Source organism: Macaca nemestrina, chromosome 12, assembly GCF_043159975.1.
Source record: "Macaca nemestrina isolate mMacNem1 chromosome 12, mMacNem.hap1, whole genome shotgun sequence".
Classification (NCBI taxonomy): Eukaryota; Metazoa; Chordata; class Mammalia; order Primates; family Cercopithecidae; genus Macaca; species Macaca nemestrina.
Window position 1 is genome coordinate 14,618,547 of NC_092136.1, and position 115,833 is coordinate 14,734,379.

General features: G+C 42.3%; 3 protein-coding genes and 1 long non-coding RNA gene across 20 annotated transcripts; 1 reads left to right on the plus strand and 3 right to left on the minus strand.

Moving 5' to 3' along the window:
• Positions 1-28,465: 28,465 nt before the first annotated feature.
• Positions 28,466-64,020, minus strand: LOC105496100 (FAM111 trypsin like peptidase A). 7 transcript variants are annotated; one of them, XM_011766188.3, is made up of 5 exons: positions 39,551-39,698; positions 39,329-39,436; positions 38,819-38,969; positions 34,585-34,702; positions 28,466-31,793 (listed from the first exon to the last, which is right to left on the minus strand). In XM_011766188.3, the coding sequence occupies exons 4-5, from the start codon at positions 34,663-34,665 to the stop codon at positions 30,039-30,041; spliced, it is 1,836 nt and encodes a 611-aa protein (XP_011764490.2). In that variant the 5' UTR covers positions 34,666-34,702; positions 38,819-38,969; positions 39,329-39,436; positions 39,551-39,698; the 3' UTR covers positions 28,466-30,038. The 7 variants fall into 7 exon arrangements, with proteins under 7 accessions (XP_011764490.2, XP_011764487.2, XP_011764488.2 ...); XM_011766185.3 differs by having other exon boundaries at positions 38,819-39,003; XM_011766186.3 differs by having other exon boundaries at positions 34,585-34,741; positions 38,819-39,003.
• On the minus strand, positions 46,894-66,446 carry LOC105496099 (FAM111 trypsin like peptidase B). Of its 2 annotated transcripts, XM_024797393.2 has the most exons (4): positions 66,347-66,446; positions 65,107-65,237; positions 64,937-64,986; positions 46,894-49,433 (listed from the first exon to the last, which is right to left on the minus strand). In XM_024797393.2, the coding sequence occupies exon 4, from the start codon at positions 49,422-49,424 to the stop codon at positions 47,316-47,318; it is 2,109 nt and encodes a 702-aa protein (XP_024653161.1). In that variant the 5' UTR covers positions 49,425-49,433; positions 64,937-64,986; positions 65,107-65,237; positions 66,347-66,446; the 3' UTR covers positions 46,894-47,315. The 2 variants fall into 2 exon arrangements, with proteins under 2 accessions (XP_024653161.1, XP_011764482.1); XM_011766180.3 differs by lacking the exons at positions 64,937-64,986; positions 65,107-65,237; positions 66,347-66,446 and adding an exon at positions 63,942-64,055.
• A 2,218-nt stretch (positions 66,447-68,664) lies between these two features.
• On the plus strand, positions 68,665-103,534 carry LOC105496097 (uncharacterized). 7 transcript variants are annotated; one of them, XR_003021410.2, is made up of 5 exons: positions 68,665-69,906; positions 71,062-71,164; positions 72,079-72,184; positions 78,439-78,487; positions 87,672-88,030. It is a non-coding gene; the product is annotated as an uncharacterized lncRNA (long non-coding RNA). The 7 variants fall into 7 exon arrangements; XR_003021412.2 differs by lacking the exons at positions 78,439-78,487; positions 87,672-88,030 and adding an exon at positions 102,309-103,534; XR_011610547.1 differs by lacking the exon at positions 78,439-78,487.
• LOC105496098 (glycine N-acyltransferase-like protein 1) lies at positions 78,395-107,396 on the minus strand. Of its 4 annotated transcripts, XM_024797390.2 has the most exons (11): positions 107,250-107,396; positions 105,846-105,895; positions 104,853-104,965; positions 104,213-104,413; positions 91,298-91,374; positions 88,024-88,091; positions 87,230-87,349; positions 86,713-86,820; positions 79,899-80,025; positions 79,446-79,623; positions 78,395-79,188 (listed from the first exon to the last, which is right to left on the minus strand). In XM_024797390.2, the coding sequence occupies exons 7-11, from the start codon at positions 87,305-87,307 to the stop codon at positions 78,771-78,773; spliced, it is 909 nt and encodes a 302-aa protein (XP_024653158.2). In that variant the 5' UTR covers positions 87,308-87,349; positions 88,024-88,091; positions 91,298-91,374; positions 104,213-104,413; positions 104,853-104,965; positions 105,846-105,895; positions 107,250-107,396; the 3' UTR covers positions 78,395-78,770. The 4 variants fall into 4 exon arrangements, with proteins under 4 accessions (XP_024653158.2, XP_070930662.1, XP_070930661.1 ...); XM_071074561.1 differs by lacking the exon at positions 91,298-91,374; XM_071074560.1 differs by lacking the exons at positions 91,298-91,374; positions 104,213-104,413; positions 104,853-104,965; positions 105,846-105,895; positions 107,250-107,396 and having other exon boundaries at positions 88,024-88,108.
• Positions 107,397-115,833: the final 8,437 nt, after the last annotated feature.

The window sequence follows — 115,833 nt, forward strand, 5'->3', positions numbered from 1 at the left end:
CCGGTTTGATCCGGTCTGAACCGGTTTCATCCGTTCTGAACCAGGTTGAGACGGTTTGAACCGGTTTGAACCGGTTTGATCCGGTTCCATCCGGTTTGATCCAGTCTGAACCGGTTTCATCCGGTCTGAACCGGTTTGAACCAGTTTGAGCCGGTTTGATCCGGTTTGATCCGGTTCCATCCGGTTTGGTCCGGTTCCATCCGGTTTGATCCGGTATGGATCGGTTTCATCCGGTCTGATCCGGTTCTATCCGGTCTGATCCGGTTTTAACCGGTTTGTGCCGGATTGATGCGGTTTGAACCAGTTCCATCCGGTTCGATCCGGTATGAACCGGTTTCATACGGTCTGAACCGGTTTGATCCGGTTTGAACCAGTTTGATCCTGTCTGAACGGGTTCCATCCGGTTTGATCCGGTCTGAACCGGTTTCAACCGCTCTGAACCGGTTTGAACCTGTTTGAGCCGGTATGAATCGGTTGGAACCGGTTTGAGCCGGTTTGAACCGGTTTCAGCTGGTTTTACACGGTTCCATCCGGTTTGATCCGGTCTGAATCGGTTTCATCCGGTCTGATCCGGTTTGAAGCAGTTTGAACCGGTTTGATCCGGTTGGATCCGGCTCCATCCGGTTTGATCCGGCCTGAACCGGTTTCATCCGGTCTGAACCGGTTTGAGACGGTTTGAACCGGTTTCAGCTGGTTTGATCCGGTTCCATCCGGTTTGATCTAGTCTGAACCGGTTTCATCCGGTTTGAACCGGTTTGAGCCGGTTCGATCCGGTTGGAACCACTTTGAACAGGTTTCAGCTGGTTTGATCCGGTTCCATCCGGTTTGATCCGGTCTGAACCGGTTTCATCCGGTCTGATCCGGTTTGAACCGGTTTGTACCGGATTGATGCGGTTTGAACCAGTTCCATCCGGTTTGATCCGGTATGAACCAGTTTCATCCGGTCTGAACCGGTTTGATCCGGTTTGAACCAGGTTGATCCGGTCTGAACCGGTTTCAACCGCTCTGATCCGGTTTGAACCGGTTTGAGCCGGTATGATCCGGTTGGAACCGGTTTGAGCCGGTTTGAACCGGTTTCAGGTGGTTTTACACGGTTCCATCCGGTTTGATCCGGTCTGAACCGGTTTCATCCGGTCTGAACCGGTTTGAGACGGTTTGAACCGGTTTCAGCTGGTTTGATCCGGTTCCATACGGTTTGATCCGGTCTGAACCGGTTTCATCCGGCGTGATCCGGTTTAAACCGGTTTGAGCCGGTTCGATGCGGTTGAAACCTGTTTGAACCAGTTTCAGCTTGTTTGATGCGGTTCCATCCGGTTTGATCCGGTCTGAACCGGTTTCATCCGGTCTGATCCGGTTTGAACCTGTTTGAACCGGTTTGATCCGGTTTGATCCGGCTCCATCCGGTCTGATCCGGTCTGAACCTGTTTCATCAGGTCTGAACCGGTTTAGGTCGGTTTGAACCGGTTTCAGCTGGTTTGATGCGGTTCCAACCGGTTTGATCTGGTCTGAACCGGTTCCATCCGGTTTGATCCGGTTTCAATCGCTCTGATCAGGTTTGAACGGGTTTGAGCCGATTTGATCCGGTTGGAACCGGTTTGAGCCGGTTTAAACCGGTTTCAGCTGGTTTTACACGGTTCCATCCGGTTTGATCCGGTCTGAACCGGTTTCATCCGGTCTGAAAAGTTTTGAGACGCTTTGAACCGGTTTCAGCTGGTTTGATCCGGTTCCATCCGGTTTGATCCGGTCTGAACCGGTTTCATCCGTTCTGATCCGGTATTAATCATTTTGAGCCGGTTTGATCCGGTTTGATCCGGTTCCATCCGGTCTGATCCGGTCTGAACCGGTTTCATCCGGTCTGAACCAGTATGAGACCGTTTGAACCGGTTTCAGCTGGTTTGATCCGGTTCCATGCGGTTTGATCCAGTCTGAACCGGTTTCATCCGGGGTGATCCGGTTTGAACCGGTTTGAGCCGTTTCGATCCGGTTGAAACCGGTTTGAACCAGTTTCAGCTTGTTTGATCCGGTTCCACCCGGTTTGATCCGGTCTGAACCGGTTTCATCCGGTCTGATCCGGTTTGAATCAGTTTGAACCGGTTTCATCCCGTTTGATCCGGCTCCATCCGGTCTGATCCGGTCTGAACCTGTTTCATCAGGTCTGAACCGGTTTAGGTCGGTTTAAACCGGTTTCAGGTGCTTTGATCCGGTTCCATCCAGTTTGATCTGGTCTGAACCGGTTCCATCCGGTTTGATCCGGTTTCAACCGCTCTGATCAGGTTTGAACCGGTTTGAGCCGGTTTGATCCGGCTGGAACCGGTTTGAGCCGGTTTAAACCGGTTTCAGCTGGTTTTACACGGTTCCATCCGGTTTGATCCGGTCTGAACCGGTTTCATCCGGTCTGAAAAGGTTTGAGACGCTTTGAACCGGTTTCAGCTGGTTTGATCCGGTTCCATCCGGTTTGATCCGTTCTGAACCGGTTTCATCCGGGGTGATCCGGTATGAATCAGTTTGAGCCAGTTTGATCCGGTTTGATCCGGTTCCATCCGGTCTGATCCGGTCTGAACCGGTTTCATCCGGTCTGAACCGGTTTGAGACGGTTTGAACCGGTTTCAGCTGGTTTGATCCGGTTCCATGCGGTTTGATCCGGTCTGAACCGGTTTCATCCGGGGTGATCCGGTTTGAACCGGTTTGAGCCGGTTCGATCCGGTTGGAACCGGTTTGAACCAGTTTCAGCTGGTTTGATCCGGTTCCATTCCGATTTGATCCGGTCTGAACCGGTTTCATCCGGTCTGATCCGGTTAGAACCAGTTTGAGCCGGTTGGAACCGGTTTGAACTAGTTTCAGCTGGTTTGATCCGGTTCCATCCGGTTTGATCCGGTCTGAACCGGTTTCATCCGGTCTGAAACGGTTTGAGACGGTTTGAACCGGTTTCAGCTGGTTTGATCCGGTTCCATCCGGTTTGATCCGGTCTGAACCGGTTTCATCCGGCGTGATCCGGTTTGAACCGGTTTGAGCCGGTTCGATCCGGTTGAAACCGGTTTGAACCAGTTTCAGCTTGTTTGATCCGGTTCCATCCAGTTTGATCCGGTCTGAACCGGTTTCATCCGGTCTGATCCGGTCTGAACCTGTTTGATCCGGTTTGAACCAGTTTGATCCTGTCTGAACCGGTTCCATCCGGTTTGATCCGGTCTGAACCGGTTTCAACCGCTCTGAACCGGTTTGAACCTGTTTGAGCCGGTATGAATCGGTTGGAACCGGTTTGAGCCGGTTTGAACCGGTTTCAGCTGGTTTTACACGGTTCCATCCGGTTTGATCCGGTCTGAACCGGTTTGAGCCGGTTCGATCCGGTTTGAAACGGTTGGAACCGGTTTCAGCTGGTTTGATCTGGTTCCATCCGGTTTGATCCGGTCTGAACCGGTTTCATCCGGTATGATCCGGTGTGAACCATTTTGGGCCGGTTTGATCTGGTTCCATCCGGTTTGATCCGGTTCCATCCGCTTTGATCCGGTATGAACCGGTTTCATCCGGTCTGATCCGGTTCTATCCGGTCTGATCCGGTTTCAACCGGTTTGTGCCGGATTGATGCGGTTTGAACCAGTTCCATCCGGTTTGATCCGGTATGAACCGGTTGCATCCGGTCTGAACCGGTTTGATCCGGTTTGAACCAGTTTGATCCGGTCTGAACCGGTTCCATCCGGTTTGATCCGGTCTGAACCGGTTTCGACCGCTCTGATCCGGTTCGAACCGGTTTGAGCCGGTATGATCCGGTTGGAACCGGTTTGAGCCGGTTTGAACCGGTTTCAGCTGGTTTTACACGGTTCCATCCGGTTTGATCCGGTCTGAACCGGTTTGAGCCGGTTCGATACGGTTTGAACCGGTTGGAACCGGTTTCAGCTGGTTTGATCCGGTTCCATCCGGTCTGATCCGGTCTGAACCTGTTTCATCAGGTCTGAACCGGTTTAGGTCGGTTTGAACCGGTTTCAGCTGGTTTGATCCGGTTCCATCCGGTTTGATCTGGTCTGAACCGGTTCCATCCGGTTTGATCCGGTTTCAACCGCTCTGATCAGGTATGAACCGGTTTGAGCCCGTTTGATCCGGTTGGAACCGGTTTGAGCCGGTTTAAACCGGTTTCAGATGTTTTAACACGGTTCCATCCGGTTTGATCCGGTCTGAACCGGTTTCATCCGGTCTGAAAAGGTTTGAGACGCTTTGAACCGGTTTCAGCTGGTTTGATCCGGTTCCATCCGGTTTGATCCGGTCTGAACCGGTTTCATCCGGTCAGATACGGTATGAATCAGTTTGAGCCGGTTTGATCCGGTTTGATCCGGTTCCATGCGGTTTGATCCGGTCTGAACCGGTTTCATCCGGTCTGAACCGGTTTGAGACGGTTTGAACCGGTTTCAGCTGGTTTGATCCGGTTCCATGCGGTTTGATCCGGTCTGAACCGGTTTCATCCGGGGTGATCCGGTTTGAACCGGTTTGAGCCCGTGCGATCCGGTTGGAACCGGTTTGATCCGGTTTGAACCGGTTTCAGCTGGTTTTACACGGTTCCATCCGGTTTGATCCGGTCTGAACCGGTTTGAGCCGGTTCGATCCGGTTTGAAACGGTTGGAACCGGTTTCAGCTGGTTTGATCCGGTTCCACCCGGTTTGATCTGGTCTGAACCTGTTTCATCCGGTCTGATCCGGTTCTATCCGGTCTGATCCGGTTTCAACCGGTTTGTGCCGGATTGATGCGGTTTGAACCAGTTCCATCCGTTTTGATCCGGTATGAACCGGTTTCATCCGGTCTGAACCGGTTTGATCCGGTTTGAACTAGTTTGATCCGGTCTGAACCGGTTCCATCCGGTTTTATCCGGTCAGAACCGGTTTCAACCGCTCTGATCCGGTTTGAACCGGTTTGAGCCGGTATGATCCGGTTGGAACCGGTTTGAGCCGGTTTGAACCGGTTTCAGCTGGTTTTACACGGTTCCATCCGGTTTGATCCGGTCTGAACCGGTTTCATCCGGTCTGAACCGGTTTGATACGGTTTGAACCGGTTTCAGCTGGTTTGATCCGGTTCCATGCGGTTTGATCCGGTCTGAACCGGTTTGATCCGGTGTGAACCAGGTTGACCGGTTTGATCCGGTTGGAACCGGTTTGAACCGGTTTGAACCGGTTTCAGCTGGTTTGATCCGGTTCCATCCGGTTTGACCCGGTTTGAACCAGGTTGAGCCGGTTTGATCTGGTTCCATCCGGTATGAACCGGTTTGAACCAGGTTGATCCGGTCTGAACCGGTTTCATCCGGTCTGAACCGGTTTGATCCGGTTTGAACCAGTTTGATCCGGTCTGAACCGGTTCCATCCGGTTTGATCCGGTCTGAACCGGTTTCAACCGCTCTGATCCGGTTTGAACCCGTATGAGCCGGTTTTATCCGGTTGGAACCGGTTTAAGCCGGTTAGAACTGGTTTCAGCTGGTTTTACACGGTTCCATCCGGTTTGATCCGGTCTGAATCGGTTTCATCCGGTCTGAACCGGTTTGAGACGGTTTGAACCGGTTTCAGCTGGTTTGATCCGGTTCCATCCGGTTTGACCCGGTCTGAACCGGTTTCATCCGGTCTGAACCAGGTTGAGCCGGTTTGAACCGGTTTGAACCGGTTTGATCCGGTTCCATCCGGTTTGATCCGGTCTGAACCGGTTTCAACGGCTCTGATCCGGTTTGAACCGGTTTGAGCCGGTATGATCCGGTTGGAACCGGTTTGAGCCGGTTTGAACCGGTTTCAGCTGGTTTTACACGGTTCCAACCGGTTTGATCCGGTCTGAACCGGTTTGAGCCGGTTCGATCCGGTTTGAACCGGTTTGAACCGGTTTCAGCTGGTTTGATCCGGTTCCATCCGGTTTGATCCGGTCTGAACCGGTTTCATCCGGTCGGAACCGGTTTGAGACGGTTTGAACCGGTTTGATCCGGTTTGATCCGGTTCCATCCGCTCTGATCCGGTCTGAACCGGTTACATCCGGTCTGAACCGGTTTTAGACGGTTTGAACCGGTTTCAGCTGGTTTGATCCGGTTCCATCCGGTTTGATCCGGTCTGAACCGGTTTCATCCGGTCTGATTCTGTTTGAACCAGTTTGAACCGGTTTGATCCGGTTTGATACGGCTCCATCCGGTTTGATCCGGCCTGAACCGGTTTCATCCGGTCTGAACCGGTTTGAGACGGTTTGAACCGGTTTCAGCTCGTTTGATCCGGTTCCATCCGGTTTGATCCGGTCTGAACCTGTTTCATCCGGTCTGATCCGGTTCTATCCGGTCTGATCCGGTTTCAACCGGTTTGTGCCGGATTGATGCGGTTTGAATCAGTTCCATCCGGTTTGATCCGGTATGAACCGGTTTCATCCGGTCTGAACCGGTTTGATCCGGTTTGAACCAGTTTGATCCGGTCTGAACCGGTTCCATCCGGTTTTATCCGGTCAGAACCGGTTTCAACCGCTCTGATCCGGTTTGAACCGGTTTGAGCTGGTATGATCCAGTTGGAATCGGTTTGAGCCGGTTTGAACCGGTTTCAGCTGGTTTTACACGGTTCCATCCGGTTTGATCCGGTCTGAGCCGGTTTCATCCGGTCTGAAACGGTTTGAGACGGTTTGAACCGGTTTCAGCTGGATTGATCCGGTTCCATCCGGTTTGATCCGGGCTGAACCGTTTTCATCCGGGGTGATCCGGTTTGAACCGGTTTGAGCCGGTTCGATCCGGTTGGAACCTGTTTGAACCGGTTTCAGCTGGATTGATCCGGTTCCATCCGGTTTGATCCGGGCTGAACCTGTTTCATCCGGTCTGATCCGGGTTGAACCAGTTTGAACCGGTTTGATCCGGTGTGATCCAGCTCCATCCAGTCTGATCCGGTCTGAACCGGTTTCATCCGGTCTGAATCGGTTTGAGATGGTTTGAACCGGTTTCAGCTGGTTTGATCCGGTTCCATCCGGTTTGATCTGGTCTGAACCAGTTTCATCCGTGGTGATCTGGTTTGAACCGGTTTGAGTCGGTTCGATCCGGTTGGAACCGGTTTGATCCGGTTTCAGCTGGTTTGATCCGGTTCCATCCGGTTTGATCCGGTCTGAACCGGTTTCATCCGGTCCGATCGGGTTTGAACCGGTTTGAACCGGTTTTATACGGTTTGATCCGGTTCCATCCGGTTTGATCCGGTCTGAACCGGTTTCATCCGGTCTGAACCGGTTTGAGACGGTTTGAACCGGTTTCAGCTGGTTTGATCTGGTTGCATCCGGTTTGATCTGGTCTGAACCGGTTTCATCCGGTCGGATCCGGTTCTAACCAGTCTGATCCGGTTTCAACCGGTTTGTGCCGGATTGATGCGGTTTGAACCAGTTCCATCTGGTTTGATCCGGTATGAACCGGTTTCATCCGGTCTGAACCGGTTTGATCCGGTTTGAACCAGTTTGATCCGGTTTGAACCGGTTCCATCCGGTTTTATCCGGTCAGAACCGGTTTCAACCGCTCTGATCCGGTTTTAACCGGTTTCAGCTGGTATGATCCGGTTGGAATCGGTTTGAGCCGGTTTGAACCGGTTTCAGCTGGTTTTACACGGTTCCATCCTGTTTGATCCGGTCTGAACCGGTTTGAGCCGGTTCGATCGGGTTTGAACCGGTTTGAAACGGTTTCAGCTGGTTTGATCCGGTTCCATCCGGTCTGATCCGGTCTGAACCTGTTTCATCCGGTCTGAACCGGTTTAGGTCGGTTTGAACCGGTTTCAGCTGGTTTGATCCGGTTCCATCCGGTTTGATCTGGTCTGAACCTGTTTCATCCGGTCTGATCCGGTTCTATGCGGTCTGATCCGGTTTCAACCGGTTTGTGCCGGATTGATGCGGTTTGAACCCGTTCCATTCGGTTTGATCCGGTATGAACCGGTTTCATCCGGTCTGAACCGGTTTGACCCGGTTTGAACCAGTTTGATCCGGTCTGAACCGGTTCCATCCGGTTTGATCCGGTCTGAACCGGTTTCATCCGGTCTGAACCGGTTTGAGACGTTTTGAACCGGTTTCAGCTGGTTTGATCCGGTTCCATCCGGTTTGATCTGGTCTGAACCTGTTTCATCCGGTCTGATCCGGTTCTATGCGGTCTGATCCGGTTTCAACCGGTTTGTGCCGGATTGATGCGGTTTGAACCAGTTCCATCCGGTTTGATCCGGTCTGAACCGGTTTCATCCGGTCTGAACCGGTTTGATCCGGTTTGAACCAGTGTGATCCGGTCTGAACCGGTTCCATCCGGTTTGATCCGGTCTGAACCGGTTTCAACCGCTCTGATCCGGTTTGAACCGGTTTGAGCCGGTATGATTCGGTTGGAACCGGTTTGAGCCGGTTTGAACCGGTTTCAGCTGGTTTTACACGGTTCCATCCGGTTTGATCCGGTCTGAGCCGGTTTCATCCGGTCTGAAACGGTTTGAGACGGTTTGAACCGGTTTCAGCTGGTTTGATCCGGTTCCATCCGGTTTGATCCGGTCTGAACCGGTTTCATCCGGGGTGATCCGGTTTGAACCGGTTTGAGCCGGTTCGATCCGGTTGGAACCGGTTTGAACCGGTTTCAGCTGGTTTGATCCGGTTCCATCCGGTTTGATCCGGTCTGAACCGGTTTCATCCGGTCTGATCCGGTTTGAACCAGTTTGAACCGGTTTGATCCGGTTGGATACGGCTCCATCCGGTTTGATCTGGCCTGAACCGGTTTCATCCGGTCTGAACCGGTTTGAGACGGTTTGAACCGGTTTCAGCTGGTTTGATCCGGTTCCATCCGGTTTGATCCGCTCTGAACCTGTTTCATCCGGTCTGATCTGGTTCTTTCCGGTCTGATCCGGTTTCAACCGGTTTGTGCCGGATTGATGCGGTTTGAACCAGTTCCATCAGTTTTGATCCGGTATGAACCGGTTTCATCCGGTCTGAACCGGTTTGATCCGGTTTGAACCGGTTTCAGCTGGTTTGATCCGGTTCCATGCGGTTTGATCTGGTCTGAACCGGTTTCATCCGGGGTGATCCGGTTTGAACCGTGTTGAGCCGGTGTGATCTGGTTGGAACCGGTTTGAACCAGTTTCAGCTGGTTTGATCCGGTTCCATCCGGTTTGATCCAGTCTGAACCGGTTTCATCCGGTCTGATCTGGTTTGAACCATTTTGGGCCCGTTTGATCCGGTTCCATCCGGTTTGATCCGGTTCCATCCGCTTTGATCCGGTATGAACCGGTTTCATCCGGTCTGATCCGGTTCTATCCGGTCTGATCCGGTTTCAACCGGTTTGTGCCGGATTGATGCGGTTTGAACCAGTTCCATCCGGTTCGATCCGGTATGAACCGGTTTCATCCGGTCTGAACCGGTTTGATCCGGATTGAACCAGTTTGATCCGGTCTGAACCGGTTCCATCCGGTTTGATCCGGTCTGAACCGGTTTCGACCGCTCTGATCCGGTTTGAACCGGTTTGAGCCGGTATGATCCGGTTGGAACCGGTTTGAGCCGGTTTGAACCGGTTTCAGCTGGTTTTACACGGTTCCATCCGGTTTGATCCGGTCTGAACCGGTTTGAGCCGGTTCGATACCGTTTGAACCGGTTGGAACCGGTTTCAGCTGTTTTGATCCGGTTCCATCCGGTCTGATCCGGTCTGAACCTGTTTCATCAGGTCTGAACCGGTTTAGGTCGGTTTGAACCGGTTTCAGCTGGTTTGATCCGGTTCCATCCGGTTTGATCTGGTCTGAACCGGTTCCATCCGGTTTGATCCGGTTTCAACCGCTCTGATCAGGTTTGAACCGGTTTGAGCCGGTTTGATCCGGTTGGAACCGGTTTGAGCCGGTTTAAACCGGTTTCAGATGTTTTAACACGGTTCCATCCGGTTTGATCCGGTCTGAACCGGTTTCATCCGGTCTGAAAAGGTTTGAGACGCTTTGAACCGGTTTCAGCTGGTTTGATCCGGTTCCATCCGGTTTGATCCGGTCTGAACCGGTTTCATCCGGTCTGATACGGTATGAATCAGTTTGAGCCGGTTTGATCCGGTTTGATCCGGTTTCATCCGGTCTGATCCGGTCTGAACCGGTTTCATCCGGTCTGAACCGGTTTGAGACGGTTTGAACCGGTTTCAGCTGGTTTGATCCGGTTCCATGCGGTTTGATCCGGTCTGAACCGGTTTCATCCGGGGTGATCCGGTTTGAACCGGTTTGAGCCCGTGCGATCCGGTTGGAACCGGTTTGATCCGGTTTGATCCGGTTTCAGCTGGTTTTACACGGTTCCATCCGGTTTGATCCGGTCTGAACCGGTTTGAGCCGGTTCGATCCGGTTTGAAACGGTTGGAACCGGTTTCAGCTGGTTTGATCCGGTTCCATCCGGTTTGATCCGGTCTGAACCGGTTTCATCCTTTCTGATCCGGTTTGAACCGGTTTGAACCTGTTTGATCCGGTTTGATCCGGTTCCATCCGCTCTGATCCGGTCTGAACCGGTTTGATCCGGCCTGAACCGGTTTGAGATGGTTTGAACCGGTTTCAGCTGGTTTGATCCGGTTCCATCCGGTTTGATCTGGTCTGAACCTGTTTCATCCGGTCTGATCCGGTTCTATGCGGTCTGATCCGGTTTCAACCGGTTTGTGCCGGATTGATGCGGTTTGAACCAGTTCCATCCGGTTTGATCCGGTCTGAACCGGTTTCATCCGGTCTGAACCGGTTTGATCCGGTTTGAACCAGTTTGATCCGGTCTGAACCGGTTCCATCCGGTTTGATCCGGTCTGAACCGGTTTCATCCGGTCTGAACCGGTTTGAGACGGTTTGAACCGGTTTCAGCTGGTTTGATCCGGTTCCATCCGGTTTGATCTGGTCTGAACCTGTTTCATCCGGTCTGATCCGGTTCTATGCGGTCTGATCCGGTTTCAACCGGTTTGTGCCGGATTGATGCGGTTTGAACCAGTTCCATCCAGTTTGATCCGGTATGAACCGGTTTCATCCGGTCTGAACCGGTTTGATCCGGTTTGAACCAGTGTGATCCGGTCTGAACCGGTTCCATCCGGTTTGATCCGGTCTGAACCGGTTTCAACCGCTCTGATCCGGTTTGAACCGGTTTGAGCCGGTATGATCCGGTTGGAACCGGTTTGAGCCGGTTTGAACCGGTTTCAGCTGGTTTTACACGGTTCCATCCGGTTTGATCCGGTCTGAGCCGGTTTCATCCGGTCTGAAACGGTTTGAGACGGTTTGAACCGGTTTCAGCTGGTTTGATCCGGTTCCATCCGGTTTGATCCGGTCTGAACCGGTTTCATCCGGGGTGATCCGGTCTGAACCGGTTTGAGCCGGTTCGATCCGGTTGGAACCGGTTTGAACCGGTTTCAGCTGGTTTGATCCGGTTCCATCCGGTTTGATCCGGTCTGAACCGGTTTCATCCGGGGTGATCCGTTTTGAACCGGTTTGAGCCGGTTCGATCCGGTTTGAACCGGTTTGAACCGGTTTCAGCTGGTTTGATCCGGTTCCATCCGGTTTGATCCGGTCTGAACCGGTTTCATCCGGTCTGATCCGGTTCCATCCGGTTTGATCCGGTCTGAACCGGTTTCAACCGCTCTGATCCGGTTTGAACCGGTTTGAGCCGGTATGATCCGGTTGGAACCGGTTTGAGCCGGTTTGAACCGGTTTCAGCTGGTTTTACACGGTTCCATCCGGTTTGATCCGGTCTGAGCCGGTTTCATCCGGTCTGAACCGGTTTGAGACGGTTTGAACCGGTTTCAGCTAGTTTGATCCGGTTCCATCCTGTTTGATCCGGTATGAACGGGTTTCATCCGTTCTGATCCGTTTCCATCCAGTTTGAGCCGGTCTCATCCGTTTTGAACCGGTTTGAGCCTGTGTGATCCGGTTTGATCCGGTCTGAACCTGTGTGAGCCGTTCTCATCCGGTTTGATCCAGTCTGATCTGGTTAGAACCGGTTTGAGCCGGTTTCATTCGGTTCCATCCTGTTTGTTCCGGTTTGAACCGGTTTGAGCCGGTCTGATCCTGTTTGATGCAGTTCCATCCGATTTGAGCCGGTCTGATCCCGTTTGATCCTGTCTAATCCGGTCTAATCCTGTTCCATGCGGTCTGAGACGGTGTGAGCTTGATCTGGTCTGATCCGGTTTGATCCGTTTCCATCCGGTTTGATCCGGTTTGAACCGGTTTTAGCCGGTCTGATCCGGTTTGATCCGGTTGCATCCGGTTTGAGCCAGTCTGAGCCGGTCTGATCCGGTTTCATCCGGTTCCATCCTGTTTGATCCGGTTTGAACCAGTTTCAGTCGGTCTACCGATCCGGTTTGATCCAGTTTCATCCAGTTTAATCCGGTCTGATCCGGTTTGAGCCGGTTTGATCCGGTTTGATCCAGTTTGAGCCGGTCTGATCCTGTTTGATCCGGTTGCATCCGGTCTGATCCAGTTTGAGCCGGTTTCATCCGGTTTGATCCGGTTTGATACGGTTTAAACCGGTTTGTGCCGGTCTGATCCTGTTTGATCCTGTTCCATCTGGTTTGATCCGGTTTGAACCGGTTTGAGCCGGTCTGATCCGGTTTGATGCGTTTCCATCCAATTTGAGCCGGTCTGATCCAGTTTGATCCGGTCTGATCTGGTCTGATACGGTTCCATCCGGTCTGAACCGGTGTGAGCCGGTCTAATCCGGTATGATCCGGTTCCATCCAGTTTGAGCCGGTCTGATCCGGTTTGAACCGGTTTGAGCCCGTCTGATCCGGTTTGAACCGGTTCCATCCGGTTTGATCCGGTTTGAACCGGTTTTAGCCGGTCTGATCCGGTTTGATCCGGTTGCATCCGGTTTGAGCCAGTCTGAGCCGGTCTGATCCGGTTTCATCCGGTTCCATGCGGTTTCAACCGGTTTGAGCCGGTCTGATCCGATCCGGTCTGATCCGGTTCGCACCGGTTTGAGCCGGTTTCATCTGGTTTGATCCGGTTTAAACCGGTTTGAGCCTGTCTCATCCTGTTTGATCCGGTTCCATCCTGTTTGATCCGGTTTGAACCGGTTTGAGCCGGTTTACCGATCCGGTTTGATCTGGTCTGATCCGGTCTAATCCGGTTCCATGCGGTCTGAAACGGTGTGAGCTGGTCTCATCTGGTTTTATCCGGTTTCATCCGGTTTGATCCGGTTTGAGCCGGTCTGATCCTGTTTGATCCGGTTCCATCCGGTTTGAGCCGGTTTCATCCGGTTTGATCCGGTTTTATCCGGTTTAAACCGGTTTGTGCCGGTCTGATCCTGTTTGATCCGGTTCCATCTGGTTTGATCCGGTTTGAACCGGTTTGAGCCGGTCTGATCCGGTTTGATCCGGTCTGATCCGGTCTGATACTGTTCCATCCGGTCTGAACCGGTGTGAGCCGGTCTAATCCGGTATGATCCGGTTCCATCTAGTTTGAGCCGGTCTGATCCGGTTTGAACCGGTTTGAGCTGGTCTGATCCAGTTTGAACCGGTTCCATCCGGTTTGAACCGGTTTTAGCCGGTCTGATCCGGTTTGATCCGGCTGCATCCGGTTTGAGCCAGTCTGAGCCGGTCTGATCCGGTTTCATCTGGTTCCATCCGGTTTGAACCAGTTTGAGCCGGTCTGATCCGGTTTGATCCGTTTCCATCCAGTTTGAGCCGGTCTGACCGGTTTGATTCCGTCTGATCCGGTCTCATCCGGTTCCATCCGGTGTGAACCGGTGTCAGCCGGTCTCATCTGGTTTGATCCTGTCTGATCCGGTTAGAACCGGTTTGATCCGGTTTAATCCCGTTCCATCCGGTTTGATCCGGTTTTAGCCAGTCTGATCCGGTTTGATCCAGTTCCATCCGGTTGGAGCCAGTCTGGTCCGGTTTGATCCGGTCTGATCCGGTCTAATCCAGTTCCATCCGGTCTGAAACGGTGTGAGCTGGTCTCATCCGGTTTGATTCGGTCTGATCCGGTTCGAACCGGTTTGAGCCGGTTTGATCCAGTCTGATCTGGTGTGATCCGGTTTGAACCGGTTTGAGCCGGTCTGATCTGGTGTGATCCGGTTTGATCCGATCCCATCCGGTTTGAGCCAGTCTGATCCGTTTCCATCCGGTTTGAACCAATCTGATCCGGTTTGAACCGGTTTGAGCCGGTCTGATCCGGTTTGATCTGATTCCATCCAGTTTGAGCCGGTCTGATCCGTTTCCATCCTATTTGAACCGGTCTGATCAGGTTCGAACCGGTTTGAGCCAGTTTGATCCGGTTTGATCCGGTTCCATCCGTTTTGAGCCGGTTCCATCCGGTTTGAGCAGAGGAGAAACCACCTTCGAAAGTATGAGCCCTGCTTCGGGCTGAGCAGCTACAGGGAGCCCCCTTTCTGATGACGAAACTAATGCTTGAGCCCCGTCCGTATAACCCATGTGCCTGAGACATCTGCTGCTTGGCTCAAACTGTAGTCTTTCCGGGCACAAGAAACCGGAGTCCTGCCCAGCCTGCCCATCCCCTTCCCAGTCAGGGCTCCCCAGGGACAAGGGATGGCCAGGGGAGGGGGTCTGCAGAAGATTCAGGAGAAAGAAACGAGAGGCTAGGGTGGTGTTGAGGGGCTGGTCCCCTGACACCTGGGCAGATGGGGTCTCCTTCGGTCTCCCCACCCTGCACAAACAGGGCGTTGGTTTTCCTCCAGGCTTCTCTTCACAGGGGACTGGGAGGATCCGTGAGGGCTGTCCTAAGAGCTGGGCCTTGGAGATGGGGTGTAGGAAGAGGTGGCTTCTTTTGGAGGTGGGAGTGAGCTGGAGGACTCTGGAAAAGACCTGGGGTAGGAGTTGATGGGGGCAGGCCCACAGTGAGAAGCTGCCTTGGCTTCATAGGATGCCAGATCCCCTACAGTCCCCCAAGTAGGGAACTTCTTTCCTCTGCCCCGGGACCCTGTCTGCCTATTCCCTCCCCTGCTTAAGCCCTCCCAATCAGGGCTGGCCACCTTGTCTTGAGGGGTTCTGGACACCTAGCCTGTTCCTCTGCTCTCTGGGCTACTGAGGGGCTCAGGAAGGGGCCCCTCGAGCCTTCCTGGAGCACCGGAGTGCTCCCTATGCCTTTCCTAGCATTTTTACTTGGGGAATTGGGCCGCAGAGGTAGCGAACCAGTGTCCTGGGCCTCTAGGATGCCCGCCCCATCCCTGCCAATGCTGGCAATCCCTCCCCTGGCATGGCAGGACCATCACCACTCTGGGCACTCCCGAGTTCAGCTCTCCCCTGTTGCTCCTCCTCCTACTTGAGAGGCTGCACCCTCCAACCTCCCACTGGCTTGCTCCTCTCTTGCTGTCCATCACGCCCTGCCCCCAGGGTTGTTCATTTCCCAGCCCTGGGTCAAGGGCCTGCCTTCACCTCAGGGACTCTCTTCCTTTGGGTGAGGGGGTCCTTGGGTTTCCCAGATGCTTCCTACTCAGCTGGGCCACCCCCTCCCACCTTGGGGTTGGGGAGGAGCAGGGAGTGGATGCCTGTAGTTTTCCTTTGTTTCTCCCAGAGCTGGTTTGCACACCCCTTGTGTGTGGGGCTAGACTGTGCCTTAGTCCTGAGTCCTAGCCCTTACCCCCGTCCTCTCCAGCTGGTACGTCCTGACATAACAGCAGAGTCTGGTGTGGTGCTGGTGAGGGTTCGCCAGCCCTCCACTCCCCAAGGTCATAGAGGGGGCCATGAGGCTGGAATTGGCCAGTGACTGAATCTTGGAGACACCGGCCATTTCTAGCCTGCCCTAGCGGGAGGCGGTGATGTTGGGAGTGGGATCTCCTGATGGAGCCCAGTGTGTGAGTCCCTGTGGGGCAGAACTGGTGAGGCCAGGGATGGTAGGGAAAAGTGATAACAGGCCTCTCTGCCCAACTGCTTCCAGTCCCTCTCTCCCTTACTGATTTTTTGATGCCCTGTCTTCTGGGCCCCTAGGAGGGATGAGAGAGTAGTAGCCCTCTTTTTCAGAGAGTTTGGGATCTGCCTCAGAGCTCTCCCTGTCAAAAAGTAGCTGCAAACCTTGAGAGGGTGGAGGAGGGGGAGACTGAGGACCAGTAGCACCTTCAGGGTACCCGTGGCTGTGGCCAGTGTCCCTTAGCCAACCTGCTGGGCTCATCAGTTCCCTGTCTGATCTGCCTGTGCGCCTCCCATTCTTCTCTACCCAGAACCTGTCACGGGCTGGGGTTCAGATTTTCCTGGCTTTGGGAGCAGACAGACCAGAGCCACCAGCCATTCAGAGAACTTCTTATAGCTGCCTTCATGCAAAACTGCTTTCTTCTTCCTTCTCACAATTCTGTTACAATTCTGCTCCTTTATTGATACAATACCATTGTGTCACACATTATACAATATACATTTTGTATACAATATACATTTTCTGCACCACAAGGATTTCTCATGTTGCCCTAAAAGGTCACACCCACTAATTCCTCCCCACTACCATCCTGTCCATAACTCCTGGCAATAACTAATATGTTCTCCATGTTTATGATTTTGTCATTTCAAGAATATTATGTAAATGGATCATAGAGCATTTAATCTTTTAAGATTGGCTTTTTCCACTCAGCATAATTATTGAAAGATTCATCCAAATTGTGTGTATCAAGAGAAGTTTGTTTCTTGTTATTGCTAAGTAGTGTTCCCTACTATCCATGGACCATCTTACTGTTCATCCGTGGAAGTTCATGTAAGTTGTTTCTAGTTTGAGCTATTATGAATAAAGCTGCTATGGACACTCTCATCCAGGTTTTTGTGTGAACATAAAGTATCCATTTCTCTGTGATAAGTGCCTAGGAGTACAATGGCAAGGTCATAGGGTAGTTGCATGTTTAGCTTTTTAACAAACTGCCAGTTTTCTAAAGTGGCTGCACCATTTTACATTTTCTCCAGCAATATAGCCATGATCTGGTCACTATATCTTCACCATCATTTTTTGGTCAGTATATTTTATTTTAGCCATTTTTGTAGGTGTGTAGTGTTATTTCATTGTGCTTTTAATTTGTTTCCTTGTTGACTAATAATGTTGAACATCTTTCCCTGTGTTTATTTGCCATATATGCTCTTTGATATCTGTTCAGGTCTTTTGCTGGTTTTTGTTTTTCATTGTTGAAATTAGAGAGTTCCTTTTATATTCTAAATATTGGGCTGGGCACAGTGGCTCAAGCTAGTCATCCTTGCACTTTGGGAAGCTCAGTCAGGAGTTCGATTGCCTGAGCTCAGGAGTTGGAGGTCAGCATGGGCAGCATGGGGAAACCCTGTCTGTACAAAAAATACAAAAATTAGCTGGCCGTGGTGGTGCAGGCTTGTAGTCCCACCTACTCGTGAGGCTGAGGCTTGAGTCTGGAAGGCTGAGGCTGCAGTGAGCTGTGATGGTGACATACTCCAGCCTGGGCAACAGAGTGAATGAATCCTAGTCTTAAATAAATAAATAAGTAAATAAATACTCTTAGTGGATATATAGTTTGAAAATATTTTTTCTCAATCTGTAGCTTACGTTTTCCATGCTCTTCATAGTGTCTTTCACAAAACAAAAGTTTTTTAATTTGATAAAATACAACTTATCTTTTTTTTTTCTAAATGGCTTCTGCTTCCTGTGTTAATTTTAATAACTCTTTGGCTAGTCCTAAGATTTGAGTATTTTTTTCCTCTGTTTTGTTCTAAAAGTTTCATTCTATTACAACTTACATTTAAATCTATGATCCATTTTGAGTTAAATTTTTGTGTATGGAGTGAGGTTTAAGTTGAGTGTCTTTTTATTTGTTTGTTTGCCTATAGATGTATTGTCCTTGCACCATGTGTTGAAAAGGCTTTTCTTCCTCCTTTGAATTGCTTTTGAGTCTTTGTAAAACAATCATTCTGGCATATTTGTGTAGATCTATTTCTGGTTTCTCTAGTCTGTTCCATTGACCTGTATGTTTATCCCTTCATCAGTACTGCACAGTGTTAATTAGTAAGCTGTATTAATAAGCTATGTAATGTCTTATATTGTAAATTGGGTAGATTGATTCATCTCACTTTATTCTTCTTCAAAATTGTTTTAGCTATTCTGGATCCTTTGATTTCCACATAAATACTAGAATAATCTTGTCTATATGTGCAAAAATTCTCGCTGGGATTTTGACAGGAATTGCATTGAAGCTGTATATCAATTTGAGGAGAACTGACATATTTTTACTGTGTGAAGTCTTCCAATCCATAAACACGATATGGATATGCTTCTCTATTTATTTAGATATTCTTTGTTTTATGTGTTTTCTACTTTTAAGCATACCTGTCCAGTTCATTTTTTGCTCAATGTACACTTAAGTAGTTCATTTTTTCAGAGTGATTATATTAATAAACGGCATTCTATTTTTAATATTGGTTTCCACATACTTATTGCTGGCACATATAAATACAATGGATGTTTGTATGTTTATTTAGTATTTTGTAAACTTGCTAGGGAGTCCAAATCTGGGTCTAAGAGTTTTTTTATAGATTCCTTCGGATTTTACTTGTCATCTCCAGATAGGGACAATTTTGTTTCTTCATTTCTGATCTTTACGCTTTTCATTTCCTTTCTTGCCTTACTTAGAATTGTATTACCTGTAATTTCCAGTACTATGTTTAATACAGTCATGAGACTAGACATTCTTGCCTTGTTTCTAATTTTAGATAACATCTGGTTTTTCACTATTAACTATGATATTAACTGTAGGTGTTTATTTTAGATGTTCTTCATCAAGTTGAGGAAGTTTCCCTCTATTCTTATTTTCCTGAGAGGTTTTTTTTTTTTGTCATGAATAGATATTGAGTTTTATTAAATGCTTTTTTGGTATCAATTGATATGATCATAAATTTTTTTTCTTTAGACTGCTAATATGGTAGATTGCATTGATTGATTTTTAAATATTTAATGAGATTTGCATCCTGGAATAAACCCCACCTAGTCATAGTCATAGTGTATAATTCTTTTAAAATATTGCTGTATTTTATTTGTTAAAGGTTTCAGGGGGCTGGGCATGGTGGTGCATACCTGTAGTTCTACTTAATTGAGAGGCTAAATCACAAGGGTAACTTGAGTCCAGGATTTCAAAGTTACAGTGAGCTATCATGAGCCACTGCACTCCAGCCTGGGTGACAGAGGAAGAGCCTGTCTCAAAAAAAAAAAAAAAAAATTGGGGGTGGTCTATATTTATAAAGATTTTTGGTGTATAGTTTTCTTTTCTCTTTCTTTTGTTAAATTAAGCTTAGCCTAAAGCTACCTCCTTACGTACTTTAAGTTTGACCTAAACGTTTCTCAATACATAGTGAACTATAACCTAACTGAACGTGGAAACAGACCAGCCTACTTTTGTAGCAAGTACCTGAGTCTCAGGCAATCACAGTAGCAATACCTCAGCCACTCACAGGCGGCCAGCTGTTCCAATAGTGTTCAAACAAGGTAAATGCTGAGCTGTAGCCAAGGCAATGGTTACTTTTCTTTTTTTTCTTCTTCTTTTTCAAACTTTTTATTGCAAAATACTTTTAAAAATTGTATTTTTAAATTGACACATAATTGTACATATCTATGGGGTACATAGTGATGTTTTGATACACATAACATATAGTGATCAGATCAAGGTAACTAGCATATCTGTCCACCTCAAACATTTATCATTTCCTTTTTTGGGAACATTTAACATCATCCTAGATATGTGAGTTGCTCTCTCATTGTGAACTACAGCCAAGGCTACTGTTTCTGTACCTCACTTTCATTTTCTCTAAGCTGCTTTCCTTTCTCTGTCCATAAATTATCTTCAACTAAATGGCAGCGTTGGAGTGTCTCCAAATCTATTCTAGTTCTGGGGAGCTGACTGATTCTAGAATTGTTCTTTGCTCTGTAAAATTCTGTTAAATTAAATTTGTCTAAAGTTTGTCTTTCAATACTTTCTTTCATTTTGGGAGGGGTGGCATCAGAATAATACTAGCTTCATAAAAATGAATTGGGAAGTTTTCTACCCTCTTCTATTTTCTGAAACAGACTGTATAGAATTGGTGTTAATTTTTCTTTAAGAGTTTGATAGAATTGTCCAGTAAAAGCATCTGGCCCTGGAGATTTATTTTTCAGAAGATTTTAAATTACAAATTCAATTTCCTTAATAGAGCGCTATTCAAATTATCTATTTCATATCAGATGAATTGTGGTCATTTGTATTTTTTAAGGAATTGGTCCATTTTATACAAGTTGTCAAATTTATGTGTGGAGTTGTTCATAATGTGTGCTTATTATACTTCTGATATCTTCAAGGGCTGTTGTGATAACACGGCTTCATTCTTGATGTTATTGTCAAGTTGGTTTTCTCCCCGCACCTCTCCCTTTCTCCTTCCCTCCTTCTCTGCCAGTCTTGCTAAGCACTATGTCAATTTTATATATATATATATATATTTTTTTTTTTCAAAAGAACCAACTCAGTGTTTATTTTGGCTCTTATCTTTATTATTGTCTTCATTTGGCTACCTATTTTGCTCTTTTTTTAGATTATTATAGTAAAAGCTGATATTATTGGTTTGAGACTTTTCCTCTTTCCTAACGTAAGCATTTAGTGCTATTGATTTTCCTCTCAGCATGGCTTTGGCTGTGTTCTACAAATTTTGAAATGCTTTATTTTCACCTTTATTCGGTTCAATGTCTTTTAAAATTTCCATTGAGACTTCTTCTTTAACCTGTGCGTTATCCGAGGCGGGCGGATCACGAGGTCAGGAGATCGAGACCATCCCGGCTAACAAGGTGAAATCCCGTCTCTACTAAAAATACAAAAAAAAAAAAAAAAAAAAGCCGGGTGTGGTGGCGGGAGCCTGTAGTCCCAGCTACTTGGGAGGCTGAGGCAGGAGAATGGCGTGAACCTGGGAGGCAGAGCTTGCAGTGAGCTGATATTGCGCCACTGCACTCCAGCCTGGGCAACACAGTGAGACTCCATTTCAAAAAAAAAAAAAGAAGAAGAAGTGAGAAGTGTGCTGTTTGGCTTCCAAATGTTTGGAGGTTTTTCTGTTATTGTTAGGTTATTGATTTCTAGTTTTGATTCCATTGTAGCCCAGAGGACACATTCAATATGATTTCAGCTCTTTCAACTTTGTTGAGGTTTGTGTCATGGCCTAGGATATGATCTATCTTTGTATTCATTCTGTGGGTGCTTGAAAAGAATGTGTACTCTACTGTTGGATGGAGTGTTCTATAAATGACCAGTAGACGCTGTTGATTTATCATGTTGTTCAGTTCTTCCATATCCAGGCTGTTTTTCTGTATAGTTATTCCATAAGTTGTTGAGAGAGAAGGGTGTTGAGTTCTCCAACTATAATTGTGGATTTGCCTATTTCTCCTTTTAATTATATCAGGATTTGCTTCACATATTGTGTCACTTCGTTGTTTTGTGCTTGCATATCTGTAATTACTATGTCTTTTTGGTGATCGATCCTTTTGTTATTATATAATAGCACTCTCTGTCTCTGGTAATTTTCTCTGATCTGAAGTCTATTTTATTTAATATTGATAGTGGTGGCCTTGGGCCACACATTATCAGCACCACTTCTGGAGGATCTGGAGACTAAGTTCAGCCATATCTACATCACTAGCCCCCAGTAAAAACCCTGACACTGAAGCTCAGATGAGCTTCCCTGGTTGACGATACTTCATGTGTATTGTCACACATTGTGGTTGGGAGAAATAGCACTATCTATACAACTCCACTGGGAAGGGACACCTGGGGGCATAAATCTAAAAAGGCTAAACAAGCTCTTTATGAAGAAAACTACAAAATTCTGATGAATGAAATCAAAGAATGACTAAATAAATGGAGAGATATTCAATGTACCTTTATAGAAAGACTCAATATTGTCACATTTTCAGTTCTTCCCAACTTGTTCTATAGATTCATTGCAACTGCAATCAAAATCTCAGCAAGTTAGTTTGGATGGGAAGGAGGGGAATTGCTCAAACAAATGGTATTGTTTTTGGTTTCAAATTCTAGTTGGTACAATGTACAGCTGGAATTTGAGAGAGAATTCTCTCAAATAAAATAATAAATAAAAGGGAGAATTTATTTTATTTGGAATTTCAGAGAGAATTCTCCTTTTTCTCAGAGAAATTGATTTAGGGGATGTGACTGATTTTTACTGTCTCCCTTTTCTGGTGTCCATTCTAAATTACCCTCAGTCTCCTGTAATGCTTCTTCTAGTATTGGTGTCTTACCTGGTGGCGTGACCCAAGTCTTCATTTTTGAGGGGTCTGAGACCCTGGCTCCCATGCTATTTTCAAGCTAGGGTGGTGCAATTGTCTGTTTACTATCAAATTTGGTCAAGTAGGGTCCAAATGGATCATGTGAGTGGCAAACATATTTCTTTCTGCCCTTACTGGGTCACATAAGCACTTCCTCCTCCTGAAGAACTGGGTTAATTGCCTGAGCCCAGACAGTGACTCTTCTTGCATAATGGTCTCTGGATACAAAGTCTTTGCAGTGACAGGCAGAAGCTATGGCTTAGAGTTCAGCGGGACTCTTTCCATGTCCCCTGGCAGAAGTGTGCCCCCATAGGGAATCAGGACCTTTCATCCTACAGAGTCCTGACTTGGGGGCTGGCAGGGCCATGAATGGCAGACGGAGAGACAGGAAGCACAAATTCCCTAAGTGTATTATTAGGAATACAGATAAAGGTAAGCAGGGCCCTTCCTGCCTCTACCCTTTGTTTCCCAGGCCCAAGTATAGGCCTGTATAGGTCAGACATCTGACATGTGTCTTGCTGGACTAAAATGAAGTTCTCTTTGGAGGATTTAGAAGAGAATCTATTTCCTTGCCTCTTCTTTCTCCTAGAGCTCACTCACATTTCTTGGTTCACGGCCCCTTCCTCCATCTTCAAAGCTAGCAGTGTTGCATCTCTCTATGCCTCTTTCATGGTCACATTTCCCTCTGAATCTCTGATTCTCCCTTTTCTCATTTTTAAGAATCATTGTGGTTACATCAGGCCATCCAGATATCCAAGATAACCTTGCTATCTTAAACTTAGATGATTAGCAGTCTTAATTCCCTCTGCAACATTAATTCCCTTTTTCCATATAACCTACATAGTCATATTCCAGGGATTAGGCTGTGAACATCTTTGGGAGCCTGCTCCTCACATTTCTCATACAACTCACTTGTGGTCTCCTTTCTTGCTCATGCTGCTCAATGCTAGGTATTCCAACTCCATTATATGAGAGACTGGTTTTTTTGGCCACACTTGACATTATGACTTGATAAATCTGATAGAACTCATTACGAAATGGGGAGATTTGGATGCAGAGTCACTTAATGTCTCATGGTTAGGTGCTCCTACCAGGGGCCAAAAGGCATATTCAAACAGTATATAATTCAAAAGGAGTTGTTATTCAAAAGATATATAATTATCCACTGCAAAAACATGGCATTTCTCCAGAACCCCAAAACTTTGCCTTGTACTTTTCCCACTTGGGCTTGCTATCAACTCCACATGCTATCTTTTCCCACATCTGATACTTCTGATACCAGAGGGTCAGCCAGGGCACACAGTCCAAGTAGCCGTACTGTTTTCACTATAGCTTGGATCTTCTGGGACCCTTTCCTAATCCAGACCCCACTCAAGGTTGGTAGGCTATAGTGTCCCCTGTAAATTGACTGAAACAGTATACCCATGTGTAGAATATGCTATCTTTAGAACCCAAAGAGGTTTATCAGGCAGTGTACTTTCTTTTTCTCCATGGGGTACGCAAGATTCAATAATTCATCCTTTTCTTTGGATGGGTTGTCTTAGCATGCCCCTGATTTAGGGGGCCTCTGATTCCTCATAGGATTTACTTCCTGTCACCTGAAATGCACATGTACTGGCACCTCCAAGGTGTTGATTACTTCTTGCCATCTGGTCTAATTAGCATGTTAACATCGATATAGTAGACAGGTGTGATGGTCTGAAGGACGTACAAGTAGTCCACACCTTTTCTATCTATATTATAACAAAAGGAACACTATATTTAATATAGTCCTAGGGCAAAAATACACATGTATACTGTTGTCTATTCCATATGAGTGGAACTATTTATGATCCCTTTTTCTGATAGAGATAGAAGAGAATGGATTAATTCAATTGATGGCCACATACCATGTATGAGTCAATGTGCATTTGCTCTAGCAAAGATTCCACATCTGGCGCAGTGGCTGCAATTGGGCCCACCAATTGGTTGTGATAGTGAACGGTCATTCTCCACAACTGATGAACTAAATGCATACATGACAGGGAGCATCATTTCTGTACCCTTTACATCCTTAAAGATGGCACTAAGTTTCATGCCTTGTGCCCATTGGAGTAATCCAATGAAAAGTGGAGCAGAGTGCCCTAAAGACTTACAGTGCTGAGGAGATAAAAATTGGAGTTCTGAATTTGATAAGGCAGGAAGTGGGAGGACACTAGTAAACATCCCAAGTCCTCGGCTGGGGCCCTTCCAGGCTACAGTCTAGAAGCGAAGCCAACCAGAAGTAGACAGAGCCTTGACGTTCTGCAACTGAGTCTCAAGTTGATTTTATCCATGACTGAAATCTGATCATTAAGAGGTCTGATTATCAATTAGATCTTAATGATCTGATTTCACTCTGTGTCAGGAGGATACAGTAAACCCTCATCGGAGGAAAATAACACAATTCAGGTAACAAAGTAGGAGATAACACTTCACCCAGAAAGGCATCTGACATTTTCTTTTCTTGTAAAACCAATATGATGCCAAGACCACCCCAGCTGAGCTCTTGAATATATCATTTTCATTTAACTGCTTTTTTTGACTTTTGGATTCTCCCTTTGTTAGTCAATGAGTCTTAGTTGACCCATCTCCAAAAAGGGATGCCAGATGGAAGAGGCCTCCTTGAATCAGGCAGTGGATCTCAAGGGTTTGGCAGCCGGTTAAGTGGTGGCTGCCTTTATTGGTGTGCATTTGTGGCTGCCTCCAGTAGGTGGCAATATTGTCCTAGAAAATGGCCTGTGAGCGCTTCTGTATTTAAGCAAAGCTGGGATTTCCCATTCTTTTGAAGAGTCTATATTGTTGCTAGACTACTGAGAGGCGACAGGGAAACAAACCGAGAGGATGATCTACATGTCCCACAGAAAGCAGTTGCTGAACAGGGTGATACTCTCTGACACGAGATGAGGAAGTGAAGGCACGCAACATCATTCCACAACAACGGTATCTTAAATCCGCCCAAGGAGCTCCATCCACAACTTATTTTTGCTTTCTTTCTCCCACAGCAAATCATACCTAAACTCCATCAGTTGAATTCATTTGCTTTTCCTCCTATAGGAGCATAATGAAAATCAGGCTCCAACAATTGTGCCTGTCTAGGAACCCAGGGAAGTTCAGGGTGACAGGGAAAGGACAGCTAGGGTGGCAAATGGAGGACAGTAGAGAGAGAGGGAAGAAAACTTGGTTGCTAGCCTTTTCCCTCCTTTAGCTCCTTGCTCTAGGGTCAAAATCTAAGCACAAGTGTCAGTTCTTTTCCATGCATCTCTCAGTATTTGGTGAACACCCAGGCCCAGAGATCCCTTTCTACCCCTATGCACACCGCCTCAGCTCCATCCTTTAGTCCTTGGTGCCTTTGTCCATTCCTGTGCCCAACATCTTGTTCTCTTACAGGACAGGATAGGATGGTGACTTGGGCACCTGAATCCAACAGAGCCATAAGCTTGAGCCTTTCCCTCCCTGCAGTCCCCAGTATATGCACACAGGTGTGCATGGCCTCTGTCCCATTTGGGGACAGAGATCTCAGTTGCATTCTAATTATCTGTCTCTAAAAGCAGCTGAGGTTGAGGGGGAAGGGAAGGGATGGGTTAAAGGGGGGCAAAGGGAAAGGAAATCGGCTACATCCATTTTTAGTTTTGAACGACTAGTTTGGATTCAGTCAAATACATTTCAAACGTTTTTGTTCACCTGAAGCTATATACCAAATAGCAAGGTCCTTATTGCTGACACCATGTATTTCAACTTCAGGGATTCTTTACTCAGTAGTCACAACCACATTGCTTTTCTGCTGGGCTATGGGGCTTGCTGCTCCATTGTCATGAGAGCATCTCTTCCTGTTCCTGCCCAGAGGAGACTGAATCACATGAGTAACAACCAAAGAATCATTTGGGTGGCTTATTTCAATTCTACCTCTGGCCACACAGACTCATTAACAGGTAGGTCAATGGGAGACCCTTAATTCCCTCACCCTTACCCCCGCTGCACCTTCTGGAGAAAGCACAGCCCTGCCAGCACCTTGACTTCAGGTTATACATTTCTGTCCTCTCATGACTGTGAGAATAAATTGTTTTAAGCCACCAAGTTCATAACAAATTACCTCAAACTTGGTGGCTTACAACTATGGAAATCTACTCTCTTACAGCACAGTTCTGGAGACCAGAAGTCTGAAATGAAGATGTTATCAGGGTTGGTTCCTTCTGGAGGTTTTGAGAACCTGTCCCATGCCTCTCTCCTAGCATTTGGTGGCCTCTGGCAATCCCTGGCAACCCCTGGCTTGTAGACGTATCTCTCCATCTCTGTCTCCATCTTCATGTGGTCTTTCTTTCTGGGTCTCTCCACTGTGTTTCTTCTTTACTTATCAGGATGCTCGTTACTGGATTTAGGGCTCACCCAGTAAGTGTAGGATGATCTCGTCTCTTGAATCTCGATTTAATTACATCTGCAAAGCATTTTTGTCTAAATAAGGTAACATTTACAGATCTATAGGGTGAGGATAGTGCCTGCCCTTAGGGGCAGGCACAGTTAAACTCACTACAACTTTGTTCAGTCCACTATACCATTTCAAAGAGAGATCTGGAGTAGAATGTGATAGTGGGTTAGCTCTGTAACCGGGAATTGGATGAGTGAGTGGTGATAAATCCAGGCCTAAGCTGAATTTTCTAGCTACCTGGTCTGTAGAGCTAGGACAAGAGAAAATCAGAAAAAGGTATTTGCTACATTCTGAAATGCTTATAATATTTCTTAAGTGATCCAAGGTGGGTGTACTTCAGATGCAAGAATGGCCATAGTAGTGTCTGGATCTGATGAACCAGCTGTTAGGAGAAAGAACAATAAGCTACATTTCAAGATTAAGTCCCAGTCTTTTCCAAGGTACCACCAATGTTGGCAAAAATTTAGTTATACTTCCTTCTCACACAGGAAACAGGTATAATAATATCTGCTCTAATGGGTATTGAGAAAATATGTCAGAAATTGTTTAATAAACAGTAAAGTCACATAAGTTTAAGTCTCTGTGATGATTAGAGAGGCACTAGGCTTGAAACCATATTTGAAATGATACAGTCAATTCTCATTATTGTGGTAGTTATAAAGATGCCACAAATACTGAATTAGCAAATACTGAAGCATTGCCTTTAGGAGTAACACAGTGTTAAATTCCTATTATCTTCATTTTCATCAAAGTCAGTACATAAACTTGCTTTATGTGTGTTTCTGTTAAAAAGACATCTTATTTAATATATATTGTTGATTTCTTAACATTGAACTCACAGCCAAAAATGCTGTAACTCATGTCTGAAAAGCTTATCTAATACATACATTTTCTTTATAAGGCATATCGGAGCCATCTGTTGCTAGGGAACACTCGACAAAACCTCAGTTTTATGAATGGGGCCCATTTAAGCAGAAAAGTCACCACCAACAACAAAAAAGAAAAATGTGGAAAATGTACTAAATATATAAACAGAATCTGATTATATAGCATTCTAGAAGATGTAAAACCATATAGTAAAAAGATCAGTTTTTTTTTTTTTGTTTTTTTTTTGGCTGGGGTTCAGGCGAGAGGGGAGGGATATGAGGGATACATAGGTGAAGCACAGATTTCTAGGGTAATGTAACTATTCTGTATGATAAAACCCACAGAACTTTACAGCACAGAGTGAATCAATGGATACACATTAAAATATCATTTAGGAGGTCAAGGGGTCAAAGGAAAGAATTCAAACTATGACAAGAAAATCTAACTATTATATGTATGTATGACTGTATTATAAGCATATAAAACGTCACTGAAGGAGGTGAGAAACAAGAGGGTGACTGAAATAACTTTGGGAATGAATGGAATATAAAAGACTAAAAGCAAGGAAATTGCATGTTGGCACTGTATTCTAGTTGATAAAATTATTTCCCATTGAGGTAGAGGTTAACAATTCTGACACTGCTATATATGTATACTTGGATTAAGCAATTAAGTGAATGTGTGAGGGATGGCAGGCATCTCATGCTTCTCACTGTTTGGAGTTGAAATTTACAGATAAGGAAGGCATATATACATATGTATACATATACATATATGGGTAAATATACACACAAATATTTCTTTGCCCTGTCAGCTAAGGGGGCCTAAAAGAAACAACACCCCACCAGCGATGAGCATATCTAGTGCCTAGATCTTGGTTTCTAATACCATTCTTCATTAAAAGTCACCAGGTGTTTCATGGTGAGCAGGTCTGTGCAAACCTATCCCCAAAGACCAAAGAAACTGAGAGGCCAAACAAAGAGGCTGACAAATATGGTTTCTCAGAAAGAAACATTTAATAGGAACTTACAAACAGAAGCAATGTTTCTAGCAGCCACTAAATGGTGGCACTCACCCTCCCCAAAGTACCCTTTATATAGCAAGCATTTTTGGCAAAACTAGTGTAGCTGGTCATATCTCAGACTTTCTTGTGAAACACTTGACCACTGGGGAGGTTAGATAAGCATCTTTATGAGGGGTTATCTGCACTATCAGCATTGTTTAAAGACATTGCTGCAGAATATCTTGGTATGCAGGAGTCAAACAGCAGTCATCGTGCCAGCTACACTTCAAGATGACATCACTCTTGCAATAAAACAGGCTGTTTTCCTACACTCCACCCCTTGAAACCAGCCCTTAAAATCCTACATGCCCACCTTCTGTTATAGTCCCTGCACCTAGAGGGAGGGTGCTTGATATTGCATGGCTTTAGTAGCATTGCAATGGCAATGGAAAACAGATTGGGTCCAGTGGAATTCCAAATGAGGGAGATTTGCAGGCTTGGTTGAATCATCTATACAGTCTTCATAATACCATGAAGAAGTAAAACAATGAGAAAAACATAACATTAATAATCGAAATAGTAGAAATCTAAATAAAGTAATATGATGTTTAAGATATCTCTTGCCTCAATAGCCTATAAATATGGGAAGAGTGACTATCATCTGAATTTCAGGACTCATATATTCTGACAGTTTCAGTAATATGAGGATTTTGAAAATTCTAAAAGATTTTGAGATCATTTCTAATCAAGCATTTAGCTCTTATGTAAGCATTAACTGCAGCCCCAACTTTTGCAACTGATTGACCTGCACATTTTTCTGAGCACTTATTTTCCTTATGTCAGATGTAGGGAATCATGAGATGAACAAGTTTTAGTTCCTGCACTGTAGCAAATGAATTTAGGCAAAGATATGAAAGATGAAAAAACCCAATGATTGTAAGACTTTTAGTGTCATGAAACTGATTATTATTTAATCTTGTTATTCTTCACATTGCTTGACTTTAAAATAGGGCAAGTTGGCCAGGCGTGGTGGCTCACACCTGTAATCCCAGCACTTTGGAAGGCTGAGGCAGGCAGATCACGAGGTCGGGAGTTCGAGACCAGCCTGACCAACATGGTGAAACTGTCTCTACTAAAAATGCAAAAAAAAAAAAAAAAAAAAAAAAAAAAAAAAAAAAAAAAAAAAAATTAGCTGGGTGTGGTTGCGTTTGCCTGTAATCCCAGCTACTCAAGAGGCTGAGGCATAAGAATCGCTTGAACCTGGGAGGTGGAAGTTGCAGTGAGCTGAGATTGCACCACTGCACTCCAGCCCAGGCGACAGAGTGAGACTTAGTCTCAAACAAAACAAAACAAAGAAACAAACAAAAAACTGGGCAAGTTATAGTCCATCTCAGAGTGTTTTTAGGACTAATTTCTTCATGTGCTTAGAAAAATGCCTGGCAGATAGAAAATGGTCATTATTATTATTATTATTGATAAGATGACCATTTTGGAATTTAGAAAACCATTATCAATGCCTATGAAATAACTCCATAAGTCATTCCCTTAAATCTAACAGACTGAATTCTCACAAGTCCTCACCACTTATCATTTCTACATCCTGCTGACTTACAAATACTTCTTCATACCATGGCTTATATCTTTGCTTAATATCAAGGAGGATGGATTCCATAGTAGAGCCAAACTCAATGATACTACGAGTCTCATTTTGGTAGTTATAAGTAAAGCCAGCAACATGCATGGCCACCAATGAACCTTTTGAATCAAACACAGGGGAGCCGGAAGCCCCGAAGAAAAACTCAGTGTCATAGGTAATCACATCAGGGTTGTGAACTATTTCCTCGAAACTGCTTTGAGTATACATATGGACATACCCTGGACTTTCTGCTTCTTTAGACTGAACATGTTCCTGACATTTCTTTGCTCGCTGACCCTGGGGGATCACAGCACAAGCATCAATATGCTTTTTGTCTCCATATGGATGGCCAATAATATGTATCAACCCACTAAGTGGCACAGGAGTAATTCCATTGTATAGTTCCATAGGTACTTGTTGTCCATTTTCCTTCAGTTTCAGGACAGCATAGTCAAGCTCTTCATTATGTATCTCAAACCAAGGTTCAACGAAAAAGTAGTTTGTTTCCTTTCCTTCTGGCTCTTCATAACCAAATGTCACCCTTACACATTGACCAATTATGGCTGCCCACTTACTTGGCTCTATTCCGTCTCCCACAATGTAATCTATTACATGCCGACAAGTTAAAATGAACAATCCTTTAAAAACAAAGCAGGTGGCGCAACCCGTAGTTGCACTGTCCCAGAATAAGTACCCAACTGAGTCACTGCGATGTGCAAGAAGTTTCACTACTTTAATCGAAGAAGAGTTTTTTGTTACTTTCCCAAACCTTACTCTATGCAATTTAAATAATGTTTCCCCATTTTTTACTTTCATTTTTTTCTTGAAGTTTTCCTTGATTTTTTCACTTTCTCTTTTCAGACTGGGGTACTGAGCCACGATTTGTTCTCTCAACACACAGGTGTTTCTTTTCTCTGACTCAGGATTCCAAGAAGCTGCTGCACTGGGGACCATTCTTTTCTCAACCTCAACCTGAAAGTGTTTGCCTTCTAATTCATCGACTGGCTGGGTGCTTTCTAAAATAGAGTCATTGTTTTCAATGAGTTTCCAATCATCATTCTCCAGAAAGGAAAGAAATCTGCCATCCTTGCACAGAGCGTCCTTGATGGTTTCTCCTTTGAAAGCATAAACACAGAGTTTGCACCCTTTTTTGTGAAGCTTCCCACATTTAACAATCCTTCTTTTGTACTTCCCAATTCCAACTGCATGAATGTAAAATTTGACACATTCAGTCGATGCTTTGTCATGCCGGCCAAATACGTGGTTATCTTCCTTCTGCTTACTTTTACTTTGGGAAAACGTAATGACCACATGGCAGCTTTCAGGGAAACAACTGAGGGGCATTCCCAGGTTTATGTACCCTTGGATTCCTTCTGTGCCACGCACAAGCATTTCTTGGCCTTGGTGAGTTTCTATCTCTTTTCTGAGAGCCTGGAGAGTGTTGAGAGCCATATATAAGCTACCATTCTCACTATGTGTGAGCTCATGTTTCATATTTTGGTTTTTCCTGTAGTTTACATCCAAGGTAACAAGTATTATCCTATTTTTGGGCATAGTCTGGTCTTCTGGATTTTTCTTAAGTGAGTGGAATTCTTGAGCCTGGGTATTAGTTACGTCTCTTGGGCCTCCTCTAGACTCCATCCTGATTTGAGAAGTACTGGAATTATTCTGTTGCTTTTTAGAGACCTAAAAATAAATGTTAAGATACTTTAAAACTCTGAATGCAACCCTCGTCTTTTGTTTCTCTTTTCAGGTATGCAATTCACAAAATTCCTATGAGAAACTTGGAACTAATCTAAAAGGGCCAGTGAATAGAATTAAATCACTGCTTGACATGGGATCCAAAATGAAAGCTTAGCTTCCTATAACATCTGTTAGATGAACTCTCGATACTACTACACTAGTGTATTTTTCTGAAAAATATGAGGGAAGAAACAAATTTTTTTTCCCAGGTGCCTCTAAAACAGAGATTCTTAAAAGCTCACTAGCGGCCGGGCATGGTGGCTCACGCCTGCAATTCCAGCATTTTGGCAGGCCAAGGCAGGGGGATCACCTGAGGTCAGGAGTTCGAGACCAGCCTGACCAACATGGTGAAATCCCGTCTCCACTAAAAATACAAAAATTAGCCGGGTATGTTGGCATGCGCCTGTAGTCTCAGATACTTGGGAGGCTGAGGCTGAAGAATCGCTTGAACCTGGGAGGTGGAGGTTGCAGTGAGCCAAGATTGAGCCATTGCGCTCTAGCCTGGGCAACAAAAGTTGCTCCATCAACCGCCCCCCCAAAAAAAGTCCACTAGTATTTGAAATAGTTTTATTTCAGGACTTGTTTATTATCTTCAGCTATATAATTTTTATATTTCCTGAGGACAATGATAAATTACAGCAAAAAAATTGTTCTTGAAATACTGAATTCAGCAATAGGCTACCACAATTTATTATAAGCATGACATATTAAACAAAATCATCATTATTTAACTAATCATTTGGTTATAATATAGTTATTTGTGACATAAATACTATGATTCACCCAGCATATAGCATGAAAAGAACTCAAATTATTTTCTCTATTACATCCAGTAATCCCCAAATTTTATAAAATAAGGAGGAACAAACATGACTTATCTGTCCTTTTGATGGATAAACTAAGGCACTGAAAGTTTTTCTTGTAGACGTCTTTTCTAGGGTCACATGATAACCAATAAATAGAGTATCAAAATTGCAATTCCTAATCCAATTATTTTTTCCATTGGACTAGTGTATATATTCTTTTTGGTAAACTTTGCATTTATGATTGTCATTTTTGTAGGGCATTATCTTAAGAAACAGGGGTGAAGATGGGGAGTGGAATTAAATAAAGAGGATTAATCAAATAGTAGAAACTCGATGAAAAATTAGAGTGTCTGTTTCTTATGTCTAAAAAACACATTTTTCCCAAGTCATATTCATCATGGCATGGGTACCAGCAGATATGGGTCCATATGCCAGCAATGCCCCTTACTGCTACTGGGAATAACAATGCCAGGAATATTGTAAAGATTAAGTGTAGCATCATTGTATGACAATGCCTAGCACAATGACTAGCACATGTTAACATTTGTTTCTCTTCTTTATACTAATATTCCAGATCAAAAATAAATAAATGAAAGGGACTTAAGGTAATACAAATTTCCTTGGGCACACATATGAACTCTCAAAGAGCATCCCTTCAGCCTAAGGCTATCAGAAACATCTTTTCATACACCCTGTTGGAGTACTATGATAAATTTCCTATTTATTAAAGTGATTCTTGGGCAGACATAGACACCTCTGAAAGGGGAAGAGGAATAGGATATAGTAATTAGCTCTGTCATGGAATAGGATAGAGAAAAACATAACTAAGTTTGCCTTAGACTTTTTAGATACTTGGATATTCTAGTTTTCCAGAACCGGGAAAAACAAAACAAAACAAGTTGAGAAATTGTAAGCTGCATACTCAAATGTTTATCATTCTTCAACATTTTTCTTGATAAATTCAAGGAGCATTTTAGACTCAGGAAAAGATACAATTGTTTGATATGATAACAGAGCCCAATCAGTAGAAAAAGGCCCAATTACATGTCATTAAACTTAACTCCAAGTCTTCACTTCATTCCTGTCTTAAGCAACAACTCACTTGCTCCCTCTTCTCCAATAAACAAATTGAAGATTTGTCAGAATCCTTCCTGACTTCCTAACAAGGTTATGGTAAGAACAAATATATCAAAAAATTGTTTTATAAACTGTATTCAAACGTGGGTTATAATTACAATTGAATAGCTCAGCCACATTTGGAATGGTATATGTTTTCATGCTATGAAATTGCATTAATTTTGGTTTATTACATAGTTTACTGTAACATACTGTATTGAAGTTTTTGTTATTCAAGAAATATTAAAATAGTTTTTCATTAAAGACTGCTTTGATATAGCCAAGATTTGTATTACAACTCCCTTCCCCATGCTACCCCCAAAATAGAAAGGATAAAATAAGTAAGGACAATTTTAGTTTTTTAATATTTCCAACACTCCAGGTAATTTCTTGGCAAGAAGAACTATAAAACCCAATGCCAAGGATAGGTAAGTCTAATATTGGTAAACAGGCTTTAGTATACGTGGGTTCTGTATCTATGGGTTCAACCAACTGCAGATTGAAAATATTTTGGGAATAAAAACTAGTGTGCCTGAACTAAACATGCATGACTTTTTTCTTGTCATTATTCCCTAAGCAATATAGTATATCAACATTTTACATAGCATTTACCTCTTATTAGGTAATATAAATAATCCAGAGATGATTTAAAGTATACAGGAGGATATGATACATTATATGCCAATACTATGACATGTTATGTGAATAATTTGAGCATTCATGGATTTTGGTATCCAAGGGAAATCCTGGAACAAATCCCACATGGATACCAAGGGATGACTAGATTACATAAGTAGAATTTACAGACATACCGGAGAAAAATAGTGATCGATTTTCATATTACATTTTTCATTGACTGAGTGCTTCTGTGACCTCTGCTTCTTACAGCTCATGATGGCTTGAAGATGAATGGATGGTTCAGCTGAAATACTAATTTCAAATTTTCAAGTTATAGCAGTATCTTCAAAGCTGTCATTAATTGTACAGAGGAAAAGATTAGCTGGTGTCCTATGTCCCATCTTTCCCCTTGAGCTCCAGCCTTGCTCTCCCTGGAGATGGTACCTTAGCAAATAGATAGTTTATTCACCAACTATAATCACCTCAACAATAAAAGCTCCCTTTTCCAGAATACTGCGTGTCAGGCACTTCATGAAAATTATACTAAACACTTTATGAAAATTATCTCTAGTTGCAAATTCCTATAGATACTATGCAAATTAGGTATATCTACACTTTGCTGATGACGAAAGTATAGCTTAGAGAAGGTAGACGAGCTGCCCAAGGCCAGAGCTATGTGGCAGAGGTGGAATTCAAATGCAGGTAAAAATAATATAATAATTTTCAGTTGGAAATTTCAAAAAGGTGTTCTACTTACATTGATGTTAAAATCTGGTCTCCATTTAAGATGAAGACGGCAAGGGAAGATAAAATTACAGGGAAGTAGTGAGGAAACAGCTGATGAAAGAAACTTGGAATGAGATTTTAAAAAGAAATCTGGGGCCGGGTGCAGTGGCTCACGCCTGTAATCCCAGCACTTTGGGAGGCTGAGACAGGCGGATCACGAGGTCAGGAGATTGAGACCATCCTGGCTAACATGGTGAAACCCCGTCTCTACTAAAAAAAAAGTACAAAAATTAGCCAGGTGCAGTGGCGGGCACCTGTAGTCCCAGCTACACTGGAGGCTGAGGCAGGAGAATGGCTTGAACCTGGGAGGCAGAGCTTGCAGTGAGTGGAGATCGCGCCACTGCACTCCAGCCTGGACGACAGAGCGAGACTCCGTCTCAAAAAAAAAAAAAATAAAGAAAGAAATCTGGAAAGTGTGCCAGGTATGATAGTCAGAAACCTTAGGTTGCTGCTTTAGATTTTTTGTTTAAAGAGGTATTTTTCCTTCTATCTCTCCTCTGATGTCTCCCTAGAAGAGGTTGAACAAACTTTAAATAAAATAGTGACATCTTCAATAGTAATAAATACCGCTAGAAAAACAAATACCATTGAGGGCAGCAGCCATGTCTGTCCTTAGTACCTCAATATCTAAAAACTATGTCTGAGACATGTCAGGCCCTTGAAAAAGATACATTTCTAAAGGTACATTCAATAAACGAATGGAATAGGCATACAGTGTACTATGCCCTTTTCTAAATGCTTTTCATCAACTACCTCATGTAATTCTTACAACCCTATGAGATAGGTACTATCATCTCATTTTACTGGCAAAGAGCTGGAACACCCAGGGAGCTTAAACTTCTACTCAAGGTCATACAACTCAGAGAATATACTTTCAAGACTTTTTATTATGAAAAATTTATTAGAGAAAAAAATGAGAGAATGGTATAATGAACCTGTACATACCTATCACATAGTTAACAATTGTTCATTTTTGCCAACTTATATAACAGTGAAACAGTAAAAGAACTAACATAACTAACTTTATTTTTGTTCACGGGGCCTTTACCCATTCATGCATGGAGGGGAGGTTAATTTTAGAGCAGTGAGATAATATGCAAAAACACGTAGTTTTAAAAACTAACTCTGGGATTAAAGGGAAAGTATGTAAACAACTACACATCGTTAAAAATTTATAGGAGGGTTGTGATGTGGAGAATAAATATAATCTTTAGATAACTTCCATTTGACAAGAAATACAGGGGCTAGAACATAAGTTAAACAACAACATGTAGAAGCAGCCCAGGAAATCAACATGCTATAGAGACAACTTATCTGTTCTCTTCAACAAATCAATGCTTGGGCTCACTGGAACATCAGGACAAAGACATTCCCAACCTTCTTGGACCCCTGATGGTGCTCAGATGTCTGCAGTCAATGGTCACTTCTTGATTGTAAATCCCTTCTCTTCCCCATGCCCTTAACATAAAGAGCCTGAAACTTGTACTCACTTAAGAGGGTACTTTGGGATGCTAGTCTGCCAACTTTTCAGTTTGCTGGCTCTCTGAAGGAACCTGCTTTTCCTCCCACCAACTCTCATCTCTGATGTTTGGCTTTGAGGTGTGAGTTGCTGAACTTGGGTTTGGCTACCCTTACACCATCCTTTTATTTTACTAGATGATTTATGTTACAGCTAGAAACATCATGACATTTAAATGCTAATGGTCACTTCCCATCTCTAAAAATTACGTACTTTTTCTTATATAATCACAATACTGATTTATTCATACTAGGATCCAACTGAAGTACACAGTTTCCTTTATATGTCTTATACGGCTCTTTTGTTCTAGAAAAAGCATTGATTTGTTGAAGAGAACAGAGAAATTATCTCTAGAGAATGTTCACCTCCTGGGTTGCTTCCTCATGTCATTGTTCATCTAGCCCCTGTATTTCTTGTCAAATGGAAGTTATCTAAAGGCTACGTTTACTCTCGTAACCATTCCACTACGGAGCAAGAGTCCTGGCTTTCTAGTTTACTGTCAATCAATGACTAAGGAAATTCATTTAGCCTTTCTGTGCCTCAATTTCTTGTTTGTAAAAAGAAGCAATGATTCTAAATGAGATAATGAATATGGAAGTGCTAAAATAATGTTAGACCTTATAAGACCGTCTGAGTTCAAATATCAGGTAGCCACTTCCTAGCTGCATGACCTTGGGCATATTAATTAACTATTCTTCCCTCATTTTCCTCACCCTAAGATGGGAATCAACCTTGTTATGAAGATTAAGGAATACATTGTGGTCTGGGCACGGTAGCTCATGCCTATAATCCCAGCACTTTGGGAGGCCAAGGCTAATGAATCACTTGAGGTCAGGAGTTTGAGACCAGCTTGGCCAACCTGGTGAAAACCTGTCTCTACTAAGAATTTAAAACTAGCTGGGCATGGTGGTGGGTGCCTGTAATCCCAGCTACTTGGGAGGCTGAGGCAGGAGAATGGCTTGTACCTGGGCGGCAGAGGTTGCAGTGGGCTGAGATCATACCACTGCCCTCCAGCCTGACCAACAGAGCAAGATGCCATCTCTCTCTCTCTCACATACACACTATATATATGTACACATATGTATATGCAATCTATCTATACATAGTATGTGTGTGTATATATGTATATAAAGAGAGAGCATGCAAAGCCTTTAAAACGCTGCCTGTAATAGGTTGCCCAGTAAATAATCAATAAAAAGGTGATGTAAATGTTATCAATATCAATACACTCACTACAGGGGTACTTTTTAAACAGCAGAGAACCTAGGAAAACAAAAATAGAAAATATATAATTGCGGAACTGGTCTATGTTGCAACATCCTTAAATGCAAGAACTTGTTGCCCAACTATTAAGAAAATCTAGGGATTCACTGTGTCTGTTTATGAAGTCTCATCTTAGGAAGTCTGAGAGAGGGTCCAGCTGCTTTAGGAGTGATTAATAGACACAGACTAAAAAGAAAATAAAATGGGCAGAAAGAAACATGAATTTTGCATGTACTTGAGCAATCACAGTGGAAAGGGGCAAGAGGTTAAGAAAACACTCCAATATCCTCTCTTTCCTACATTGTCTCCAGTATCCAGGATGAATCAGATTATATCAAAATATAAAGAACTCTTAGCTATCCTATACCAACCCTTGTTTTATACTTGAGGTCAGGGTTCTACTAAGCTAAATGACTTGCTTGGCTTCCTACAGCAAAGGGATAAAGCAGTGCGGCCTGGGGCCCATGTCCAGCCCACCTAACAGCTCCCCTTAGGAATTTCTCTGTCTCTCAATCTCTCCTTCCTTCCCTCTCTTCTTCCCCCTCTGTGCCTCCCTCCCTCTCCTCCCCTCCTTCACTCTCCCTCTCTTCCTGCTTCTCCCCACCCCAACCCCCACTTTCTGCCTTTCCAGGGGCAAGGGCAGGAGTCGAGGCCAACTCTAAGCCTCTTCCAATCTTACCACGCCGCCCCGCTCCCTCCCCTCGACCCGGCACACAAGGGGACTTACAGCACCACCAAAATAAAACTTGCGTCCTCCCGGCTCCCCAGATGGGTGGCGCTGTCAGTCCCTGACTTCCGGGCACCCAGCTCCCTCCCCTCCCAGTCGGGACTCGAGCCCGCCGCGGCCGCGCCGTACGTACCCCGTGGAGCACCCCAGCGCTCTATGTGCTCTCTGACTGCGCGCCTCGCCAGCACTGGGCCTGGAATCCAGCGCTCAGTGCAGGTCCCGCTCGCATTTGAGGAAGCAAAGACTCCAGAGCTCCAGCTCGGCGGGAAACGGAGCAGGTGGGGCTAGGGGTTTGAATCGCCAGCCTTTTAAGGTTGTCTGCGAACCAATTGGTTACTTTCTTTCACTTTTAAATCAGCCGTGCCTCTTCCGCCTAAACCTCCCACGCACCTCTCCCCTCTTCTGTCTCTCCTTTCTTTTGCTTCTGTGGACCACTGGAAAAGCTGGGAGACTGGCCGTTCGGGGGCCTCAGGTAGCTGCAGCGTGCAGTACTTGACGCTGTGTTTATATCAGACAGCACTGCCAGTCGGAAACAAAACTTTCTGAACTTCCTAATCCCCAGAGCCAGCGTGAGAAGCAGACTTGAACCTGTTCTCTTCCCTTGAACTTTTCTTTTACACGAGTACAACAAAAAACAACTCACCTGGGGAGTGGCGCGTCTGGCCGATGGACTGAAAGATACTGGAGTTTGTCTTTCTCTTTAGACAGCAACTCACCTACTTCGGAAGCCGATTGGCTGCGGTGGGGATACCTGGTGGCATGCAAAAAAAGAGTGGTTGGAAAGGCAAGGCCGAGGGAGCGCGCCCATCCTACGCACCCACAGCGATCCTCCTTGACGCAGCGAGCAGGACCCTGTCTCACTGACCTCGCTGCCCACGGCGGTCCTTGCCTCCTTCTATTCTCCAGGTTTCCCCAGTCCCGAGTATTGGAAAGCGAGAACTAAAGCGAAAGCGTCCTAGTCACGGGTAGGTTGGCCTGGGCGGGGCTGCAGAGGGAGCAGGAAATCAAAACTCAGATGTAGGAGGAGCTGGGATGTTGGCGGCAGAGCCAGCTTGAGTCTCGCGCGCGCGGGAAGCGTAGGCGGAAGTCGGGGCCAAGAATGTGCTTGTCCTCGCCTGTACATCATGGCTGGGGAGGAAGCGTGGAGGCACCAGGCTGGGGTCTGCAGCGCGCCACCTGCTGCAGCCCACAGGAGGCCCTGAGGCTAGTTGGGTAAGTGGGGACATGCAGGCATTTCCCAGGGGGCGGCATCCCCAGCAGATGGGATAGGCCTGGACACTCGGACAAAATCACTAAGAAGCCGCGGATGCAGGAAGAGTAAACGTCCTTGTCATAAATCGATTCTCCAAACGTTCATCAATATGTGGAGACGTTGATGATAGTGATGAAGAAGATGATACGGGCTCTAGGAATATGCATCTGAAAGCGGATGATCAAAGAAGATTGGAGAGGGTTTTCAAGGCAGCCTGCTGTTTAAGAACCTGCATTCTGAGTAGATGTGTTTTGGAGAAGGCGACTACAGTCACAAAGGGGACGACTTTTATGCAATCGACAGAGGACTATATGATGTATATAAACAGATAGGGTTGAATGGTGTGTTGGTAACTACAAAACACGTGGGAATTTGGAGGAAGGAACTGGCCTTAAATGCATGTACAATACACCAAGGGAAGCTAAAATTACGGTTTCATCTCCTGTGGGTTCTTTGGGGTTTGGATAGAGTAAACTTAAAACATATTTGAATGCTGACTTTTTCTGTGATACTCACTTTTGGAATCTGTGCATTCCTAGATTCAGAAAGGGTAATCACAGCTATTACCCAGCATCCAAACAATGGCAGCCAAGAGTTCTACTGTGGAGACAATTTTCGTTCTTTCTTTCTTTCCTTCTTTCATTCCTTCCTTCTTTCTCTTTCTCTTTTTTCTTTTATTCTTCCTTCCTTCTATCCTTCTCCTTTCTTTCTCTTTCTTTCTCTCCCTCCCTCCCTCCCTCTCTCTCTCTTTCTTTCTTTCTTTCTTTGTCTTTCTTTTTTCCTTCCTTCCTTCTTTCTTCTCTCTTTTTTCTTTTATCTTTGTTTCTCTCTCAATTTTCTCCCTCCCTCCTTCCCTCCTTTCTTCCTTCTTTCTCTTTTGCCTGTTTTACATTTCAATGTGTAAGCAAATGGTGATTAAAGGACAATAGGCTTAAAATATTCTAAAACAAGGGTGTTAAAAATTGAATATACTGATAAAATTTGTTTCCAAAAGGAAGGGTTATATACTAGGTGAGAGTGTAAATTAGTTCAACCATTGTGGAAAACAGTGTGGCAATTCCTCAAAGATTTAAAAAGAGAACTAACATTCAACCCAGCAATCCCATGACTGGGTATGCACCCAAAGGAATATAAATCATTCTTTCGACACATGAACACATATGTTCCTTGCAGCACTGTTCACAATAGCAAAGAATCAACCTAAATGCCTGTCAATGGTAGACTGGATAAAGAAAACTCAGTATACCATTGAATACTACACAGCCATAACAAATAATGAGATCATGTCCTATACAGGGACATGGATGGAGCTAGAGGCCATTATTCTTGGCAAACTAATGCAGGAACAGAAATCAAATACTGCATAGTATCACTTATAAGTGGGAGCTAAATGATGAGAACACATGGACACACAGAGGGGAACAACAGACGCTGGGGCCTATCGGAGGGTGGAGGATGGGAGGAGAGAGAGGATCAGGAAAAATAACTAACGGGTACTAGGCTTCATACCTTGGTGGTGAAATAATCTGTACATCAAACCCCCATGACATGAGTTTACCTATATAACAGACCTGCACATGTACCACTAAACTTAAAGTTTTAAAAAAAGTTTTCAATCTATGAAGTTGAGATTTACTAGGAAGGTTATTCAAATGATTTTGATATATTAAAATATTAGTGCACAAGGAAATAAAAGTTATTATTATAGAAGATATAAAACATGTTCCTCTACCTAATATCTGCGCAGCTAAACCTACTATGTACCAAGATATTTGTCAACATTCTTTCTGAAATTTTTGTCATTTTGTATAATTTTAATTATATTTCTTTTAAAAACGTTTATGGCATCATAAGTTACGTGTTGGCTTACTGCTGAAAGGGCATAAAATAACAATTCTTAAACTTTATGTGTATTTGCAATGAAATACATTTTGGCTTTAGGCAATAGGAACATAACTTTTTTTGGATGAAAGATTATTGTCACATTTTTTCTTCATTATCCGACATCTTTGTCATTTTCTTAACTTATATTACTAATTACAGTTCTCTACATTTTCAAAAAAAAGTCTAATATTGACATTTATTTCTCTGTAGCAAACTTTGGCTATTGTTTTTTCTACTAATTTCAGGCAAAAATGAAGTATTAATTTCAGTTACAAAATATAGCTTAGTAAGATCTAAACCAAATAAAATTCACATTCTAAAGTCTACAAACAAGTTTTTAAAAGGTATTTTGGCCATTAAACTTATTTATTAAATTTAACTTTCGTCTTCTAAGGACCAGAGTTCTTACAATTACTATGAAGCTCCTATTCTATAATCATAGTCTGGGTTCATTGTCAGTGCTTCATTAAACAGGCTATTTTTTCTTTCTTTTTTTTTTTGGGAGACAGAGTCTCGTTATGTTGCCCAGTGAAGTGGCACAATCTTGGCTTTCACCTCCATCTCCCAGGTTCAAGTGATTCTCATGCCTCAGCCACTTGAGTAGCTGGGACTACAGGATTTCGCCATATTGCCCAGGCTGGTCTTGAACTCCTGAGCTCAGGCAGCCCACCCACCTTGGTCTCCCAAAGTGCTAGGATTACAGGCATGAACCACCGCACCCAGCCAATTTCTTAATTCTTAGACTAAATCTACAGGGGACACACTTTTTCCAACATTAGCTGCAAAGGGATTTTTTCCTTCACACTTAAGTCACAGTCAGTAGTTTTTTTGTTTCTCTTTCTGTTTTTGTTTTTGTTTTTTTCCTGTATTTTTGTTTCCTTGTTTGCTTTTATTTGGGAAAACGCCTTTTTTGATAGTAAGAAATTACTTTTTACAGTGTGAGGTCAAAAACAGCATGGGGTGATTTTTCTTCCACACCTTTTTATTCCTGCCTCTTGCTGTAAATAGTTGCACAGTTAAAAGCAGAATGGACTTAACGGAGTATCATTTATATTTATAATTGCTGTATTTGTAATTCTGCTAGAAGTGAATTCTGTTATAATCAAAGGTTACACTGTTATCTGAATGCTTGAAAAATATGTAAAAATAATGCTCTTGTGGCTTTTCATAGGTTTAAGTCTATAAACACTAATTTTAATCAATAATTCATATCATTTATGATTAATTTTATTACGAGAAACAATAATAGATATAAGCCTAATTATTTTGTGACAGCTGGTGTGTTTGGAGTATTTGCCATCACCCTTAAATATGATACCCTGGCTGGAAAGTATTTATTTGATAAAGTACCTTTAAGAAATTATATAAAATATGTAAAAGCATAACCTTATGCACATTTTTAAAGCAAGGCCTTCTTGTAGGAAAAATATTACATCACGCATGAAGATGTTTTGTTTTCTATTATTATTTGAATTTATTTTAAAAGCCATTACTGCTCTGTATATGTGTGTGTGTGTATATATGTATACATATATGTATACATATACATATATATACACACACATATGTATGAAACCAAAAATTCCAGGTTCATCATATTCTACACAGATTTCCTTTTTTGTTGCCCTAACTTATTCTTAATCATTGAAAGCACTGAAAATCAATACCTGTTTGATAAATCAAGATGCATGATCAAGGTAAAAATGCCATAGTTATTATATATAAAACTTTCTTATCATTACTTTTGTAGTAACTTTTAAAAGGGGTGGTGGTGGTGTGGGATACCTTGGCAAAGTCCAACTTGGCTGCTTGACTGCTTTCACTGGCCTGGCTAACACTTATGTCTGCCCAGGGAAGGAGCAGGTAGTGTGTAGAGGGAAATGACCTCTGCTGCCATACTGCTTTGAGTTCCTCTCTGAGTTTGGCATTTACATGTGTCTGTTTCATTTAATACTCTCAATAACCCTGTGGGGAAGGTAAGGTTATCTTCACCATTTCACAACAAGCTTTAGCAAATAATTGTGCAGAAACATCCTTATGAGGATTTGTACTCCCATCTGAAACCAGAAGCCAAACTTATTCTATTGAATGATGACTGCCTCTCATATCTAACTGCAAAAAGGCACAGTTGCTTACTCCTTCCTACTTTACTGCTTTTTCATTCATCCAATCATCTATTCAAGGTATAAATTTCTGGTGGCAATTTACAAGATCTGGTGCCAGATTCTATGAAGGGTAAAATGTTGAGTCCTGCCCTCAAATAGGGAAGACAGAGAAGGTACACAAATAATATCATTTCCACAGTGGTTTCATTCATTTAAGACACGTGTTAATTACTACTTTGTGCCAGGTGTTGTACTGGATATTGGGGAACAGAGGTGAATGAATATGATTCTCACATTCATGGACCCAGAGCAGTTTAATGCAATATTGTATCTAAGCCTAGTGCTTTACCAGGTCACATCTCATAGCCTATCCAATATATTAAAATGCACACACATTCTACGTTAAATACATGTGTTTGCTGTTTAATCTAGTTTGAAGTACTTGAAGAATTGGAAGAACCAGTCGCCGAGTGTGGAAAATTGTTCTCAGATCTTCCCCCTTCCCTGTACACACACCGGTTGCCTGGTGACTTTGCAGTTCCTCCCCACCCCATCAATGTTGGGCTTTGGGCAGTAGAATGTAGACAGAACTAACACTGTGCTGAGCTCGACACTGGAAGCCACTGCATCTTTCTGTTTGCCTCTGTTCTGGTTCTGTCATTGCGTGTAAAGAACATGCCCCCGCTAATACTGTCTCATAGAGGGCATGAGGCTAAATGAGGTAGCCTATGGGATGGTCGTAGAGATGTACCTGGCACGAATGCTCCGGAAATGGCATGGCGCCATTATTACTTCTGTTACTACTACCATGTTACTCTGTTTTGATGTTTACTTGTCTAGATGGTTGTGCATGATTTTTAGGTTTTGGATAAATATTACCAAATTACTCAACCACTAGCAGGAAAAGGTGATGTTCATTTCAACTTGAGGTCAAAAGTATTGCGAGATCGGGATTCCTAGGAGCCAGATCATAGACTCCAGCTCAGTCCAAAACCTGGAAGGCAAAGAACCTCTACGAGGGTAATGCCCTCATAAGGACTCTCCGTTTGGACTCTTAAGGGGGTGTCCGCCCCATCAAGACTCCGGAGGCTGCTAGCCTTCCTCCTTCCAGAAAAGGAAATAACCACCGCGCCCGTCCTAGCTGTGGCCGGAGGTTCAAGCGCCCGGGCTGCAGGGACTAGTAGGGGCGCGCGATCTGTAGTGGCCTCCGTCTTCCTTGTACCTCAGGACGCAGAAACCCGCCCCGCTTTCCTCCAGACCTCACCGCACGAAAGACCCTCCAAGACCCTCTCGAGGCGCCCGCAGTACTCCTTAATTCGCAGCTCTACAGAATGAGACCAGCGTGGCAGCTCCCTTTCAGGACGGCTCCCGAGAGAGGTGAGAGCAGCCCCTAAAACTCAAGCAGGAAAGGCGTTTCTTCCTAACCGGGGTTGGGAGTGCCGCGCGCTGCCAGCAGATAGCGACAGAGGATGAGCCTGCGGAAAGCTGGTAAGCGGAAGGCGGATCCGAGGCGAGGACCGACATCCCTCATGCCAACGGCAGCACGGCGTGGAAATGGTTTACCCAGTCCTCAGTTCTCTAGGACAGAGCTTGAGCCTTCTGGGAAACCGCATTTCCCCGACTGAGTGTTGGGGAAGCTGGAGTGGTTAGTGGGGGTGTCAAGTTGGGAAGCTGAACGTTCACTTCCTTGTGCTCCTCTGAGAACCATCTGTTGGTCTAAAGGTGCTAGAACTGAGGCTGGTGAGCCCCTTGGGGCCATCTCAAGGGCTAACAAGATCTCAAACGCTCTTCTCTCCGTCCCTTGTGGTATCCTGGATTATTGTGAAAATGTATAGGGATTCCTGGGGAAGGCATAAGGATTAAAATATAAAATATATAGGTTTAAATATAAATAACTTTATATATATATAAATTTTTTTCTTGTAAACCAATATACAGTAGGAAGTTTAATTCCTTAACTTTCGTTTTTCTCCGTAGCCTTTTTATAGGCAACAAGAGCAAAAGCACACTGCAATTTCTAAACCAATTGCAGGCGTTTCTGCTCCTTGAAGCCTGGGAATTAATGTATATGCTCAGTCCCTTTTCCCTTAGCTGGCCATTGAAGAAATTGAACCCACAGGATTGGACTGTCCAGAATCATTAGTCAGAGTTCATTTTGAGTGGATATCTTTTAGTTCTTCTTCAACACTATAACCAACCTTTACCAAAAGCAAAAACAAAACAAAACAAAAAACTGCAGACACCAGTGAGTTCTGTTCACAAAGAATGACTCCTTATGTCATCACACCAGCGAGGAATGGACCAGCCTCTGATTTTCTCTTCTTGGCTGACTTTATAAGGTTGGATGCAGCCCATGAGGATCATGCAGCAAAGACAAAGTGATGGAGAAGCCCCACCTTTAGCTAGTTTGTATGTTTCCACTTCATGTAGCTGTTGGAACACCAGTCTCTCTAATGTGCTCTATGGGATAGCTGTTACCTTCCACTAATTTATATCTATGACATATAAACCTAAGGTATCCTGTTAAAAATTTTATTCAGTTGGAGAAAATTTTCGTGCATGCCAGATATAGTGTTAAGCATTGGGATTGCCAAGATGAATCTAACATTGTCCTCACCATCCATTAAGTCACAATCTAGTAGATGAGTAAAAGTACAAAAATTTAAAAACAGAGTTATAAACATAATACTGAAGTGAACAGGCTGCAGTGGTAGCACAGAGAGGGCTTCAGGGATGCTGTCACAGAGGTGGTAACATTTGAGATATAGACTCCAAATTCAGATGTGTTTTGTTGTTGCAAAATTCCAGGGTCTATGTGCCCAGTTCCTGAACATTCCAGTGATAATTTTTACCTAAAATTCAGGTGGCAAATGAATTGTATTATAACCACTCGAAACTACTGTGTTTCTGGTTCGTCTTGTGAAACCCATCGTTGGTTCAGAGGGATGGAGGCAGAGGTCATACAGCAGGTAAGCTCAAGCAGTGATATATGACAGGGCTTTCAGAATTGGGGCCGTGAAGAGCAGGCTTTATTTGCATGCTATTTAAAAACAAGTTTTGCAACTGATTTATCCTATAAAACACTTACATGAATAACTCAGTGGAGATTTATTTGCAATAGTAGGATCAGGTGATTTGAGATCTTTAATGTGTGTGGTTGTAGCAGGATTCTGAATATTCGATCTTTGCTGGATGCATAGTTTGCAAATATTTTCTCTCATTCTGTAGGTTGTGTGTTTAGCATGTTGATAGGTTCTTTTGCTGTGCAGAAGCTTTAATTAGGTCCCATTTGCCAATTTTTGGTTTTGTTGCAATTGCTTTGGGTGTCTTTGTCATGAAATTTTTGCCAGTAATTATTGGCATATTTTCTTGAAGACACCATCTTTTTTCTAACATTCCATGGGTTCAATCTGATGATCTTGAAGCAATGACTCTTGTTTACCTTTCTCTTTATTGTAGGTCTCAAGTTTCTCATCATTTAATAATTTATACAAGCTCTCGTTTGTCTCTTTAATGTTACAAAGAATAGAATCGATAGAATAACCAAACTCAATAAGGGCATGCACATTACATCCACGTTGATAAAAATGACCAAAGGCATGCAAAGCAACCAATTTGCCAGATGCATTAAACACTGGGGAGCCTGAAGACCCATCAGAGAAACAAGTATCGTAACTAAGCGTGTGCGTGTTCCAAACCTCTGATAGGAAACTTCTTTGGGTAAACATAGGGTATACATTACTGGTGGTATCACAGAGATCTACCAACCCATCTTGACAATCGTTTGGATATTTTTTCAATCGTTCCTTTAGAGGAATCACAGTACAACCATCTATTTTCTTGATCTGGCCTTGGGGATGACCAATTAAATAAATCAAACCAGTAGATGGTTGAGGAGAAATCTGTCGCCATAGTCCTGGAGGAAATGCATTTCCATTTTCTTTTAGTTTTAAAATGGCATAATCTAGAGTTTTATTGGAAAAAAGCCATGGCTCAATGGAAAACCAATTGTCACGAGTAGGGCAGAACTCTGTATAAGTGAAGGTTACCTTAGCACATTTGCTAATTATATCTTGCCACAAACTTTCACATGTGTTTTCACCTGCTATAAGATGTACAACATGTCGACAGGTGAAAATATAACCACCATTGAAGACAAAGCAAGTAGCATTGCCTGTGTTTCCATTATTGTCCCATTCCATGAACCCAACTGACTTGCTGTGATATGTAAGCTGTTCACAGGTTGCAACTGAAACAGAATTTGCAGTCATTTTTCCAAAGTCCTTTTTATATATGTTGAATTGCTTAGATGGTGAAAGATCCATTCTCTTTTGTTCTTCCTGAAAATATTTTCTTATCCACTGTGCCTCCTCCTTAAAATTCGGATAATGATGCATAATGGCTTCATTCAACATTTGAGAATTCTTTAAGAGGTTAATTGCCTCCTTTTGGACATCCAGATTAATAGCATACTGCCTACTCAGATGTGGTCTCCGCCTAACTTGTGAGTTTATTTGACAATATTTTCGGGTCAAACTATGAATGTAATAATTTCTAATCCTGGGAATTGTCTGGCGAGTTTTACCTTTAATATAATGGCTTAGATCCTGAGGTAGGAGAATTTGCTCTCTGCTGTGTTCTCTATCTTTGGTCTCTCCATCTTTCTCTGGTTCATGGACATTTTTCTTAGGCTGTGTCAGACTCTGGTGATTAACTTCATCAGTGGCATTTTCATTCTGTTTAATTTTTTTATGGATATCTTTCCGTTGTAACTTTTTTTTTGAAATGTCCATTTCTAAGACTTTTCCAGATACTTCATCCACCATGGACTGTTTTCCATAAATTTTCTTATGACCTTCCTTTAGTTTCCATTCAAATTCACCTATGTCAGACCGAAAACGGCCATCCTTGCATAAGGCTCCTTCAATAGTCTCACCCTTCAAGGCATAAATACAAAGTTTACTTCCTTTTTCATGAAGTTGCTTTATCTTAACAATCGTCTTTATTGTCCTTCCTATAGCAACAACATGAAAAAGAATGCATTCCATGTTTGGATTTTCACATTGGCGTAATATGTGTCCATCTTCTTCGCTACTCTTTCTTTGATGAAATGTAATTTTAAAATGAGAATCACTAGGCAGGCACTTGAGAGGCATTCCTAAATTTATATGTCCATCTATTGTCTTTTCTTCATAAACAATAATATTCTTATTAAACTGATTCTTCATCCTTTCACTGAAATAGTCATTAGCACTCAGGGCTGAGTAGATACTCTCACTGGGTTTACCATATGCTGTAAACACACTACGGTCTAATTTTCTGGAGTTTTCATTCAAACTAAAGGTGAAACAACATTCTTTGTTGTTCAAATTTGGATTCTGCATTTCAAGGGCTGTTTCATGCTTGCTGACTTCACTTTCAGGCTTAAAGGTGCTGCTACACCATCTTATGCCAGATAGACAATGATCAACAGGTGTGTCAGCACATGTCCGCTTCATGACAGTATCCTTAAAAAGGAAAGGTTAAAGAGGTTAAAAGGAATCACCCTTAATAATGTTTTATATTTTTCTAATGATAGAACTAATAGATATTCTGAATAAAAATTGGATAATATAATGGTTAATGAATAATGGAGAAAATACTAAATCACTGTTCTATCACCAGAGATATTCATTCTACATTTTATTTTAATTTTTATTTTTTTTCTCTGTATACTTTGATTTCGTTTTCTGATTTTTAAAAGTAGTACTTTGATTTTCAATAAGGGTCCTAAGACCATTTAATGGGGGAAATATCATCTTTGTAACAAATGGTGCTAGAATAACTGGATATCCAGATGCAAAGAAATGAGTTATACCTAACTTGAAATGGATCAGAAATAGCCCTCTATTATTTCATATGCAGATCTAAATCTTATGTTTCTTAAATACTATGTTGCATGTGACTTTATTTTTCACTAGGCAATGTGTCACTACTTTGCGCATTAAGCAACCTTTGAAACCACAAGCTGAGGGGCTATAGAATATTTCACTGTATAATAATTTGTAATCCATCCTTTCATTGCTGAATATTTAGATTATTTCCAGATTTTTATTCTAAATATGACAAAATTTCCTACAAATATAACATTTTTGTCTGCACATTTGAATATTTCCCTAGGTCATATTCCCAGGAGTGGAAATACCACAACTGAGGATATAAACATACTTTGCAACATATATTTTGCCTAACTGCCTTCCAGAGAATTGTATCAACTCACCCCATCCCTTCTCTCCAGCTGCTCAAGGAGACCAACCACAGTCCTATGGTTGGTTCCCTAAAAGGATCTGAGTGTTACTATTTTAAATGTTTGCCAATTGCTATATAAAATTCTATCTAATTTGACTGTTTTTAGAATGTACATTTATTCACTTACTAGTGAAGCTGGACTTACTTAATTTATCTTTTAGATATTTGAAACATCACCTTTCAAGGATTCCCATTAAAAATCTGTTTAGTTTCTGTTCTGTCAATGGTTTTGATAGCACTAAGAAAATATATTAAAATGACAGATAAATAATAGGATGGGATACATAAATAAATATAAATACTCAAACACAATCAGTTGGTAGTAGCCCAGGATACAAGATATTGAGAATCTGATGGCAACAGAAATGAAAAACGTAAGTAAAAAACATTATATGATAGAAGTCAACATAACTTGGAAGGAAATCATTGTGAAGTCTGAAGTATTGGATCTAGTCTATATAAATAGAGGAATAAGCCTGGAGAGAGTAAAATCAGAAGGTACAGCTCAGCTTGGATCATTTGGTAGATGAAATGGAATGAGCTTAGGTCTCAGGAATAGTGATTTCCTTTTTGTCTTGGGACTCTCCTATCACCTCATGTTTTCAAATATTTATTGCCCAAATCTATCTCTGCAGCACTGACCTCTCATCTAAGCTCCAGATATTAATATTTTGTTGCCTCTTTGACATCTACTCTTGGATACGTCAGAGACATTTCACTCTTAGCCCCTTCAAAACCAGAGTCATAAAATTTAATTGTGCCCCTCTTCCTGTGTTGCTGAATCTGATAATGGTGTCATTACCCATTTGACTACTCAAGCTAGTATCCTGTGAATAGTCATCAGTGTCTCCTCCTTTCTCTTATATACTGTGTTTTTAAAAAACTATAAAACATATTATGCAGGCAAAAGCAGTTTATGACACTTTATATTTCATATAATAAACATCCATGTATCTCCTTCCCAACCTAAGAAATAGCACACTACAAATTACAATACAAATCATTAGAGGCATACAGTGTGTCCCTCCTTCATCTTATTTCCTTTTCTCCTTCTCATGGACCACCACTAAGTCTGAATTTGTTTTAAAATTATCATTGTCTTACACTTATTTAGGGACATATACATATGTAGTAAAGTATAAATAGTACACTGTTTCACTTTGCTGGTTTTGATTGTATATAAACAGATCCAGCTGAATGTGTTCTTCTGTGATTTGCACTACTTTTTTATTTGATTTATTTATTTCTTTGAGACGGAGTCTTGCTTTGTCACCCAGGCTGGAGTGCAGTGGCACAGTCTTGGTTCACTGCAACCTCCCCCTCCCAGGTTTAAGCAATTCTCTGCCTCAGCCTCCTGAGTAGCTGGGATTAAAGGCGCATACCACCACACCCGGCTAATTTTTGCATTTTTAGTAGAGACGGGATTTCACCATCTTGGCCAGGCTGGTCTTGAACTCCTGACCTCGTGATTCACCCACCTCAGCCTCCCAAAGTGCTGGGATTACAGGCATGAGCCACTGCGCCTGGCCTGCATTACTTTTTTGAGGTTCATCTTAGTTGATGAAATTCTGTATCCACTTTTACAGTTAGAGATAATTCACTGAAGAAGTAAACTGTTTATGCACATTTCTGTTATTTCTGGGGTTTTTCTAATAAAAGCAGTGGTTAATTTTGCTATGAATATCCTCAAATATGTTTCCTGGTGCACACGTACAAGGGTGTCTCTCAAGTATAGACTTAGAAGTGGAATTGCTCAACTTCAGAAATAGAGTTTAGCAATAAATATTTGAAAACATGAGGCAAGGAGAAAAGGAAAATGAGTAATCACCTTTATTATAATAGATATTGCCTTATTATTTAACATAATGGTTGTACCACCTTGCACTTCCACCAATGAGAAATGAGAGTTTTCATTATTCCATGTCTTCATCAAAGCTTGGTGTTATCTATGTTTTAATGTTTCCCTATTTTGTGGGTGTGAAATAGCATCTTATTGAGGGTTTAAACAGTAGTTTCCTAATTACTAATGTAATTGAACCCCTTTTCACACTTCAATCTCTAAAATGCTTGTTTATGTCTTTTGTTCATTTTTATATTGGATTATTTGTCTTTTTATTATTGATTCTAGGAGTATTTTAAATATTGTAGCTACAAATTACTTATTTATGATACGTGTTAAACATCTATTCTGAATTTCTTCTTGATTTTTCATTCTTAGGTGTCATAAAGGAGTTAATTTAAATGTTGTCAAGTTTATTAACCTTTTTATATCATTAGAACACCTTTCACAGGATAATTCTGTTTTTTTTTTTTCTAAAAATTGTAAAGGTTGCTTTTACCATTCAAGTTTTTAGTCGGGAATTATTTTTTGTATATAGCTTGAAGTAGGTATCACTGTTTATTTTTTTGCATGTGGATAACTAATTACTCCAGCGATGCTGACTGAATTGTTCATTCTTTCTCCACTGATCTGTACTGCCAGTTTTGCCACATAAGATTGTTATGGGTTGAACTGTGTCCCCTCAAAACTCACATGTTATATAGTCCTAACTCCTAGTACCTCAATATGTGACCTTATTTGGATATGCAGTTCTTGTTGATATACTTAGTTAAAAATGAGGTCACACTGCAGTGGGATGGGCCCCTAATCCAATACCCCCGGTATCCTTAGAAAAGGGGGAAATATAGACATAGAGACAGACACACACAGAGTGAAGATGAGGTAAAGAGCCGTAGGAAAAACATGGCCAACTATAAGCTAAGGAGAGAGTCCTGGAACAGATCTTTCCCTCACAGCCCTAACAGGTAACGAACTCTGCTGACATCTTGACCTTGGACTTTGAACCTCCGGAATCATGAGACAATGCATTTCTGTTGTTTAAGCCACACAGTCAGTGGTACTTTATTACCCCTAAGAGACTACATAGTCTGGACTTTTCTAACAAAATACATGATGCAGAGCCCTCATGATCTAATCACCCACCAAAGCCCCATCTCTTAATCCCATCACCTTGGAGATTAGGATTTAAACATATGAATTGTGGGGGATGCAAAGATTCACACCATAGCACAAACTAATACAAATATATTGTCATATCTTCAAATTTGTGAGTCTGTCTCTACTCTCTCTGTTCTGTTCCAATGGTATATTTTTCTGTATATTCACCAAATACTGTCTTAATTTTGAGTTTTTCTACTCATTAGTATATCTTGACATTGATTTATGTCTCATTTTCAAGTCTTCAACAAAATAATTTTCTCCATAAATGGCTAACAAATAATGTTTACATTTCTTCCTAAGTAAATAATATTTTTCTAGGCATTATAAAATAATTTTTGAGGGATTACATTTTCTGATATTGCTGACTAAGCTAAATCCATTGTTTTGTAAATATCAACCTTAAACCTAGCCAATTTCCTACATTATAATCATTCTAATATTTTATCTGTAAACCTTTTTTGTTTCAAAAATAGATATGATACCATCTGTGAATATTTCATGAATATACTTTGTTCCCTACTTTTTAATCCTCAAACATTATCTTTTACTATTTTTTCTTATCACACTGTATTGGCTAAATTAAATTTTATTTACCAGCTAAATAAAGGCAGTAATAGTGAGAACTCCTCTATTCTCCCTCATTGTAAAGGAAATACTTACAATGATTCATTATTGAACATGATGTTCCCTGTGAGATTTTTGAAGATGCCCTTAATCTGGCTAAGAAGCCTTCTGGTATGTTTATATTTACATATTTGATAGTAATAGGGGCAGCCAAGATAAAGTAAGCCCATTATTGCCTATTATTTCCACTAATTAAAACTAAAGTCTTTGGAAAAATAAAAAAAGCAGCATCCTGAGCTTCTACTCTGGCCACCATGGAATAACATAGAACTAACTTATACTCCTGCCTGAAAATCCTGGAGAAATGGACAAAATACACAAAATGGTTTCCAAGACATTCAGCATTAGTCAAAGGACAGTGGTACTTGAGAAACAGAAAAACAATGATGCAAACTCTATGACTGCCTGAGCTTACTGCCTGAAAAGAGGCTCTAGGCCATGGTGCAGGGAAAAGAATCCAGACAAAGCTCAGGAGCAACTGAGTTGAGGAAAAGGAACCGAGTTCTGGGAAGCCAATGGGTTTAGCTTTTGAAGGGCAGGAGAAGACTGTACACAGAGGGTCCCCATAAGTCTTCAGATGACTAGTGGTCTGCACATGCATATGAGGAAATCACCTAAGTCAGGGAAATCAACTACCCAAAAAGATTAGAAGGAACAATCCCTGGAGATCTTACAGGGCTGGGAATAGTTGCTGTTCCCACCAGACCTAGGGAAAACATCATAATTCATGGGGCATTGAGCACAGTAGCAAAAAGAACATTGCCGCAGCAATAGGGAAATATTAGCTCTACAGGCAAAACATTACAAGAAAAGAAAACTACAGGCCAATATAAACATAAATTCAAGAACTAATAGGTAAATACCAGGAATGCAAGGTTGGTTTAACCTTTGAAAAACATATCACTGTAATAAGCCAATTAGAAAAATTAAAATTTCTATATATACATAGAATCATCTCAACAGACATAGAAAAAGCATTTGGTAAGCCTGACATCTATTTCTAATAATATCAGCAACCTAGGAATAAAAGGAAACTTCTTCAATCTCATGAAGAACACTTATGAAAACCTTACAGGTAACATCATACTTAATGGTGTAGGATTGAATGCATTCCCAAGACTAGAAAAAAACGCAAGAATGTCTTCTCTGGCAGAATCTCTATACCATTATGCTGGAAGTTTTAGCCAGTGCAATAAAAAACAGAAATAAATAAAAGGCATCTGTATCAGAAAGAAATCAGTAAAATTATCTTAATTCATAGATGACAGGTAATCTATGTAGAAAATTCTGACAATATATGCAAGACTTTTGTCCTAAAATATATTGTAGGAAATTAAACTAGACCTGGCTGCCTTCCCCAATTCAGGTTCTGCTGAATGATCAAATGCAGCCCTGAGGAGCCCCCTTGGAGACAAGAGGGATGCCCCAGGTCTGAAGGAGTGAGGCAGAAGAACAGGACCTGGAGGCAGAGAACCTAAGGATGATTCACACTCACTTCCTAGAACTGAATCAAAAGGAAAATCCCACCTCTCCACACTCAAGTAACAAAAGAATCAGAGGCTCCTCCCTTTGCAAATTATGCCCCCAGTTCCCGCTTTCCAATGCATTGCAGATGAAACATGGAAGTACCTCTAGTTGGTCCCCTCCCTCAACCAATAAAACTGGTTGTGGGCCACTGCTTCATTTACATAGGGTGTAAACAAAGTAACCAATGAGAAACCTCTAGAGGGTATTTAAACCCCAGAAAATTCTGCAACCAGTGCTCTTGAGCCCGTTGCTCAAGCCTGTTCCTACTCTGTTGAGCATACTTTTACTTCAATATATCTACGCTTTCGTTGCTTCTTTCTTTTGTTGCTTTGTTTGTATGTTTTTACTAAGTCTTTCTTTAAAATGCCAAGAAGCAGGACAACTTTTAGTGAAGACCCTGCATTGGTAACAGGAGGAGGATTGGGGAGTCACTCCTTCACTCCTAAACCTCAGAAGAAGTCGTTGCCTGGGGTGTGGATTCCTTGAGGGCCATGACAGGGTACTAAGTGGCCTGAGGATTCAGTGCCAGTCCTAGCTTGCCCTGTGAAACCTCTGCGGGAGGCGGTAGGGTCCAGAGGGAGGAAGCACACATCCAGGCTCTGCTACATGTACCACCTACTGTGTGACCTTGGGCTACTTGTTTAACATCTTTGAGCTGTGCTTGGTAAGTGAGAAAATATATGTGAAAGGCCAGGCTCTTATGGGGACCCTTGGTAAGTGTGAAGGGAGTGGAAACTTTTGAGGTAATCGTACTTGCATCCCTAAAGGAGGATTGAAAAACCTGCCCTCCTCCTAATCTCCTCAGAAGCTATCAAAAAAGCAAACATGACAAACAAATGTAATTGTTCTTTCCACACTTTGATGGGACCTGAGTTCTTAAGGAGGCAGTACAGAAAAGTCCCCTTGCCAAAAAAGAGTGGAAGTGGAAGGAGGGTCTAGGGATAGCAAATTCCAACTAAAACATGTCTCTTCCTTTCCAGGGTTGTGGGAAAGTATGTGTTAGTGGTGGTGGGTTTTCTGCTTAAGGTATAGCAAGATCTCTAACTAAATAGGGTAAATCAAATTATCTGGCTCATTCAGAGGGCAGGCAGCTCCCCTGTGACTTTACCCAAAGACATTCAAAGCAACTGCACATAGTTTGTTTTCCCTCTAAGTGAGAAAGGGGGAGGGTTACGGTTCTCTGTGCATCTCCCATTGAGATGTTAACCTGATTCTATCACTGCCTCAGAGACCTGGTAAAAAATCTGGGGCTTATCAAATGGAGAAATGGATGCCCAGGTCCAGAAGGGCTTTGCCCATGGCCTCTCATGTTCAGAGTCTACTGGAGAGCCAGGACTCCACCTGCCTGACAGTCCCAGTCTGGGTCTGGGTTCTTGCCACCATTCTGCATCAGAATCACCTGTGGGTTTCTTGAAACACAGATTGCTGAGCCCTAACCCAGAGGATCTGACTGAATATATCTGGGGTGAGGCTTCAGTCTGTGTTGATCCTGCCATCCTAGGGGCCAGGCTTTGAGCACCCCTGAGTTAAGACAAAGAGCAGCTGACCAGGCCCAGCTACCTTAGCTCCTCTCTACTCTGAGGCCTTTCCTTGGTGGTCCTCAACTGCCTTCTCTTCAGTTAAGAGTCCTAGAAGTCAGTCACTCTTCCCTCTATAGCTCTGGGCTCCAGAAGAGGGGCACACATGGGAAACGAGGACCTGGCTCTTTTGAATGTCCCTTCACTGAGCCCTAGAATGCTCTGTGGAAAGGGCCTTTGGGATGCAGCATTTCACCTTACCAGGAGGGGAGTGTCTACAATTAAAATTAGAATAAATTATTGGATTGGGTAATCTGAATTCACTGTAGGCCTTGTAAGAGCTCATGTGTGGTCAGGCATATTTGGAGATGCCTGTTATGCTTTGTTGGTAAGAATAAAAGAGTTTTGAATCAGCAGAATTTAGAACAACATGTTCTGTCAGCAAGTTAGCTAGAGAAACAGAAATGACTGAGGAACAATAAGGAGGAAGTGACTAAGGTCCAGGACACAAGTCAGAGTATAAATGGAATCTGAGCTGAGATTCTAAGATTCTGGAGTCTTCTATGTACCTTCTCAGTCTCGAGGCCTTGAAGCAGAGCAGGAATTGACTACATTCACAGCATTCCCACAGTGAAATTATGCCCAACTCCTGTCAAGATAGTCAAAGAAGCAAATAATGCACCGGGAGGTAAATATCCAAATGAAACAGAGTAGGGGCAGGACTCTGCCTCCACCACCAATAATGCATTTTTCCACACCCGCTGACTACCAGAACTTGCATCTCCACTGGTGCCATCTTCATTGGCTGTGAGACCTTAAAGAAACTAAGAACCATTCTACCATAAATCTCATTCAAGGGAGTTAACTTTATCACTTGCATGAACACAGGACCAGTAGAATGACCAAACTTTACCTCATTGCTTGCCTCATTATTATGTGAAAATCCCCACCCAGGGAGGGACTTATTCACCATTTTTTGATCATGTGATGTAAGTACTAACATGATTTCTCACTGTGCCTGCACACTCTACAGTCTACCCAACACATACAGTGATATTATCATACCTCATGCTTTTCATGTCAGCTTTTTTAAAAACAGCAAAAAGACCTATCCTTGGGGAGCCATCTGGAGAACTCACTCCAGTGCTGTCTCCCTTGTATTCGAGAACAAGTCCCTAACAAAGCCTTGTCTGGGAAACTCACTTGGCCTTGTGTCAATTTCTATTGCATGGGAGACTAAAAACTTGTGACTGGTAACACAAGAAACAGAAAGTTTTAGTGTGATGGATGCCACAACAGTGGCAGAGGTGGGGAACTGGACGACAGGGTGGGACCTGCAGGTGTTAAAAGCAGAAACAGCATGGGTAGGAGTGGTGGGCTCTGGAACAGCACAGAACCTTCCTATTCCTTGACTTTCTCTACCTTTTCTCCAGATTGTAACAGACTCAACCCTTGTCTTTCCCTGGCCCCTACTTCTAAGCCTGGCCAGGACTGGAAAAAAGAATAATAGCATAAAGAAAGACAGAAAGTGGCCCCCATCCCACCTCTCTGACCCCTCTTGTCTGATGAGGAAAACCCAGGCATGTTCCTTAGAGATTCCAAGTCTAATGGAAGGGACACAGAAACTGATTAGTGAGTCAACAAGCACTAGACTTATTGGTCAGTTAACAAGCACCCTTCTACCTCTGAACCTTTGTAATTGCTGCTTTCTCGATCTTCAGTGTTGTTCCCCTAGATATTTCTAGGACTCACCTCCTCACTCCTTTCAGGCCTCAGATATTACCTTATCAGAGAAGCCGATTATCACCACTTCCAAAACAGCCTCCACCATTCTCTTTTCCCTTCCACCCATATCAATACACACACACACACACACACACACACACACACACGTGCATGCAAACACACACACACAATTTATTTTTCCTTTCTCCCTCTATAGTGTCAGCTCCAAGAGAACAAGGATATCACCGTATTCACTGGTATATCCTTGGTGCCTGTGATGTACCAGACATGTAGGTTTGCAAGAAATGTTCATTGAATAAATGATCAAAGTGATTGAATGAATACTATGTACTCACCACTGTCCTGGCCCATTAGAGACACGGAAGAAAAAGGCAAAGTTCCTGTCAGTGATAAAGTGCTTGGGTTTCAGGGTCAAAACTCACTTGTCATTTCTGCTCCCTCTCTGACCGCCACAGTTTAAGCCCTACATTCTCCATCTCTCTTTTCCTTCACACCTCTTATCCACTCCATCCCCTCCTCTCTGCCCCTTCAGCTCCCAGTCTCAGGCCACCCCAGGCCCCCTCCTCTTTAGCCTGGATGTTTGTGGAATAGCCTCCACTCTCAACTCTTCTGTCCCTTCAAGCATCTTCCCATCCCCTCTTTTCCAAGGCCCATGAGGCTAGAGTGTTCTGGCCCCTGTCCATCCCTCCCTCTGCCCCACCTTCTGCTGCTCAGCTCCTCTCCCCTTGGTCCCAGCTATGCTGCCCACTCAGGCCCTGGACAGGAAGCCCTAGACATTCTCAGAGCTTGTGCACTCACCATTCTGTTTGGCCTTCCCTTGGGTCTCTATAGGGCCACTTCAGGGGCCTCTTGACTTCCCCAGCCTTGACTCCAAGGCACACACCTGCCACTTTCTGTTACCTTTGTATGTTCTTGATCCACTAGCAAAAACTTTCTATTTGTCTATTTCCTGGATAGTCTCTTTCGCTCTTTAACATGTAAGGTTCACAAGAGCTGGGACTCTGTCCTTCTTTCATATGCCTAGTCCCTAAAGTAGAAGCTGGTCAACAAAGTTTGCTAACTGAGGGGCCAGGCTTCAAATGCATTCTGAACAAATACCTCCCCTCTGTTTTCTGTCAAATTGGAAAACATTTCCCTCCAGGTGTGGTGAGACTCCCATAAGACGTGTATAATGTGCCCAACAGACTGTTGCATCTGGCATACATAACTTATGATCTTGACCATATAGTTTCCAGGGGACTCTAAGTGTGGGGGACGCTGATGGAGTCATGACTCCGTCTGGGGGATGCTGATGGAGTCGTGACTCCATCTGTGCAGAGCTTTTGTCTGGAGAGGGAGATTCCAGTGCTAGAGGTTTCTCCCTTGAGGAGTTTACGTAGGATGGAGGAAGCAAGGGTTTCTCGTCAAAGCGGCAAGACACACTTCAGAGACCCAGAGGTAATAGCAGAAAGTCTGCTAGGAGGAGCCACTCACAGTTCTCTGGACAATCTTAAAGCTGCATAATGTCAGGATGACTAACCTCTGTCACTTGTGCCTTGTACTTCTGATCTTTCTAGTTCTTATCTTGTCTGGTGACCTTGGAGAAAACAGTGCACCAGTCACATTGCCCCTTCAATCACCCACTCCCTGCTCTGCCTTCATGCACCAGGTTTGCCTATTCTCCCAGGCACCCAGCAGCAAAATAAATTAAACAAGACCAAAATGAATAGAGAATATATCTTGTTCAAGATTGGAAGACTCAACATTGTTAAGATGCGAATTATCCACAATTGTGTTAATTTTTTTACACAATTAACACACAATTCACACAAACACACAAACTTTGATGCAGATATAGCACCATACAAAAAATAAATAAAACTTAAAATCAATTGAAGACTTAAACCTAAAACTACAAAACTCTGGAAGAAAACTTAGAAATGTTTTGTGATCTTAGATTTAGCACAGTTCTCTGATGTAAAAAACAAAAGCATGATCCACAAAGAGAAATATAGAGAAAGTGAACTTCATCAAAGTTGAAAACTTTTCCCTCCCAAACAGGACTAAGAGGATGAAAAGATAAGCCACACAGAGATAAAATATCAGCAATTATCACAAATATTATGAGAAAAGCAATATGACAAAGGACTTGTTTCCAAAATATGTAAAGCCCTCTCAAAACTCAGCAATAACCAACCAGGATAAAAATGGGCAAAATATTTTAATAGACACTTCACCAAAGAAGATATGTGGATGATATAAACACATGAAAAGATGCTCAAATCATGAGTCATTAGTGAAATGCAAATTAATACCACAAAAAGATGCCATTACATACCTATGAGAATGAATAAATCAGAAAAACTGTGTTGAAAAGTGTATGAAACAACTGGAACTCTCACACATTGGTAGTGAGCAAGTGAAATCATACAGCCATTTTGTAAACATTTTGACAATTTCCTATAAAATTAAAGTTATGTCATACACTTTCCATGACAGCAATTCCACTGCTAGGTGGACCCAAGAGAAATGAAAACTAATCTTCATACAAAAACCTGTATGCAAATGTTCACAACAGCTTTATATACAAAGTCCCCAAATGGGAAACAATTCAAATGCTTTTCAGTGAGTGAATGGATAAACAGATTTTGATACATTCACACAGTGGAATGCTACTCAGCAATAAAAAGAAAAACCTATCAATGCATGAACAACACTTATGACACTTAAGTGGAATGTTCTAAGTGAAAGAAGCCAGACTCAAAGGGTATGATTCAGTGTATGTTCCATTTACATGATGTTCTGGAAAAGGCAACACTAGAGTAATGAAGAGATTAGTGGTTGCCAGGGACTTCGGTGAATAGGGGATTAGTGGGGAGAACAGGGAATTATTTAGAGTGATGGAACCACACAAGGAATTATTTAGGGTGATGGAACGGCTTTGCTTCTTGATTTTGGTCATGGTTACATTACTGTAGGCATTTGTTATAGGCCATTCAACTGTATACCAAAAAGACTGAATTTTACTGTCTATGAAATAAATAAATTTAAAGGAAACAATAAAAGTTAAAGCCTTTCAAATAATCTGTAAGACAATTAATTGGGTGTAGGGGTTTTTGTGTTCATTTCTATCACTTTTTTTGTATCTTCTACTTTTTCCACTTTTTCTAAATTTATATTCCCTTGCTTTGTTGTCTCCTTTATTTTGACTTTTCCCTCTTGTTCTATTTTCCAGACAAATAGTTTGGCAGTTTTATACCCTCGTTCTGTTCTATCATTGGATGCCCTAGACTAGTACTGCCCAATAGAATGTTTGCAGTGATGGAAATGTTCTACATCTGTACTATCTAATTCCATAGCCACAAGTGGTTGTTCTTAAGTACTTGACATGTGATATAACTGAGAATTTGTACTATTCACCTTTTTCATTATTTGATTTTAGTTAAGTTGAATTTGAATTTAAATTTACATAATCACATGTGATTAGTGGCAACTGTCTTGAACAAAATAGCCCTAAACATTTTAACATTAATATTTAACTTAACAAAGTCCAAAGTGAATTGAATAACTCCTCCTAAGCAACACAAAGCTAAAGTCTGTAAACACGTCTCCTTTATTTACAGAAGAAAATCCCAAGACCTACACATGGAATTCAAAGAAAAAAATGATACTGCAGCTATTCTCCAGAAAGCTGTTCTACCCCTCTCCCACTTTTTAGGAGCCATATATGTATGGAAATGAATTCATGCCAGCTTAAGAATATCTATATGTGCCCTCTCAGTCACAAGGTTTTGTGCTGAAATGAGTGAGTTACTTAAGTTGGGACAATTAGATGGCAAAGATAAGTTTCCTCAGGAAACCAGAATAGACTCATTATTGGGAGAGTAAAGCACCTGATACTACTGCAGCTCTATTTGTCACTATGCAGAAAGCCAGCCAGGGGATAGCAAGAAAAGCAGAACATAGGAACTGAACACACAAACGAGTCCTTAAAGAAACCGTATACCACTGAATGAAGAGCTCAGCTGAATTCTGGAATGTCCACTCATGTGAGCCAATGAATTCATTTTACTGTTTCACAATTAGAAAATATTTCTACTGTAAATATGAAAAGCTGTTATTGATATAAAGCCCATTGTGATCTTGGCACCATACTACCTTATCAGTATAGAAAGCATTATTTGCCTGCCACATTCTTGAATTCTCCTTATACAGCATCAAATAAAGCTATCCTGTCCCCCAAATATGTTTTCCTGTGTACATGACTATACTCAGGCCATTCCTTCATCCTTGATACGCTAGTGAAATGTCATTCATTCTTTTTAAAAAATAAATTAGTGTTAGACATACAAAATGCATAATTAATGTACATACTTAATGTATACAACTTGATGAGTATGGAGATACATTATCACCACAATCTATGCCATCAACCTATCTATCACCTCCCAAAGTCTTTTCCTGCTCTCTTATTATTTTTGTAATAAGAACACTTAACATAAGATCTATCATTTTAGCAAGAATTTGAGTGTACAATAGTGTTAACTATTGGCACCCAGGCTGCACAGATCCCTAGAACTTATTCACCTTGTATAAGGAAACTATGTACCCCCTGACTAACACCTCCATTTTCCGCTCTTCCCAGCCCAACAACCACTTCTACACCTATGAGTTTGACAATTTTAGATTTATTATTCATTAATAAATCATTTCTCATATGACACTGCTGTGGTTTCCTAAGTCTGAATTAAGCATTCTTCTCTCTGTACTCTAAAATCACTTGTTTATGTCTCAAATTAGTATTATCAGTTTGCATATTTTGAGCAAAATAGTGTGGGTCAAAAACCAGTCTCTGCATTCTGACGGCCTAGGTTCAGATCCTTGCTCTGAAGTCCGTTACTTCTGCAACTATAAGCAAGTTGAGCTTCAGTTTCTTCTTTTGTAAAATAAGTATGATAATAATACCTACTGCATAGTTCTATTAACTGTTAAATGGAATAATCAATATAAAGGGACACAATTCCAGGCCTACAGTGTTTCCTCAGTAAACATTAGCTAATTATTTTTGCCTGACTACACTTTCCAAGATTTTAAGTGCCTATATTGTTTGTTAGTCATCTTGTTGTCTTAAGACACGTTTAGCACTGTTAACTCATACCCTATCATTTTGCTTTCCACAAGCACTTATGTGTATGAGCTCCCCAAATATATTTTAAACTACCTAAGAGAAAGACTTATAACTACCATTGTTTAAGAACTTATCTCCAAGAACCTCATATGGCACTATGGTTAGATTATCACTCCTGTGGGGAGTTGTAAAAAAGTAGACACACCTCTGAAACTTCAGGTCTAGTCCTCTGGTCATCTCCCGTGGCACTAAATGACTTGTTTTCTTCAGTCTTCATGGAATTCATGATGAGTTCAAAGAGAATATAACTAACTTCTACTAGTGGATAAGATGGAGAAACAAGGATTGAATTTATTCTGCCACGTGAAATGTCTAAAAAAAACCAAAAAAACAAGATCTATGAAATAACCACTTTCAAACACTGGACATCAGGTGGTGTGGGACCTCATCTCTAATATCTGAGAAGAAAATCATATGAGGTAAGCCCTATGGACATTTAGCTTACTGTATGCAGTTTCCAAGGCATATCTTAGGAAGGAGAAACAGGCAGAGTCTCACAGTTTCCCTGAGTTGAGAAGACAAGGTGGGAGTTTTGGGAGGCCAGGATGACTGGAACTTGTATGACAGAGTACTAGGGAGAAGAGAGCCACAGGAGCACACAGTATCAGAGATCTGCAGTGGGTATCCCTTGAGATTTCAGCTTGGTGAATGCATGGGTGGAATGAAACAGTTGAAAAGGAACAGGAAAAGAATTGCCCAAAAGGAGTAGATGTAACAATTCCTGAGGCTCATACAGGACTGTGTATAATTTCAGTTCACAAAAATCTGACTAGAAAACTTCATAATTCATGAAGTATCAGGGAGACTACTCAGAAAGGTATTTCTTCCATAGTGGGACAAAATTAGCACTAGTTCTAGTCCCACCTGAAAAATAAAAGCAAGCTTTGAAAGTATAAAATGGTTTCCATGTAAAATATCAACGTACTAAAACAAAGCTCAAGAATATTGACAGGAATGTAAAAATTTCTGGCACCCAATGTTGTGAAATTAAGAAAGCTTGATAACTAATAAAAAAATCAGCAACCACTTAAAAAGTGGATAAATATGACCCATAATGACTGGAAACATCAGTGAATAGAGACAGGTCCAGAAGTGAGAGAGATGATAGAACTGGTAGTCAGAAACATTAAAAGTCATTACCTTGAATTTCTGGCCAAAAAGGAGTAACAGGGACCGGATTTCCCCCTAGTCTGAAAATAAAACAGAACAACAAAAAAAATATGAAACCATGGTTTGCAAGGAACTGGACATGATGCAATTAAGGACAGTGACAATTGAAATGCATCCTATAATCCACGTTAGCAGACTACCTTGAAGGATTCCAGGCCAGTGTCACAAGGAAGGGCGGCAAGACAAAGCTAGTTGGAATTCCAGATTTGAGGAGACAAAGCTGAGAGACCAGGGTGACAAGAGGTCACAGGTCACAGACCTGGCGGGAGACCTGCAAGAGATGGAACTCCAGATATATGAAGAGGGTTGCCCTAAAGCATCCAGCTGTGTACTGATCAGAGCAGCAGCTGAGAAAACTTCTCAAGGGCAGGAAAGAATCACGGTAAAACTGTCATAGTCTAACTTTCCTTCAGCCCTCTCCCTGTAACCCTTTTAGGGATCCCCATTTCCTCATTTCTAAATTAAGGACTTTGGCTCAGATCAAACTTGTATTGTTCGTGTGAATTGGTTCCTCTGAGCTTTTTAAAAAGGATTCCAGATCCCACCCTCGCAGACTCTGATTCTGTATGTCGGGGTGTGGCTATGGAATCTGCACTTTTACCTGCCTCACCCCGCAACTCCCCTCTCAAACGCGCACCACATTGTTTGAACAGCTGCCTCTGTCACCGCAGGATGACCTCAATGCTTTCCTAAAGCCCCAGAACCTATGAAGGTCACCTGTGCTTGAAGCTGTGCTTGCTTACAGAAACAGACTGGATGTCAGTAACCACCATGCTACAAGATGGGAAACGAACTTAGAAGCGCTACCCTAACCTGAACCCTTGCTAATTACCATACCTAAATCTCTGCCTCGGGGAGAAATGCACCTTGCTAGGTACATGTAGTTTTGGGTGCACAGGAAATACGAGACTACCGCACTCAGCTCTTTCTGGAAAGCCCCACCTCTTTCCGGGAATCCTTGCTCTCCAACTACGTGCCCTAAAAGACCTTAAGAAACACCCCCACACTACACCCCAGGCACTTTGAGCAGGTGCTCCCCTACTCCATTCCTTGATCAGTGAATAGTTTCTGCTCTACTTAACGGATCCTGGTCTCGTTCTATGGGCGCAAACGGCACTGGGCAGGGATAGGACCCACCAGGGTCAAACGACCCTCTTGAGATTCAGGAAAACCCAGACGATCTCCAAATATCTTTTCAGGAGTAAAACTCTTGGTCTTTGAAGCTGAGGGGCGGGGAAGGGAATTACCACACTGGCGGCTGCCCAGCTCCCCATCCAAAACCTCCTTGACTTTGGGCTGAGGTCTTTCTGCCTATTGCTTTTGTCAGCCATCCCCCTAAGAGAACTCCAGGTCCGACCCAGAAAAAGAAAAACCACTCACAGAACCGGAGAGTCTGTCCACACAGTGCACGTGCCAGTCAGCGCCCACCGCTCTGGATTCGCAGGTGCCGGAAAGGCTGCTGTTTTGTAGCTCTCCCCCGAACTTTTCCCGCCTAGAAGGGCGCGCCGGCGCGCCGCAGGAGCCTGGGAATTGACACTCTCGCTGGCCAATGGACGAAGAGTCTCTGAAGGCTGTTTTTCTCTCATTGGATGTAAATGACTCATCTCTGGCCTAGGGACTGCGCGCCAACCCGCCCACCCTCCCTATTTGGCTGGATGACCCACGCGGGTCTTAGTGATGCCTTCCCCCTCACCACTGAGTCCGAGACCAGCTCCCGCCTCCCAGGATAAACTAAGCAATCACTGCCCTGCTCCTTCCCGCTCATAGGCGTCCCCTGTCTCCCAGTGGAGGCCAAGAGGAGCTGCGCGGCAGCTGGGCGGAGTGGGAGGCGCCTGGCGGTTTCGCGATTTCTGACTTTTGATTGCGAGCGGGAGCAGCGCGCTGGCGGGAGCTGCAGGGCGAATAACCCGCCAAGTTGCTTCGGTGTGTGGTAGTTGCTGCCGTTCTGCAGCTGCGAGGTGGGCGACGATGGCGGGACGAGCATCCAGGCGGGATCCGCTGACTGCAGCAGAGAGAGCTCCACCCGTATGATGCAGAGACCCAGTCCCAGAGCAGCCTGCACCCGCGTCTGCGTGAAGTCTACAGATACTTGGCCTGCTCTGCAAATGAACTCACTTCGCAGAGGGGCTGGCGAACACAGACAGTGCAAGCCTGGAGGAGGAAGCGGCCAGCACTGCTTAGGCAGGGTTCTCAGGACGCGCATTACTGAGTGAGGTACTTTACCCTTCGAATGAAGACTCCAGAGTTCGGCCTCCCCAAACTGATATCAAAGAAGTGCTTTACATGGGGCTTGAGAAAACATGTTACTGTTTAAGAAAAGAACGTCTTACGTCTTACTGCCTGAGACCCTGAAAAGAGAGAGATGCCTTTAAGTATTGGGTGTTATTTTTGAGAAGTTGGTCAAAGCAGGGGAGAAGATGGTTGATTAAGTGGGAGTGGTGACAATTATTTTGCAATTCATAGAAGGACAGATGTTTATGTAAAAGTTGATAGTTTTGGTGGAATAATCATGAACATGTTTCTGAACTTAATGTAAAATATACAGAGACCTCTAAAATCACTGCTTAAATTACACGGGTCTTGTGGTTTTCAGAAAGAGCAAACTTTAGAAGTATAATTGTAAAAATAATGTCATACAGACAAAGAGAAGAGAAAACTTAGTGACAGCTTTCTCAAATCGCTGTTATTCCTGAATCATCTGAAAGCAGTACACGTGACTGGCACCAATATACATCAGCAAGTAAATCGTTGCAAAAGGATTTATCTTCTTTTTTGTAGAATCTGGAGGAAAAAAATCTATGAAAAGCAAGAAGTGGTAGAGAATGATGTTGTCGAAATTGCCTGACATCATTGGAGATAGAGAATTTACCCTGGAAAAAGGCGCTCCTTAGGGAGGAGCATCTGCACATTCCATTAGCATAAAGCACCTGGTCGGCCATATGAAGAAGTCTGGATTTTGTCATAAATGTGAAATTTATTTTAAATGGAGGATTTGAAGCAAGGGAGTAATATACCCTGACATATTTTTAAAAATCACCCAAGCAGCTGTGCAGGGTACAAACTCTGAGAGGACAAGAAGAGATGTGGAAGGGAGAAGGCAGCTAAGAGTCTATCCCAGGATGGCAAAGATGTTGGAGCCGGCCTCAGATGGTAATGGTGGAAGTGTTAGAAATGGCTGGATTCCACATTTATTTTGAAGGGCCAGACCATGGAATTTGCTTATGGATGTTCCATAAATAAGAGAAACAGAGGGCTCAGTGATGATTCCTGGGCTTTTGACTTGAGCAACTAGAAGTACAAAGTCTCCATTAACTGATATGGGGAAGTCTGAGGAAGGAGATGCTGTGTGTGCCAGGACTGGGGTGTGTGTGTGTGTAATTCTTCTTTTGACATGTTGAATTGGAGATGCTAATCCACTCCAACTGAAAAATAAGGAGGGAAGTGGACATTCAACACATGATGTTGCAACCTCCACCTCCTGTATTCAAGCAATTCTCATACCTCAGACTTCTGAGCAGCTGGGATTACAGATGCCTGCCACCATGCCGAGCTAAGTTTTGTTTTTCTAGTAGAGATGGGGTTTCACCATGTTGGCCAGGCTGGGGTCGAACTCCTGACCTCAGGTGGTCTGCCTACCTCAGCCTCCCAAAGTACTGGGATTACAGAGGTAAGCTACCGCGCCTGGCCTGAGAAATATAATTAAAGTACAGGGAAAATTAAAAGGGAGAAGAAAGTTCACAGATATCACAGCAAACGATAAATACAAAAGCCTGCCTTGTTTCCTAGAGCCCCTGTGTCTTAGGTGCCCTGAATTTTACCTCCCAGCGGACCACTCTTGTCCCTTCATAATGGCGCTCCAAGCAGCACCGCTGCACACCAATTCCGAAGCTTCCCTGCTTCTTGAGTTTAGGAAAAGTTATGCTTCTACTTCCTCTTTATTTGCTTATCACTGGAGTAGCAACTGAACCACGCAATTGGGATAAGTAACCTGATGCCATTTTGGGGAGCAATCTTTCATTTCTTCCTTACGTATACAACTGACCCTCACAGAGAAACTGTCTAGAGCAATAGGTCCAGAGTAGAGCTTTAGCTTTGCTTTTCACTTTGCAGCTGTGCTCTGTTGGGCCACTAAGGAAAACTCACTTTCAGCTAATGCTTATATGGGGCTATGGAAGTTGTCTAACATCCCTGGGGACAGAGTGTTTGCCCTGAAAAGGAACATTCCCTTGGCACAGAGCATCGTGTTGGCTGGATTTTAATATAATTATGACAAGAATACTTTTTGCCAAGTAACTGGTGGTTGGGTCATTTTGTGGTTTGCAAACCCATAAAGAGGAAAAGGCCTCTCACGTGTTTGGGAGAGGTGGGAATGGATCAAGCACTAAGGTTAGGTCTGGTGAAGTTAGGGAATAAGGCCAGTGTTTATGAAGAGTGATTCCTTCATGAGCCCCTGAAAGATGCTATTGAACCCTAACAACATTCTGGGAATACAGAGGAAGGCCCCACTGCCTCTACCTTGAGAGCATATCACAGAGAAAGATTTATATTTGGACTAGATTGATGAGAGCTGAGTAGGAGTTTGATAGAAGAGAACAGGGAACTGTCTGAATGTACAATGGCAGAAGTGGCAGGAAAGGCTGAGGAGAACTGTCTTCTGGGAGTGGGTTAGAGATATGGGCCTGGGCACCACATTCTGGAGCTTGCAATGGGGTATGTAAAAGCTTAGACGGGATGGTCTTTTCCTGTCCTGTGACTTCGTAGTGGGCTCACCTCACTCACTGTTGCAAACAAGCTGCCCCCATTTGAGAGAGAGCTGGAGTGGGGTCTCTAAGCCTCCAGCAACCACTTAGGAGCCAGCCTTGAAGCCCTGGCAGCTAACTCTTCCCATGGAGACCCCATAGTCCATTCTGTCTTGGGAAGACAACACAAGCTTGCGGAAGGTAACATTCCCCCTCCAGACTCCAGAGGCTCCAAGGAGACTCGCTATCTTCAAGAAAAGAAATATTCACTGAGCCGCGGATGGAGGTGAACATGGTTTGGGACTAACATGCGGCTGGATGGTTTCACCTCCATGGTCATACAGTGGTACTGGGAGATGAATGGGGTAGGGCGATCAAGATTTAGTTCAACATCAACTTCCGGTGGGGCGGTGATTGGTAGTTGACTCATTTTGGCCCCATTTGATATTCGCAGTCACCAGTTGGGGTAGGTGTGACTGTTGCTCCCATTTCACAGATGAGGACAGGATAGTTTGCTAGAGGTCACAGGACTAGTTGGGGAAGGGAAAGGGTGGATTTTAACCTTAGAAGGTAGGATTTTAACCTTAGAACCTCACGTTTTCTTAGGATCTTTCAGGGAGACCTTGGGGAAATTCCTTTCTGTCTTGGTGGGGGGGGGGGGTCTCCATTCCTTATTTGTAAATTAAGGAGTTCTTCCAGTTTGTGATTGTCTGTACTTTAACGTTTAAACGTATCACTTGGATAGGTTTTTAAAAATAAGGATGCTGGGAACCCCAATATGTTTAAGTAGAGTAGGTCTGGGGTGAGGCCCAGGAATCTGCAGCTTTTAACTAACCCGGGCATCAACAAAACTGGCGAGAAGCTCAGGTAAAGTTTATGATGCGTGAAAATCTTATTGTGAGCTATCCAAAACACATAAGGCTGAGCTCCATCTGCAGAGATCCTGTTTTGATATGCTTGGTTGGACTGTGGCTTGGTAATTTGCATTTCTCAGAAGTGAGGCCAGTCAGCTGGTCAACCACCCCGCCTGTCGCTCTGTGAGCGTCCCCGGTCGTCCGCGGTGCTTCTTTACTTGCAGCTTGTGGGAATGACATCTGCGCAGGCAGCCCCTTTTTAGCACCGCTACGGGCACGCGAGCCTAGCCCTTAAAATCCCAGCCCAGCCCTGGATTTGCAGATACTCAGGGCAGGGGAAGGCGCCTTTCCGCGTTTGGTGTAGTCCCGCATGCTGCCATAAGATGGCACCAGAGAACGCGCCTACCGGGATAGGGCAGGGCAAGGAGGCGGGGAAGAAAAAAAAGCGACGAGTGAAGATTGACATCCATTAAGTTCAATCTTTGGTTCTCTGACTTCCAAGCTTCCCATTCTCTTAGGAGGCTGCATTTGTGGCGCTAAAAGCAGGGATGGGCGTGGGAGATGCCGGGACATGTGCTCGCTGAAGATACACCTGTTAGTCCAAGGTAACTCCCGCTCGTAGTGGCTCAACCCTCTTTGTTAATTCCCCTTCCTCTCAGTTAACTAGGGCTGCTTCACCTGTCTCTAGGCAAACCTACTCCCCATCGCGCTGGGTGTTTTGGAGTTTTTAAAAGCGTCACAGGGTAAAGTCAGCTTTGTGCTTTTCCTTTTCTCAGCAGGTAAGAATTTCTGGCGCTGACAGCGGGGAGCTGCAGGGCGGGAGCGGGGTGAAGAGAGAATAGGGTGAGAGATAACAGGTGTGAAGCGTCCGTCAGTGCCAGGCATCGTGCTTTGGCACCTTCCATAAGTTTGTCCCAATCATCTTTTTATTTAATTCATTTTCTGCTCACAGATTAGGAAACCTCAACTAAGTGGCCCAAGGACAGTTCTTGGATAATTTTAGCTTCTGTCAGACGCCAAAGCCTAAGGTCTTTTATTTTGCAGAGGCTGCTTTGGCAGGATTTCAATGCGCGCAGGTCCTGCCAATCACTGCTCCTCACTCACTGGTCCATCCCGCTGTCCATGCATTCATTCAACCATTCATTTCTTAGGGGCTCATCTGCAAGGCGTGGGGCTAGTTGCTACTAAAAATACAAAAGAAAAGGGACGCTGATGTCAAGTAGAAGAGATTTTTTGAAAAGGTTTACACAGAATTGAGGTGCTCAGCATAGTTTCAACCTTTCCCCCCAACATGCTACTGATTCCTATTATGTTCCACATAATATGATGGATTCTGAAGATACAGAGATGGGTGAGATCTATCCTTGCCTTTCAGGAGCTCGTTGTCATAGGCAAGAGTAATCTCTGAGGTTTAATTTTACATACCTACTTTTTAACAAATTGAGCATCAACTATGTATATTCTACTGTAATTAATATATTAAGTAATTAAATATTACACACAATTTCTTATTTTTTAGTTGAAGATTAATCTAAATGGTGGTTCAAGGATGTCCTTTGTTCACCCTAGTGGACCATCGTAGGAGCTTCATGGAGTGCTTCCTCAGACTGCAACCTTACCCCCCGGTATGTGCTTGGCTCTATTCCTTCTTTCTGTAGCTTTCTGTCAAATGCCAGGCTTTTAGGGAGACTGGTCCTGACCCCTTCCTGTTTTCTCTCCTTTTTACTTGCTCCTATCTGAGGCCTCCTTTCTTGTTTCTTTGTTGTTCTTTCTCCTTCCATCATCCTCTGTGGTCATATTATGTGTTGTTTTTCATATACCACATCTGAGTTTATAGGAAATATGTTTACTGCTTTTTTAAAATTTTTGGTTTAGTTTCTGCCTCCCTGCTCCAGAATGTAAGCTTCAAGAGGGGCAGTGAGGAGTTAGTTCTTAACACCCATCCCTGACCGAGAAACGGTCGGGGATGGAGCGAGACAGCTTTGCCCGGTACATCCTGAAATCCCCTGAGGTGGGGGTGGGAGTGGAGGGAAGATCAGGGAATGTCCATTCATTTTATGAAGCTGAAGTTGGGTTAAGTCCTATTATATCCTATGATGTTGATTGTTAATCTCAACCTGAAACCCTCATCACTAGTCATTCACTTTTTACTAGCTTTGTGACCTTGAGTGAAGGTTCAAGTTTACCTTGTTTCTTTGCACCTCAGTTTCCTTATGTATAAAGCAGAAAAAAATGAAATTTGGTCATCCTAAAATGTGAGGTCATAGGGAATCAGTCCCTTGAGGGTAAAAGACAAACATTTGTGGATTTATAAGGCGGCAGAAATGATATTCTTCTGAGGGTCAAAGAAAGGTATTTGTGGATTTGAGAGTCTTCAGATATTATATCAGTAGCATATTTACATGCAGAAAATACTGGATAAACAATTTTAACTAATCAAATAGGCACAGAGATCTCAGATAGGAGCAGATAATAAGGTGAGGAAACAGTGGTGAGCAAAAACAATCTGATTAATTTTATGTAGAGGGTTAACTCTAAATGGACAATGATAGGCTCTCTGGGAATGTGTAATAAAAGTTTTAAAGAAGGATTCTTTAAATAGTTGTGACACACTGCAAGGGAAATTCTATGACACCTGGAACTAAAACACCCAGGGACTGGGTTCAGGGGGATGAGGTGTAGAGGAATAAAAGCATTTTGTATCACTTAACACACTCATCTAAATGGGAGGAGGGAGCAAAACAGGGAAATGATTCTATTGGAAGATGTCAACTTATTGAGGTGAAGGAGGAAACGGCTAATAGCTGTTACTTTATTTTATATAATAGTACAGAAATTTGTGTTCAATTATGAGCACTAGAAACAAACACTAGTGAGTGAATAAAAAGATAGTAAGGGATTATGATGGATAAGTCAGTTAATAAGAGAACTTGATGGATAAGCAAAGTAATAAGGGTCCACAGTGAAGGCAATTTCCCTTTTTGAAAAACATTATCTTTGGAATACACACAGGATATAATTTTCAAAAGAAACAAAGTATATATAGGGGAAACAATTTTCACTCATTCTCGAGACACTCAGTCCTTTTCCGTAGATAATCTATGGCTATACAAGCATAATAATTCTTTTTCAATATATTTTCTCAGCAACTAAGAAGTTCAGTGTTTGTAATAATAATAAGAAGAGTGCTGATCTGGCCTGAAATATAAAGTTTTACCTTAGATATTTGTCTCATAAATAGTTTTTAAGAAGTCAGGTAATATGCTCACAAGGGGATTACCAAGGCCCTATACCACATGAGTTTGGGGGCACAGGGAGATCAAGATTTAGAACAAAGTTAGGTGAAATCTAGGGCCAAAGGATAGCAGAAGGGTGTGTGTGTGTGTGTGTGTGTGTGTGTGTGTGTGTGTGTGTTGGGTGGGGCAGATGGGAACCTTTGGAGAATGGCTGTAGGCTGCTAGTGAGGTGCTATGATCTCTAGGCCTTGGTAGGTCCTTGTGAAGAGACACGGTTCTGAAAGTTTGGCACCCTTATAGGTTTTTTAATATTTTTTTTATCCACAGGGGTGACCCTGGACATTATTACTAAAACTTAAAAATTTCACCCCTGGGCACACAGGTTACCCTTCTTGTGGTGGCATGGCAAAGCTCGATTTGCAAGAGTTTCTTTTGGACTGTCCCCAGTGTATCCCTTTAAAAATAGGAGCTCCTTCAGGGTGAGGAATGAAGAACAAAATATCCCTTGTAACCTGTTTTCTCGTCTTCATTCCAAGGACTCTAGAAAGGCACAGCAGGTTGGTTTTGAAGTCTGGGTAATTTTTGTGCTGTCCATTCTCCCAAGTGGATGCCTCTAGTAAAGGTAAAAGGAAAGACTGTTTTCTGTGTCAAGGGAAGATTTATATGCAAATTCCAAGACTCAGATGCTATTTCAGAGGAGTTGGTGTCCCTAGTAAAGTAGAACTGGCCAGGTTCATCTGCCAACAAGGTCAATGGTATGAGGCAACTATGAGGAAACTGGCAGATCAGGAGGGGTGGAATCTTGAATTCTAGGTGAAGAGAGGATCAATGTGTTGAGCAAACACATGGCTGTCTTCTTATTTCCTATATGAAATCGTGGAAAAGACTTTAGAACAAACAATAAATAAGTTATAGCAGGAAAACAAAGAGCAGTCTTTTGGCCGGAAATAGAAACTGTTAAAAAGAAAAACAAAACAACAGAAATAAAAAGCATCTTTACGTTTGAAAGCGACAGAAGTTAAAAAGTGGAAAGTTGCCTGGAATGTGCTTTTATTGCAGCCTCTCTAATAAACCCGTCCCCACTCTATCTTCGTGTCTTTGCTTATCCTAAGCAGCATGGTGGCAGCCGTGGCATTTTTTGGCGCGGCTAAAGTGCCAAAGTGGTCGTTTTTGGCACTTGGGCTTGAGATGGCAGTGAAGTGGCATCGTTTGTCTGGGGAAATGCCAGAGGTTTGTTATCTCACACTATGGAAATTGAAGATGTGGACACAAAAGGAGTGGGTTTAAGAGCGAAAGTTTAATAGGCAAAAGAAAGAAGAGAGAGTTTCCTTGTGCATTGGAAGGGTGTCTGAGCAGGGTTCCGGGTATGGGGCGAGTTGTGGTTGGTTTTATAGATCAGCTTGAGGAGGCAGTGTCTGATTTACATAGGGCTGAGAGGATTGGTTGGAGCAGGTGTGCCATTGATGCGATACATGAAGAGGCTGGCCATCCCACACTAATCTTTAGTATGCAGATGGGGCCTCTACCTGGCCTGTGCCATGTCGCCTGCACACGTGAAGACAAAGAAAAGGGACTAGGAGGCCAGGTGCCATAGCTCATGCCTGTAATCCTAGCACTTTCAGAGGTCAAGGACGGTGAATCATGAGAGGTCAGGAGTTCAAGACCAGCCTGACCAACATGGTGAAACTCTGCCTCTACTAAAAAAACAAAACAAACAAACAAACAACAAAATTAGCCGTGTGTGGTGGTGGGCACCTGTAATCTCAGCTACTCAAGAGGCTGAGGCAGAGAATTGCTTGAACCCGGGAGGCGGAGCTGGCAGTGAGCTGAGAACGTGCCACGGCACTCCAGCCTGGGCGACAGAGCGAGATTCCGTCTGAAAAAAAAAACCCAAAAAAACAAAACCAAAACAAAACAAACAAAACAACAACAACAAAAACGGAAGAGGAAGCCTCCATGTTGAGTATGCCTGGCTTCCAGGTACCCCTTTTCTATTTATAGGTGCTGGCATTTAACTATGCAAGCTTTTAGCTTGCTTATCTGTGCTTGTGGCTTGATTTTTCAGGCTGATTTTTGTTAGAAAAGAAAGTATATGGGGGCTGCTTTTTCATTAAAAGAAAACCCTTACCGAGGGCTCCCTTACCTACACTAACTGCTTAATAATTTCTTTTAACTCCTGTATCAGCAGTGCTTGCCCCTGATAGGTGATGATCATGAGGGGGAACAGGAGCCTCTAGGCTTAGAGACAAGTGGCCAGCGCTCTCCTGATGGAGTGGTTCCCTCCCCAGCACCCCCTGCTGGTCAATTTGACAAACAGATGAACAGAAGTTCTCAAATACACAATAAACAGCCCCAATATCACCAGAAATATCAAGTTGGGATGGCATTTTTTCAAATTGTCGTTATATTTAGTCTGCATCATTGGTTGCTTTCTGAGGGAAGTTTTTTGAGTTCTCCCACTAAGACTGTGGATTTGCATTTTTCTTTTTGTATGTCTGTCAGTTTTTGCCATATATATTTTGTAGTTGCGTTGTGTTGTGAGGCAGATTCATGATCTATGTTGTGGGAGAATTCTGTATTTAGCAGATGTTCATCTTACGTTCTATTTTGCCTACTATTGATGGTATTACTTTTCTTTTCAATTTCACATTTATTTAGTGTATCTTTTTCCTTTGCATGAACCCTAGTGTGTTATTTCAGATATGCTTACTTATGTACTGACAGTGACCCCCAAATTCATATGTTGAAGACCCAACTCCCAATGCACTTGGAGGTGGGCCTTTGAGAAGTAATTGGGTTTAGATTAAGTCATGAGGGTGGAGCCCCCATGATGGAATTAAGTCCTTCTAAGAAAAGGAAGAGAGTCTGAGTTCTCCTCTGTCTCCACTATGGGAGGGCACAGAGAGATAACAGCCATCAACAACCTGAGAGAAGTGGACTGAGAAGAAAACCTCACTAGAGCCTTGTCATATAGCTTCCCAGTTTCCAGAAGAGTGAGAAATCAATTTCTGTTATATAAGCCACTCAGTCTATGAAATTTTGTTATGACAGCCAGAGCTGATTAATGCATGTTCTTGGATGTTGTTTTTAACTCAGTATGAAAAACATATATTTTAATAAGAAAATTACCCCATTCATTTTTAGTGTGTTTATTAATACTTTTGAACTTATTTGTGCCATATTTAAGAACTCCTCTTTCCTCTTTCCCACACTTCGTTTTTTTAATCCAAGTGCATGATAAGGTTTAGGAATCACTATCTTAACAGGACCATGAAGGGCTAGGTAAGGGAAGCTGGCTTGCATTCAGGGAAGAGGCAGAGGAGGGAAGTTGCCAGCTGGGCTGTGCTAAGATGACCTGAGCCCCAGATCCCGGATGTACAACCTCTTCTGGACACAGGACATGCTGGAGGCAACATTTTGAAATAGGCAAATTTTATTTCCTTTGTGTTCTTTCGTCATCTATATTAGCTTTTGCCTCTTAAGTGCCAAAATATAGCTGTTTATATATTTCCCCAAGTTCTTGAGTTTATTTTTTGTGTGAGAATTTTCCACCCTTTGAAATCCCAAATGACATGTTTCCTCTCTTTCTCAGACCATGCTTTCATTTCAGTCAATGTAACATTTCAGCTAGGTCTTAGGAGTTTAGAAATCTGATTGGATTGATTCATACTAAGCGGTAACAGATCTACCACAGCCTTCCAAGATGAATTGGAGTTTTTTAAAAACTCCATGACCTACACAATTCTTTAGGTGCTGGAATTGCACACTTTCAAATCGCATCAAGTGTAAACATTCAATTGTGTAGAGGTTAATTTTTTAAGGAGAGATGAGGATAGGTGTTGGTTAATACTGCTAGACTTTATTACAAAAGACAATTCTATCAAGATTTCTTTTGTTTTTTAAATCTAGACAATCAGAAAGAGTGAAAATGCCAATTTTTTTTTTCTTTTTCCTATAGCTGCAATGTTCATAGCAATCCAAGTTCCCATAACAGGGTGAGAGAGCAAAGCCGAATGAGGCCATGGCTTTTTTGTGAAGTGTATTTCTTTTTTTTTTTAGATCAGGGATTCAGAAATTTTAATATAAGTGTTCAGTTAGAAAGTTATTATGCTAGTGCATGGCACGTGTCCTTTCCATCATCTGGATTTTTCTGATTTTTTTATCTGGCTCACTCTTACTCACTCTCCAGTCTTCATCTTAGTGGTCACTTCTCCCCGGAATGCCCGTGACCCCTTAAGATAGCAGTGCTGCAAATACCAAAAGCTGAACTTATAACCAGACTCACAGGCAACACCTTGTCCTGTGCCATGCTTCACTAATGATGAGGAAATGAGAAAGAGTAGGAGAAAGGAGGCAAAACAAATGTCATTTCCATCGCAGAGGCCTCAAGGCCAGCCCACTTGATTCTCTGGAGATCCTATTCTGCATAACAATGATGAAAGGTAGCCTGGGAAAGCCATTTGTCTGAGGCTTCACCTTTGATACTTTACTAGTTACTAAACTAAGAGACAGATTCCATTCTTTAGTGTACCTTTGCCTCATAAATCCATACATAGCAGGGCTATTTATTTCCAATAAAGTATCCATATAGATTAGGTATATTCTATTGACAATTTTATTAAAGTTCTTCATTTATCTTCCAGATAGTAGATTCTATCAACCAAGTTACATAAAGAGTTCTGATTCCCAGAGGTAAGAACTGAGCCTGGCTTTCTGGTGACATGTTTACTGGTAACCCCGTCCTTCCCTACAACGCTTAAGCATATTTAAAGACTATACCCTCCCCTGCCTCCAGCCTGGATTGTGAGCTCCTCAAGAGCACGGCTGTGTCTTTTAATATCAAGTCTCCATGTGAGAGAGTTCCTGCCGTATCATAAATGCCCAATCAACATTTGTAAGTGAAGAAAGCTATTCTGTGGTATCTGCTTTAATATTAAGAGATGGCTTGCCCAAGATTGCTAAGCAGCTTCATTGTCTAAAATGGAACTAGATTCTGTGGGTAGCAGGTCCATTGGTGCCACTCACAGGGGGCCTCAAAGTAACCCGCCAACCCCACTGATCTGCGGGAGTCTTTATTGTCTTCCAGTACAGAGACGTAAAATGGTATATTCTTCTGACACAGATACTTCTGGTGTCGCACCAGCAGCTGTGCCATGTTGCCTTTCTTTCGGTATTTTTCCATGCAGTAGCCCATTCCTACTTCACAAGAAGGGTCCATGGTTATCCATGAGATTGGGGTCCCCTCTGGGCCGAGCACACAGGCTGCTGGCAGGACTTCTATGCAGCGCTTGATGTAACGCAGGCTCCTCTCATTCTTCCCTCGCTTCCAATTGTCATTTACCAGCCCGGAATAAGAAATATCCAGCTGGGCATAATTAAAGTTGGGAGTTTTCCTGTAGAAAACATAAAGAAAGACAATAACTTTCATCCCCACTCTTGTAATTTCTGGGTACCATTCTATTCTAGAGATCCCAGGCCCTCTTCTTGTTTAAAGACCCACCAGTGCAAAGTTGCGTATTTTGACCATTGATAACCTTTATTCATCCCAAGCAATGGATTCATACTCTCTTCACTCCAAAACTGATTTATGTGAGTTACAAAAATGTACAAGGAATGGCAATTATAAATGATCAGCACATGATTTTTGTACCTCTCAAATTCATCATCTGGTTGGCCTGTCTCTGCCCAGCTTCCAAGCTTGCTTTTATTGGAGGCATGGAGTTTCAGGAAATCTTCTGTAATAAAGAGGCCTGCTCTTGAATGCTCTACCTTCACTGAATTTGAAAATGCAGCCGCTCTTATCTCCTCACCCAAACTTTCTTGAAGACCTGGGAAGAAAGGCAAGAAAGCAATATTGTCAGACATGGAGTTCTCTACTTATACTGCTCCCACCTGATTAAACCTCAGTGCTTAGTAGTTCTCAGACTTGAGTTTACACCACAATCAGGAGTCCTTGTCACACCACAGATTACTCTACCTCTCCCATCCCACAGAGTTTCTGTGAGTTTATACTTCTAATGAGCTCTCAGGTGATGCTAATGCTATTCGTTGAAGACACAATTTGAGAAGCACTGCTGGTTGCCCATTTCTTCAGACCCATTACCTTGGATTCGGAGTCTCTGTTTCCAGTTTATGATCTCACAATTTTTCAAAACGTCTTGTGATTTTTGAGGCTCTTTGGAGAATATATGATATATGTTTGTGGATGAATCCATGTCGTCTGTCATCTCCTGTATAGGATGGTGAGAGGTCAGATCATTCCCTTGAACTTTTTCTTCACCTCTCGCTGATTGTAATTCTCAGAAAAATGAAAATTGAAAGGAAATTTTTAACACTGGCCCATGATGGCTGCAGTTGGGCACACGGATAATAAAACCCAGGCCTATAAGCTACTGCTGACCTCTTAACTGTGTAACTGGAGTTTGTTAAATATTTAACACTGACAAGTACTGGTTATAAACCTGCTTATCAGATGCATAACAAAAACAGGATGAAAGCAGTCACCCTCCACCAGGCCTTATATACCTCACCTTTCTTCCTACCCACTCAACTGCACACTTACCTTATTTTATATATAGCATCACCGAGAACCCAGCAGAATCAAAGGAATGCAACAATTCCTTCTCTCCCTGCTTCACTTACCCCGTTTGCCATGCGTACCCCCCTGCTATATATACTGTGCCCCATGTAACCTCCTGTGGGACATATTCTGGGTTGTACAGAGTCTGTGTTGCTAGGATTAAGTCCTTAAACTTGGATCAGAATAAATTTAACTGTGAATTCTCTAAGTTTTAGTGCCTACTGTATCACCAGACACCTAGAATCTATAGTGTCCTAGAACCTACAGTGTCCAGGGCTTGAGCAAGATACTTTAGTGAATATAGACATTAAGGAGACATTGCCTTTTCCTAAGGCTACAAGATATCAACCTATTCGAAGAGTGACATTGCCTTTACAGCCAGAAGCCCACAAAATAGAATGAAGTAACTGAATTTTTGGTAGCACTCTGCATAATTTAGGTGGTGTTAGACTCATGGGTTTGAAAGAAAGAGACTCGTGATCCCATTCTGGCAAGCCACAAACTTCATGGGACGATGAGTATCTGTTTCTCCGGGGAAATATAAATAATAAGTGTGAGAGTTTTAGCAGTGAATGTATTAATATAATGTTGAAAATTATATTTTTAAGAGTAAAATGGAAGATAGTGTATGTAATTTTAAAGAAACCTTCAAGAATTTGAGGGTGCTTTTATAAATACAAGTTCCTGAATATGGCCAAGACCGACACCTCAGTGAATTTACAAGAGTAGATGTTTTAAAAGACCCAATTTTAAAAGAATGACTGAAAATAGCCAAGTAGATAGTCAAGAAATTATAAAAAGAATATCAAACTAGAAAATAGCAAATGGAACAATTTGTAAAAATGAAAGCCATAATTAATGAATTGTAGAACAAGACAGAGTGCAAAGGATATATAAAGCCAAAACTTCATTTTTAATTGGCAAAAATAGAAAGAGAAGAGAGAGAGAGAGAAACTTCTGGTAAGGGTTTCGAAGGAAATACATGAGAAAGAGAAAAAAGAAAAAAAAAGGCATAGCGTATGAGCTCTGAGAACGGAAATAGAAAAGAAAAGAAGACTTATAATAGCAGATTATATACTACTCCAAGGCAACATATTTACTGATAAAGAAATGGATGTTATACCTCAAGAATAAACTATCAAAACTGACTTTCACAAAATAGAAAACTTCAACAAACTAATAGAAAATATCAGCAATTGAATTAAACAACTACCATTTGAAAAGTGAACAATAATGATGGCCTCCATCTCCCTCCATGTTGCTACAAAGGACAATATTTTATCTTTTCTATTGCTGTGTAATATTCCATAGGAATATACATACCAAGTTTTTTTTTTTTTTATCCAGTCTACCTTTGATGGGCACCTGGGTTGATTCCACGTCTTTGCTATTGTGAACAGTGCAGCATGAACATACTAGTGCGTGTGTCATTTTGGTAGAATGATTCATTTTCTTTTGGGTATTTATCTAGTAATGGCATTGCTGGGTTGAATGGCAACTCTGTTTTAAGTTCTCTAAGACATTTCCAGACTACTTTCCACAGTGCGATAATCCTAAGCAAATTAATGCTGTAACGGAAAATCAAATGTCACATGTTCTCACTCATAACTGGGAGCTAAGCATTGACCATACATGGACACAAATGTTGGAACAATAGACATTGTGGACTCTACAGGGTGGAGGGAAAGGGGCTGGCTTAGAAAACTACCTATTGGGTACTATGCTCACTACCAGGGTGATGGGATTTGTCTGTACTCCAAGACTCAGCATCATGCAATATTCACATGTAACAAATCTGCATATGTACCCACTTTATCTAAAAGGAAAGTTGAAATTAAAAAATAAAAAGTAGCCAAAATCAGATTATTTTACATTTAAATTCTACATAAGCCAAAACCAAACACATAATTTTAATAGTAGACGTTGGTAACAGATGAAAAGATCCTAATTCCAAATCTGGTAAAGAAACAACAAAAAGAGAGTTACTGACCATATTGGCTTTTGAATACAGATGCAAAAATTCTGAATAAAATATTCAGTAGCATATGAAAGAATGTGAACATGAACAGTTTGTTTTAGAAAGGCCAGAATGACTCTGATCAGAAAAGATCTCTTAGTGTAATAAATTAAAGGAGAAAAAAATTGCATGAGTATACAAATTGCCACAAAAAGACAAAAATGAAATAACATAAAATTTGCCCTTCATTCTAAATATAATTTCTATGAAAGTAGGAACAACAGTAAAGTGCTCTAGTAAAGACAGAATTAAATGCAATTCCAAATGTAAGTGGTTATAGCTATTTCATTAAAATCAGGAATGAGACAAGGATAGAACTATTATTATGGTTAGTTGGTATTGTTTCTTAGGTTGTGCATTATGCAATAAGGCAAGAAACTAAAAACCCATACAAATATTGACAAAGAAGCAGCAAATTACTTTGTTTGTAGATTACAAATTACACATTTAGAAAATCCAAGAAACTTCAACAAAAACAAAAACAAATAACACCCCACACAAACAAACAGGATTTTAAAGAATAGCGTGACATATTTGGAAATCAAGAGTATAAATAGAAAGAAATCACAAAATAATAATCCTCAGAAATAGAAAAGGAAAAATAATTTAAGAATCTTAAAAAAATTTATAAAATATCTGAGGGTAAACTTAATGGGAAATCACGTAGTTTACCACAGGAAAACATTAACATTTTACCAGATGGCATAGAACACAAAGTGAAAAGCATGAGAGAAAGACCATATTTCTTGATAAAAATATTTAGTATCACAAAAATATTAATCCTTCCACAATTGTCTAAAAAAGCTCCTCCAATACAAGTCACAATTGCAATAGTTAGTTGGGGTAGTTGGGGAACTGAGAATTTAGTTTTTGTTCATATAGCTCTTAAGTTTATAAGAAATAGGAAAGTAAGAAAATGATTAGTGAAGTGTGATTTGCTTTATTAGATATTAAAACTTGCCACAAAACAGAGAAATAGCATGAGAAAAGACTAGAAACAAATACAAAAATAGCTACAAAATATATAAAAGTGTTATATGACAAAATAGACATTTATGTTTCAGTAGTGGAATGATTTATTTACTAAGTAGTACTGACATAATTAGCCAGCCATAAGGGAGATAAATATAAAAGAATGTTAATTCATGCTATTCAAAAATATATTCCAAATAGAATGAAGTTTGAAACGTCAAAAGTAAAAATTAATTCACTGTAAGACAAAATACAAAAAACTTGTATGATCTTAGATTAGGAAAAATCTTCCTAATTATTAACGAAAAAAAAAAAGAAATAAAACAAAGCCTCAGAAATCATAGTGAAAAAGATAATATATTTGATTACATGAAATTAAAAATTTCTTCATGTGAAAATCTCTATCAATAAAATAGAAACTAATTCTAAATTGGGCAACAAATTTGTAGCATACACCTTGTGTTAGTATCCCCAGTATCCAAAACACATAGAGAATTTTAAGAATGACACATAAACTCCTGTGTAAAAATGGTCAAACAATATAAACAGTTTAGAAGTAAACCCCAAATGACTGACAAACATATGAAAATATATGTTGAATATCACTAGTCAGGGAAATGCAAATTAAATCTACAATAAGATGCCACTTTTCACCCACCAGTTTGGCATAAACTAAAAGATGGATAACATTCAGTGCTGGTGAGAATGTGGGAAACAATTCTTCCACAAATTGCTGATGGAAATAAAGCTGTGGAATCCTTTGGGAAGGTAATCTGGCAGTGCCTACTTAGGATAAGATAAACTCTGACTTGAAGGTTTCCCTTTTGGAAATCAATTGTATGGAGAAAAGTTTCCAGGATGTCAAGACATGTATACCAGGATGTTTATTGAAGCATTGTTTGTAGTGGCAAAGAAGTATGAACAATTTGAACCCAACAGGAGGAGAATGACTGACTGAATAGCATTGCATAGACTCTATGGAATGCCACAGTTATTAAAACGAATACGTTAGTGCTGTATTGATTCACTCAAAGCAATGTCCATATGTCAAGGGCAAATTAAAAAGTATGACAGAAGAGATCATAAGTGAATATCCGTTTGTGTGTTAATATGGGCAAGGACACTGATTACCCCAAGGGTTAGAAATGGAGGAGAGGAGGGGAAAGGAGGTGAGGTGTTATTAAATTCTTAAAATCATGCTGGATTTTTCCACTTGTATAATCAGCATATATTATCTTTGTGATTAAAAACCAACAAAGAAAAAGTTAATTTTTTTCTACAAAAATTCTCCTGCATCTCACCCTAAAAAGTTCTTATTCAAAATCGCATTGACTTTCAATATGTTTTTCAATACTTTTCAAAAAGAAACGTGTTATAATATGGAATCAGACTAGATGAATGTATTTCCAAGTAAATTGCAGCATACTTCATTCTTTCCATTTTTTTGGTCACATATGTGTGGCATGGAACTTTTATATTTTAATATTTTTGTTTATTGACTCACTTTTTTTTTTTTTTTTTTGAGACGGAGTCTTGATCTGTCACCCAGGCTGGAGTTCAGTGGCACAATCTCGGCTCACTGCAACCTCTGCCTCCTGTGTTCACGCCATTCTCCTGCCTCAGCCTCCCGAGTAGCTGGGACTATAGGTGCTCGCCACTACGCCCGGCTAATTTTTTGTATTCTTTAGTAGAGACGGGGTTTCACTGTGTTAGCCAGGATGGTCTCGATCTCCTGACCTCGTGATCCACCCTCTTTGGCCTCCCAAAGTGCTGGGATTACAGGCATGAGCCACCACGCCCGGCCTATTGAATCACTTTATAAAAACTAGCCTTGTTCAAAGCAATGCATATATAAAGTTACAGTTTAATGGTACAGTTACGTTGCTACAATACACATAGCAACTACCAAGTTACTGAAGTAAAAATATTTGACTTCGTACAGTTATTTAGCATATCACGCTTTGAAGAAATTGGACCATGGATTAAATAAACTAAGCATTAATCTTCGATCCCACATTGTCAGGAAGCCAGGAGATCAAAAGAAGTCCCTGGGGAAAGTGTTAGGCTCAGCTTATTATTATTTGGGGGCTCAGCATCTATAACCACATGAAGCTGGGCTGGCCATGAGGCTTCAGTTCACTAACCAGATGTGCATGAAACAGACACAAAAAGGGAAAGTCTTTAGGGCAAAAAAATAGACCTAGGTTTGTATTACTATTTCAGCTTAATCGTGTATTCCTTGTGTGTCCTCAGCCAATAATGGCTAATTATGGCAAATACTATTTAGAATTATGTGCTATGTACTAAGGGTTTGACATATGGTTTCTCATTTATCTTGAGACTACCTTGAGTAATCCTCTGAAGAAGGTCCTCTTATTTTTCCCATTTTAACAGATGATAAAACTCAGAGAAGGGCCTATGGTTATATAGCTAGTAAAAGTGGCAGAGTCCACTGAACTTGAATTCAGATTGGGCAATGCTTTAACATCTGGTATCCAGCAGCTACATGACTTAATATTTCTCAGTGTGGTTTCCTTATCTCTAAATTGAAGATATTAATGCTCACTTCATAAAATTGTTCTGAGGATGACAGTCACTAATGAGTGAAGTGCTTCCACATAGTTGACACACAGTAATTTTGTGACCCTTCCCTGGTTCCTGAGAAGTAACTTTTTTTTAAGACAGGGTCTCACTCTGTTGCCCAGGCTGGAGTACAGTGGTGTGATCTTGGCTCACTGCAGCCTCGACCTTCTGGGGCTCAAGCCATCCTCCCACCACAGTCTCCTGAGTGTCTGAGTATAGGCAGGTGCCACCACACCCTGCTAATTTTGTTTATTTTTTGTAGAGATGAGGTCTCACTATGTTGCACAGGCTGGCCTCAAACTCCTGGCCTCAAGCAATCCTTCTGCCTTGACCTCCCAAAGTGCTGGGATCACAGGTGTAAGACACCATGCCTGGCCCTGAGAGGTAATTTTACCGGTTGACTTCTGGTTTGGATTTTGTTTTTAAGTCACTGTTCTGATATCTCAGACACCCAACTTTCCCTGTAAAGTGGCCTCCATTCAGCCCCTGCAGGTAACCCCTGCCACCTCAAAGGGCCCTTAATCTGTGAGTGTCAGCCTTGTCCTTTTGCTCCCCTTCCCCCTCGAACCCTTTCTCAAATGTTTTATGCTTTAGAGGAAGAATAGGAATATGTGGCACTCATGTAAGGTGCCAAGTACTGAAGAAGTGTTTTAAAATACTCACTTTTCCTTTCACCCTATAAAAGCAGCCCTGGTGTCTGAACTGGTCAGTTCCTCAGGCCCTTTGGACCTGCCTGGATCCACCAGTCCCTGTCTGTGTGCCTACCTGTTTTTGAGGCCGGATAATAACCATCTGATAGTCGGGCCAGGAGTCCACCAACACCTCCATGTTGAAGGGGTTCCCGTGATTGATGTGATACACAGAGCCGTACACCTGACAGAGGGATGAAAGGGACTAGGAGAGGTGGAGATCCCCAGAGATGGGGATCTGGATGTGAAGAGGAAGAGAAAAATGGAGGTCAAGAGACAGTACTGGGACCAAGACAATGAAGGTGAGATGAACAGCGTCTCCAGGACCATATTGATGGATGTGAAGTCACAAGCAGGCAGGCAGAACTCACAGGCAGGTGTCCTTGTGATACCAAAGAGCTACTGTGCACTAGCTGGGCACTTGGCAATGCTCTTAGCACTTACAATGTATGAATTTATTTAGTGTCCACAACAACTTTAAGAGGTAGGTGCTAATGTTTTTCCCATTTTATTGATGAAAAGACCAAAGGTAAAGGCACAGAAAGGTAAAGAAACATGCACAAAGCAATCCGACACTCCCATTGTTCCCTCACCTTCAGGGACACAGGGATGCTCCTGGCCAGGGATTTGTATAGGGCCAGCAGCTTCTGGGAATTATTCAGTAGGATCATATTGTGGGATGCTTCAGTCCTTGAGCCCTTCAAGAAGAAACTCTGAAAAGAAGTGAAGGGAAAATGGTAAGAGAACAAATGTGTAAAATGCACTTTATACATTTCCATTGAAGTAGCACTCACGATGCAGATACTGTTAGTGTCGTCTTCATTTGGAATACACCAAAGCTCAGAGAGACTAAGTAAATTTCTCAAATTCTTACAGAGATAAATGCCAGAGTCAGATTTTGAAACCATATATGAATGACTCCAAAACCCATGCCCTTCCTCCCTGCTGGAATGAAGAATCCCATATTTATCTAAAATATTGGGTTTACTCTCAGCTTCTCTTGATTAACTTAGCCAATGATTTTTTCCCACCTAGGTGCACAAGAAAAATGAAACAAAGGGGGTAGAACACAAACATCCCTGTGAATTTTCAAACGCCAAATTTTATAACTCCTACAACGTTACTGCTTACTACCAGTTTTCTGACCCAGTGAGATATAAGAGGCCTTTAACTGGATCCAAGCCGGTTAATTCCAAGACCACATCCGTTCCTAGACCCAGTCCATTTTACGTTGTGACTCCAAACCCAGTTTGGATCAGAAATTTGCTCAAAGCAACTCAGAGAGCTCAAAACACAAATGTGTGAAGCTCCAAAATGCGAGAGGGAGCTTACTTATGATCCTCAGCCACTCTGAGAGATCAATGGACACAGTGGATCATGCCGGTACCTTTCGTGTTTACTCAGTGCTCCTGGAGATACTGGAAGCTCCACTTCAGATCCTGCTTCTGACACCATCTGATAAGAGAAAAACTTCAGCTGAATTAAATTTAAAGGCGTTTAATTGAGCAATGAACAATTTGTGAATCAGGCGGCTTTCAGAATCACAGCAGATTCACAGAGGCTCTGGGGGTTGCCTCGAAGTAAAAACCAATTTATAGACCAAAAAAAAGGTATAGTGACATACAGGAACCGGAAGTGGGGTACAGAAACAGTGAGATTGGTTACAACTGGTCGTTTGCCTTATTTGAACAGTTTGAACAGTCAGCAGTCTGTGAGTGGTTGAAGTATGGCTGCTGGGATTGGCTAACACTCAAGTATTGTTAGAGGTGCACACTACTAGATTAGGTTTTCAATCTTGTCTGATTATTAAGGTAGGTTACAGTTCACCCACAAGGACTCAAATGAAGAAGTACAGAGTCCTTCTCAGGCCATATTTAGTTTGCTTTAACACTTTGTAGCAAAATTCACTGGAAGGATTGTCCAGACATGCTATCTCCAAACCCCCTCCCAATCTTATCTAATTGAGATTTTGCTGGTACCATTCTACTGAAACACTTTTGAAAGCCATCAGTGATCTCTATGTTATTAAATCCAATGGTCAATTATTGCTTCTCATCTTAAAAGATCATCCTTTAATGGACTTTCTTCAGTTGGTTTCCAAGACAATACCGTCTTGGTTTCCTTTATCTTCACTGGTTACTTCTTCTCAGTCTCCTCAGTGGACCCTTCTTTTCTACCCAGTTTCTTAATTTTGGATCACTTCATGGAGTCCAATCATTGGTCCTCATTTGTATCCACACATACTCCCTTGTTATCCCATCTGGTCCCATGGCTTTAAAATCAATCTACCTGCCAATGACTAACACATTTATATTATTACTCAAACTCCTTTACGAACTCAAAACATATATATCTATTGGCCTCTTCAACGTCTCTTGAATTCCATCCAATAGCCATCTCAAACTCATTTTGTCTCTGATCAAACTCCTTATCCACCCTCTCCACCCAGCCACTTCACTGGTAGTCTTTCTCAACTTAGTGGATGGCAACTCCATCTTTTCACATGTTCAAATAAAAACGCTTGGAGTTATTCTTAAGTATATTTTCCCCTTTCACTTTACATCCAATACATTATGACATCCTCCTAATTCTGGTTGGGAGAAAATTCTTCATGACCTCTCCCGTTTCTGCATGTTTTAGGAGCAGAGACAATGACAGCCTTTGCTGCTAACTTTTCAAGGATGTTTGTAAAGAGGACAGCTTGGAAGCTAGAGATATTGCTTTCTTCTGAAGTGGAGGGCAGGTTTGCTTACTGTTCAGTATGAGAAAGATAATGTCTGTGTCTGGAGCAAACTTCAGACAGCTTTGCTTGCAGTACATTATAAAACATCTAGGCTCCCTAAATTCAGGGTTCCTTGGCTGCCGCACACATCTGTTGCATTTGCAACATTAATCTGCTTTTCTGTATTTCCTCTGTAGGACTTGTGGAGCCAGGAGGACGGACACAAACACAAAAATCTTTCTCCCTGTTTAGTGAGTAATAAATTTGTGTCTTTGACCCAGGAAGTTTGTGTCACCTGCCAGCATTTACAAAACAGTGCCCCAAGTAGGGCAAACTTTTAGATGCTTCACAGTTCTTGGCAGTGTATTCTGGATGGAGAATGTCTTTAGTCTTTTATCAATGGAGAACCAGAATGCTCCTTTTAAAACAAAAGCCAGATTTCATCATTCCTTTGTGCAACTCCTGCAGTAACTCCCAATCACATTCAGAGGAAGAGATATAAATCCCTATAACAGCCCTCTAAGTTCTCCATGACTTAGACTCCAGTCACCTCCCTGACATCCCCCCAGTCACATCCGTGACCTTACTCTCTTTGGCCACTCTGTTTCAGGCACTTGGCTGTCATTTTTCTTTTGCCTGCATTCTGTTTTCTCAAAAGACCTGGAGAAACCTCTATTACCTTCTTTAAGTCTTCACTTAAAGCCACCTGCTCAATGAGGCCTCCTTTGACCATCCTATTAAAAATTACAACTGCTCCCCTAGTCTCTCTGCAATGCTCCTGTGCCCCATTGTCATTCTCTGCCTGTTTTCATTTTTTGTTGACAGGGTCTCACTCTGTCACCCAGGCTAGAGTGCAGTGGCTGAATCACGACTCACTGCAGCCTTGACCTTTCAGGCTCAAACAATCCTCCCACCTCAGTCTCCTGAGTATCTGGGACTACAGGCATGAATCACTGTGCCCAGCTAATTGTTTTATTTTTATTTTATTGGGATGGGGGGATCTTTGCCTCCCATACTGGTCTCATAATCCTGTTTATAGTTTTATAACCTTCTGTGCCAAACTCTGATGCCTTAAAATATCTAGCAGTGAGAAATATAAAACCCAGACAAAAATGTATGTTGACAATTCTGAAGACATTTCTATTTTTATTTTACAATAATTTTAATGATAGCTTGCTAAAGATGTCCTTAAGTAACATGAACATGAAAAAGACTTTGGACTTATTAACTTAATCTATGAGCACTCTTTTATTTATAAGCCAATTTTGTAGTGACAACATATAACGTAATACATGTGCCTACACATAAACACATCTAGATGCATATACACACAAAGACCCAATAGTGTTTGCCTGGGAACTAAAGCTATAGCAATACAAACTTACCAGTCTGCAAACATGTCCACATGGCTGAACTTGGTTAACCTTGATAGGTAATCCACTGAAGGCTGTGAATCAAAATTTTGGGTAAAGCCGTTTCTGTGGCAGTTTAATCTTTAAAGGCCAAACTTCTCCAGACTCCAAAGAACACGGGTCAAACAGCACCACAGGAGAACACCACATACTAACCTGGTCCAACAGCAGCACAGAAGCCTGGATACATGGAATTTCAATCCGCTTTCTCATTCAATAGCAACTCCAAATTCAAACTATACTGGTGCCAAACAGTCTTACAAAAGAGTATCAGTTTATCAAATTCTAATTTCCCATGACTATGCAAACAGACACATGCAAACAGTCACTAAAACACTATGCAACTGCTTCAGGATCAAACAGCCCCAAAAGTGTGCAAACTGAAAGAGTTGGGGTGCTTCATCTCTCCATTGGTTAAACTCAATAAACCTGTAAGTGAAAATTCCTTCAGAATTTCTCAAATGGAGAGGAGCTGATCCCATTGTCTGGTACCCACAAAAGACACTCACTTGCCTGGATACACATACCATGAAAAGCCCCCAAGAGTGTCCATACTGGAACAATCAGGGTACTTCCCACTCTTCATCAGTTAGGCTTGTTCAACCTGCAAGTGGAAATTCCTTTAAAAATTTCTCAAATTGAGAGGAGCACATCCTTCTGTCTGAGTCCACAAAAGACAGTCACCTCTCTGGATGTCAAATTTCAAAGGCAGTTTTTCCAAGGCAATCAGGAACATGGAGAGAGAGGGAACTCATCTCCAGCCAACATTGGGTAAGTAGCTGCTTAGGAGAGCTTTGAGACTCCTGGTCCATGGCAGGTGAGCCAAAGTGTTCCTGACTGGAGAACCAAAATCTTACTGAAACACCAGGGGTGTGGTCTAGGTCCTGCAGCTCACCGCACAGAAAACCAATCAATATCACCGCCAAGGAAGAAGACTGAATTGGATGCTGTAGCAGAGGTGATGGGAGCTCAGTCTCAAATCAATCTCCCTGAGCAACTAAAATTACGAGTTTACATAGCAGGGAAGAAATGTAACAATGTGTAGCAAAACAGGAACTCAGGAGACCTAAGTAAGCAATCATAATTTATGAGAAGCCTGGTGTCCCATTGTCTGAATGGGCTCATCTAATGAGTTTCAATTCTTTGATGCTTTTTGAGGGAGGTAGGTGTCCTTTACTAAGGAAGAAATTCATATAAAACAAATGAAAGTTTCAAGCTTTAAGACCAGAGAGGTGAATTTCTATGTTTATACAAAAAACTATCTACGGGACTACAAGGGAGGTTTCAATCCAGTGCCAGTGCTAGCTCCAGTCTGCCTCAAATCTGCCTATTCTTCTGGCAAACTCTGTGTCAGGACCTTGGCCAGGAGAATAGCTTCCTCTCCCATCTGTGGGCTCCTCTCCCATCTGTAGGGCTGCTGAGCTTGGCAGTTTCTTAGACCACTTCAGTTCTGAGCAAACTTTCAGACCAGCTCTGGAGTCTCTCTAGAACTCAGCCCGTGCTTATAAGGTGCAGTGGGATAAGGCTGGAACTAGACGCCTTCCTCTCAGAAACACAAGCTATCTGACAGAGTGGTTACTCTCTAGGACTCCAGCAGGGGATTCTCCAAGTCCACTTCTCTGATGTATCTAGTCTGTGGATCAAAACTGAAAGGTTTAGCCTTATGTGTCATGGCCTCAGACTCTCTGGGCCTAGCTCAGTTCTGATATCAGTCCCACCATACTCAGTATTAGTCATAAGTGACTTCCCGAAACACTCATGGCAGCTTGGATTCTGGCACAGACATGGGCTCTCTGAATGGAAGCAATGAATTCTGGTTTCACAGGTGCTGAGGTTATGCTACTCCGCTTTGGGCTTTTCAGGCTGTGTGAGAGACCTGTGATTCTAGGCATCTCCAGCTGGCTACCCCTGAATGTTCTTCCGTCGTTTGGGAGTCTGCAGGTACATCATGAGGTCATGGGGAGTAGACACCTAGGAGAGCCATTTGCGCATGGCCCCACTTTCAGAGAGGGTCCCAAATTTGAGATTTCAGCGTTATCACCCAATGGTACAGAAACTCAAGACAGAATGGAGGAAACACTTTCACCATAAATTACACACTGCCAAGAGTCCACTCTGAATTAATTAATGTTTTTTAATTCTTGTTATGTTCTTGTGAGTAGAACAATAGTATTGCATGGCATTTTTGTCATCATAAGCATTCATTTATAAAATATACACATTTTAAAACTATTATCAATGTTTTGGTCTATCTTTATTTGTTGGTATACTTTGTACTACAAAATGGCAATGAGCTGGCCATCTTTGAACCCCTGTAACGCCCTGAAACTCTTGTTCATGGCAGAGAATGGGGACTGCACGGCTGTGGGTCTATGGGAGGCTGGTGGAGCCTCACCCTCTGAGTACTCTAACAATGGGTCAAGGGTCACTGGGATGCTTCATTCATATCCATGTTCTTCATTAACCTTTAGCAATGTGCAACTAGGATGCAGCAGCCATCTTAGGAAGACATCTGATAGCTGTTGGCACCTATCCATAAAATCTTAAAACTTTCTAGGGTTTTTGTGGAGACTTGCCTTTATGGTCAAAAATACTGACAGCACCAATTTAAATGGATCCCAGAAAAGGATGAGGGTCTCTGGAGTTTGAGATAAACAACATTCTGCCTCTGTAGAGAAAACCTTGACACCAAGGTGGAATCTTGAAGCTTTTACAGAGGAAGAAAGGGGATGTTTAGGTACTTCCTGGAGAGAGCAAGTCACGCCAAACTGTTCTGGGTTGGTGATGAGGTTTCAATGCCTCCAGAGAAATCAGAAAGTGGTATATGGTTTTAGCTACATCAGGGAATTGGGAAGGTGTAGGATCCACAGGACATACTTTCTTGGTTTGGGCATCCTAGAACATTTTAAAGCTCTCTGATATGTTCTAGTTCTCTTAGAGTCTGAAGAAGAGAAAAACAGAAACTTTGGCTATACTATGAATCAATAGGGGACTCTCATTATTGCTCCTAAATATTTTCCTTCTGATTTTTTAATCTCCTGTTCCCGATTTTTTCTACCCCAAATTCAGCTTTCATTATTTGCTTAGTCCCTGCTAATGCATTCTCTAAATCCGTGTCCTAAAACTGTGGTTAAGAAAGACACCCTATGCCTTCTTTCTTTATCCTTTGTGACCAAAAAGCTGATCTGGGCACCTGCCTAACTTCCTGAAAGAGAGGAAAATCAGATGGGAGGTATATTAGAGATTGTCTAGTCTCAAGAAACTAAGTCCTAGAAAGTGGAGACATGATTGCATGTACAAAACTGAGAACCCAGACATTCTGTATCCTAAGCCATTGTTCTTTGTTTTCTAAGATGCTGGTTTCTGCTTTGTGGTGAATTTTGCATATTGTGCCTCCAGATATTTCATCGTGATTTCTTCCTCTTGAGACTTCAGTTAAATTAGTTTACACAAATATTTGATCTGGAAACTGTTCTCTCCCTCCAGCCTGGTACTGGTTTGAATATCTTGAACAACAAGTTCTATTATGTTAAGGAAAAGTTTGATTGATTCATCCTGAAATGTTTTTTTTCCCCTTTCTAGCCCAACATATTATTTCTCTAATTATACTTATCATCAGAAAATGTGGAAGTTCAGTAACCATCAGAAATCTGAAATACAAGTCATACTTCATGGAGAATGACGCCAACAGTATTTTTCCTGTATTGCATTTATCTTTTTTTTTTTTTTGTAAAACTCCTTAATTGAGGTACGATTGACATACAAAAAGCTGTATGTGTTTAATGTATAAACCTTGATGCATATAGAGAGGAACACATACTCATGAAAGTATGACCACAACCTATGTCATAAACATACTCATCACCTCCAAAAGGTTTGTCTTCTCTATTTTTTATCTTTATTGTGCGTATGTATGTTTGTGTTTGATAAGACCATTTAACATGAGATCTGCCATCTTTCTTTCCAAATTAGCAGGAGACCTGCCTCTGATGCTGCTGAGGCACTTTAAAAATCACTATATAGAAAAAGTGGATGCTGTAAAACTGGACATCAGCAAAACGTCAGAATGGGACTTTCTAGCACTTATCCTCATACAGAAACATCAATTTAACCTACTAGCTGTGCAATTTAACTACTATCCTGTGAAATACCTTCACAGGAGCTAAGTAAACCAGGTGAAATGTTACAGAATCTTTGTGTAGCAGAGAAATAAGGAAAGATGAATTGAAGAGCATAGAAAGAACAATTTCACATTACCTGTGTCATCCCTCCCACAACACCAGGCAGCAGAGCACAGACAGAGGCAATCTTTGTGTGGAAGAAGAAAAGGGAAGTGGGCACTGAACTTTGCCTTGGACTCCAACACAGAGCCTGCTTCAGTAAAATCCAGTAATAGGTATGCCCCTATGGCCCCAAACTCTAGGCTGGTACCTGCAATCTAAGCCAGAGCAGATCCCATAGCCCAGGCTCCAGGCTTGCCTGGTGGACTTGGGTTTTGGGTATATCCTAATGTCAGGTCTACCCCAGTGCCTTAGGTATCAGATTGTCCCTGGACCAGGGCAGCCACAGTGACTCCAGGCTCCAGACTACTCCCAGGACCAGGCTTGCCTCCACAATTCCAGGTTTCAGACGTACCCAAGGACCAGGCTGGCCTCTGCAACTTTAGTCACCAGGCCAGTGTCCATAGATCCAAGCTATAGGCTGGCCCCTGTGGATACAGGATCTAGGACAGTGTAGCACCAGGCTAGCCCCAGCGGTCGAAGGCCCCAAGTCGACCCTAGGTTTCAGACCAGCCCAGAACTAGACTGTCTCACACAAATCCAGGATTCAGGCACACCCCAGTTCAAGGTTGGCAGCCCTAGACCTATCCCTTAGCCAGGTATCTGGCAAGCCTTGACAGATCCATGCTCCAGGCCTGCCTAGGGCTAAGGGAGTTTCTGCCACCCCACTCTCCAGGCTAGTTCCTTGATCCCATGCTCCAGCAGACCCAGGGTCCAGGCCCTTCACAGTTGACTCCAGTATTGGGCTGATGCCTACAGACCCAGTATCTAGGACTGCCTCTGTGGACCTACGTTCCAGTATACTTCCTACAGCCCTAGGACCCAGACAGTCTTTGTAGAGCTAGTCTCCATGCCAGCTTCTGAAGACCTTGGTTCTAGGCCAGATCTTACATACCCAGCCTCCAGGCCATTGCCCAGACTGTAGGCCAGCCCCTGTGGCTACAGGCACCAGTCTAGCACCTATGGTCTCAGGCTCTAGACTGGCCCCACCTGACCCCAGCGCTAGGCCAGCTTCAGGCTCCAGGATGGGTTTTGTGACCCAGGATCCAATATACTCAGGTCCTAGCTGTGCTCTAAGCATACCCAGGTAAAGGCCGACTTCACTAGACTCTGATGCTAGGCTGACCATCTTGGACCATGGCTCTACGACCATCTCTGAAGACTCAGGCTCCAGGTCAGCCCCTGTCTACCAAGATCCCAGGCCCATTTCTCCAGATTCAGGCTCCAGTCCTATACCAGTACCAGGCCAGTCCCCATGGACTCAGATTCCAGGCTCATCCCAGCAGACTCAGACACTAGGCCCATCCCAAAACCTGGCCAGCCGCTGTAGGCACAGGCTCAATGCCCACCTCATAGCCATGTTAGACCCTGTGGACCCAGGCTTCAGTCCAGCACCTATTGGTACAGCCTCTATACCTGCCCTTATAGACATAGGCTTTATGTTCATCCCCCATACCCAGTGAAAGGATCCACCCCAGTGGATCCAAGCTTCAGGCCCAACTGTACAGACCCAGGAACCAGGCCTACCACATGCCGACACAGGCCCCAGGCCAGCCTGCCTGAGCACTTTGGCAACAAGTTCACCTACAGACCACAATGGACACCCTACCAACAACTGCTGAATGACTGGGAAAGGGATTTTCCAGACAAAGCCACTAGGCAAGGACTAGAATAAGTTTCTTGTTTTTCAAATGTGCAGACACTAATGCACAGTCTAAAAATCAAGATCAAGAACAGAGAAAAAAATGATACCACCAAAGGAAACAAATAGTAACCAATAACTGACCCTAAAGAAATAAAGGTTTATGAACTGTCTGACAATGAATTTAAAATAATTATCTTTAAAAAGCTCAGTGAGCTACAAGAGAACACAGATAGATGACTAAAAAGAATCAGAAAAATTATACATGAACTAAACTTAGAAGGAAATTATTGTGAAGCCTGAAGTATTGGATCTAATCTATATAAATAGAGGCATAAGCCTGGAGGGAATAAAATCATGAGGGACAGCTGGGCTTGGATCATTTAGTAGGTAGGTGTAATGGAATGAGCTGAGGTTTTAGGAATAGTGATTTCCTTTTGCTATTGGTGCTCTCCCATCACCTCATGTTTTCAAATATTTATTGCCCAAATCTATCTCTGCAGCAATGACCTGTCATCTAAGTTCCCGATATTAATATTTTGTGGCCTTTTTGACATCTACTCTTGGATATGTCAGAGGCATTTCACACTTAGGCATTTCACACTTAGCCCCTTCAAAACCAGAGTCATCAAATTTAATTGTGTCCTTCTTTCTGTGTTCCTGAATCTGACAATTGTGTCATTACCCATTTGACTACTCAAGTTAGTATCCTGTGAATAGTTCTCAGCTTCTTCCTTTATCTCATATACTGTGTTTTTAAAAACTATAAAACATTTTCTACATGCAAAAGCAGTTTATGACACCCTATATTTCATATACTAAACATCCATGTATTTCCTTCCCACCTTAAGAAATAGAACACTACAAATCGTTAGAGGCGTACAGTGTGTCCCTCCTTCATCTTATCTCCCTTCCTCATTCTCATGGACAACCACTAAATCGAAATTTGTTTTAAAATTATTAGTGTCTTACACTTATTTAGGGACATATACATATGTTGTAAGATTATAAATAGCAAACTTTTAGTTTTGCTTGTTTTGATTTTATATAAACACATCCAGCTGAATGTCTTCTTCTGTAATTTGCACTACTTTTTTGAGGTTTATTGTAGTTGATGAAATTGTGTATCCACTTTTACAGTTAGAGAGAATTCACTGAAGAAATCAACTGCTTATGCACATTCTGGGGATTTCTACTAAAAGCAGTGACAAGTTTTGCTATGAATTTCCTTGAATATGTTTCCTGGTACACATGTGCAAGGGTATCTCTCAAGTATAGACTTAGAAGAGGTAATGGACAACTTCAGAAATAGATTTGAGCAATGAATATTTGAAAACATGAGGCAATAGGAGAACAACAAGAGAAAACGAAAATGCGTAATCTCCCTTATTATAATAGATATTGCCATATTATTTTACAAAATTGTTGTACCACCGTGCACTTCCACCAGTGAGAAATGAAAGTTCTCATTATTCTACATCTTCATCAAAGCTTGGTATTATCCATATTTTAATGTTTGCCTATCGTGTGGGTGTGAAATAGCATGCTATTGAGGGTTTAAACAGTAGTTTCCTAATTACTAATGGGATTGAACCCTTTTTCACACTTCATTCTCTAAAATAGTTGTTTATGTCTTTTGTTCATTTTTCTTTTTTTCTTTGACGCAGTCTCCGCTGTCACCCGGGCTGGAGTGCAGTGGCGTGGTCTTGGCTCACTGCAACCTCCACCTCTTGGGTTCAAGCGATTCTCCTGCCTCAGCCTTATGAGTAGCTAGGAATACAGGCACACATCACCAGGTCTGGCTAATTTTTGTATTTTTTTTTTTTTTTGTAGAGACGGGGTTTCAACATATTGGATGCGCTGGTCTGGAACTCCTGACCTCCTGATCCACTGGCCTCTGCCTCCTAAAGTTTTGTTCATTTTTCTTCTGGATTATTTTTCTTTTCATTATTAACTCTAGAAGTATTTTAATATTGTAGACATAAATTGCTTATTCATGATATGTGTTAAACATGTATTCTGAGTTTCTTCTTGATTTTTCATTCTCCGGTGTCATAAAGAACAGGAGTTGTTAATTTTAATTTTGTCAAGTTCATTAATCTTTTTATACCATTAGAAAACTTTTCATAATATATATATTTTTTTTTCTTTCTTCCAAAAGTTGTGAAGGTTTGCTTTTACCATTCAAGTTTATAATTGGGAACTATTTTTTGTATATAGCTAGAAGTAGGTATCACTTTCTATTTTTTGTATATGGATAACAAATTACTCCAGGGATGCTGACTGAATTGTTCATTCTTTCTCTGCATATCCGTACTGCATGTTTTGCCACGTAAGACTGTTATGGGTTGAAATGTGTCCCCTCAAAATTCACATGTTATAGTCCTAACCCTTACTACCTCAAAATGTGACCTTATTTGGATATACGGTTCTTGTTGATATATTTAAAGTGAGGTCACACTGCAGTAGGATGGGTCTATAATCCAGTACCCCTGATATCCTTAGAAAAGAGGAAAATTTAGACATAGAGACACACACAGAGGAAGGATGATGTAAAGACCCATAGAAAAATCATGGCCAACTTCAAGCCAAGGAGAGAGTCCTGGAACAGATCTTTCCCTCATGGCCCTAACAGGTCACCAACTCTGATGACATCTTGACCTTGGGCTTTGAACCTCCAGAACCGTGAGATAATGCATTTCTGTTGTTTAGGCCATACAGCCTGTGGTAATTTATTACCCCTAAGAGACTGTCAAGTCTGGATTTCATGATCTAATCACCCAACAAAGCCCCATCTCTTCATGCCACCACTTTGGAGATTAGGATTTAAACATATGAATTGTGGGACATGCAAAAGATTCACACCATAGCACAAACTAATACAAAGATACTTTCATTTAATTTGTGAGTCTGTGTCTACTCTCTCTGTTCTGTTCCAATGGTATATTTTTTCTGTATATTCACCAAATACTGTCTTAATTTTGAGTTTTCCTAGTCATTAGTATATCTTAACATTGATTTATGTCTCATTTTCATGTCTTTAACAAAATAATTTTCTCCATAAATGGTTAAATCATTTTTACATTTATTTCTAGGTAAATAATGTTTTTTATTTTAGCCATTATAAAATAATTCTGGGGGTATTACATTTTGTGATATTACTGACTAAGCTAAATTCATTGTTTTGGAAATATCAACTTTAAACCTAGCCAATTTACCACACTACAATCATTCTAATATTTTCTCTATAAATCTTGTTAGTTTCAAAAATAGATGATGATGTCATCTATGGATATTTCATGAATGTGCTTTGTTCCCTTCTTTTCAATCTTCAAATATTATCTTTTACTAATTTTTCTTATCACACAGCATTGGCTAAAATAAATTTTATTTATCAGTAAATAAAGGCAGTAGTAGTGAGCACTCCTCTATTCTCCCTCATTGTAAAGGAAATACTTATACCGATTCACTATTTAACATGATGTTCCCTGTGAGATTTTTGAAGATGCCCTTAATCTGGCTAAGAAGCCTTCTGGTATGCTTATATTTATATATTTGATAGTTATAGGGGCAGCCAAGATAAAGTAAGCCATTTATAGCCCATTAATTCTACCAATTAAAGCTAAATCCTTTGGGAAAATAAAAGCAGCATCCTGAACATCTACTCTGGCCACTGTGGAATAACACAGAACTAATTTATACTCCTGCCTGAAAATCCTGGAGAAATGGACAAAATGTACTAAATGGTTTTCAATATACTGAGAATTAGTCAAAGAAGGACAGTTATCCTTGAGAAACAGAGAAACAATGATGCAAACTCTATGACTTCCCCAGCTTACTGCCTGAAGAGAGGCTCTAGGCCATGGTGCAGAGAAAAGAATCCAGGCAAACCTCAGTAGCAACTGAGTTGAGGAAAAGGAACTGAGCTCTGGGGAGCCAATGGGTTTAGCTTTCGAAGGCAGGAGAGGACTGTACAGAGAGGGTCCCCATGAATCTTCATATGAGTAGTGATCTGCACATGCATGTGAGGAAATCACCTAAGTCAGGGAAATCAGCTACCCAAAAAGATTAGAAGGAACAATCCCTGGAGATCTTAGAGGGCTGGGAATAGTTGCTGTTCCCACCAGACCTTGGGAAAACATCATAATTCCTGCGGCATTGAGTACAATACTGAAAAGAACATTGCCTCAGCAATAGGGAAATATTAGCTCTATAATATACAGGCAAAACATTACAAGAAAAGAAAACTACAGGCCAATATAAACATAAATGCAAGATCTAATAGGTAAATACCAGGAATGCAAGATTGGTTTAACTTTTGAAAAATATATCACTGTAATAAGCCAATTAGAAAAATTAAAATTTCTATATGTACAGAGAATCATCTCAACAGACATAGAAAAAGCATCTGGTAAGCCTGACATCTATTTCTAACAATATCAGCAACCTAGGAATAAAAGGAAACTTCTTCAATCTCATGAAGATCACTTATGAAAAATTACAGGTAACATCATACTTAATGGTATCGGCATTCCCAAGACTAGAAAAAAGGCAAGAATGTCTGCTCCAGCAGATTCTATTCACCATTGGGCTGCATTGTTGGGATTCACTCAGGAGGATGACAGAAATATTAAAGGGAAATATTAGGGAAAGTTATAGGCAATAGTCACAAACCTTTTTGGAAGACCAAAAGGTTATATTGCTCGTAATAATTGAACAGGCTGAAAGCAGCCGGTTTTTACCTTAGAGCATTAGGTCATAGGGTAAATACTAGGAAAAATAGAGGCTTCCCCGGTTAAGTCTGTTTACTCTACCTCCATTAACTAACCTGTGAGCCAGATGGCCCTTTCAGGGGGAGGTTGACCAAGGTTATTGCCCCCTAATGGTATTTGCTTTACACCAGGGCACCTGGGCTTTAATCACTAGTAGAACTACTTTATTCACCATGTTAATTATCCACAAGTGTGGATAATTATGACTCAAGTCATAGGATCATGGCAACACCTGGTGGCACACTTGTCCAGGCAACTAGATTCTGTGGCACTTGGATGGCCTCCCTGTTTCAAGGTGCTAGCTGCCACCATCCTACTGGTGCAAGAAGCAAATAAACTGACTTTCGGACAGCAACTGACAATCTGGGTAACACACTCAGTTATAACTTTGATGGACCAAAGGGGGAACCACTGGTTATCAAATCCGAAAATGACTCCATACCAAGGGCTCCTACGTGAAAATCCCAGCTTAACTTTAGAGACTGTGAACACCCTAAACCCGCCTTCCTTGATCCCCGTTGAGTCAGTGCCAGGAGGCCACCTTGATTGCTGTGTGGATGTGCTAGATGAAGTGTCCTCAAGCAGTAGAGATTTGACAGATTGACCTCTTGGGGACCTGCACATTGAGTATTTTACTGATGGGAGCAGTTTTATACTAGAGGGGGTCTGCCAAGCGGGGCATGCAGTGGTGACTTTGGACTCAGTAGTATAGGTGAAGTCTTTGCCTACAGGAACTTCTGATCAGAAGGCAGAGCTGATAGCTCTGACAAGAGCTCTCTGGCTAGCAAAAGACCAAAGAGCAAATATTTACACAGATTCCAAATATCCTTTTGCCTCTTTGCAGGTTCATGGGAGATTTGCAAAGAAAGAGGACTCTTAAACTGCAGGAGAAGAGGAAAGAAAATACAAGGAAGAAATTCTACAGCTCTTGGATGCTGTATGGGTCCTGAAACAGGTGGCTAATAATGCACTGCAAAGGGCACCCAAAAGCAGGAACACTAGAAGCAAAAGGAAACAGGAAGGCAGACAAAGTGGCACAATGGGCAGCAATGGCATCTCTGCCTTCTAGAGCAGAAGCGTTAGCTATGCCTCTCCTCCCGAAGATCCCCCTCCCGGAGACCACAAGCTACACTTCAAATGAAAGAACCTGGTTTGCCCCGGAGACTGGGAATTACATTAGAGGAGGATGGTGACAATTCTCCGATGGGAGGCTAGCCGTACCTGAAATGGTGGCCCCCAGGTTTGTGAAACAGTTCCAACAAGGAACTCGTACGAAAACAATGGCACTAGAAAAATTGCAGGCCGGGCGTGGTGGCTCACGCCTGTAATCCCAGCACTTTGGGAGGCCGAGGTGGGCGGATCACAGGGTCAGGAGATCGAGACCATGGTGAAACCCCGTCTCTACTAAAAATAGAAAAAATTAGCCGAGCGCAGGGGCGGACGCCTGTAGTCCCAGCTACTTGGGAGGCTGAGGCAGGAGAATGGCGTGAACCCGGGAGGCGGAGCTTGCAGTGAGCCGAGATTGCGCCACTGCACTCCAGCCTGGGCGACAGAGCAAGACTCCGTCTCAAAAAAAAAAAAAAAGAAAGAAAAATTGCTAAGACGCCGTTGCTATGTGCCACAGCTCACTGCCATTACCTGAGGACTTTGTGAACAATATCTAACATGTGCCAAGAACAACCCTCAGCACAGGCCTACCCAGCCCCCGGGAATTCTGGAGATGGGAGCCACATCCTGTGAAACTTTGTTTCTGGATTTTAACGAGCTGCCTTGAGCAGAGGGCTCTCGGTACGTGTTGGTGTTCATTTGCACCTTTTTGGGGTGGGTTGAGGCTTTCCTGACCTGGATAGAGAAGGCACGAGAGGTAACCAAGGTGTTGTTAAAAGACCTTATTTCCAGATTTGGACTAACCCTTACTCTGGGGTCAGAAAATGGACCAGCGTTTATGGCTGAAATAGTTGAGGACTTCACTTGGCTATAACAAACCTGCACGTTATCCACATGTACCCTAGAACTTAAAGTATAATAAAAAATAAAAATAAAAAATAAAGAAAGAAAGAAAAAAATAAATAAAGTGGAAGCTACACACAGCCTAGTGGCTGCAGAGCTTAGGAAAAGTGAAGTGTACGAACTGGACACTCAGGCAGCTGCTGAAGAAACTTTGTCGGGAAACTCATCTGAGGTGGGATCAGGTCTTGCCCATGGTGCTCCTCCGAGTCAGGTGCACCCTCACCAAACAAACTGGGTATTCGTCCTATGAGATCTTATTTGGCCGGCAAACCCCAATTATAAGTCACATTATAGGTGATCTCCATGAGCTAGGAGAACTAACCTTTAAGGAGGCAAATGCGGGTTTAGGTATGGCCATGCAAAAACTGCATGGCTGGGCATGGGAAAGAATGCTAAATTGGAAAACATTTTCCTCCCGCTGTGGTGAGACTCTCGTAAGACTTGGATAAAGTGCCCAGCAGACTGTCGCATCTGGCATACAAAAGTCCCAATAACTTATTATCTTGACCATTCAGTTTCCAGGGGGCTGTAAGTCTGGGGGCCCCTAATGGAGACGTGACTACATCTGTGCAGATATTTTGTCTGGGGAGGGAGATTCTAGTGCTGGAAGTTTGTCCTTTGAGGAATTCAGGGAGTGTGGAGGAAGCAAGGGTTTCTGGTCAAAGGGGCAAGACAGTGCAGACACACTCCAGAAACCCAGAGGTAATAGCAGAAAGTCTGCTAGGAGGAGCCACTCACAGTTTACTGGACAATCTTCAAGCTGCATGATGCCAGGATGGCTAACCTTCTTGATCACTCGTGCCTTGTACTTGTGGTCTTTCTAGTTCTTGCCTTGTTTGCTGGCCTTGAAGAGAGTAGTGTACCAGTCCCATTGCTCCTTCAAACCCCCATTCCCTGATCTGCCTTCATCCACCAGGTTTGTGTATTCTCCCAGGTGCCCTGCAGCAAAAGAAATTAAACAAGACCAAAATAAATGGAGAAATATACCTTGTTCAGGATTGGAAGACTCGACAATGATAAGATGCTAATCATCCACTATTGAGTTAACTATTTTTACACAATAAACACACAGTTTACACAAACACACAAACTTTGATCCAGGTATTGCACCACACAAAAAAATAAAAATAAAACTTAAAATCAATTGTAGACTTAAACCTAAAACTATACAACTTCTAGAAGAAAACTTAGAAATGATTTTTGTGATCTTAGATTTAGCAGAATTCTCTGATATAAAAAACAAAAGCATGATCCACAAAGAGAAATATAGAGAAATGAACTTCATCAAAATTATAAACTTTTCCCTCCCTCCCAAAACAGGACTAAGGGGATGAAAGAACAATCACTCCTGTGGGGAGTTGTAAAAAAGTAGATATACCTTTGAAACTTCAGGTCTAGTCCTCTGGTCATCTCCTGTGGCACTAAATGACTTGTTTTCTTCAGTCTTCATGGAATTCATGATGAGTTCAAAGAGAATATAACTAATGTCTACTAGTGGATAAGATGGAGAAACAAGGATTGAGTTTATTCTGCCACATGGAATGTCTAAAAAAACAAAAACAGACAAGATCTATGAAATAACAACTTTCAATCATTGGACATCAGGCTGTGTTTGACCTCATCTCTGATCTGAGAAGAAAATCATATGAGGTAACCCCTATGGCTATCTAGCTTCCTGTATGGAGTTTGCAAGGCATATCTTAGGAAGGAGAAACAGGCAGAGTCTAGCAGTTTCCCTGATGGAGAAGACAAGCTGGGAGTTTGGGGAGGCCAAGATGACTGGAGCTTGTATGGCAGAGTACTAGGGAGAAGAGAGCCACAGGAGCACACAGTATCAGAGATTTGCAGTGGGTATCCCTTGAGATTTCAGCTTGGTCAATGCATTAGTGGAATGAAACTGTTGAAAAGGAACAGGAAAAAGAAGTACCCAAAAGGAACAGATGTAACAATTTCTGAGGCTTATACAGGACTGGGAATAGTTTCAGTTCACAAAAATCTGACTAGAAAACGTCACAATTCATGAAGTATCAGGGAGACACCTCTGAAAGGTATTTCTTCCATAGTCAGACAAAATTAGCACTAGTTCTGCTCCCACCTGACAAATAAAAGCAAACTTTGAAATTACAAAATGGTTTCCATGTAAAATATCAAGGTACTAGAACAAAGCTCAAGAATATTGATGGGAATGTAAAACTTTCTGGCACCCAAAGTTGTGAAATTAACAAAGCTTGATAACTAATCAAAAAATCAGCAACCACTTAAAAAGTGGATAAATATGACCTATAATGACTGGAAACATCAGTGAATAGAGACAGATCCAGAAGTGAGAGAGATGATAGAACTAGTAGTCAGAAATATTAAAAGTCATTACCTTGAATTTCTTGCCAAAATGGAGTAATAGGGACTGGATTTCCCCCTAGTCTGAAAACAAAGGGAAACAAAAATTGGCAAAATATATGAAACAATGCTTTGCAAGGAACTGGACATCATTCAGGTAAAGACAGTGTCAATTGAAATGCATCCTATAATCCACTGTAGCAGGCTACCTTGAGGGATTCCAGGCCAGTGTCGCAGGTAAGGGCAGGAAGACAAAGCTAGTTGGAATTCCAGATTTGAGGAGACAAAGCTGAGAGACCAGGGTGACAAGAGGTCACAGGTCACAGATATGGTGGGAGACCTGCACAGAGAGGGAACTCCAGATATATGAAGAGGGTTGCCCTAAAGCTTCCAGCTGTGTACTAATCAGAGTAGCAGCTGAGAAAACTTCCCAAGGCCAGGAAAGAACCACCCTAAAACTGTCATAGTCTAACTTTCCTCCAGCCCTCTCCCTGTAACCCTTTTAGGGATCCCCGTTTTCTCATTTCTAGATTAAGGACTTTGGCTCAGATCAAACTTGTATTGTTCGTGTGAACTGGTTCCTCTGAGCTTTTTAAAAAGGATTCCAGATCCCACCCTCACAGACTCTGATTCTGTATGTCGGGGTGTGGCTGTGGAATCTGCACTTTTACCTGCCTCACCCTGCAACTCCCCTCTCAAACGCGCACCACATTGTTTGAACAGCTGCTGCCTCTGTCACCGCAGGATGACCTCAATGCTTTCCTAAAGCCCCAGAACCTATGAAGGTCACCTGTGCTTGAAGCTGTGCTTGCTTATAGAAACAGACTGGATGTCAGTAACCACCATACTACAAGATAGGAAAGGAACTTAGAAGCGCTACCCTAATCTGAATCCTTGCTAATTACCATACCTAAATCTCTGCCTCGGGGAGAAATGCAGCTTGCTAGGCACATGTAGTGTTGGGGTGCAACAGGAAATATAAGACTGCCACACTCAGCTCTTTCTGGAAAGCCCCATCTCTTTCCCGGAATCCTTGCTCTCCAACTAAAAGACCTTAAGGCCCTAAAAGACCTTAAGAAGCACCTCCACACTACAACCCAGGCACTTTGAGCAGGTGCTCCCATACTCTATTCTTTGATCAGTGAATAGCTTCTGCTCTACTTAACCGAACCTGGTCTCCTTCAATGCGCACGAACAGCACCGGGCAGGGAAAGGACCCACCAGGGTCAAATGACCCTCTTGAGATTCCGGAAAACCCAGACGATCTCCAGGTATCTTTCCAGGAGTAAAACTCTTGGCCTTTGAAGCTGAGAAAGGGGGAGGGGAATTATCACAATGGGCAGCTCTCTGACTTTGGGCTGAGGTCCTTCTCTACTGCCCTGGTCAGCCATCCCCCTAAGAACTCCCGGTCCGACCCAGGAAAAGAAAAACCACTCACAGAACCGGAGAATCTGTCCACAGAGTGCACGTGCCGGTGCCCGCCGCTCTGGATTCACAGGTGCTGGGAAGACAGCTCTGATGTTTCTCTCAGCTGAACTTTTCCCGCCTGGAAGGGCACGCCCTCGAGCGGGAGGAGCCTGGAGAGGGACGCTCTCGCTGGCCAAAGGACGAAGAGTCTCTGGAGGCTGTTTTTCTCTCATTGGATGTAAATGACTCATCTGTCATTCACCTGGAAGCCAATTAACGTCGCTCCAGATAGTGACGGAAGCAACCGGAAGGAATGAGAGGGCGGGCCTGCGCGCGGGTGGGTGTGTCGGAAGGCCAGGCTGAGGGAAATACTTGCCCACCCTCCCTATTTGTCTGGAAAACTAAGCCATCAGCGCCCTGCTCCTTCCTACTCATGGGTGTCCCCTGTCTCCCGTTGGAGGCCAAGGAGGAGCTGCGGGCAGCTGGGCAGGAATGGGAGGCGCCTGGCGGTTTCGCGCTTTCCCCGACTTTGGATTGCGAGCGGGAGCAGCGCGCTGGCGGGAGCTGCAGGTCGAACAGCCCACCAAGGTGCTTCGGTGTGTGGCCATTGCTGCTGGTCTGCCGCTGCGGGGTGGACAGCGGTGGCGGGAAGAGCATCCAGGCGGGGTCCGTTGGCAGCAGCAGAGAGAGAGCTCCACCCGGATGATGCAGAGGCCCAGCTTCCAGTGGACTACAAGTCTCAGAGCAGGCTGCACCCGTGTCTGCGTGAAGTCTACAGATACTTGGCCTGCTCCGCAAATGAGCTTATTTCGTGGAGGGGCTGGCGAACACGGACAATGCCAGCCTGGAGGAGGAAGCAGCCAACAATGCTTAGGCCTGGTTTTCAGGAGGCTCATTACTGAGTGCGGAACTTTTCCCTTAGGATGAAGACTCCACAGTTGGGTATCCCCAAACTGATAATCAAAGAAGTGCTTTGCATGGGGCTTGAGAAAACATCTTACTATTTAATAATAGAACGTCTTACTGTCTAAGAAGCTGAATAGCATGAGATGCCTTCAGTATCGGGTGTTATTTTTGAGAAGTTGGTCAAAGAAGGGGAGAAGATGGTTGATTAAGGGGGGATGGTGACAATTATTTTGTAACTCATAGAAGGACAGATGTTTATGTAAAAGTTGATAGTTTTTGTGGAATAATCATGAGCATGTTTCTGAACTTAACGTAAAATCTAGGGAGAGCCCTAAAATCACTTCTTAAATTACATGGGTCTTGTGGTGTTTGGAAATAGCAAACTTTGGAAGTGTACTTGTAAAAAGAATGTCATACAGAAAAAGAGAAGAGGAAACCTAATGACAGCTTTCTCAAATCGCTGTTATTCTTGTATCTGAAAGCAGTACACGTGACTGGCACCAATATTCATCGGAGAGTAAATCATTGCAGAAGGAGACTTAATCTACTTTTCATTATAGAATCTGGAAGAAAAAAATCTATGAAAAGCAAGAGGTGCTAGAGAATGGTGGTGTCGAAAGTGACTGACATCACTGGAGGTAGAGAATTTGCTCTGGAAAAATGGGCTCCTGAGGGAGGAGCATCTACACATTTCATTAGCATGAAGCACCTGGTTGGCCATATGAAGAAGTCTGGATATTGTTATAAATGTGAAATAAATTATAAATGGAGGATTTGAAGCAAGGGAGTAATACACCCTGACATTTATTTTATTTTATTTTTTATTATTATACTTTAAGTTCTAGGGTACATGTGCACAATGTTCACATTTGTTACATATGTATACATGTGCCATGTTGGTGTGCTGCACCCATTAACTCATCATTTGCATTAGGTATATCTCCTAAACCTATCCCTGCCTCCTCCCCCCACCCCACGACAGGCCCCAGTGTGTGATGTTCCCCAACCCGTGTCCAAGAGTTCTCATTGTTCAGTTCCCACCTATGAGTGAAAACATGCGGTGTTTGGTAGTTCGCTCAGAATGATGGTTTCCGGTTTCATCCATGTCCTACAAAGGACATGAACTCATCCTTTTCTATGGCTGCGTAGTATTCCATGGTGTATATGTGCCACATTTTCTTAATCCAGTCTATCATTGATGGACATTTGGGTTGGTTCCAAGTCTTCACTATTGTGAATAATGTCACAATAAACGTATGTTTTCATGTGTCTTTATAGCAGCATGATTTATAATCGTTTGGGTATGTACCCAGTAATGGGATGGCTGGCTCAAATGGGACTTCTAGTTCTAGAACCTTGAGGAATCGCCACACTGTCTTCCAGAATGGTTGAACTAGTTTACAGTCCCACCAACAGTGTAAAAGTGTTCCTGTTTCTCCACATCCTTTCCAGCACCTGTTGTTTCCTGACTTTTTAATGATTGCCATTCTAACAGGTGTGAGATGGTATCTCATTGTGGTTTTGATTTGCATTTCTCTGGTGGCTAGTGATGATGAGCATTTTTTCGTGTTTCTGTTGGCTGCATAAATGTCTTCTTTTGAGAAGTGTCTGTTCATATCCTTTGCCCAATTTTTGTTGGCATTGTTTGATTTTTTTCTTGTAAATTTGTTTAAGTTTTTTGTAGATTCTGGATATTAGCCCTTTGTCAGATAGGTAGTTGTGAAAATTGTCTCCCATTCTGTAGGTTGCCTGTTCACTCTGATAATAGTTTGGTTTCCTGTGCAGAAGCTCTTTAGTTTAATTAGATCCCATTTGTCAATTTTGGCTTTTGTTGCCATTGCTTTTGGTGTTTTAGTCATGAAGTCCTTGCACATGCCTATGTCCTGAATAGAATTGCCTAGGTTTTCTTCTAGGGTTTTTATGGTTTTAGGTCTAACACTTAAGTCTTTAATCCATCTTGAATTAATTTTTGTATAAGATGTAAGGAAGGGATCCAGTTTCAACATTCTACATATGGCTAGCCAGTTTTCCCAGCACCATTCATTAAATAGGGAATGCTTTCCCTATTTCTTGTTTTTGTCAGGTTTGTCAAAGGTCAGATGGTTGAAGATGTGTGGTATTATTTCTGAGGGCTCTGTTCTGTTCCATTGATCTATGCCAGTACCATGCTATTTTGGTTACTGCCGCCTTGTAGTATAGTCTGAAATCAGGTAGCATGATGCCTCCAGCTTTGTTCTTTTGGCTTAAGATTGTCTTGGCAATGCAGGCTCTTTTTTGCTGCCATATGAATTTTAAAGTAGCTTTTTTCCAATTCTGTGAAGGAAGTCATTGGTAGCTTGATGGCTATGGCATTGAATCTATAAATTACCTTGGGCAGTTTGGCCATTTTCTCGATATTGCTTCTTCCTATCTATGAGCATGGAATGTTCTTCCATTTGCTGTGTCCTCTTTTATTTCATTGATCAGTGGTTCATAGTTCTCTTTGAAGAGGTCCTTCACATCCCTTGTAAGCTGCATTCCTAGGTATTTTATTCTCTTTGATGCAATTGTGAATGGGAGTTCACTCATGAGTTGGCTCTCTGTCTGTTATTGATGTATAGGAATGCTTGTAATTATTGCACATTGATTTTGTATCCTGAGACTTTGCTGAAGTTGCTTATCAGCTTAAGGAGATTTTGGGCTGAGACGATGGGGATTTCTCAGTATACAATCATGTCATCTGCAAACAGGGACTTCCCTGTTTGACTTCCTCCTTTCCTGATTGAATACCCTTTATTTCTTTCCCCTGCCTGATTGCCCTGGCCAGAATTTCTAGCACTATGTTGAATAGGAGTGGTGAGAGAGGGCATCCCTGTCTTGTGCCAGATTTTAAGGGGAATGCTTCCTGTTTTTGCCCATTCAGTATGATATTGGCTGTGGGTTTGTCATAAACAGCTCTTATTATTTTGAGACATGTCCCATCAATACTGAATTTATTGAGAGTTTTTAGCATGAAGGGCTGTTGAATTTTGTGGAAGGTTTTTTCTGCATCTGTTGAGATAATCATGTGGTTTTGTCTTTGATTCTGTTTAAATGATGGATTACATTTATTGATTTGCATATGTTGAACCAGCCTTGCATCCCATGGAGGAAGCCAACTTGATCGTGGTGGATAAGCTTTTTGATGTGCTGCTGGATTTGGTTCGCCAGTATTTTACTGAAGATTTTTGCATCGATGTTCATCAGGGATATTGGTCTAAATTTCTCTTTTTTTGGTGTGTCTCTGCCAGGCTTTGGTATCAGGATGATGCTGGCCTCATAAAATGAGTTAGGGAGGATTCCCTCTTTTTGTATTGATTGGAATAGTTTCAGAAGGAATGGTGCCAGCTCCTCTTTGTACCCCTGGTGGAATTCGGCTGTGAATTCATCTTGTCCTGGATTTTTTTGTTTGGTAGGCTATTAATTATCCTCTCAATTTCAGAGCCTGCTATTGGTCTATTCAGGGATTCAAATTCTTCCTGGTTTAGTCTTGGGAGGGAGTATGTGTCCAGGAATTTATCCATTTCTTCTAGATTTTCTAGTTTATTTGCTTAGAGGTGTTTATAGTATTCTCTGATGGTAGTTTGTATTTCTGTGGGGTCAGTGGTGATATCCCATTTATCATTTTTTATTGCATTTATTTGATTCTTATCTCTTTTCTTCTTTATTAGTCTGGCTAGCGGTCTATCTATTTTGCTGATCTTTTCAAAAAACTAGCTCCTGGATTCATTGATTTTTTGAAGGATTTTTTGTGTCTCTATCTCTTTCAGTTCTGCTCTGATCTTAGTTGTTTCTTGCCTTCTGCTAGCTTTTGAATGTGTTTGCTCTTGCTTCTCTAGTTCTTAATTGTGATGTTAGGGTGTTGATTTTAGATCTTTCCTGCTTTCTCTTGTGGGTATTTAGTGCTATAAATTTTCCTCTACACAGTGCTTTAAATGTGTCCCAGAGATTCTGGTATGTTGTGTCTTTGTTCTCATTGGTTTCAAAGAACATCTTTATTTCTGCCTTCATTTCATTATGTACCCAGTAGTCATTCAGCAGCAGGTTGTTCAGTTTCCATGTAGTTGAGCAGTTTTGAGTGAGTTTCTTAATCCCGAGTTCTAGTTTGATTGCACTGTGGTCTAAGAGACAGTTTGTTATAATTTCCATTCTTTTACATTTGCTGATGAGTTCTTTACTTCGAACTTTGTGGACAATTTTGGAATAAGTGCGATTTGGTTTGCTTTGGAGTGCTTTACTTCCAACTATGTGGTCAAGGTTGAATGAGTGTGATGTGGTGCTGAGAAGAATGTATATTCTGTTGATTTGGGGTGGAGAGTTCTGTAGATGTCTATTAGGTCTGTTTGGTCCAGAGTTTAGTTCAATTCCTGGATATCCTTGTTAACTTTCTGTCTTGTTGATCTGTCTAATGTTGACAGTGGGGTGTTAACATCTCCCATTATTATTGTGTGGGAGTCCAAGTCTCTTTTTAGGTCTCTAAGGACTTGCTTTGTGAATCTGTGTGCTCCTCTATTGGGTGCATATATATTTAGGATAGTTAGCTCTTCTTGTTGAATTGATCCCTTTACCATTATGTAATGGCCTTCTTTTTCTCTTTTGATCTTTGTTGGATTAAAGTCTGTTTTATCAGAGACTAGAATTGCAACCCCTGCTTTTTTCATTTTCCATTTGCTTGGCAGATCTTCCTCCATGCATTTGTTTTGAGCCTGTGTGTGTCTCTGCACGTGAGATGGGTCTCCTAAATACTGCACTCTGATGGGCCTTGACTCTTTATTCAATTTGCCAGTCTGTGTCTTTAAATTGGGGCATTTAGCCCATTTACATTTAAGGTTAGTATTGTTATGTGTGAATTTGATCCTGTCATTATGATGTTAGCAGGTTGTTTTGCTCGTTGATGCAGTTTCTTCCTAGCATGGACAGTCTTTACAATTTGGCACGTTTTGGCAGTGGGTGGTACTGGTTGTTCCTTTCCATGTTTACTGCTTCCTTCAGAAGCTCTTGTAAGGCAGGCCTGGTGGTGGCAAAATCTCTCAGCATTTGCTTGTCTGCAAGGGATTTTTATTTCTCCTTCACTTATGAAGCTTACTTTGGCTATGTATGAAATTCTCAGTTGAAAAATCTTTTCTTTCAGAATGTTGAATATTGGCTCCCACTCTCTTCTGGCTTGTAGAGTTTCTGCCAAGACATCTGCTGTTAGTCTGATGGGCTTACCTTTGTGTGTAACCCGACCTTTCTCTCTGGCTGCCCTTAACATTTTTTCCTTCATTTCAACTTTGGTAAATCTGACAATTATGTGTCTTGGAGTTGCTCTTGTTGAGGAGTATCTTTGTGGCATTCTCTGCATTTCCTGAATTTGAATGTTGGCCTGCCTTGCTAGGTTGTGGAAGTTCTCCTGGATAATATCCTGAAGAGTGTTTTCCAACTTGGTTCCATTCTCCCCGTCACTTTCAGGTACATCAATCAGAGATAGATTTGGTCTTCTCACATAGCCCCATATTTCTTGGAGGCTTTGTTCATTTCTTTGTGCTGCTTTTTTCTCTAAACTTCTCTTCTTGTTTCATTCATTCATTTGATCTTCAATAACTGATAGTCTTTCTTCCAGTTGATCAAATCAGCTACTGAAGCTTCTGCATGCGTCACATAGTTCTCGTGCCATGGTTTTCAGCTCCATCAGGTCATAAGGTCTTCTCTACACTGTTTATTCTAGTTATCCATTCATCTAATCTTTTTTCAAGGATTTTAGCTTCTTTGCGATGGGTTCAAACATCCTCCTTTAGCGCGGAGAAGTTTGTTATTACCGATCATCTGAAGCCTACTTCTGTCAACTCGTCATTCTCCATCTTGCTTTGCTCTGTTGCTGGCGAGGAGCTGCGTTTTTTTGAATGAGAAGAGGTCCTCTCGTTTTTAGAATTTTCAGCTTTTCTGCTCTGGTTTCTCCCCATCTTTGTGGTTTTACCTACCTTTGGTCTTTGATGATGGTGACGTAGAGATGGAATTTTGGTTGGATGTCCTATCTGTTTGTTAGTTTTCCTTCTAACAGTTAGGACCCTCAGCTGCAGGTCTGTTGGAGTTTGCTGGAGGTCCACTTCAGACCCTGTTTGCCTGGGTATCACCAGCAGAGGCTGCAGAACAGCAAAAACTGCAGAAAAGCAACTGTTGCTGCCTGATCCTTCCTCTGGAAGCTTTGTCTCAGAGGGGAACCCAGCTGTATGAGGTGTCAGTCGGCCCCTACTGGGAGGTGTCTCCCAGTTAGGCTACTTGGGGGTCAGGGACCCACTTGAGGAGGCAGTCTGTCCATTCTCAGATCTCAACTCTGTGCTGGGAGAACCACTACTCTCTTCAAAGCTGTCACACTGGGAAGTTTAAGTCTGCAGAAGTTTCTGCTGCCTTTTGTTCAGCTATGCCTTGCCCCCAGAAGTGGAGTCTACAGAGGCAGGCAGGCCTCCTGGAGCTGCGGTGGGCTCCACCCAGTTTGAGCTTCCCTGCTGCTTTGTTTACCTCCTCAAGCCTCAGCAATGGTGGACAATCCTCCCCCAGCCTCACTGCCACCTTGCAGTTCAATCTCAGATTGCTGTGCTATGTATAATAGTAAAAAATTTGTGTTCAGTTATGAGCACTAGAAACAAATACTAGTGAGTGAATAAAAAGTTTTAGTAAGGGATTATGATGGATAAGTCAGTTAATAAGAGAACTTGATGGATAAGTGAATTAATAAGAGTCCATAGTGAAGGCAATTTCCTCTCTTGAAAAACATTATCTTTGGAATATACACAGGATGTACTTTTCAAAAGAAAAAAGTGTATATAGGGGAAACAATTTTCACTCATTCTCAAGACATTCAGTACTTTTCCATAGATAATCTATTGCTATACAAGCATAATAATTCCTTTTCAATATATTTTCCCAGCAATAAAGAAGTTCAGTGTTTGTATTTGTAGTAAGAAGAGTGCTGATCTGGCCTGAAATATAAAGTTTTACTTTAGATATATGTCTCATAAATAGTTTTTAAGAAGTCAGGGAATATGCTTACAAAGGGATTACCAAGGCCCTATAACACATGAGTTTTGGGGCACAGGGAGATCAAGATTTAGAACAAAGTTAGATGTGATCTAGGGCCAAAGTTTAGCACCAGGGTGTGTGTGTGTGTGTGTGTGTTTGTGTGTGTGTGTGTGTATGTCTGTTTGTGTGTTGGCTGGGACAGGTGGAAGCCTTTGGAGAATGCCTGTAAGCTGCTAGGGAGGTGCTATGATCTCTAGGCCTTGGTAGGTCCTTACGAAGAGACATGGTTCTGAACGGTTGACATCCCTACAGGTTTTTTAATATTTTTGTTATCCACAGGGATGACCCTGGACATCATTACAGAAATTTAAAAATTTCACCCCTGTCACACAGGTTATCCTTCTCATGGTGGCATGGCAAAACTTGATTTGCAAGAGTTTCTTTTGTACTGTCCCCAATGTATCCCTTTAAAAATAGGAGGTCCTCCAGGGTGAGGAATGAAGGAGAAAATATCCCTTCTAACCTATTTTCTCGTCTTCATTCCAAGGACTCTAGAAAGGCACAGCAGGTTTGGTTTTGAAATCGGTGGAATTTTAGTGCTGTCCATTCTCCCAAGTGGATGCATTTAGTGAAGGTAAGAGGAAAGACTGTTTTCTGTATCAAGGGAAGATTCATGTGCAAACCCCAAGACT

Excerpts from the sequence above, each read along its gene's own strand:
- LOC105496100 (XM_024797394.2), bottom strand. The coding sequence starts at position 63,973 with ATGACCAGAGGACTAGACCTGAAGTTTCAGAG. Across the intron at positions 34,703-39,328 it reads CCAGACGCGCCACTCCCCAG|TATTTCAGCTGAACCATCCA; the intron begins GTGAGTTGTTTT and ends ATTTGAAATTAG. Across the intron at positions 31,794-34,584 it reads TCGATCACTATTTTTCTCCG|GTCTCTAAAAAGCAACAGAA; the intron begins GTATGTCTGTAA and ends ATTTATTTTTAG.
- LOC105496098 (XM_071074561.1), bottom strand. The coding sequence starts at position 87,307 with ATGATCCTACTGAATAATTCCCAGAAGCTGCTGGCCCTATACAAATCC. Across the intron at positions 79,624-79,898 it reads ACAGAGACTCCGAATCCAAG|GTCTTCAAGAAAGTTTGGGT; the intron begins GTAATGGGTCTG and ends CTTTCTTCCCAG. Across the intron at positions 79,189-79,445 it reads CCAGATGATGAATTTGAGAG|GAAAACTCCCAACTTTAATT; the intron begins GTACAAAAATCA and ends TGTTTTCTACAG.
- LOC105496099 (XM_011766180.3), bottom strand. The coding sequence starts at position 64,022 with ATGAATTCCATGAAGACTGAAGAAAACAAGTCATTTAGTGCCACGGGA. Across the intron at positions 49,434-63,941 it reads CTAGACCTGAAGTTTCAGAG|GATACTGTCATGAAGCGGAC; the intron begins GTGTGTCTACTT and ends TTCCTTTTTAAG.